The sequence below is a fragment of the Chionomys nivalis genome, chromosome 24, assembly GCF_950005125.1.
Source record: "Chionomys nivalis chromosome 24, mChiNiv1.1, whole genome shotgun sequence".
Classification (NCBI taxonomy): domain Eukaryota; kingdom Metazoa; phylum Chordata; class Mammalia; order Rodentia; family Cricetidae; genus Chionomys; species Chionomys nivalis.
The window spans coordinates 5,690,475-5,812,370 of NC_080109.1; the positions used below are offsets into that span (position 1 = coordinate 5,690,475).

The 121,896-nt window shown below is 43.1% G+C and overlaps 2 protein-coding genes and 1 non-coding gene across 5 annotated transcripts; 1 reads left to right on the forward strand and 2 right to left on the reverse strand.

Moving 5' to 3' along the window:
* Positions 1 to 21,208: 21,208 nt before the first annotated feature.
* Positions 21,209 to 59,917, reverse strand: Gask1b (golgi associated kinase 1B). Of its 2 annotated transcripts, none has more exons than XM_057757153.1 (5): positions 59,766 to 59,917; positions 57,370 to 58,508; positions 42,516 to 42,730; positions 28,076 to 28,302; positions 21,209 to 25,341 (listed from the first exon to the last, which is right to left on the reverse strand). In XM_057757153.1, exons 2-5 carry the CDS (start codon positions 58,274 to 58,276, stop codon positions 25,134 to 25,136), a joined length of 1,557 nt encoding a protein of 518 aa, XP_057613136.1. In that variant the 5' UTR covers positions 58,277 to 58,508; positions 59,766 to 59,917; the 3' UTR covers positions 21,209 to 25,133. The 2 variants fall into 2 exon arrangements, with proteins under 2 accessions (XP_057613136.1, XP_057613135.1); XM_057757152.1 differs by lacking the exon at positions 59,766 to 59,917 and adding an exon at positions 59,227 to 59,454.
* A 31,155-nt stretch (positions 59,918 to 91,072) lies between these two features.
* On the forward strand, positions 91,073 to 120,007 carry Tmem144 (transmembrane protein 144). Of its 2 annotated transcripts, none has more exons than XM_057756993.1 (12): positions 91,073 to 91,147; positions 93,647 to 93,820; positions 94,808 to 94,930; positions 97,364 to 97,463; positions 99,167 to 99,247; positions 102,658 to 102,739; positions 107,252 to 107,328; positions 109,298 to 109,416; positions 111,901 to 112,020; positions 113,153 to 113,250; positions 116,669 to 116,722; positions 118,486 to 120,007. In XM_057756993.1, the coding sequence occupies exons 2-12, from the start codon at positions 93,712 to 93,714 to the stop codon at positions 118,567 to 118,569; spliced, it is 1,047 nt and encodes a 348-aa protein (XP_057612976.1). In that variant the 5' UTR covers positions 91,073 to 91,147; positions 93,647 to 93,711; the 3' UTR covers positions 118,570 to 120,007. The 2 variants fall into 2 exon arrangements, with proteins under 2 accessions (XP_057612976.1, XP_057612977.1); XM_057756994.1 differs by lacking the exon at positions 91,073 to 91,147 and adding an exon at positions 91,558 to 91,588.
* LOC130866134 (U6 spliceosomal RNA) lies at positions 96,244 to 96,347 on the reverse strand. The gene has a single exon (XR_009056310.1). It is a non-coding gene; the product is annotated as a U6 spliceosomal RNA (small nuclear RNA).
* Positions 120,008 to 121,896: the final 1,889 nt, after the last annotated feature.

Here is a 121,896-nt window from a genome sequence, read left to right on the forward strand (position 1 = left end):
CATCTGTGCCAGTGGCACAGAAATTCCTCTAGATGCTTAGACGCAAGATTCCATCTTTCCCCAGACTGCGTGGCTGTCATGAAGAAATGAAACAACAAATGATGCCCTGTTGGTGGGGATGGGGACTGGTGTAAGCACTGTGGATATCACTGTGGAGTTCCTACAGATGAGCCACGTCGTGGCCTAACTACACACTCCAGGGCGGTACCCAAGGGCTCTACATGATACCCCAGAGACACTTGCACACCCATAGTCATCGCTGCTGATGGTGGGAAATGGAAAGTGCCTAGGTGCTCCTCAACCGAGGAGTGGATAACGGACGTGTATACAATAGGGCTTTATTTAATTGTAGATAAAAATGAAATTATGAAATTTACAAGCAAATAGATGGAGCTGAAAAAAATTAAACCGACCAGTGAGACAAACCCTGTGTCTTCTCCCTCATATGTGGCCCTTAGCTTCAGCTCTTTAGTCTACTGTGTTTAAACTGGAGAACGGTAAGTCAGGAACTAGAAAAAGGCCATTGTGTGGGGAAAATCTGGAGGGCGGGATGGTAAAACAGGCACTAGGAAAGCAGGAAAGGGTGTGGATGTTTGGTTTGCATGCTGTTTGGCTCTGTGCTCTTTGTTCAGCAGGAGAGTATTTTCAGTTCCTGCCAGTATCTTAGGAAAATTTTATTTTTCCCCTGATCTTTTGAAAAAATGCTAAAAAAAAAAAAAAAAAAAAAAAAAAAAGGAAAAAGTAGGGAGATTTCCAAGAAGGGATGAGACAGCTCCTCCCCTCTCCCCGCTCTGAGGATGTGCGATCTCTACTCCTCTTGCTGTTGGGACAAACTGGGAGGCTTAAAACAAAGGGATCTCATTTTTATAGTTAGATAGGTCAGAAGTCTGACCAGGGTCACCGAGGGATAAAATGAAGAGACAGCACAGAGGCATTCCTTTCTGGAAGTTTTAAAAACGTATCCGTTTCCTGGCTATTCCAAGCTTCTAAAAGACACCCACATTCCTTGGCCCCTGGTCCCTTTACTCCACCTTCCAAGCTTTTGCTCCCTAGGCTATTTCACAGAGGTTGTTTCTCACCACAGCGGGGAAGAATCCCCCGATTTACTCTCCTGTGTGATTAGATTCCACCATGAAGAATCTTACACACCTCCCAGGCCCCTTTGGTCATGTAAGGTGACATCTTCACAGGGTGTTGGATTCGAATGTAAGAGTCTTCAGGAGGGCAATATTCTGTTTACACAACTGACATCTTGTGGCTTAAGTATTACTGTTCTGTTCACTTTGAAACAAGAATCATTTGCACAGAAATCCTTTTAAAAGCATCCAGTCAAGGGCAGGTTTTCAAGGAAAGAAATTCGTCGGGGTGTTGTTGTTGGTGTTGTTGTTGTTGTTGTTGTTGTTGTTGTTGCAGCACAGTTGGAAAAGCGGCCGCTGAAGAGGCTGCTTTCTGTGCACGGTTCCCTCTAGAGCTCATCCCTCTTTATTTAATATGCAGAGGTGTTGTGTTTCAAAGTGGCGCCATGTGCTCTTCAGTGTTACTTCCAAGAGTCTTCTCTTGCTGTTATTATATTGGTTGGTATTGTTTCTCAAACAAATTTCAGAAGTAATTGTAGTAGGAACTAAAAGTCACTACTTAGGTTTACATTAAACCCTTCGTTTAATACTTAAACCTTTAATTTTCAGGCCAGCTTGTTACAATCACAGGAATTCCACATTGTATGTAAAATACCATTCCGGGTGTTTCTGTCAGGATTTGTGGAGTGGTGCTGACCTCGAATGAGGTAGATTCTTCTTTTATTCCCGAATTGAGACTAGATATTATTTTTCCATACAGTATATCCTGATCATAATTCCTGTATAGATTTCTTTTTTAAAAAAATATTTACTTATTTATTTGTTATGTATACAATATTCTGTCTGTGTGTATGTCTGCAGGCCAGAAGAGGGCACCAAACCTCATTACAGATGGTTGTGAGCCACCATGTGGTTGCCAGGAATTGAACTCTGGACCTTTGGAAGAGCAGGCAATGCTCTTAACCACTGAGCCATCTCTCCAGCCCCCTGCATAGATTTCTTAACTAATGCAGATTGCACTCATCAATGATGTTATAATCATAGTTATGCTGGTCTGCCCTGTGACCTGGGTACCCTGACCCTTTAAGGGACAAGCTCTGCCCACTCCCACTGAGGCAAGCTGGTCTCATCCTCTCTTCCTTCCTTCCTTCCTTCCTTCCTTCCTTCCTTCCTTCCTTCCTTCCTTCCTTCCTTCCTTTCTCCCTCCCTCCCTCCCTCCCTCCCTCCCTCCCTCTCTTTCTCTCTCTGTCCCTCTATCACTCTCTCTTTCTCTCCACACCCCCCCACTCTTCCACTAAATAAACTCTCCATACCCCATACCTGAGATCTCTCAGTATAGCCATGGCATATCTGTCTGTCTGCTCCCCGCCGTGGGACCTGCCAGGGTCACCTGCACCATAAATCATAACAAATGACACTGAATCTCTTTCGATAAAGACCTGAAATGAACAAAAGTGAGGCACAGTTCTATAGCAGACAGGCACGTCCTGGTTATATAGGAACCTGCCTACAGCAGAGGTTCTCAACCTTCCTAATGCTGTGACCCTTTAATACCATTCCTCATGGTGTAGTGACCCCCAACCATAAAATTACTTTTGTTGCTACTCCGTAACTGTAATTTTGCTGCTGTTATGAATCATAATGTAAATATCTGTGTTTTCTCATGGTCTTAGGTGACCCTGTGATGGGGTTGTTAGATCCCCAAGGGGTTGCAACCCACAGGGTGAGAACCCCTGGCCCACAGACGCCATCTGCCACACTGGCCTTTGAGTGGAGTTGTGGTGTGGCTGCAGCCATCTACAACACACCAGCTCATTCTACACTCACAGAAGGTCCGCTTCCGTAACTGTGAAGAGCCCATTCCTTCTAAAATACTAATTTTGTATGGACAAAAAACACATACAGAAAGAATATTTGCCAGGTGGTGGTAGCACATGTCTTTAATCCCAGCACTTAGGAGGCAGAGGTAGGCGGATCTCTGTGAGTTTGAGGCCTGCCTGGTCTACAGAGTGGGTTTCAGGGCACTTAGGGCTACACACAGAGAAAGCTTCTCTTGAAAAGCCAAAAGAAATTTATAAATGTAACATTATTTAAACTTAATTATAAAGGCATGAAGGCAGGAAGGGGGGATTATTTGGGGGAAGAAGGATAGAGGAAAACAAGGAAAGGAAATGAAAAATGAGTCCTAACAAAGTAACGATATCCATATAGGATAATTAAAGGGCATAATGACACCTACTGTTTCTCATGCTAGTTTAAAAAATCAGTGCTAAGTGAATATAACAATAATCTCTATTCCTGTCTTCATCTCTGTCTTTCTGTCTCTGTCTCTCTCTCTAGGTGTGGTGTGTGTGTGTGTGTGTGTGTGTGTGTGAGAGAGAGAGAGAGAGAGAGAGAGAGAGAGAGAGAGGGAGAGAGAGAGAAAGAGAGAGAGACCCCAACCTATGGACTCTGGTTTTCTAGTTTTCTGGAGAGGTCTTATTAATGTCAGCATAAATAGCTCCTTTTATATATGAGGCACCTATTAATGTTGTCCTTGCTTTTTAAAATCAGTATTTTTAACTGATAAATCAATTGCATACATTCACAGAGTAAATGTGATGATTTGATGTATTGTAGAAAGCAGAATGACTAAATCGTGATAATTAACACATCCATTATCTCACTCATCATTTCGTTTATGTGCTGAGACACCTAAACGTGACTCCCTTGGTGACGGGGATATGCTATTATTGACTCCAGTCACCTTGCTGAGCATTAGATCACAATGTTTCCTTCCTTCCAATGGTCCTCATTTTATAAATCTAAGACATAAAGCGAGTGACTAGATCGGTGTTTCACAGAGAGGATGAGTGAAAGGAAACAGAAGGCAGAGAGAGACACGAGACTCGAGTTTGACATTCTTGATTGTGACTTTTCCTGGGGAGGCATGCGTAAGTGTCTAGTCACACCAGGCAGAACACCAGTGACAGAGCAAAGAAACAACTCTGTCTAAGTATTAACTTAGTGAACCAATGAGATTATTCAAATGATTTGTGGGAGCGTGGGCAAGGGATTCCTTTCAGGAGCGTGGATGGCTCAAAGCAGCTGTGGTATCGAAACTATTTGCTTCAACTTAAGGAAATGGTTAGCTGACCTTCTGAGTTCCTGTCTATCAGGAGAAGTGTCTTGTTCCATTGTCTAAGTAAAAGAAAAGGACAGAAGATTCCTACCTGCCATAGTATCCTAGGTTACCATGGCAAAGTACCATAGACTGGGTGCCTTAAAAGCTGAATGAATTCTCTAGTGGCTCAGCAGGCTGCCTCCAATTCACTATGCAGCCAGAAGGGATCCGTGAAGTTCTGACTCCTCTAGCCTCTGTCCTCTGAGGGCTAAGATTATACACATTGACCACCATAACTGGTTTTTGTGGTACTGGGCATCAAAGCCAGGATACTGTTCAGACTTGGCCAGCATCCTACCAACTAAGCTCCATATGCAGCCCCTCCCAGAAGAGTGCTGTCACATGGGATTATGGTCTACCCTGAGGAATTTGTCTTTAGCCCATTGAAACCTACCCAGACCCTGTTTCCAAAGAGGGTCACTTTTATGCCCTAAAAGTTTGTATTTTAAACTATCTTTAAGAGGAAGCAAAATTATCTCTTTGGTGAAGCCAGAATCATATAACTCTAACCTCTAACCTGTCATAGAGTTTATGTTGACACTAAAGCCAGTGTCCTCTGCAACCTGAGTGGCCTGTACACCTTGGAGTTCTGTGGTCTGGTTTCACACTGGAAGTCATCCCCTTGAGAGCTAAAGCCCTGATACAAAGCAGAGGAAGTTTCTGGTCAAGCATTGCCCATGGGAATGACAAAAGGGGACCCCTTTCTCCTTTGTTTCCATTTTCACATCATGAACCACCATGTAAAGTTTGTAATCCCTTTTCCTCTTGATTTACCTGATGATGCCCTGGTTCCACACAGCTGATTGATCAGCTCCTTCCTTAGTCAGCAAATGAGGTCACCAAAATGTAATATATACGGTACTAAAAGAGATAAACCAATCCACCCTTCCTCATCCACCAGAGAAGGACACTAACGCCAACTGAGCTCAGTTTTTATCTTGTTAAACCCATTAGAGACAGGGCCAGATAACCCTAAGTATCAGTTGAACCTCATCTATTCATATTTCTCAATCTAATATGATATTTATATAACTCACAAAAATACACATAGGACATTTTATTTTGATTTGCATTTGCTGTTCCTAATTATAACCAGTACAGAGGAGAAAGCTCACAGTTTTATCCCCAACAAAGGAACCCTCCTTCTCTTATAACTCAGAGGAATCCGGTACCGATTATGACCTAGGAAACCTTTGCTCTTTGCCCTATCATGAGAGGAAGTCCGCGCATCTTCCTTGGTCTGGTTAACCAGCTGCTTAACCACCTCAATTCTGCTTCCTCGAGACAGCCCTCCTCCCTCTCGGCATTTCAATTGCCCACAAAACCACTGAAGGCTTTGCTTGGGCAGCTGTAAATGCCTAGCCCTGAATATTGAACAGACAGTTACACATAGAGCAATCATCGTCTTAATCAAATAACGTTTCATGTCCTTGAAACTTGGTAATAAAATTCAGATAGACTCTTTCAGAAGCTATGCCTTCTCCCTGCAATGCTCATGACCTATTTCTGACTTTCATTTTCTGTACCGTCTGAGACTTCAAGCACCAACACGGCTTGATAATTGCAGGAATGCATTTTTATGAGGAATGTGATTAATTTGTCTCCATCCTCTTTTTTAATAAAATCAATGGGGAGACATTTTAGAGCAGGGATCTCTGCGTCACTTACTGCATTAAATTGAGTATCCAGAGCCAGTGAAGAGGAAGGTGAATAAACCATCCAGGGGAAGGAAAGTATAGCTCCATTAATGAGAAAGCAATCCAATCAATCCTGTTCTAATTGAGTTATAAAGCCAAACAGTCCTTAAGGATGTTGAAAAGCATGAATTTTGATAAAAAGGATTAGATGATTAATACTGAACAATAGAATCAATCTTTATAAAGTAACTTGGCTCTCCCGACTCATATTTTTGGAGAAGCATTATTTTCCAGATATAGGTAAGTAGTAGCTTTATTTTCACTTTACTCAAACTTCCTGGAGACATAATATAATACAGCATTCAAATCTGGACTCTACAATTAGGCTTCCTGTAATCAAGGACAGGCATTGCGATTAAGTAGCCATTTGTCCTTGGGTGGCTGAACCTTTGTAAGGCTTCCTCAATTTTCTTGTCTATAAAAGAGAAACATGATGTAGCCCCTTCCTCCCATTGTGTTTGTGCAGATGCTTCAAGATGATGCCTGCGAAACCTCGGACAGTGCATGTACATCTTCCCTCAGTCGCTTCACCTCTATGAGGAGGGAAAGCCATATATGGTCAGTCACTCTTACATATGGAAGAGGAAGTCTTATGCATTGGCTACCCACGCTTCCTTTTTTTTTTTTTGTTTTTTTTTTTTTTTTTAGCAGCAGGCAGAGACAACCAGCTTATCGATCTTCCTGAAACAAACTGCATATCATGGCAGTTTGGTGACAAAGAATATATACTCATGAGGTTCACTACCATGAAACTGTGAGAAAAACAAAACGTTTTGTCCTGCAGTGATGTATGTCACTAAACTATATGGTGACTACTTTTGCTTTGGCCAGCATTCAGAAATTTTACAAGACCTAATACAGAAAAGGGAGAGATGAAATTTTGTGTTCCTCCAAGAACCAAATAAGTAATTTATAAACATGTTTCCTATCCACGAATATTGCATATGTTTTTCATGAGTTTTAACTGTAAAAAGTCTTCTAATTCCCATGATATCCTTTTGCAAGAGCCAATTATTTGCAGCATGATGAGAAACCTGTGCTCTGTTCTTGGCAGACGACCTTGGCACTGGCAACCGCGGAAGCAGATGCTGTCTGCACAGCTATCCAAAAGGAGTAAGGAGCACTCCAAGGTCAGAGCTAGCTGAAAAACACCCCAGAAGGAAAAGCACAGAAAGTGAGGGATAGACCGGAGTGGTGGGAACCAGAGCTTTCATGGTTGCCCTTCCCACAATGCAGTGGTGCCGTGCACTGGAGGAAAAAAGGAGCAGGCTTCCAGAATCTTCCACCATAAGATCTCCATTGAAAATTGCCAATCTTATCCAGTCACTTGGTAATTAAGGTCCTCACACTTCATTCCAGCCTATGAAATGTAACAGTTCTTCCTACTTTTCATTAAGAGCATATTTTTACATGATCCTTTATTCCGACTCTAACCTGAAAACCAAATGATTAACCCTGACACTAAAGAAGCAGTAAAAGTCCATCCAATGCCAAAGGGCAGGAGGTCAACGTGACCCCTGTGGTCCTAGCAAAGAGATCTCTGAAGGGGAGAATAGAGCTTATTCCATGTCCGCACAGAGCGTGAGGAAATGCCACACAAATGCTTCCGTAAGCCCCTCTTGCCCCCAGCCTTATGGTAGAGGTTAATCTTCAGAAAAGAAGAATGACATAAAGATTACCCAGCATCAAAACTAAAATTGATCAAATAATTGATTTGCTCTAATTAAGACCAATTCTGCAGCAAAATGAGAAACTGTGATGGTTTATAAAATTAATAAATAAATGCTTTTGACCCTATTGGGCGTGACTAGGCAGTAGCTTCAGCTCTTAGCAATTCTGCTTATGCCCATGTCCCATCAACTAGGAAACACTCAGACTAAGGGCTAGGGGTGTATCTCAGTGGCTGAGCGCTAGTCCTGAGCTCAGTCCCTAGCGTTAAACCGAAAGAAATACACCCCTCTCGACCACAACCAATTCCCGTGTTTTAAACCTGCCTTAGCTTCTACCACTGACCAAAACACCTGAGAGCTGCCATCTAAGAAAAGAAGATTTCTTTAATGTGCAGTTTCAGAGAGTTCAGCCTAGTGTTAGTTGGTCCTGTACACTTGAGTAGAACATCATGGCAGAAGGAGCTTATATATGGCAGAGAAGAGCTATTGATTTCAAGATCAAGCCGGAGTAAGACAGGAAGCTTCTAGGGGTAACATAGCCTCCATGGTCCTTCCCCCAGTGGCTTACTTCCTCCAGTTGATCTAAAGGTCCCAGCACCTCCGAAATAGTGACGCAAGCTAAGGACCAAGCGTTCCTGTAATGAGCCTATAGAAAGCATTTCATAATCAAATCATAGTAAAACATAGTCTCATCTCCGTGCTTGGCGGTGGAGAGAACACCCTACAGAGAGACTACGGGAATGCATCCAGTAAGCAGAGGAGGCATGGTTTTTAACCGCCTGCTAATAAAGTTCGGGCAGACAAGTTTCTTGAAACAGAGTCAAGGGGTTTCGGGAGGCAGCTGTTATCATTGGCCTCCAGTCGATAAGAGAGTCTAGTTTTCACAGCTGGACCAAATGTTCTGAAGTTTGGAGGCTGCTTCCCAGCACAAGGGCCAAGGGGAAATAGGAAGATGACGTTATTGCGTCCCTTCTTTCTGTAAATGAGAGGAATGGCTTTTCTCCCAGAATCAGACTGCAGTTTGGAAAAATTACAAGTTTTCTATTTTATATGAAATATAAGATATATTTCATATAAATATTTATTTTATTTTTCAATGTTTATATTTATGCATGGAACTATAAATATTTATAATAATAAAATCTATATCATAGTGATGGGTAGATATAGCTTCTCACCTCTCTCTCTTCCTCTCCCACTCTGTGTGTCTGTGTCTCTGTGTGCATGTGTGTCTGCATGTGTGTGTGTGTCTACATGTGAGTGTGTGTGTGTCTGTGTTTGTCTGTGTGTATGTGCATGTGTATGTCTGCGTGTATCTGTATGTGTGTCTGTGTGTGTCTGCGTGTGTGTATCTGCATGTATGTGTGTGTCTGCATGTGGATGTGTGTGTGCGTTTCCTGGACTCAGAGGTACTAAAATATCATCTGCTTACACCTATCTTGTACTTTTTTTCAACTCCTTGAATAATCTCAGACATAAAATATCCAAAACAAGCTTCCTTCCCTCACCCCCACCCTCGCCACCATGCCGTTACCCGTCTGGTTCTTGTTTCTCATCGAGTTTCCTATTTCCTTTACACCAGCATGCACCCGGTTAGTGCCATCTCCAAAACGTGCTCAGAGTCTGACCATTTCTCTTTTATGCCACCGTTCTTACTGTGGTCCCACCATGACTCAGCTGGGCCACTTAAAACAGCGTCTTCAATAGTTGTACGCTTACCCCCTTGGTTCTCAGATTGGATTCTCCCCCTCATAAAGGCCACTAATAAAGGGTCAGTTAGCTAGTTCTCAGCCACGGCCCCCTTCTAAAAGAGAAGTTGTCCACAGTTACACTTGCCACTTGCCGTGCTTTGGATGTGACTGTCCCCCGGAGCGTAGGTATGAAGATCTGGTCCCAAGCACGGTTTTGCTGAATGCTGGTCAACTCTCCAGGAAGGGAGCCTCATGAGAGGTCGTTGCATCCCTGGACGTGTGCCCTTGAAGGGGACTGTGGAATCTCTGTGTACTTCTCCAAGGTCATGTAAAAATGATCTCATTGCTTCCCTTGGAAAAGGCAGGGACTCCGCTTTTCCAATAGAAGCAATATTCTCTCCTTAGTGCTGCTTCCTCTCCCTGGATTACCTCAACCAAAGTTCAGTAATAAGTTCCCGAGCAACACCTGTGTTGTCATAACGACTGCTGTTTTTCTAAGGATCTCAGACGACCCTCTACTAAAGTCAAGGAAATTGCTCTCTGCCTAGAAATACCCTTGCTCACGCTCCGGCATTGCTGAAATTCCATCCAGGAGAGCATGCCACCACTGACTAGAATTCCTCTGAGACGCAAGGTCCAAATCAAAGTCAAGAATGAAAATATGTTTTCATCCAAATCAGAGGACAATTGCATACTTCCAAACATTTTAAAGTTCAGATTTTCTTGTTTGCATAGTAAAAACAATGTACCTTTTCAAGAAGATGCTAAAATTAATTGAAATATTGTTTGGAATATGTAGAGCATACAGGCAAGTATGTGCTAATGAAGAAAACAGTCTGTAGACTCTAGGAATTAAAAATTAGTTAATAAATGAAATACTCAAGTGCTTGCCGAAGCTATGTGCACGTTTGTCACCTGAACAAGTCAGAGCAGGACACCAGGCATTTCTGGACCTGAAGAGACTGGCTGGGGAATGTGATGGGCTCCTTGGAGGACTGGGGAATGTAAGAGGGGCCTGCCTGACCAGGGCAAACTCTGATGCAGTTGCTTCTCAAAGATAGCACCGAGGCCCATTCTCTAAGCCGAGCCTGTGCATCGACGATTTTAATGAATTATTCTCTTTAATCCTCACTGCATCCCTATCAGCTATATTTGCTGACTCATTCCCACCTTATACACGGAAAGCCTGGAGCTCAGAAGCTTGGTGATTTGTCCAAGGACACAAAGCTTAGAGTGACCTGGCTGGCCCTCAAACCCAGAGTCTGCAGACGGGGTCAGGTGCTTGTCCCTGCACTCTGCTGTTTCTTGGCCAGTACTGAAAACAATTAAATTAGCAACTAAAATGCTGCTTTCCGATCATTTCCTATGGGAACAGAAGAACTGCCTGCTTCCCTGTCACCCCTGGAAGACTAGAACACCAGCAATGAGTTAGTTGACTCTGGAGAACAGCTTCCTTTTCTGGGTGTCTTTTCTTTCCTTATAAAATGTGTCAATGCCAGCATACACAAATGTTATGAAAATGGAGTGGATATGCAAACAGGAAATAACCTAGCAGGAAAGCCCACTGGCCCTGGCCCCCAGCACTGACCTCATCTTTTCCTGCCATCTGAAGGGGGCTGACTGCCGGTTCTCTCAGTCTGGTCTCCTGCCTGTTTGTCAGGAATTGTGGAAATCCTCCTCTTTTAGCAGGCTGCTTGGAGCATTAAGACAGAAAATCCTTACACTAGAAAATGTTTTGTAAATCTGAGCCTTGACTTTTATTACAAAAGCCCATCTGGCAACCACAGACGCTGGCTGTTAGTGTTCTGAGTAAATAGAAGATAGCTGTCTGAAAAGACAGTAAAATAAAAATGCTACCTCAAATAAACAGGTCACACCAAAATTAAAATCACACCAAGCAAAGTGATCTTTATAACATATAAAATAAAATAGCATACGTGAAAGTAAACTCTCAGCAACTAAACTGTAAACCCAAATTTAGTGATTAGCTACCTAAGGAAACACACAGAAGTTAGATAACAAGGGAAGAGTTCAAATAAAATGAGCTATGTCAGTAAGTTTCAGAGTTCATTAGTAGAACGGTAAAAGCCAAGAACACAGAATGAATTTATGTGTGGTTAGAGGGGAAGGCAACTGCCAGCTGAATGGTATCAGTCTGTCATGAAAAATTAAAATTTAAGTCAAGAATTCTAAAAAATGTATGTATATATTTCTTAGCGTGTGTGTGTGTGTGTGTGTGCGTTGCATGGAAATGAGAGCAGAAATCTAATGTCATCATTGGGTGTCTTTCCTTCATTACTCTTCAACTTATTTTTTGAGCCAGGCTCTCTCTCTAAGTATGAAGCTCATTGACTTGTCTGGACTGGGTAGCCAATGCGTTTCAGGGATTGCTGTGGTCACACCCTCCCTCTGACCCTAAGTTTCAGATGACAGGCTTACACTGCCATGCCTACATGTTCTGGGTTCTGACTATGCAAACTCAGGTCCTTGTGCTTAGGACATAGGCTCTTTAGGACTCCGCAATCTCTCCAGCCTTGATTTGCAAGGTTGCTACAGATGGATCTGCCTAGGACTTCCTCAGATTCAGAGATCCGTCACTTACCAGTTCTTGCAGTGTTCAGCAAAGCTAGTACCAGGCAGAGAATTCTTCTTCTAACACAAACAATTTTGCAGGCCATATTTGATTTCATCAGAGGTCCATAAAAGCGGAAAAAAAATATTGTTCCACATATAATTGATTCTTGACTGCTTTAATAAAATAAATTGAAAAAAATTGGACAGCAACATCTCTTAATGCCAAGTGACAGCTTGGGGACTGAGGATCTTTGATGTGATTTATGTTATCAAAAGAGAGTCCCAAGATCAAAGCGCTTTATGAAAAAGCAGACCGGCTTCTGGCAAGGTGCGCCTGTTCCACAAGGCCGAGCTTTGTTTAGTGGGCTTCATGGCATGGGGTAGCCAAACAACCCTCCCAAGAACAACCCGAGAACAGTCGGGTCTCCCAAATACCTCCTGTGCTCACCAGCATACCTGACAGTTTCCAGCCTAAGGAGTGGGTCTCTGACCTCTTTTGGCTACCTCTATTGCCCTTGCCTAGGTGATTTCTCTGGAATATGTGTTCATTTTAATATCCCGTAGCGTGTCCACATTGTGTTTGTGCTGAACTTTTTATCTAAACTGAGGTCTGTGTGACGCTGTTTCTCTAGTTGGGACTATGTGACTTTTGTCGACTGTGGAAATGAAGACACATTGCTCCTCCCACCTCTCCCTCTTTCCAGTCTGTCTTTGTAGATCTCCTAGTAGATTCATACAGGTCTTCCCCAGACTTCCTTCCGATAAAGCTTATCTTCGGCACTCTTTGAGAACCGTTCCTCGTTCAGACGGCCAGCCGTTCTCTGAGCCCTGTGCTCTTAACTCCACTTATGTAACTGTTATTTTAAGAACTCAGTTTTGAAAGACAGTATTCCATTTTGTCTTTTTCTCCCATGGTCTCTTGTTCTAATCCATATCAACGTCCTTCGACAAGGAAAGTTCTCCGACTTTCTTCTGGTATTTGAAGGACTGCGTGCATTGTCTGTGTTGCCCCCTGTACCGCATATTGGATCAGTTGATTGGTTCTTTTGTCTATATTTTCTGGTGCATGCCAAATGAGCTCTTTCCGTTTGAATTTAACTTATTTTAGAGAGTCTTATTTTTCACTAGTGTCTTCACACAGATGGCTACTGAAGGTGACCCTCCTGAAATTTGGGGTATCATTTTTACACACCCAGGGGTACTTGAGAACCGGCTTTTATATTACTCTTCTTATCTGGTGATTCTACGCTTGCTGCATACAGAAAATTTGAACGCCCAACCAAAATGGCATATCGGTAGAGGGTTTTATTGATCTGAAATATTTTTCCCCTGGCAACAGATGGAGAACTGAGCTTCCTTGTCAAGCACTGGGTCAAAGGGCAGAGAGTTACTGCCCACCTGTCAGGGAGGCTTCACAGTTCTCTCATCTATGCTTTATTGGAAGTTTTTTTTTTTCTCCATAAAGAAACTTTGCTTTCTAAAGTTCATGTGCAAATATTGAAATATTCAAGCCTGGGGCTGTTTCCACTGCCTTCCACCTCTGCTCAGGGCTCTTCCGTGCTTACTGACCTAAACTCTAATCCATTTTTGAAAAAGTAAAATGTTATTGTGGTGTCCAGACCTTTCTTTGCTATGTTCTCAGTGTTAACTTTTAATGGCAGCTTATACTTTAGCAAGCAGCTCCGGCACAGTGGGAGGGTTTGGAACCTATTTGGCACATCACTTAATGGATCTGAAACTCTGTGGGTGATTTCTTCTTCTATTTATGTGGATTTAAAATTCCACGTGCATATTAACAGCTCCTCAATTATATATACTCCAAGATCAGTGTGGCTTTCAACGAGGTGGCTCCTTAGCCATCTAGAGGGCATTTGGTCATGCCCATGGGAATTTCTGGTTGCCATAACAGGAGAAGCCACTCCTGGCTCATTGTGAGTAGAAGCCAAAGAGCTGCTAAACAACCTATAAGACCCACAGCAGACATTTGTCACCCAACAAATGCCAACAGTAAGAGCCTGGTGGCCTTTGTGTACTTTATACCACTCCTCTATTTTCTAGATTTCCCCTCTTCCCGCTTGAATTCATATTTACATGTATTAAACTAAATATTGGTTAAAGTTTTATTCACCAGATTATTTTTCGTTCATCTATCCCATCCTGCCGAGAGGCAAGCACCATTGAAACTGCTCAGCTCAGAAATGTGTTAAGGCAAAGGTCTGGACTTATAAGAAAGAATATAATCTTCAGAAAATGTATTTTATCTAACAAAATAAAGCTGTACTGAGGTCATGAATTTTATTCTACTCTGCCTATCACAAAGTAAACTCAGCTGTGTTTGATGCTGTGTCCTGCTAATACCAGGATGCTGCATGGAGAACCCCAGATTCTTAAAATCTGTGCTTATCTCTGCAAGAGTTGTGTATATATTGATCTTTCAACTTCCTCCAATCCTCAGTAAAAAGGCTCTAAAACTTAAACCAATTGAATAGACTTTGAGTTGTTGAATATATATTGTGCTGTTATAGTTAAGGCTGCCATTGCTCTGATCGCAGATCACGAGGCTATCACTCCAAAAATATTTCAATCAAAATAATAATATCAAGTCTTGAAAAGTATCAGTCCTTAGTCTTGAAAATAAACTGACTTCTTGCACTCTAAGAAAAGACTTCCCAGTAGAGAGCAGGTTTTCTGAGTGTAAATCTGCCCTGGGTTTTTGCCTACCTCGTGCTTTAAAGCACACTAACTGACCGGTCAGTCAACCAGGGCTGCATTGGCCATTATGTCTACTTGCAAACTAGCAAATCCAGCTTTTAACCTAACAACACAAAGGAAAATGAAGTGGAAATGGTGTGATTTTAAGGGCGCTTTGGCCTCTTTTGTTCTGTGAACTTTGACAGCTTTCCCACCATAGCAGCCCCACAGTCCTTTGTCCGAAGTCACATCCAATGTAAAGAATGGCTTTACGTTGTGATTTCCATACCAGAGCAATTCAAAGGAATCAAGGAAAATGCTCATCAAGGCTTGGGACGGAAAGAAGCATTTGTTTTATGTGTGCCCTCATTTTGTGCAACTCAGCATCAGGACAGACGGATTGGGCTTGCACATCCAAGTCTGTGCTCTCTTTGTCTCTGTGAATCAAGAAGCCCAAACCCATGCTGAGCACTTATCCTGTTCAGTATCAGCAACTGGTAGGAGGGGACATCGAAGATCATCACCTCGAAAACCTGGCTGGTGTCAGACAGGAAAGAGATATCAGGAAAGTCACAGTGACTCCCGCAGGTGTCAATCAGTTTTATGTGTGGCTGTGGTAACTGCAAAATATCTCATTGCAGGCACCAATACAGATTCTCTCAGGGAAGCCATGGAGGCAAAGTTGAAAGAGCTCAGGGTGGAGCAAGGAAACTCTTGTGACCTAATTTTCACAAACGTAAGTGTGTCAGCTTTGCAACTAAATTTTCCGCTGTGTGCCTCTTTGCTCCTTGTATTCATTTTAATGACATCCAACATTTGTGTAAAAGACCATTAAAAATTTGGAAGCACAAACAGGCAAAAGCCAGACACAGTATACACATGTTAATTCCAACACTCAGGAGACTAAGGCAAAAGGGTCCTAGAGACTGATCAGAGCCAACACACCCTAAATACTGAGATTGTATCTCAGCAACACACACACACACGCCCGTGCTTGCACACAAGATATCTGTGAAAATAATGAAGCCAACACTGTGATTTCCCTCAGAGGTAGAAGCAAAGTTGCATATCCTCTTGAGAGCACTAACCTAGAAGAAACACGGCCCATGTGTTAAGGGAACTAGAAGCCTGAGAATGGCAGAATGTCAAAGGGCACACCTCTGTGGCCCAGCAGAGAAGAGAGCAGCTTTAGAAAAAAAAAAGAGAGAGAGAGAGGTAGAAGCTAGAATTTGTACAAAGATGAAGTGTCCAGACAGTGCAGAGAAATTACTTCAATAAGCAGAAATTGCACTGAGGAGGATTCTAGAGAAAAAATGATGAAATAAAGGTAGCAATTCTGTGTGTACTTAGGCACAAAATATAAGGGTTTCTGGCAGCAGGGAAAGTTCTGGGGCAGGGTTGAGCTCACGGAGGACAGCTCTTGAACTTGACTGTCCCTCATTTGTCATCTTCTTCACAAACACCATCCATTTCATTCAGAGGAGAGCATCTTGCCAAGTCTGCTCTTTAAATATTGATTTTTTTTTAGAACATTTCCTTGATTTGAAAGTTCCCTACCAAGCCTGGCAGCGATCCAAACGCCTTCTTTCTGTAGTTGTTGTGGTAATTTATAGGGAGCTCTCCCTCCCCAAGACCAAGTAGAAGAAGACCAGATGGTGGAAGATTGCAAAACTCACCACTGCCGACAGGAAGGTGCCCATCAAGGCTGGGGAGAGCAGCCACTAGCATTTGACCCAAGAGATCCTCATTGTGTACTCAAAGACGTCTGGACATTTACATTTCCTCTCCTTGCAGGGACCTTTGAAGACCGGGAAGGCACAGTTAAGGGAATGGTGCATGAAATTAGTCTTCATGATGTGTGCACAGCTTAGAATGAGCACTCCTAACTCCTGTTATTCCACAGATGCACAGGCATTCGGTTGAAGAAAATAAGCGGCCAATGAGGAAGATCCTAATTGTCTGTTTCCTGGTTTCTTGGGGTGGAGGGGCAAAGCAATCCTGACAGACAGCTGGCACTCAAAAAATCACTGGTTATATGAATGAATAGATAAAAAGCACTAGAGAAATCACATTAGCAAATGAAGTAAATTCTTGTGTCACAACCTGAGAAGCCGCTGTATCAAAAGAAGCCCTGAGAAATTTGAGGAATGAGTTGCATCTCATGGTTCCCGGCACCTCAACCTGAGTTCACAGCTCCAGTCAGAGCTTGTAAATAAAGCTGGTTTGTCATCAACCATGAGGAGAAATCAGTTATTCAAGAGGAAGATAAGAAAAATGATCTAGCTCACTTGGACTTCTGTGTGTGTTTGCGCTCGCACGTGTCTGCTTCTGTGTCTACGTGTGTCTGTATGCATGTGTCTGTGTATCTGTATGGATTTGCCTGAGCACACGTGTGTTTGAACAGATGCACGTCGTTCTGAATCTTTCTCTTTGATGTGTCCTCAGTGACCTTCTCTGGTTTACATAATTCTCTTTAAAGACTACTGGTGCGGCAGCTGAAGAAAATATATCTGAAGCCTGAAGCAGCCTCCTTTTATCTGTGCTTCTAAAATAGTTTTTGAACTTTTATCTCTTCAACAGCGTTTTTATCAGAAGTCACTACATTTCCTATGGATTTTTAAATGACCCACAATTACATATAAAAAAAAAAAACTCTTGAAAACTATACTATCCAGCCTCTTCCCTTAATTATCTCATGCCTAAAACTCCTCTAGAGCTTGCTAAATTACTTTCTCACATCCCCCTCTTCCTCCTCCTGCAATATGCCCCAGTCCACTGGAACACAGCCCATCACATGGTGACTTTTCTGAAAAACACATTGAAATCGCTCAATAAAACATGACATAAATAAATAAATAAATAAATAAATAAATAAATCATTTAGTGGGAACCTGGGTAGGGTGGAAAGACAGGTAAATTTATGGGGACATGGAAAGGGAAAGGAGCCCTCACTCCAGAGGTGGATTGAAGCCAATAGAGAAACAAAAATTCCAGTACAATGACCAATTGCTGACACAGAGTTACTATCTCTCTGTTAATGGATGTTTTGTTAAGGTTATAATGAACAGGCTTAAGACGGAATGTACATGACCTTGGGAAAGGCCTCAGTCCCTTCCCCAGACATTACTGAGGACAACAAGTAAAACTTATAATGAAGGGGGCTGGAGAGATGGCTCAGCTGTTAAGAGCACTGCCTGCTCTTCCAAAGGTCCTGAGTTCAATTCCCAGCAACCACATGGTGGCTCACAACCATCTGTAATGAGGTCTAGTGCTTCAGACATAATGCAGAAAGAATATTGTATACTAAATAAATAAATAAATAAACTTATAATGAAGTTATCCTGCCTTGCTGTGACACTAGATTTTTACTTTATCTATTAGAATTCTATCTGGTGCCTCAGAAACTACCCTGGGCGAGACCAGCCTGGTCTACAGAGCTAGTTCCAGGACAGGCTCCAAAACCACAGAGAAACCCTGTCTCGAAAAACCAAAAAAAAAAAAAAAAAAAAAAAAAAAAAAAAAAAAAACCAGAAACTACCCTGGGACCGTATGTAGATTCCTCAGAGCCCTTTAAGCTAGCAACCTTGAACTCTACCAGAATCCTGCCCATGGCTGTTGTAAAGAGCAATGAGGTGGTACAGCTCCTCCTTGAGAATCCCGTGCCCATGATCGCCAGTGTGTCTTACCTCCTTCAGAGCACCTGTGTCTCTTAGCCCTGGTACCTAAGACGATATCAACAGGTCCACTGAACCTCAGCTCTGCCTAGACCTGAGGTTCTTCTCAGCGTTGAAGCCACAACTCCCACTTTGGTTTCAGTCAAGTTTCCCTAAAAGTTTAAGGGCACACCCCAGGTTGCTGAAGATGACAGTTGGGAGCTATTTCTCTTGTGCACCCACAAATAAAGACAGAAACCACTAAAATTCGCTGAGGCCAGAAAAGCAAGAAAGGCGTTGCTCTCTAAGATGGCCGCCACCAAAACCAGAGACAGAGAGCTTCGGAGAGTCACAGTGAACTGAAGGAGGACAAAAAAAAAAAAAAAAAAAAAAATCACGTGATCGCATGCTTATTCTCCAGTCAACGTGAGGCGAAATAAAGGGTTTTGAGAGACCTAAAGCAAGACCTTCACTCACTCCTTCTGTGGAGAGTGGAGAGCAGGGTGAGGGCTAATCTTGGTTGTCATGGAAACTGCTTGGGACAGCTAATCCTGGTTTTCAACCTTATACACCTGGGAAGAGACAGTCTCATAGAATTGCCTCCATCGGATTGGCTTGTGGGCATGTCTGTGGGGGTCTTTTCTTTATTGCTAACTGATCTAGGAGGGCCCTAGCCCAGCAGGGGCAGTACCATCCTAGGCATGTGAACCTGGGCTGTGTAAGAAAGCTCGCTGAGGGTGAGCCTGGGAGCAAGCAAATAGGAGCATTTGCCTTCAGTTCCTGCTTCCAGGCTCCTGCCTGAGTTCCTTCCCTGGCTTCCTTCAGTGATGGACAGTTACCTCGAAGTGTAAGCCAAACTAAGCCTTTTCTCCCCAAGAGTCTTTTGGCACAGTGTTTGTACCACTAAACCACCCCCACTGTACCTAACTGGTGCCACAAAGGCCCTTGGTTTAAAAATATCTCCAGTGCAGATGAACTGCCCTACGGTTGAGGTTTGACTAGGAAGTTTTGTCTTTAGTTAGAGACTTGCTACTCGGAATCCTGCCATGCACTCCTGTTAAAACGCACCACCTCCCTCCCACAGAACACAATGCTTTTGACATCCTCATAAGAAAGGAAGTGGCACAAGAGACTAAGACGGGACTATCATAATACGAGCAAACAATTAATATTGTCACAAAAGCTGCCAGAATATTTGGGGCTGTCTTACATTTTAGCTGTCATGTTAACTGATTAAAAGAGATTAATATTGAGTCCTGCTTGGAGGCAGCTATAAATTATTCCTTTCCCCTTTTTAAAAATGTCTGAGACTCGCAAGCTTAATCATAACTTATTCTCACCAATTTAGAAAGAATATCTGAATCATGGTTTGTTGTTGTTATTAAAACGCTACAAAGATTTAAATAAAAACAATGCAGTGACCTCAAAGTCTAATATTCCTGAGATTAAGACCCAAGTGTCTTATTCTCTTACCTAGAAGTTGAGCCAGTAACAAAAGACAATTTATAAACCAAATCACACCTATTGTCTTGGGTCTAAAGAGACCGCTGGCAGCCCTGCAGACTCGCAGTGTTGAGTCTGGCTTATACAGCCATACCTGTCTCAGAGCCCCGTCTCACCTGCCGAACTAGAGCGGCAGCCTGCTATTCTGCAGCATGGCGTGAAAGCTTGGGGGGGGCGGTTTCGGTGTTTAGCTTTGTATCACAGTACATTTGAAAATCCTGGTAAGTACTGTTACGAAATACAGATTGCTTATTTTAGAAAGACCACGTATGAGGGTCCCTAAATGCACACAAAATTCTGCATCATTTTATCAAAGTAAGCGCCTTTTAGAAGAATAACGATAGGGGGGTACCCAAGCTTCCACAGTGCAGAGAACTGTTGCATTGATTGCACACAGAGCCCTGACCAGAAGGGTCCCTGTGGTTCATTCTCTCAGCGTGTGAGTCTTCAGGCTGTGCAGCAGACTGCCAGCAACTCTGAGTCAGGCCCTTCTTACAGCAGAGCCCCATCCTGGGGGACCAAGAGCTTAAAAAGTAGGGAAGAAGCCATATTGTGACACAAGACAGCTGTGTGTAAGCAGGGACGGGGCAGAGGTGATAAGGGCAGGAAGCCCAAGGCCTCCGAAAGTCAAGGTCACATGGCATTAAAGCTTTTCGCAATGTCAAAGAAATAACTCCATTGGCAAAAGTTCACTAATTTGCTTAGAAAATTGTTTTATTAATGTTGGAACATTGCTAGTGTTCAGTAAACTATTGGGTAATAATCACATAGCTTATTTTAATACTGCATATTAACGTAGCTTCTCTCCTACTCCAAAACAGGCCATGTTTTGTTTCATTTTGTTTTTAATAAGAGCAAATAAGTCAGGTAATAGAATTTTAATAAATTAAAGGATTAAATAAAACAAATAATACAATTGGTGTCAGTGGATTGGGAACTAATGGTGTGGACTAAAAACATTTAGGAATTACTAACAATAACTGGTTCTTCAGCTTTCATCCAAGAATAAAACAGTTTGTAAACTATTTCTTCCAAAAATCAAAGTTTTGGATTATGTATATAAGTAATTATTTGCTTTATTAAGTGACAATCTTTCTTACTGTAAGTAATATCATTTCTTATCCTCTTTATTTCGCTGGAAAACAAGCATTTTAACCCTCAGAGACTGCAGACCAAGAGCTAAGTGATCCGCCCATAACTGGGTATCTATGGGTGTGAGACCCCGCTGAAAGTGGGATCAAAACTTTTCGATGCTAGTGTTATAAGACAGAACCCAAGTGAGTGCAGTTTTTCCTAGCCAAGGGATGGCTTGGGCTCAAACCACCATGATGCCTTGGATTCCCCTAGCTTGATTTTTTACTATATTGCTTAATGTTTACAAAAAAATTATCAAATTCATTTTATCCATATATAATTTCAGTATATTTTTAGACTAGCACATTAAATGTGTCTTACCTAAGTCTGTGTTCAAACAGACACTAGAATTTCATAAAACAATGTGCATATAAATTTCCATCTAAATATTTTATTCATTACATGTAATATAATGCATATTTAAAGATATAGTATAATAAACACCTCATTATTCAAGTCCAGAGATAAAAAAAAATAAAAATAAGTCTAGGATATTTTACATTTTTATCAGTCCCTAAGTACTTAACAAATTTATTTAATATAAATGATAGGAAAGAGACTTTAAACATACTGTAAGGATCATGCCAGCCATGGAAAGTTAACCAAAAGTTAAATCTCTTCCTAAGATGTATGGTACCTGCTAACTAATTTCTTTTGTCAACCCTACAGTGCTTACAAACACCAAGAGAAAGCATAGTGATCATGACTTATGACATCAAATGTGTGCACACATGATCCAGGCAGACGTCTTAGCCCTTAAATTGTCTCTTTTTTCACATCCTTCCCACAAACAAGTATTGTTTGTTCTGTTTTCCAATTTAAGCAAATTATTTGCTCTTCCAAAGGACAATATAAAGCAGAGACAGATTGGAGTAAAACTCATTCACACACACGCACACACACACACACATGAGTATCTCACAACTTTAATTTGGAACATTTTATTACAGAGTCTAAGATGTGTGCATTTTCATATCCACTAAAAGGAAAATATCACAGAAGAATAAGCACTTGTATGTGAGCCAAGGCCAATTCTTCTATTTTAAGCCTGCTGTAACAGAGCAAATAAACCACAATATGGGCTAACGCAAACCAAATCACAGTCGAATTTGAGCACATCTGAAACGCACAAAACATTCTCATCATGTCAATAAAGGAAGACTTGTTACTTTTAGAACGCAAAGGTTGGCTTGGAGCTATTTTTCAAAACTAATGCACCGCTGATTGCTTACTGCTTACAAAATAAAATACAGTGTTAAAGGGTGACTGGAAGGACTGGTGAGAAGCTCAGCTGATGAGGGCACACACTGCTCCCTCAAAGGACCTCAGTTCAGTGCCCAGAACCCAAGTCAGGTAGCTCACAACTGCTCCAGAGGTTCCCATGCCCTCTTTCGGTTTCCGTGAGTACTGCATACACATGCATGTGTAAACACATGTAACATATGCATAAAATTAAAAATAAACCCTCAAAAGAAAAATTACAAAAATAATCAGTGTTTTTGAGCTTTCTGTTTAGTATCAAGCATGTTGAAATAATTAAGCAAAAACAGTCTGACCCACCTGTGGGAGGCCAGGCTGCCACCCAGAGGCAATGTAGCTTCAGACACATGAAAGCAAGCTTTTAAGATGCTCACAGTGCCTGAAATTAATATCACTATGCGGATGAAATGGTAAATTTTCTAAAAATAAAGAAGTATTAAAATGAACATAGGTCATCTTGATAAGGCATGGGACAACTTGGTAGAAATTCTTTTAATTCTAAGTCAAGTGGGGTGTACAAGTGCATGCAAGGATAACGAAGATGAAGATTAATGAGATAAAACTCATAGACAGAGGCCAACATAGGGACTGACCAGGGCCACAGTCAGACTCAGGTCACAGTCCGGGGGATTGAAGAGATATGACAAAGGTCAACACTCCAAGGGAAAGGAAACACATATGACATTAAATGCAGGGCTTGGAATAAGAGGGTCAGAGGCTGCCTCTCCCCTTGGTCTGTCTATCTTTGGTTATAGTTAAGATTCTGTTAGCATAGGTTGGGATGTTTGTATCAATTAGCACCTACACAAACGTTTTCCTTCTATGATGTAGCCTATACTGTTGTTGTTGTGTTTTTTTTAAGATCATGTTGTATTAAATTATTCTTCATCGGAATACAGAAAATGTTGTGCAGGTTAGGAACAACAACTGAAAACAAAAGAGAAGGCAAATATGAAAAAAATTGTAACGTTTTATTTTTAAATTTCCAAAGAAAGAAACAGTCAATAAGTCAGCCTTTGTGAAGGGAGGGATGCATTTCAGACAGGATGTCACTATGCAGACCAGACTGGCCTCAGGGTTGCAATCCTCCTTCTCAGCTACCTGGGTTCTAGGAATTCAGGTATGCATCACCACCTCAGGTTAATCAATCCGCTTTTAAATAAGGGGCAGAAGAGCTAAAAGTGAGAGAGAAATAATTGGTTCTGGATTCAGAGCCTCCCTATAAGTAGAAAATGTAACAACGTTGCACATTTCCCTAGGACAGAACAATTCAGAGCATAAACACTGTACCCTCTGTCATCCCAACCAAACTAAAAGCTGGCAGAGGGATTTAGGGGAGAATTGTTTGAGGCTTAATTTTGCCAATCTGTTGCCCCATGTTCTCTAGTCGTGTGCTCGTCTTGAAAAGATCCAGTCACGCAGGTTGGATTTCATTGAGATTTCTCATATTGAATTGATCGACATAATATATTTAATATGTGAACTTATCATCAATTCCTAGATAACAACAATTAAATCAGATGAAACCTAATTATACAAAAGAAGTCTATGATTAAAAAAACTGCAGAAATTACAGCATATCCTTTATAAAATGGCAATTTACTAAACAGTCATTAAAAGAGGTCTGGGAGCCAGGCGCTGGTGGCACATGCCATTAATCCCAGTACTCGGGAGGCAAAGGCAGGCGGATCTCTGTGAGTTTGAGGCCAGCCTGGTCTACGGAGGGAGTTCCAGGACAGCCAGGGCTACACACAGAGAAACTTTGTCTTGCAAAACTAAAATCAAACCAACAAAAGAGGGCTGGGGTCATGGGCTTAATCACACAGCACCTATCCAGCATGAACGAAACTCTGAGACTGAGAGCAGACACTGCTGAGCATGGTGGCACACATCTGTAATCCTAACACTTGGGGGATGGAGCACCAGAAGATCAAGAACATCCTCAGATGTATAAGGAGTTCAAAGTCAGCCTGGACTACACGAGACATTATAACGATTTTTGTAAAAAGCCAACCAACCAACCAACCTATAAGAACATTAAGAGATTCCACAAATAAGTTTTCTTTTTTTTTTTTTTTTTTTTTTTTTGGTTTTTCGAGACAGGGTTTCTCTGTGGGTTTTGGAGCCTGTCCTGGAACTAGCTCTTGTAGACCAGGCTGGTCTCGAACTCACAAAGATCCACCTGCCTCTGCCTCCCGAGTGCTGGGATTAAAGGTGTGCGCCACCACCGCCCAGCCACAAAATAAGTTTTCAAGTAGGTAACATCATGTCTCATAGCGGTTTAGTTTTCTAAACTCCAGACATAAATTGAATCAAGATTAAGAGAGTAAAGTGAACTAATATAGCCAGTGTTACATGCAGATATTTCTATGGTGATGGTTGATTTCTTAAAAGGAATGGGTATGAGATTTTGGTTGACCTGATTGTTTATGGACTCTAGGAAAACACACTGCTGGTTTGCGAATGAATCTATTACCATGTCTTCTTATAAGGTGTTTCACGACTCTGCTGCTTTCACAGCCCACGTGTCTCAGTTTCGGGATGTAGAATTGCTTCTGGATAGGGATAGGGAAATGGTTGTAACATCATCATCAAGATAATGTCAATAAACTCTCTGCTGGGAGCTGGTCAGATTAGTCAAATGGCATGAGAATGGTTTATGAGAAAAGTCAGTGCCTCTGGTTGATATTGCTCCATCAGATGGCATGACAGTGGTTTAAAGATTAATGTGAATAATATTTGGGGCTGTTGTGTAATGACAATGCTGAGACACATGTGCCAGAAAATCAGGCAAAAAATACCATCAGGCATTTTGCAAGCAGTATGCTATTCCCATACTCCTTGAATATGCATATCTTTAAACTCTGCAAACTTTTTTTACTTGGTTTATGATATATACTGCGTCAGTTTTGTATATTCAGATATGCGGCCTCCCTCCTAGAAATACTTATTGTTGATGTGCTGTATTTAAGAAAACCCAAAAGTCACACATGTGCAGCCCTCGAGGCAGAAGGCCCTTCGTCATTCGTTCATAGGCAATACTTTGACGCCATGTGCATTGATATAGGTGACAAGGATTCTGGCTCTCTGCTCGACCACATCAATGAGCTTCTCGATGCCTGGCCTTCCTCCTTGACTCTCCCAGTAAACCTTATCAAGGAAGAGAGACTGAAGGAGCTTCTGGCGCAAGTGCTGGCTCTTCAACACAGAAACGGCAGAGTCTGGAAACCTGAAACGATAACACAGTGTTTCGCTCTTCGCGATTGCTCAGAATCATTATTCCTCCCCCAGCTGCTCTGCATTCATTAATCTGGCACACATCACACTACCAAAGGGACCTTGAGAACCAGAAGGCTTTGTCACCATCAAGCAGACACTTCTCTTATAAATAAAATGCAAGAAAATTCTGTTTCAATTGAACCAAATTATCTAAACCATCCAGAACTTGACATCCTAATTTCTTACTTAAAGGTTGTTATAGACTGGCAAAGAGAGGCACAGAAGCGAGATCACTTTAGGTCTGAAGTATTTCCCTTCGTCTTAAGCTCCATATGTCCCACAGAAAGTCTTTTATCTGCTTTCTCAGTAGCAAGGGGGGTCCATTGAAAGAGAAGGTGAGAAGCAAAGCGTGGGTGATTCAGTGGGGCATTCTCCCTGAGCAAAACCTAGAGTTTAGAGTTCAATTAGTTCAAACTTGTAAGAGAACAAAAGGGAAATTATTATCTTTTTTAAGAAACCTCTGGTTCAGATTACACTTTTGAAACTTGAGTGTTTGCCAGTACTTGTCTTTGTCTCTTCTTTTTTAAGTCATTTCTTATTTTTGAGATTATAATATCATTTCCCCTTTCCCTTTCTTCCCTCCAAGTCCTCCCCATAAATCTCTCCTTGATCTCTTCCAAATTTATAGCCTCTTTTTCATTGTTATTACATAAACACATGTGTATGTGAATTCATATCTATTCTTAAATAAGATCTGCCCAGTCTCTTACTAGACCTGGAAGGAGGTGGGATGTCCTTGGACTTCCCACAGGGCAGGGAACCCTGACTTCTCTTCGGGCTGCTGAGGGAGGGGGAGTTGATTGAGGGAGGGGGAGGGAAATGGGAGGCGGTGGCAGGGAGGAGGCAGAAATCTTTAATAATTAAAAAAAAGATTCCCCATTAAATAAATAAATAAATAAATATTCATAATTAATCAATAATCAATTAATTATACTTAGTTAACTATATATATATATATTATTAAAAGTATTCACATTTGTGTGAATATTTAAGATGGATAGATGTATGCCCCTGGCACTCTCAGTTCTGCTGAGAAATTTAAGCCCCCGTAGTGTCAATTTACTAAGTGATGTCTTGAGAATGTCAATTTTCCTATGCAATAAATTCTCCTTGGCTTAGACATTTAAAAGGGAGGGAGGGTCTGTCACATATTCTGCCTTCAATTCACAGAACTGTGAAGAGCATCAACAGGGAAGGATGTGGGAAAAAAAAAAACCCTCAGGGGACTCTCAAAACCAACAGGAAGAGTGAGCTTTTTCAGTATTGAGAGTATATAAAATCCACATTGTCTAAGCGCAAAGTCAAGGAGAAGCAACTGCAATGGGCTGCAGACAAAGTATCATCGGGGAATCCTACCCGTATTTGTGCTCTTCTGGGTTTGCCTTCAAGCTCTAGGCATGGAACACACTGAGGAATAGCATCAGAGCACAAGTACAAGTATCCACAAGAAAAAAACAGGGGGAAAAGCCGAGATCTATCACTAACTTCAGACTTACTGGGGTGTTTTCCTGACATTGCTCAACTCTAGGGGAGCTGTCGCTATCCTATGGACTCTTAAACTTCCAATCTAATCTAATTAGGGAATCTTATTTCCGATTGAAATGGGTAATGATCGAGGGTGGCTCAATTGCTGTGAAATTTAGTCACGACTTATAACACTGGGATGGGACTGATCAGACTCTGTGGCCAGTTCCTGTGACTCAGGAATCTGAACCTCTCTATCCACAAATGCATGAGATCGGCTGTGTTCTTACTTCCACTGGGCACAACTATCTTCTTTAGCTTCACACTGCTGCCCCCCTTTACTCTGTATCCTTTCTAAGTCCTACCAAATGTCTCCCAAATTGTTTAGGTCACCTCTGAGTTTTTGGTCAATAGTGCGTATAACAGTACTTCATGGTCTAGCCTCCTGCAAGTCTTCCTTTGCTCAAGATCCAACCCCACAGTCTGTCTACTGTAAAGATTTCTGAGTCCTCCAAAGTCGTCCTGCCTAACTTGGAGGGTCTGCTGTCCTGTGGTGCCCTGCTCTTCAGAGAGTCTTTCTTCCCCTGTATTAATAGCAGTCGTGTGGGTTTATCATGAATCTGACATCCTTCCACACTTATCAGTACTATTGACATGCCAAATCATTTATTATTGATCTGGACATATCTATTGTTCCTCCCATGCCCAATCCTGTGTCCTCATCACAGAGTCTCTGCCACCTGATTCTCCCTATTCCTGACAGCCCCGAATCTGTCCAACCTCACCCACACAGGCTCTCACAACGAAGGCTGAGCAAGGCGGTAAAGGTAGAACGTGGTAGGAGCTATGTAGGCATTGTGGACTGTTGATAGGTGCACTGGCTGCTTTGGGAAGGTTACTTTACTCCCTTAGGTCTCTCTTCCCATACTCACAACTTCTTTGGAAATCTATCCAACATCAGGCCTGAGTTTTCGTGGAATGTGACTAGTCATTTACCACACGTGTGATCATCCAAGATGTCACGTCATTAGAAAGTGCACTCTTTGTTCTGGGTGTGGCAGCTTCTCCAAGCCCTCTGAAGGCTGAAGTAGGGGGCTGACTACAAGGTTACGGTCAGCTTGGAAGTCAGTGAGGTCCAGGAAAGCCTGAGCTATGCAGAGAGTTCCAGAACAGCCCAGGCTAAAGAAAGATGGGACTGGCACAACAGACTGAAAACTTACTCTCGGATGCCTTCTAGCAGTTTGAAGTTTAAGTTGTCTTCGCTTCTGTCAAAGAAGCCCTTGTTGTTTATGAAGACCAAATGCCTTGGGTCATTCTTTCGCTGGACAATGTGTGCTAAAGTCACAGAATTCTGGTCGTCACAGTTTGGCCTCAGTCCATTCTGCATACAGGCATCCTCCTTGCGAGGTCTGAATCCACAGCAATTTGTATCTAAGCGATTATAAATCTGAAAATGGAAATGAAAACAAAATCCAAGATGCTGAGTAAAAGCTTGGGAAAGTCAGAACATTTCCAAAGAATGGGAGTTTTCCGAACAGCTGACTTGCCAGAATCCCCAGAATCCCAGCAGGCCAGGCTGGCTTAATTGAAAGCAACTGTTAGAAAAGTACACAGTTCAAAGTTCTCTGACTCAGACAGACTCCTAAGCATTTCCAGCTTCTGCTAACAGCTCCAAAGTCAGGTCGTCCAACTCAAGCGTCTCCACCCTTGGTATCCGCAGTTCCCACGGAATCACATTCGAGCATGTGGCCAGCACAATCTCTGACTCTTCAGCAGAGGAGAGACAGCGCCATACTTCTACAGACCCAGGGGTCTAGTTCTTGTTTTCTCCCTGGGGCTGGGTTCTGTAGATTCTGATGACTTTGTTGACTATAAATTCTACTGTACAGACTTCAGTATTGTAGTAGCTAACCAGAAATAAGAGGAAATCTATAGGAGGTTTATGACCCAATAATGAAGCATCAGCTAGATCCTGAATACGTGCCAAAGCTACTGAGACTTCAGAGGTTTGTTATAATGCAGAGGTAGAAAGATTGGTTCCAACACTATCCAGTGTCACTTCTTTTGATCAGGACAAGACTGTTACATAGAGAAGCCTTGTCTCAAACAAAAACAAAATGAAATGATCAATAAATTTCTCCTAAAGAGTTAAATTCCAACTAAAATTCCAATTATATAGTCTAGTAGAGTCAAAACTATAAAACAATTCATTTCCCCTACAAATATTAATATAATTGAGCATGATGAATGTATGATGGTGATAATGAAAAACAGGCTCCAGGCAGTTTAACCCTGGCTAACAGTTTTGCAGAATTTAGTCCCTAGTCGGCTGTCCTCCTTGCTTTCGAACTTGTGGGAAGGCAGAGGAAGCTGAGAACGAAAGAGAGGAAGAGGAGTGATGAGGGTTCAAATCCCTTCCCTACGACCTAACCTGATTACTTAAAAACTCCTACTAAACACAGCCTCTTAAAAGTTCTATAACCTCCCAGCGGTACCTCCAACTGGGGACCAAGCCTTTAATACATGGGAATGTGGGGAGAGAATTATGATCCAAACTATAACAAAAACTATGAATATTTAATGTATTCATGTTTGATCATAAGCTCTCGTAAATTTAGGCCCTGTCGACATTTCTGAAAATATATTTTATGGTTTTTATTTTTAAACCCCATGAAAGCATGGGCAATTAGAGGTGGAAAAGAATGACATAGAACAACTTTTTATTGCTTTCCCCAAGTTCAGTTGTTCCCTGCAGTGTGTTTTAAAGTGTCCTATGTAATCTAATTTAGAGTCATGAGACATTCTGATGATTTCACCAATTCTCCGACAGCCTACTGTGCCAGGCAACTCTGACCAACATCACAGATGGTGACCAGCATCTTCTAGGAATGTTGCCACAGATGCTCTTCAGATTCAAACATGTGTTGAGTGTATGTGAATGTATACCTAGGGGTATAATATATAACATATAACAGTCAGACTTCAGGCCCCAAATGATTTCTTTTTCTCTGTTTTCCTTACTTTCTAACTAAAGTATGCCCTTCTATTTTTGTTCTTGTTTAGCAATGGTTTATGTAGCTATTAAATCATCCCGTCTAGCTCTTCAGAAGTTTGTCATAATTTTCCTTCTTAGTCCCCATTAAATATACCAAGGGTCATTTGACCGCCATAACCCAGACCCTTAAGGTCAGCACCATTTGCCTGGCAGCTGCTTTAGGTATATACCAAATATAGTTCTGCATGCTTTTAAGACAGCTCACCAATTTTTAAAGCCTAATAAAGCACATCCCACACAGCTATGAAGCCCAGATGTCTTTTTAATGAGCTTGTTTAGTGCACACATTAAAACGAACGCTCAAGGATTGTATAGAAAAGCACCCGCAATGCCCATCTATGTCTCTCTGTTCTTAAGCAGGTATCCTGCAAAGAAGCCTATCGAAGCGTAAATATTTTCAGGTAAGTAATAGTGATGCTAATCACATTAGTGTTTGAGTTCGTATTACTTTATTAATTTACTTATTCTGTATGGCTGCAGGGGTGGGGGTGTGTTTCCATGGCAACCTCCACATGTGGAGGTCAGAGGACAATCTTTGGATATGGGACCTATCCTTGCACCACGTGGGTACCAGAGACAGACCTCAGGTCATCAAGTTTGACAGAAGGCACCTTTACCAATTTAGCCATGTCACTGGCCCTGACTGAATTCACACTTTCTTCAACTGTAAGGCAAGGAAAATAATTTTTGCAAAACTGATCTACCACTGAAGAGGACTGCCAACTGTCATTTTTTTTTGTAAAAGTGCTCTTTACTTCTTTAGAAAAATAATATCTTTTCAGTGTTTACCTAACTAAAATTACACTCAGAAAAATCCAGGTGTTCCAGCCAATTTTTTAAAGAGATGGGGATGGATATTTTTAGGTATATTTCCTTCAAAACAGTCTACCCTTAATTCCATTTTCATTTGGTAGCGATAGTTTTGTCTGTAGGAAAAAGAAATACATCATCCGAGTGACTTAAAATGCCTGCTATGGCACGGAACCAAGGGAACCTCTGCCTAGCTGCATGGCTCCTCAAGAGCCACTAGACAGCTGCAGAAAACCGGCTCCTTCTACACAAAGGGACGAACCCCACCCAGCTAGGTGCTCAGGCCCCCAAGGACTCGGGTTAGCTTATTCATCTCTCCATTGTCTTCAGAGTAAAATGGTTAACCAAGTCATTGCAGACAATGTCTCAACAAAGCAAGAGATGCTAAATGAGGAGACTGAGCTAGGAAGTAGAGGTAGCTAACATCTCAGGGTCCCTCTTCTCACACAGGACAGAACTCAGTATCCCAGCTCAGAAGTCTAAGCTGCTCTCATCCATGCTCTTATCCACACTGATCGTGTCATTCCGGTACTGTCTCCCAGCGAGGACAAAAAAAAAAAAAATTGTTTACATTTGCATAAAATGTTAAATAATTCAGTATTCAGTAAATACTGATTACTATAAGAGGTTCAGAAGAAGCCCAAGAACCTCTGCCCAGAACTGCAAGGGAACACACATAAAGGAGTGCTCCTAAGACTTGAGTTTAACGAATCAGGCAGCATTAGCTGGAGAAGAAATATTTCATTACACTCAGAAGACAAAGTGCTCTCCTGAAATGCTATGGAGATATCTAAAAGTGCTCACAGGTGCTATTTGCATGGCTTTCACAGCCTGGTCCTTGAGACACACTGCACAGCACAGTTAGAGTGCCCTGTTGGGAAGGATGGAGACATGAAAGCAGGTAGCGCCAATGGAAGTGAGTGCTGTGCCCACACGGAAAACCTGAAGATAGCTGGATCTGCAAAGTTTCCCATTTTCTCCCATTGTCCTGGAAAAAAAAGAAGAGCAGTGAGCAGAGATCATGGGAAATCCTAAAAAGAATGAGAACTGAAGCAGAGCATGCTGGGAAGCCGAAGGGACAGTACAAAGAGGATGTTCTCACCAATACAGACTGTGAACTGCCATCATCCAAATGTTATGACCTGAACCAGGTAACGAGATAAACCCGTGTATTGACATCCAGCTATTTTTCTCCTCATTCTAAACTTGTCCATATGAGTGGATGAGTACAGGTGTCCACGTATGTATTTCTTGTTTAATAGTCAGTATCTAAATACTCTTTGTGGAGCTGGTATGCATACTTGTTAATTGGCATGTGCACATACGTGTGTGGTGACACAAGTTCCTACATGCAGGTGCATGTAAAAGCTAGGGGCTGACTTCAAGTGTCTTACCATGTCACTCCCGCTGTGAGTGTTTTACAAAAAGTCTCTCACTGAACCTGGAGTCCATTAGTTGCTCTAGCTGGCTGACTGATGGCCCTTCTGTCTCTGTCCTGCACCCACCATGCTGGGGGTCCCTAGCACCCACTGTCACGCCTAGGGTTACAGATGCACAACCACCTCCGTGTCTGGCTGGGTACTAAAGATCCAAATCCAGGCCTCGTGATAGATTGAACAGCAAACACTAGACCAGCTAAGCTATCTTCCCAGCTCTTATCTTAAAACTCTGAGAGTCTTTATTTGAACTATTTGGTTTTGACTTTTTGAGAGAGTCCCTACTTAACCCTGAATGTCCTGGATCTCGATAAGTAGACAAGCTCCATCCACCTCTGACTTCCAAAAGCTAGGAATAAAGGTGTGTGCCACCACTCCAGACTCAACCATCTGGTTTTTAACATTTAGCAACTGCCATCTTCTGAAAGAAAACAGTGAATTTAAGAGGGGGAAAAAAGCTTAAATATTCAAGAAAATAGGTAGACAAGCAGCAATTTGGCTCAATAATTTACCCAAGGGCTAACAGGTTGTGGGCGCCCAATGAATGGCTCTTAGTGAGTCAGCTCTTCTAAATGTTGTAACTCCCTTGGGATTTGACTACGCACAGACCTCCACCAAAGCACTGCCTTGTTTTGAGAAAAAGCAAGCACAGCAACAGTGCCATGTCAAGATGAGAATTTACAAAACTGCTGTCAGGAGGATGTCACCAAGCTGCCTCCATACCTGGTGCCTCCTGGTGGTTAGTGTCTTTCAGTGGGCTTCACTGCACTAACCGTAGATCATGAATTCTATATACGGTAGAAAGCCTGCCATAATTCTTTGCATGTCATAAGCACAAAGTCAGGTAAATTGGAAATTGTAAAAGAAAATTCTTCTTTTCTCTGACTGGCAGTTTTCCTCTGGTTTTCAGTTATTTGATTGCACGTCTCATTTGCTTGTAAAAGATACTGGCAGGAAATGGGTTTTACTTTCAACAATTATCTTAAGTATTTCAAAAGACAAAGAGACATACAATCAAATGGACTACCACCACTCCAGGCATGGGAAGACACAAAACAATTTAATTGTCAGAGCAACTCACATGGGAAAATGTATGGCAGGGACTCATCCCATATATGTGTGTGTTTGTAATGCTACAAATGGAGCCACAGCAGGGTCTCTACAGCCTAGCGAGTGTGTAAGGAAACCCCATACCATGAGAAAAGCAATCATAGACAAATATAGCAGTACTCATGGAGTTTATTAATATATACACACATATACAGGCACACAGAGAGAGACAGACACACACACACACACACAGAGAGAGAGAGAGAGAGAGAGAGAGAGAGAGAAAGAGAGAGAGAATGTGTTCTCCCCACCTGCATCTATACCATTTGAGACCTGTGTCACCTTATGAAGCAATAGATTTCACTTGTGTTACACACCACCTTGACAGCAAGTATCTTTTAGATTAGCAAGAGTGTACTGATGACTACCCAGGCAGATGAGGAATAGTGAGAAATATAAAACGATCTTCCATGTCTAAGATCTAGCAAAGAGCACAAGCTCTTAGTGCCCCCACCTATGCGAGGAGCAACCACTCTAATCTGCCTCCACCCCAGAGTTCCTCATTTACATTCACAGATCACAACGAAAGGCATAGTAGCTCATTTCTGTTCCAAGTGCAGTGCGAGGATGTATTGAGATCATCAGATGTAATGTTATAAGTTCTACTGCACCACAGAAAGGCTCTGGAGAGAGAGGCACCAGGCAACCAACAGCCTATTTTAGGGAAAGAAATTCACTTCCTATAATTTGAATAGGCAGAGCTGAGTAAAAATAACCTCTGCCAGACACACCCACCTCCCTGCAATGACTTTTAAAAGGCACGCCAAATAACAGAAAAAGACAAGTATTTTTGTATCTTGTAAACTTTTGGTTTTTAGCCTGAATTTATATTAAGCAGAGAAATCTAACACAGAAAGGAGGAGGCTAGAGAGATAGCTCAGGGATTAAAAAGTATTGCTGTTCTCCTAGAAGACTCAGGTTCAATTCCCAGCACCCACACAGTGGCTCTCAACCGTATGCAACTCCAGTCTCGGGGGATCCGATACCCTCTTCCGTCCTCCCTGGGTACCAGGCACATAGGTGATACACATACATGTAAACAAGATGCTCATACACTTAAACTACATTCTTAACATTAAAAAATAAACAAAATGAGAATGAAACAACCTAAAATTTTTTTTCTTAGAAATTTATACTAAGCAAAAAATTTTAAATTAGAAATATAGCTAATCTAAGAAAATCCTCTTAAAATGCCTTCCTCTAACGAGGAATGAGACGGCACTTTAGCTTACATGAGCTAGGATAATCAAAGAGCTAAAATTTCCACCTGTTCATGTATGAAGGAAAACATCACCAGAAACTGGTCTCTTGTACAGTGACGTTTGTCCATAGTTAGCATTTACATAGAATTCCTGTCAATTTTATTTTTTTCAATAATATGAATTTATTAAAAGAAAATTAACAAGAACAAAGATCAACTGTGTCACCATGCTCAGATGCCATTCTGATCACAGCTGGAATTGGTGTGACGAACCCAACAGCTGGCTAGACTCATATTCTTAATGGAACTCAAAACACTAACCAATTCTGACAAATGGACTGTTCGCTAGTCTTTCAAAATATTTTGTTTTTGTCTTCTAAATTGACCCTGCTTTCAAAATTACTTTTACATCCACTATATGTAGAATCTCCCATTCTAACATGGATTCATTTCCATGCTTCTTATAAATTAAAGCCTTATATATAACTGACTAAAAAATCTTTCAAAACATTGTAAGGCTTATCACATTATAGATGTTTTAATCATTAAGACAATCCAAACTGGTAAGTGGATACATATCAATGTTACATACAAATGAAGAGAACCACTCCAAGAGTAACTCAGCCGCCTAGGAAGAGAAGCAAGAGCCGGTTTTCTCAGCAGCTTGCCATGGCGTCTCATGCTTACAGACCAGAGAATTAAGAAATCCCTCAATAGAAATACATTGACTTTCATCGTAACCCATCAATGGTTCTCTAAATGTCCATAATTCCCAATTTGGTTCATACAGTAAAATAAGAAGTGCTGAAATGCACTGTTTACGTGCATACTCACTTCGGACCTGAGGATAGGTGCTGGGGCCTCACGTGTGTCAAGCATGTCCTCCATCACTCAGCTATACCCCTGGCTTCCACAATAATTTTTAAAGCACTAATGCATTTAAACTTAATTATCCAATCAAACAGAAGTCCTTACAGATATAGTTTAATTTTCTGAGCGGTAGATTCAGCGACGCTTCTCACGGTAAAGTGCAGCTAAGAAAGACTACCCAGGAGGTCAGTTGGGAGCTCTGGGTGGCGTCTGGCTCATAAGGGAGTCTGTTAAAGGTGGTGTGGGCAGGAAGAGACAGGCTTTGGGGGCCGTTCTGAGGAAGTGTCAAACTTTGCTGTTGCTTGACTGTGAGACTCTAAGCAGAGGCAGGCTAAAAGGTGACGCAGGATGCACAGGCCTGGCAGATTTAACTCAGTGAGGAGGAGATGCAGGTAGGTCAAGAGAGGAAGCCTTTAGGGATGAGCTGATAAAAATACCCTCAGGCAGTCTGAGAACCTAAGGGACCAGCTGCTCCTGAACACAAATTCGTGAGCTAGGCATGCATAAAAATAATAACTAATCGAATGTGTGGTTTACTTTTAAATAAACTGTCTTGAATTAAATGTAGGGTAATGAGATAATTGAGTAAAGTCAGTCAGCTGGCTGTAATGAGCCAGACTTTGAGCCCCACACTCAGGAGACTGAGGCAGGGGAACTGGAGGTTTAAGGCCCATGTGGGTACAAAGCAAGACCCTGTCTCAGACAGGAAAAGAATAAGATCAATTCTTCTTAGAATTAATATAAAATAGCTGCAAACCTTCCTTAATAGCAATAATTTTTACATAGTTTCTCCATTTAAGGCCAAAACCCTCTGTTGCTTATTCTTTTAATCTCACAAGTAATCCTTTCTATACTACATCCAACGTCTCTCTTCCACTAAATAGTAAAAAGCAAGAAACACTGTGGGTGCACAATAAACACCAAGGTTTCTGGGCAGTCCACCCTGTTATTAGAAATAGTATTGGATATTAGAATTAAATTGCACTGTTGCAAGATAATATTAAAAGGAAGGGAGACCTTGGGAAGACTTTTTAAGTAAGATAACATCATTATCATCCTAAGCACAGTCATTAAGTGTGTTAAGAAGCCTCCGCAATGCTGAAATAGTGTCTTCTGAATTTCACAGACAAAATGAGACAGTTTAATGAAACTAGAGTTCTGTAATAACCATAAGATATGCATGTCCATCCCGGCGAAGTTTGACCTTGGTAAGTTTTCTAAAATGTCCCTTTTTTTTTCCTAGAGAATTTCATACATGTATATAAATCAAAATCATATACACCCCATTCCCTGACTCTAATTCCCCCCAGATGCCCTCCAACCTGTCCCCCTTACAACTTCACATCCTCTCATCTGTACATTTGTCAATGACTCAGTAAGTCCACTGAGGGGTGCTAATATGAGTGTTTGATCATCCACTGGAGACCTACCAGTTACCACACCGTCAAAATGTGATTCTCCTTTACCAAAGACCTCCAGCCTGCTAACAGCTCCTCAGTAAGGAAGTTCTGGGGTCCTGGAGAATATATCTATGAACCTTGGTCATTTTTATTGTTTAGAGAAGCATCCTTTACCTGAGCAAGTGATGGATAGCCAAGGAAATCACCCAGGTGATCTCATACTCCCCATAAGAATTGGGCTGCTTTCTCAACAAACAATAAGAAGGAGGAACACACTTCTATAGCCTCATTGTTCCTCTCCCTCTTCACCCACTAGGTCTAAGCCAATTCATCAAGATAATTAACCACTCTCCCTGAAGCTAATCCCAGACTTTCTCTGCTACTTGATCCCAAGACATTATTTGAAGCCGCCATCCCTCCCTGATTGCTGTAGAGTAAATGAGAAACGGCACCGTTTGTTGGAACTTCCAGTAATAATACATGGACAGAGGTCATTTACATCGATAATGCCGCAATACTGAAAACCAATAAGGTTGAGCCAAACTGTGCTTGGGAGTCTTTTTTCGTCTATCAAGGGGCCATAAACAGAATCTTTCTTTGCCTAGCAGAGAAGGTTCAAAATGAATAAAAACACTGTTTTGTGGAAGAGAGTAAGGTTCTCCTTTGCATAGAAGATGGTTGAACGCTCACGGGGTAAAGTGTGTGTACATGCATGAGCACCTGAGTTCAGGTCCCAGCACCCAATTTAAAAGCCAGGAGGCTCACACTTGTAATTCCAGTACCAGCAAGCAAAGACAGGAAATTCCCAGTGCCTCCCTGGCCAACCAATGAACATCTGATCTCCACACACAAGGGCATGCACACCCACATACAGATGTGTTCACATGCGTGCACTTGCATGTACACACACACACATACACACACAAAACGGTTGGCATTTTTAGTTTTATCACACCACTAAGTGGGAAAATAAACAACCCACAAAGATCAAAGCAAAGGGGATGCCATGGAATCCATCACAGAGCGAATTCCTTAGGCCCCAGATGAGAAGGGGAGAAAGGTAACTGGAGGAGACAGCCGTCATGACAAGACAAACTGTGGCTGATTGCTGAATTGATGACCTGGGCTTCATTACTCAGAGCCAGCTAAGAGAAAAAAAAAAGAAAACAGGAAGCGCTTCAGGTGCCCTTTTCCCGCTCGGCAAACTTTTTCACACATTGAGCTCACTGCTAAGATTCTTCTCCATTAAAATTTCTTCCTACGGAGTCTTGCTTTTCTGGTTTAAATGTCAAACTCCCTAACTTCATTCTCAAGCCAACCATTTGAAAATAATCCACAGCTTCCGGTTTCTTTCCTTAAGATTTATTATGGTAGCGGGCATATTCTATGATGGCTATCTTTCTCTCGTATGAAATCGTGTGACCCTCAAGGCAGAAGATGGTCTCTTTCAACCTTTTTACGCGCAGAATTAAACTTCCCTGTGTCTAGGACAACAAATGAGAACTTGGGAAAAATCTATGACCGTGCAAAGAAATAGGCTATAACTTTTGGTGATTGTGAAATCAACTATCCCTGAAAATACAACTGTTGCTCCCTTAAGGAAAATATCCGTTCCTTTCTCATCCTACAAACAGTCTCAGAAAGTGTAAGTCCGTCAGACAATACAAAGTGCTGACCATTTCCTATTCATTCCATTCTTCCCTTTGCGTATTTCCCCCAGTCCCCTTCCTTTAACAATGTTACTTACTGACTGTGTCACAAGCTGCTTTTCTTCTACTCATAACAATCCTAATTCGACACGTCAGATCTAATATTTTAATATAATTGCATAGTTTCCCCTGAACAAAAACAGTGCCCAGATACTGTGACATTTCCAAACATTTGGCTGCTAACAGGATGGTTACAAGTCCAGTCAGACAGGAACTTGCCCTTGAGGAAATCAGACTTTATAAGAAAAGACAGAGTTGTCCTAAAGAATTAAACCTCAATAACAGACGACCTAGAAGAAAAATATATCGGTCCATAAACGTTCAAAGAAATTAAGTTATTTGTCAAATTACATTCAATGAATAACATGAAGGGAAGATTGGCTTACTTAATTTCTACTTATATCTATGAATGTCTAGGTGCTTAATTTGCAGAGTTAATAAATATTTACTGTGTATCAAGTATCATTCTAAATATACAAAGTTATGTATAAAAGCAATTTGTTCTTTCAATAGCCCTCTAAACAGTGCCCTATTTTACAGATGGAAAAGCCAAAAAGAGGGAAGCTTAAGGGATTTCTCAAGGCTAAGAAACGACTAGCAGCAAGGTTGACAATCATTCTCCACAAACTAATCTATCTCAGTTTCTTACCATGATAGTAAAGTCTCCCAAGTCAGGAAACAGGGCTTCCACGTGCTGAAACTGCTTCTGTTATTTTATCTAATCTTTTGAGAGAAATTGGGCCAAGCCTTAGAAACAAAATAGTCTCTAGAATGCTTAGTTTTCTCGTCCCTGTGGTGATAAATTTTGGCCTGTGCAGTTCATACCCCCACACTTCAAGAAGAAAAGATTGCCTGTGGCTCTTCTGCACTTTCCAGAGGCAGAAATATGGTCCGGCCTATCCGACTATAGATTTGTTAATTGTGTGAAACTAATGGACAGTGTATGCAGAGAATAACAACTGCCCTGTGTCCCCTGGCCCTTGCTCTGGCAACCACAGAGCAAATGACTGTAATTCGCTCCAGGCATGACATATATAAAATCGTTCACAGAAGCCACTCGCTACATTCCCAAGCAAAACTTTGATAACGCATATTTCTGTTTAAAAAACAAGCTCCATGTGAATGAATAGAAAAATTTTATACCAAAAAATATTAACTATTACGGCACTCATGAAACTGGCCAGTTTATGTAGATTTTGTTTCATAAACTCCTTCAAGTGCATTAGCCCTGCTGTGAGATAAAGCACATACACACAACTGATTCAGATGGTTAGTATAGTGCAACCTTTCCTGTCCCAGTTATACAGAATCCAAGGACCTAAGGTGTGAGACACTCGGGGACAGAGCTCCAAGTTTGTTTTCTCACGTTACTGAAGCTGGGAACTTTACCCGGTAAGCAACAGCCACGTAGCATATACAGATTAATAGAAATGGGTTAAATAAATAAGTAAGAGTGAGCCAATAAGAAGCTAGAGCTAATAGGCCAAGCAGTGATTTAATTAATACAGTTTTTGTGTGGTTATTTTGAGCATAAGCTGCCGGGAACTAAGTAGCGGCTCTCTCCTCCTGTACCTGCTCACCAAGCCTTATGGGATGGGTTGGCTGAGGACTAAGGAAGAAATTCATCCCCAGAAGGTGTTTGTTACTTTACTGAGCCACAGGTGGGGCATGATCTTGATGAGGGAGAAGAGGTCATGGCAGATCGGAATGACCTAAACGTTTAAGCTGGGAATTACACAAAGGATGTACCCAGGACACCCAATATCCAATGTAACAAGGTTTGTGTAAACACAGAGGTCCTAGGGTAAGTTTGAACAGCGAATGTTGGGAGGCTTTAATGCCCAAGCACCAGCTCATCAAAGACACAAAAGAAAGAATGTAAGACAGAATGGTACAGTTAAAAAGGATGGCTTGTCCTAGAAGTTGGCAATTATTTCCCCAAAATATTCTGTGTATATTTCTCCCCTACAAGAAAATATACTGGGGGTAGAGATTATATACCCAGCCCAGGATTCTTCAGTAGTCAAATATGACTGAAAGAGAGATTATGACCATGGCAATGGACCACAGTCTGTGCTTGAGCAGCTGGTGAGAGCACACCATGACCCAGGCTTAGCCAAGCAGCGCGAGGTAGCCCAGTGGAAACCGTCTAGGGTGGAGAAACACATAGGGGTCACACAGTAGCATCCCGGGAAGAGTGAGCAAGGACAGCTAATGGAGAATAAGTGGATTGCAGAAGGCTAAATATGGCCCTGCCTCCCATCCATTCTACTCTATTCAACGGTGTTCTCTTTCTAAAACAGCTGATAGAAATCGTAAGATCTTTTAATGCTTTTTTAAAGGACCTTTCTACATTTTGAAAAGTATAACCCTAGCTGCTAAATCCAAAGACCAATTGGCACTTGCTTAAGGTGGACAGTGGTAAGCCTTAAGACATCCTGCCCTCCATAAAAAGGCTTCATTACATAATGCCTTCAAGTGTCTTGAGTAGGCCACAAATTTGGAAACACATCTAAAGGGAAAGTGAAAGCGGATGTTGAAGATTCTGAGTGAAGACACTCTGAGAGGGAAAGGGCACTCTCAGAATCCATGTTATTAAAGAGAAACCTTGGGGCCAGGAACAGATTCCCCCATATTCTAACTACCTCTGTGGCTAGGATAAAACACTCTAGTCAAAAACAGCTCGGTAGAGGAGAGGGTGTGCTTCTTCTTACATTGCCAGGTCACATCCATCACTGGGAGAAGTCAAAGAAAGGACTCAATGCGGGACTCAATGTTGCTCCAGCTCACTCTCAGGCCACTCTCAGGCTCATACTTAGTGAGCTTGCTTTACTCAGGACCACCTTACAGCCAGTAACAATCGAGACAATCCTTCACTGACAGACCCACAGCCCACCTGACAGAGAAAATTACCCAGCTGAGACTCTTTGCAGCTGAACCTAAGCTCTGTGAAGTTGAAAGCTACATCTAAGTAAGACATAGACCTATAAACCTATAAACTGTTAGCTAGGGAGGCCCCTGAGTTCTAACAAACCTCAGAGTCTATTATTCCTGCTGTTTGTTAATGTTGGAACTATAGAGTAAGTCCCTATTGCCGAAGACATTGAATATTTTAGTTTTAGGATATTGAAAATTCAAGCTGGAACTAAAACGGAAGCTCCTTCCATATTGCCCAGGTTTTACAATCCTGGAAAGTCCTATGCGGTCACTTGGGAAGAATTATCACCAAAAGCCCTGCTGTTATGGACTCTATATAGTATACCACCAACAAACCAAGCAAAATGTGCATAACTGTTATAGGTTCAATCAACTGTTTTCCAACTGGACCTAGGACTGTCTCCAGAGTATTATTCTTAAATGTTCAATTTTTATGAAAGTGTTGTTGAAAAATAACACTGGAGCCAGGCACGGTAGGAAGTGTGTACCATTAATGGTAGCACTTGGGAGGCAGAGGCAAACAGAGTTCTCTGAGTTCAAAGCCATTTTGGTCTACACAGTGAGTTCTAGATCAGCCAGGGCTATATAGGGAGGCCCTGCTGAGAGAGGGGAAGTGGGTACTAGAAAGAAAATACAGAAAATGGTGGTTGTAGCAGCGTGAGCTCACTAGTTCTGGAGCACTACTAGGGAATACGATAAGAAGATAAACCTAGGGAATACAATAAGAAGATAAACCTAGGGAATACGATAAGAAGATAAACCTTCAACAGCGCCAAGCCCCAGCTGAGTCTGAGCTCTCATTCTTAGCAGTTGTCAGAACCTGAATGAGTTACCCATCCTCACCAAGCTTTAGCTGACCCAGGGAATATGTAAAACACACCCCATGACTCAATACCCTGTAGCTATGATGAGCGATAATATTGCAGGCTAGCCAGTAGCTTGCTTCTTCAGAAAGTAATTTTATAAAGAATATCCACGACCACTTCCCATAATACGGGTGCTGCACTTGGCCAGACATAGCACTCCAGGACTTAAATACAACTTCATAGAAATTCCAGGTACTGATGATCCCTTTGAGGCCTTACAACACCGTCAATCTCAGAGAACCACTTAGGCGACTGGATAAACTTACCTGTAACAAAAAATCGAAGAGAGCCATTTTGGACCACTCGTGGTGATGGACTTCAGAGCAGCCCCACTCAGGTCTGGGAACCCGGCCATTCAGCCAGCACTTCTGTTTTAGCAACTGCTGATAAGTTCCCCAGGTGATCTTAACAGAAGAATGGCTATCATTGCTCGCTGATGCTAGAGATGAGTCCCAGAGAATGAAAGGGCGAGGGCGGCCATCTGCGGAAGGAGAGAAGCAAACATTTCACTCAGCATGCTGCCCCATTGAGTGGGCAAGTGTCCTTGGGAAGGTCACTCACTCTTCCACACCCTCTCTCTCACCTGTCCTACGTGAAACACTGGTTAAACAAATTCCATTGTCCCTGCATCTCCACAAGTTTTGATATTCTTGTATCAATGATACTCCTGGTTAGTTATAAGTCTTATGAAGTGGGAAATTATTATAGACAATGAAGAGAAAATTTAACAAGATTTATAGATGTGGCAGGAACAGGATACTAACCACTCACTCAAGCCTCCTCTGGTTTGCATGGTTTTATTCCACATCTAAAAGCAGCCACCACAAGGAAGGAAGGAATCCAGACATTTATAATCGTCTACTCAGGGTCTAAGCAGAGCGGTCTCTGTTTGTAATAACAGCTGTCTGATTTTTGAAGGCTACACCAGGATGCCGGGGGTGGGGAGAATTTTTAGAAGTCACAAATTTCAAAGAGGAATTGAATGCTTCACATCAATTACTGGAATCTCCAAAGAAGGAAAGCAGGAGAAAGACGTGTGCTTGTTTCTGTTTTTCTTTTCTGATGGGAGCACAACAGTGCCCTTGGAAAGGAACAGACACACAGAACCTCATACGGTGTCTTTCAGCAAATGCCACTTTCTTCAACTGTGTGGGCACAGATGTATTTTTAAGATGTCACTCAAGTTGTTTGGATCTCAGTCGCTGGATAGAAATGCCATTTGTATCATTGCTAAACTAAATAAAGTATGCTAAACCCCAGTGGAGTCATCATCAACAGGAAGGATCATGATTGAGTCCATTGAACATTTAAGGGTTAAAGCCAGAACTGTCGCTGTCAGGACCCCTCCCCGCCAAATAAAGTCACAGAGATGGTGATGACCGGCTTTGCTTTTAACTTGGAAGCCCGTGTGGGGCTCTTGAAGAAAACAGCTCAATCACAAGCATCTAAAAAGCCCCCTTCACTCATTCTGAACAAGCCTGAACAATAGAGCTCTGAGGAATTCCTGCTGGAACGTCCAGGCATGCCCAGGGAGTTTCTGAAAGCCCTTTGAACAACGGCCTTGGGTGTTGGGAATCTACAACTTTCTTCACCCAGCTAGCAGCTCAGAGCGTTCTTATCTGCAGGAAACAGTCAACTGCTTGACCCTTCTGAAGCTGGTGGCACACCAGTCGTTTCAAACGCATGCGCTTAATCAGTCCCATTGCTCCCATCTCAAGCTGTTCCAAAGAAAACTCATTCTCCATTTCGTGGACAGTGTGGGGTAGCCATTGCATCCCTTCTTTCTGTTTTCTTTTACTAAGTGACAGGGGTTCCTAAGACCTAATTACATTCTAAGAAGATCAAGACAGTTCTGTATACCCCATATACTGTGCTGATTTAAAAAAAAAAAAAATGAGAGAGAATAAAATCTTTGCAAGATCTGTCTATCATGTGGGGAAGACACATCATGCCTGTGTCACCAAATATGAGTAGAAAATGCAGATTCCAGAGACAAACACATGGGACATCTGGACTGTGAGAGGCTATGAGCCTTTAACCTTCACGTGGTGACTCACAAACAGCACTTTTCATCTCCAAGCAAGGAAGTGTTCAAAGGTGTAAAGCCTAACACCACATGTCACTGCACAGCCACTACACCAGACAGGCAGGCAGCCATTTCCTGTACAACCCCAGCCCTAGGAGGAACAAGAAGTAAGTGAGCTATAGAAATCAGAGAAACCTTTGTGGCTAACTCCTCCTCTTTACGAGTACTCACACCTTACTGTAAAACTAAATAAAAACAAGTTTCCTCAACCCAGGAAATGAGGAAAATTCTGCATGAGAAAGAATAGCTAAGAAAAACACTCACCTGCTGCAGCCCACAAGCCACCTGTAATAGTCTATCCTGTTCCTTTCTGTCTCTCTCTCAAAGAGGTAGCTGCTGCTGTGGCTCCTCTCCTCCCCTCCGTCTCTCTGCCTCTCTCTGCTCTTCTTCCTTCTTTCCTACCCTCCTTCCCTTTTCCTTCCATAACCAACTAAATAAATACCCAACCTCACTCTGCATGGCATGCCTATTCTGTCTCTCACCCGCTGAGGCTGCAGCTCCTTGTTATCATTATACCACCCCATTTACTTTGTTTTCCTGCCCCTTTCATGCTCCCCTGAATAAATAAAAAGCTGTAGACATTGAGGAAGAGAACATGATTGACTCGTGGCTGAAGCTTAGACTATGGAACCCAAGAGACCTTGGCTCTCTGATCTATGACCCCCTTGCTCTGTAACATTGGACAGGGAACAAAGCCCCTCCAAGCCTGCCTCCTCCTCTGTAACACAGGTGTGATCATGTATCTTTGTCAACGAACTTTGCTATTATTAAATAAGGCTGTGCTTTAAAAAAGAAAAATCTTTCCTCAAATTTTTATCACTTCTACCTGGTGCAAACATTACAAATCCCTTTTTCAAGATTTTTGGACATGTTAATTATATAATTGTTGTCTATATCTGCCTACCTGCCCACTGTGTAAGACCAGTACAATAGATAGGTCTACCCTGATTTGAACATTGTATGTTGGCATATATAAATTAAATGAAAAAAATAAGGCGAATAAATAAAATCATCATACTAGTGCTTAGCATAAATGCATAACCAGGAAATGTTTTTATCAGCTTTTCTATACATGCCCCCCCTCCAGGCTCATAGCTCATCAGCCCCCAGCCAGCCCTCGCTGCTCACTGGGCACTACTAGACGCCATGCAGTGTTCTAGAAACAGAAACTAAATTACAAACAAATGGGTGTCAACTTTTGTTTTTTGCTCTCATGACGCTTGAATTTTTTTCCCCAGGATAAAGAAGCAAAAATTATAGAAAGGAAAAAATAGGACTATTTCATATAGACAGATCCTCATAATTGTTTTACTAAATATAGCACACCTGTTGGTCTTACAATTAAGTCTTTAGGTAGCAGAGCTGTAACTGTGTTAGGGTAATGTAGCCCGGTGGTCTGCACACCATGCAAAGAGTAATGAGTAAATACCTGGGGCTTTGTTAGCCACGTGGTCTCCATCACAGCCATTCAATGCCATGCTGGCTCGGTGTCACCAGGGCACAGAAGAGTGACAGCAAAGCGACAATTGGTCACGACTGAGCTAATACCGTTTGACTATAAACACTAAAGTGTGACTTCCATATGATTTCTAAGTATCGCCGTAACATTATCAATCTTTTTATTATTTTCCAGGCATATGAAATGCAGATGTCATCATGTAGAATTGCAGACATCAGTTCATGAAATCAAAATAGGTAGTGGACCATCTTTGGCCACAAGCTGTAATCCTTACTAGCTCATGGGTTTGCCATTTCTCTTCTGTAAATCACCAGATTCTTTGGTGACTTTGGTTGTTTTGTCTTTGTTTGTTTTGAAACACGGTCAGACTATGTAGCCCTGGCTGGCCTAGAACCCACTATGCAGACCAGGCTGGACTCAGCTCTATAGAGATCTCCTGTATCTGTTTCCCAAGCACTGGGATTAAAAGCGTACATCACCACGACTCGTGGCTTCCTCCCTTCACCCAGCTGCAGGTTTTCAGCCACAGCTGGACGACAGTCTTCATTCCTCTCGTTTCACAGGCGCTGAGACCACAGGCACACACCATGCTTGGCCATTTGACATACTTCCTATTTGGATTATCAAGAAGTAGTTCTCTAACTGGTGCTTCTGCAGATAAGAACAGTTGGGATGTCCCCATAGCCATGCATGCTTCTTCAGCAAAATAGCACTCTTCTCTGGCTGTCAGGGAAAGGGATTCCCAGAGAACAAAGAGAGCTGGTGATCTGAGGCTCTGTGGTTGGTGAGTGGAGCCAGGGCCTCTTTCCCATTCTTGTGTCTCAGTCTTCCCATTATACCTGGGTGTGTGTGACCCCCACAGATAAGAATATCTGTCAGTGTAGCGGCAGATCCCAGAGCAGGAGGTATCACTGAGGGGAGCATCCCACTTTCTATAAAATAGAGCTGTTAAGGGGAGTAGAGGCACATTGATAGGTCTGAAGTGATGATGGGAAAATGGTCTCTGGAAACAGGAGCCTGGTTAAAGCCAGGCACCCTGAAGTGTTTTCGAGCTGAGCCGTGTTCATCTCCTCCATTCAGATTTGTCAAGATGATGCAGTGCCCTGCTCTCTGGAGAAATCTTAATGGTGAAGAGATAAAATTCTCGCTGTCAGAGTGGTGGGAAAGCAGCCTTTGACAGATGTATGGATGTCCCTGTGAATTAAAGGTTACACGGTTGTCGTAAAAATGAGACTTGCCAGTAAAGTTCCTTTCTTCCAATATCTGAATATCTCCTCAGAATTTTGATGTTCTTTTAACTCACGTTTTTTTTTTTTTTTACTCCCCAGCACAAAGAAGACATTCTTCGGAGAAGATGGACGCGAAAATTAACCAAGAATGTATGCTTTGCACAATCTCCTTTGTCTACGTGTATTAAATTCCTTTCATTTTAAACACTGTCTGACTGGTTCTGCTGCACTATAAGGGCAGGCCAAGCATGCTGCTGGAGTGTAAATGTCTCCCTGTATTTATCACCAGGCAAAAGTAAGCAAAAGTGTTCTGAGCTGTGGATCAAAAGGCTTTTCTATCACACGGGCCAAGTTCCCAGACTCCTTGTGAATGAGACTGAAAGGCAGTAGCAGTCCAGCTCAGGGCCTTTCACTGAGCACAGCTCTACAGAGCCATGAAAGAGAAGGTAGCCCAGACAAAGCCAGAGGAGCATCTTCATTGTGGGAGGCGAGTTCCAACTCCGTGGACTCAGGCACCAGCGAGTCATCAGTAGAAAGCTTTATAGTACAGTATCCCTTGCAGAAGAGCAGTAAGGGGTCCGTGCATGCTGCTCCAGCAGTCATGTCAAAAACGTCAAGGTATAAAAATTCACTAAGTCCTATCAACTCCAGCAATCTCCAGTGCAGGCAAAGCAGGATTTGGACAATTACATACATATGTGTATATTTGGGCCTGGAAAGATGGCTCAGTTGTGTAGCTCTTGCTGATCCTTTGGAGGACTGGAGCCCAGTTCCCATCACCTGTGTCTAGCAGCTCACAAGCTCTTACAACGCCAGCTCTCAGAGGTCTTATCTCTTCCTGCCTCCAAGGGCACCAGCACACATGTGTCATACATACTTGGACATTAGAGTACACACAAATAAAGATTAAAAATTAATCTTTTCAAAACTGGCAGGCTAGTGCTAGGTGTGGTGCTGCCGCCTCACCCCAACATACAGAAATTGAGGCTACGGCCTGGTTTATATTACTGTCTTAAAGACAGCCTGAGCTACATGAGACAAACACTATCCCAAAATACCAAGGGATTGGGGCTTGAACTCACTAGTAGATATTTTGTCTAGCATTGCCAAGAATTTTAAAATCACTCCTCTCTCTTTCTCTCTCTCTCTCTCTCTCTCTCTCTCTCTCTCTCTCTCTCTGTCACACACACACACACACACATTCTCAGGTTATATACAAACATAAAGGTAATCACATACACAGATACACAAATTTTTCCACATATCTCTTTTTTATTATAAAATGTAATTCCATTTCTCCCTGCCCTTTCCTCCCTGCAAACCCTCCTACATGCCCCTTCCCACTCTCCTTCAAATTCATGGACTCTTTTTCTCATTAATTGTTACTTCACAAATTTATGTGTATGTAGATACATATATATTCCTAAATACCATCTCCTCAATCTATATAATGTTACTTGCATGTACACAACTTGACAGAAATGAACAGGCAGGTGAATCCTCTCAGCTTGAAGCTAGTGGGTGTGACGAGCTAGCACACATAAGAGAGGCCCAAATAGGAATGCAGACTCTGAGAGCCTTGAGAAAGGAGTCAGTAGGAAGAATCAGAGGAAATTTTACACATATTCAGGATTTTAGGGGTTGTTAATTCCTTTACCCATTGAAAGTACTTTAAAAATGTCATTTACTGGACTTACTTCTCTGGTCCTAAGTTTGGGTAGAAGAAAATATAAATGTATATTTTTAAAAAGACAACTTATTGGGAATTTCCCTGAGGTTCCAGGCAAAAGCTGAGCCTTACAGATCTTAGAACATAATAGTGTCAACCAAGTATACACACACGGCATGTTAAACAGCCACGTGAAGAAGTGAGTGGACAGGAACAGTGAAGAACTGAAGCCTGAGCTGACACACCTGATTGGAAGTCACAGGTCACTAGGACAAGAAATTTGCTAAGAAGCATCTCAGGGCTTGCTATGGTGGGGCAAACAAAGAAAGGCACATATTGTTGATGTTATCCTGACGCCACCACATGCTCTTCAGGACCAGAGGCAAGACCCAGCCCTCTGAGGAAGATACTAACATACCCAAGACGCATAGAGAGAAGTTCCTCAGGCCGTCTCATAAGACTGTGTGAGTCTAGCAAAGCAAACTCCAGCACGCTGAGTCTTAAAAGGAAACAGATCTCCTTACAGTTTTAGGTTTGTTCATTTTAAAGGAGAAAGGGTATAGAGACAAGATCATGGAGCTTCTGTATGTATAGATACTACAAAAACCAAGTAGTGGGCTTCAAAACTAGTCATGGAAATAGATTTCTCTGTCAATTGAAACATAGAAGACATCATCACACATCTATTGGAATGGCTATTATTAAGATGTAAAATAAGTGTTGGCAGAGTTCTGGAGAAAAGAGAAACTTCAGACACTGTTGGTGAAAATGCAAATGAATACAGTCCCTGTGGGAAACTCTGCACGGTCCTCGGAGGAAGGAAAAGAGAATACATGACCCTATAACCCCATTTGTAGATGTTGTCCAGTGACGGAAACCAGAACCTCTTCGAAGAGCCTGCACTCCTGTATTCCCTGAGCATCATTCACCGCAGCCAAGGATGGAGGCAACCTGCCTGACCATCATTATACGCTACCACACACATGACAGAATACTATCCTGCCTATACGAGGGGAAATGCTGCCACATAAGATAACATGAAGGAAATAGGAGACCTTGTGCTGCCTAGATAAACAGAAAGGAAAAGACAGACATTGTGTGATCTCATCTTTAGACTCTAAATTAGTTGGATTCTTAGAAAAGGATAAAATGCTTGTTACTGGAGTCTAGGGAGAAGAGAAAGTCTACTTGATGGGCCACATTGATGAAGAAGGAGGAGGAGGAGGAGGCAGGGGTGATGGCTCAGTGGATAAGGTACTTACTGTGCAGGCATGAAGACCTGAGTTCTGGGTGTGACTGTCTGTGCTTGTGAGTGGGGTCAGGGTGGAGGCAGAGAGAGGGAGATCCAGCTAGTCTAGCCAAAACAACAAGAGCCAGTGAGAAGCATTGTCTCAAAAGACCACCGTGAAAATCATAAAGGAAGACCCAAGCCATGTGCATGTGAGAACACTCCCATCTGCATACATAGGAGAGACAGAGAACAGTTTTTAAAATTAATGATCTGTTGCACAGAATGGTGACTAAAATAAGAATACATTGTGTATTTCAAAACTGCTTTTAAATGGGGAGGAGCAAAGCTAAAATGTTTTTATTATGAAGAAATACCAAGTATCTGACATGACAGATTTAATTAGCCTGTTTTAACCATGCCCCTTCAAAGCAGCAAATTATAACCCACAAGTATATACAATTATCAACTAAAATTAAAGAAGCATTAGATTTCTGGGTAATTTAGACCACTTCTGCCAGCAAAATAATACATGTCTGTGTATTCCGGTAACTAGCGCTCACTCATAGCTCATCTTCTCTGGGCTGAGCAGAGCTCAGTTCGTCGTCGGTATTAACTGCTCAGGGAAGTGTGCAGCCTGGGAACCAGGAGGAATGCTTTATGGCTTACCCACCTTGACCTGCCTAAGCAGTCTGAGCCATCAATTCTACTTTTAAAACTAGCCTTGGTTCTGAAGCTTCTCTGTCATGCTACCCTGAACACCCACCCTCTCTCTAAGAGTCTTTACTTCGCCAACAGAAACCCCTAGACTCTTCCTGCTTCCAGGTTTGTGTTAAAACGTCAAGAATAAGGCTGGGCATGGTGGCACATGCCTTTATCCCAGCACTTGGGAGGCAGAGGAAGACGGATCTCTGTGAGTTTGAGGCTATCCTGATCTACATAGTAAGTTTCAGGACAACCGGGGCTATGTAGAGAGACTTTGTCTCAAAAAAAAAAAAAATGTAGGATCAAATTAACTTCTGAGGGTGGTAGTAATGTGGTAGGGGTGCCAGACTCAACAGTGACAGTTGGGAGATGACACCCTCCTTATTTTTGGATGACCTAGTCTGGAGTCTTGGGTTTATGCTGTTAAAGGAGCCATGAATGAAAAGAGTAACCTTAGAATACAAGCCCAACCACATCACTCTCTTCTCTAAAACTGTTACTCCTCATTGCCCACATATTGGAGACAAAGCTCAGGGTCCCGATGGGATAAAGATCATACTGCACATCTAAGAAGACTTGTCTCACTCCATGCTCCAAGCCCCAATCTCCAGTTTAAAAGTACTTGCATTTTCCTGAGTCTACACTGCCTTCACGTGTCTGTCAGGCTTTCTGCCTTCCTACACCTATCCCAGCTCCTACTCTACCTATAAAGATTTGTACGAGACAAGCCTGGGCCAGTCAGATAGCTCGTTGGTTAAAGCACCTCCAGGGCACACTGGATGACCTGGGTTTGAGCCTTGGATCACACTGTGAAAGAAGAGAAGCAACTCCTGAACATTGTTCTCCTTATACACACATACACACACACACACACACACAATAAATGTAAAAGCAACTCTGATACATGAATGATTTGTTTCATAGTCTCCCACTGTTCTTGGAGGACTCGTATATTCTATGACATAGCTGTTGGGCTCAGAATAAACATGTAGCTGCTGCAAGACCCCAGTAACCTCCCATTCCAAAGACCTCTCTGAAAATGAATGCGGGTTAGAGAGAAACTTGAGAAATGGATCTAGTGTTGTATGAAGATTTCCATGCCCTCATTCTCCCCACCTGGTACTTGATTCTCACACATTCATGATGCTAGAGAACTCAGGGACAAGAAAAATGGGGTGGAGACACAAAAAGACACAGACATACACATGCACATATGCACACACACGCGCACACACACACACACACACACACACTCCTTCTGACCCCGGTCTACTGATATGAGACAAACTATAAAGACATCAGGACTACACTCAGGACAGACAAGAAAATAAGGCTGTTGAAATAAGGAGGTTGCAGCCTGCATGGCTGAGGAATGGGGGTAGAATCCCTGCAGGGCCTCCTGGGACATGATTGATCACAGAAGCCACAAGGCAGGATGATGAAGGATGAGCTACTGAGTCCTCCCAACTCACACCTGTAGTTCAGCTCCAGGAGGCATCACCTGGGACCTATGTCATCTGTTAGGCTTCAGTTTCTCCACAGGATACCTCTACCGTGAGACTCTTGCAGGACTTAATGAGCTACGGAGTGGAAAGCATTCTCTTCCCAAAACCTAGAGACAATAGTATCATCCACTCCCAGCTACAGGGTTTGCTTTGAATTAATTGTAGGTGCCCATTTACTGATCTCAAGTAAAAATATAGAGAACTAGAAAGCACACCACAAGATGCTAAATCAGATTAAAAACTAAATGAAAACAAAATGTCACATTTATAAGTAGAAAGTAGGTACTATAATAAATATTTGAGTCCATAGATATTGACTCAATTATATTTATATCAATTTTATATATGTTATGTGTGTTGATCAATTATACATATTGATTGTATGTGTGTGTGTGTGTGTTGGATCCATTTTAATAACAAGGCCAGGTTAAGTATTATTACAAATATCATTATTCTAATCTTCATCATCATTATTATGCTAATAAAAAAGGCTCAGTAAATGAATGGATCAAGAATCAGACTCAGGCAGTATATACTGCCAGTATACACCCTTAGCCTCACACCTACTTGAATTAAAAGCCCTACTTCCTTCCCCTGTTCTGGGACAGTGCTCCACAAACAAAGTTAAATGCCAGTAGATTAAGATGATTAAAGCCAAATTGTGCTGGAGTCATAAGCATTGCCCCTTAGCTAAGGTGGGGAAGGTTGTCTGGTCCTGCTGAAGCTGCACAGCCCCTCCAGCAACCCAGAGCTGCAGAGTTAGAGACAGAGGTCATGACCTTGAGCTCACGGGGGGGGGGGGGGGGGGGGGGGGGGGAGGGATGCTGCACGAAGCCTACAGTCAATGGCAGTAAGAGTCACTCTCACAAGATTCGGTGATGCTGGGTACACAGGGATAATCACCCTGAACTATGGTGTGTAATCTTCCAGTCCAAAAGGCCGGAAGGGAGACTGCTATAAAGTGGGAGCTCCATAAACAGTTGTTAAAGCAATGGACGGAGCTAGAAAACATCATTTTGAGTGAGGTAACCCAGACCCAGAAAGATAACTATCACCTGTACTCACTCATAGGTGGTTTTTAAACATAAAGCAAAGAAAACCAGCCTACAAACCACAATCCCAAGAACCTAGACAACAATGAGGACACTAAGAGAGACACACATAGATCTAATCTACATGGGAAGTAGAAAAAGACAAGATCTCCTGAGTAAATTGGGAGCATGGGGACCTTGGGAGAGGGTTGAAGGGGAGGGGAGAGGCAGAGAGGGGAGCAGAGAAAAATGTAGAGCTCAATAAAAATCAATAAAATTTTTAAAAAATGAAAAAAATACATGAATACCCCACATATACACTATCCCCAATATACCATACAAACAAAAAAAAATAAAGCCACCAGTATTCAATATATATATATATATATTCCTAGAGGAGAAGATTTGTGAGGAGTAAAGACACATGTTCACAGTGTGAACACCATGACAAACACTCATTATCACTTCCGTTCCAATCCAATGTGAGATAAAGGAAAATTTTCTGGATGCACAGCAGAAGGTTGCCAGGTCTCCAGTGTGTCTGGGAAGGTATGTCATAGGCAAATAAGAGGACACTGCAGCCAGTGGGTGATGCTTGGACGGGATGCTCAGGAAACTTTTGTCCCCAAGTGAATGCAAGTATTAAGCCGGCCAGCTCAATTCGATTGCTAAAGAAAGAGCCTTGGGACTTTTCTGATAAAGAGCACAATGCGCTTTTGAGAAAAAAAAATTAAGAATATACACTCCCTAAATAAATATTTTAAGAAAGTTTGCAGGCATGCTGGAAGTTTGCAGAATTCTCAGAACTGCAAGAAATGGATTCCATCTCCACCTGACCCCTGAAACAACATGAAAAGAAGAGCTGCCATCCTTCCAGCCCAGCGGAGACACCATCAGCTAGGACTCCCCAGGTTGTTCCAGTAAACTTGAGAAGGCAGGGGGGAAGAAAAACAATCCATTTCTTCTGCTCTATAATAGGAAGAGGCAATGCAAGTTGGGAAACCGTGAGCAACTTGGGATACACGAATTTAAATGGAAGTTTGTGGGGGGCCTGTAGTTTGTCATCTCAGCAGCTTTCTGCACAGAATTTCTGGAACTAGCCTACCCTAACTCAGTATGACAGCTCCATGGCAATAAAACGGCATCCTAAAAATAAAGCATACATAATGCATCTTCTATGCTGGGTATGAAAAACAGCAAGACGCTTAAACGCTACCCAAATGGTGTTCCCGAGATCCATTCACAGTAACGTGCAGACTCGAGGGAAGCTCTGGCAAAGCTACTAAATTCAGAGGTCGCAGAGGGCACTGGGTTTCCACTCATTGATTCATTCATTCATTCATTCACTTTTGCGGGGGAAAGGCACACATGTTAGGGATTTTGTTGAAGTTAAAAGACAACTTGCAGAGTCTGCTTCTCTTCTTCCACTGTGGGAGTTACAGAGATCAAACTCGGGCCACCAGGCCTGACAGCAAATGCCTTGACCTGATGAGCCACCTTGCCCAGCCCTGGGTTTTCTTTTTAAATGTGTTGACTTTCACACGGTCACAGTCTGCTTTGTCTTAGCCTAGATGAATATTTTTAAATAGTCTATTTTCAAAAGTCATCTGAAAATATCAGCACAACACCACAAAACATCTGATGACCTTTGCAATAATTTGAAAGTCTTGTGTAAGAAAAGAGAGGCAGAAAAAAAAAAAACAAATTGACGTGTTCGAGTATATTTTTATATGCATGCGTTCACACTGTTAAACATTAGAATTTTAGCTTGCATGTAAAAGTAAGTGCCACCATGCCCAGAGTGGAGCATCAATACTTCTTCCCCTGAGCAAAGACATTATCACAGTTATATTATTGAGCTGAAAAAGAAGATAAACATGTTGACATAGCAGCACGATCAGAAAATGTCATGCTAAATGTGTACAGTTTGATTGTTATCCCATAACTGTGCCAGATAGTATTTAAAATATGGTGTTGGTTTACAGAAGAAACCCGGGGAAGAATTAGACAGTGAAGAAACAGGAACAAGTTCCATCTCTACTAGTCACTAGTCATGTGGCTTGGTGAAAAATTCATAACCTTTTATAGCTTCTGAATATCCTTGATTACAACAGAAGTAATAGGAGCTGGGGGTGTGGCTTTTCTGTCCTTGTATGGGATTTCCCATGAGCACCATGATGCCAGGTGCAGGGTAGTGAATGGTCTAATGCACATGGCGAACAACTCAATTGTGTTAGCCCTAGTGTCAACACTAGGGTCTTTATAGATGACAAGTTAAATGTTACTGAAAAAAATCATTTTATGTTTCATTTATTTTTATAAAACTAAGTTGTGTTTTATTAAGGAAATGACAGCAGGATGTGCCCAAGGGTGGGTGTTGGTTTCTCAAGATATGGGAAGATCCTGGGATTTTAGATAACAGATTTTGTAGACAACTTCAACAAAGGAAAGAGTTCTCATGAAGGAATTCCAGGAACAGGAAGGAATTTTCTGCCAACAGGGTTTTCTACCACTTTCTGTCCCCACATCTGTCAAGGTCAAATACACTAAGATACATTCACTTAGGCATTACAAAGTGCCTATAGCACATTTAGCACCTTGTCTATCATAATTTACTACCAATTCCACATATCATATATTACTGATATTTTATTTATTTGGTGATTTGGATTGAATAAGGGCCTTGTGCGTATTAGGCAAGGAACACAGCTGCCGATATCTTAACAATGCAGTAAAGGACACGGAGGGGTCCCCCAGTTGGCCGTATTGGTCCTTACAAGTTTTACTGAATCTTAGCTTTGGAATAACATCGAAACCCAAGGCAGAGTATGAAATATCTAAGAGAGCTCTTGGCACGAATCAGGGAGAGTCAAGAGAAAGAGTTTGCTAGGTTATTTTTTTTTCCTCACAAGAGAAAATGACCTTTGAGGGCTGAAGGCTCAAAGTAACTCAGAGAACTTGGGACTTTGAGTACTTGGTGTACTAGCAGCCACAGCCAACACTTACTGAAGGTTTAGCTTGTGCCAGGGACTGTTTTCCACATGGGAGCAGCTGCATGAAGTGGACAGCCTTGCCGTTCCATAGCTGGGGAAGCTTGAGAGATACGCTAACATTTCAGCCTGGATTTATTTTGTGACGTATGGATTACTCTACGTTCCGACACAGGTCACTGACTGAGGGTACTTCAGATTCTAACCCTGCGGTGGCATCCTTATTCAAAGAGTGTCGTCTCTGTGGCATCATCATCCCCACGGACCAGCACTGTGACCCCGAACTTCAGTTAGCAGCCACGCGCCTAGACACTACCTTTGTGTTCCAGGAAGACACGATTTTGAAAATCGTGCTCCATAAAACATGGAATTTAAAGAAATCACATGGCTAGTTAGTATACATCCTACGTACATCAATGACTTTGTCTTATTTTCTTTATATATTAGAAAAAGAAGTTGACTCCATTGGTGAGAGGGAAAGTCATTGTGTTGACTCTTACGTGATCAGTTCTGTCTGAAACTCTGGCAAAGACTATTAACTGAGGAAAGATAACTGTTTCCTCTTACTCTTTTTTTTATTATTGAATCGTTATTTTATGTATAGAAGTTTTTGTTTTCACGTGTGCCAAGTGTACCACGTGCATTCGTGGTGCCTGCAGAGGTCAGAAGACAATATTGGATACCCTTGTACGGGAATAACAGGCGGTTGAGAGCCGCCATGTATGTGTGGAGAACAAGACTCCACCTCCAGTCCTTTGCAAGAGCATTGGGCGCTCTTAACCACTGAGTCATCTCTCCGGTCCCGCTACACCCCCTTACTCTTTAAACCATCCTTGGAAGGAAGTTCCCATAGGACACTAACAATATGCAGGGCCGTCAGCAAATCCTGTGCCTCCACCCTGGCTTCTTGTCATCGTGCAAATTGTCATTGGCTTGAATTAGATTTAATATGCCACGAAAACGTGCAGTGAGGGACATGGAGAGCAAAGACTGCTCAGTGTAGGCTTAGTCCCACATGCCCCGCACAGCCATTGGCTGGAACTCCAACATCACCAGACTGCGTGAAAGAATGCCACGCATATGGTAAAACAGCGCTGCTGCTGCTGTCCAAATGGGAAGTGTGGGTGGGGAAAAATCATTTAGAGAGGGTGAGGGAAAAAGAGAAAATGATTCCCAAATCCCCAACAGCTGCAAATAAGAAGCTAGTAAATCTGTTACCTTGGATGAACTCCGGTTTCCTACTCACAGATGGCAGGGTCCTATTGAGACCCAGAATCCTGTCCAGGTGGAAGGCAAACACTTCACTCATGTCCAGGGGCTGCTTGAGCAGCCCACAGGCGCTAGGCCCGCAGCCAGGCACAGAGCCTGAGGTGCTCCCTTCCAACACCAGCAAGGGGGCACCACTCTTTGAAACTGCTGGGAGGATGCTCGTCACCTCACCATCAGCCAGCAGGCGCATTCTGCGGATGTCTTCTTTGCTCAGCCATGTGGGGGCGCTCTCACTGTAAATCCTAATGTTGCTCTCTCGCGCCCTAGGCTGCCGCAAGTTTGAACCCCCAGTTCTGATCCCAGGACCACGCAGCATCCTCCAGGGTCGTTCTTCAACCTTCGTCAGGGAGCCCTGATCATAGCCAGGTACTTCAGCGTCTGCTGCCGGTGCAACTTCCTGCAGGATAAAGGATGGTTTAACCAGCGCCTCCTGACCAGGGGCTAGAGATGCCAAGGCATACTTCTTCCTGCGCTTGGGTTTCACCGTGCCACGGATATTGGCAGGCTTGCTGCGCTTGGAGCGTAGGGTAATGTACACCACGTTGGGCTGCAGTGTGCTCCCATTGCCCTGTGAATCTGGAGGGGCCAGGGTACCATCCAGGGGGATCTCAGGGAAGGATACCTTGGAGATGTCGCGGCTGTGGGGTGGGCTTCTGTCAGTGGCCTGCCCATGCTGGAAGGAGGCCCTGCCAACCTGACTCACCAGGAAACCCAGGTAGATGGCACAGGCAGTGCCCAGCAAGAGGTTCCGTCTGGTCCTGGGACGCCGGCTGCTCCAGAGTTTACACACTGGAGGGATGCAGAGGGAGCAGACAAACCAGTTTATGAGCTGCCCCGGCTTGTCTGGACAGGTCATTTCTCTGCCGCTTCCACATGCTGAACGGAGTTTAAAGTCTGCAGCTCGTTTCTGATGACATGATTCATGGCTTCCTGAATCCAGTCGTCCAGTCCGCTTCAATATCTAAGTGGTCTCCAATAGGCTAAAGGTGAAAGAGAAGGGTCGCTCCTGGCGCTGGGACCGCTTGGGGCACCGGGCACCGGCCTTTTAAACTCCTGTCTGCCTTCCCCAGGAGAAAGGAAGGCTGCCTCTGCGGATGAATGGAAACAAAGTTGACTGAGTCACGATTTCAACCCATTTCAGTTCCTCTGTGAGAGGAAAGAGGAGAGTAACCCTTTCCTTCCATAAATACTACCGAGTTTGCTGTAAAAGTTTCAAACATGGAAACGAGATCGCTGTGAGCCTGATTTCACTTTAATGAAAACAAGCTGCTGCGAAGGGTAGGTGCTGGCTCAGGGCTAAAACCACTACACCTGACTGGGAAGCGAAGCAGTGAAACAACATCGACCTGGGCTCCTCTTCACACCCCCTTTGTGTGATTCAGAAATAATAAGACAAATAATAAACACATCTAAAAAATTGTATAAGCACCCTTATTTTTTTTTTATAAGATATATATTAACTGCTTGGGCAAAAACACCAAGTAGTGAGTTCACATTTAAACATATTCTCTTTAAGTGAAATGCCCCAGTTTGTCCCTATAATATGTTCTAATATCTTACATTGGTATTTAATAGTCTTTAGCGTCTGTAAAACTTGGAAAGAGGAACATTTATATTTTCTCTCTATGTGTGTCACACAAGCACACACACACACACACACACACACAAATCCAAGTATTTTTATTTTTTCTTTCCACTAAAGAGAGAATGAAAGAAAAGAATCCCCATGATTTTTTTTCTTCTCTCTCTCCTCATGTTTAAAAAGAGGAAGAAACTGGTTTAAAAAGAAAAGACCTCTTTACTTACACCGCTGGCCCCATGCTCAGCTCCAGGAACAATGGAACCTCTGACCCTAAGGCACAGAACTTTGCAAGGCTGCGGCAGGGAAGGAGACCATAGCTCATGGTCAACGGGGCTCCACCTTTCAAACATCTCAGCTCAGCCCTAAAAGCTGCCGCCTCCGGACAGCGAAGCAAAACGATTTGTAAACCAGCTGCTGCAGTTTTCAGGCACGTGGGGTTCTTTTTAAAGATGACTAAAAAAAAAATAAAAATAAAATTTAAATTTTGAATTTCTCAAAACACAGTCCCGGAGTGGAGTCAGTTTTCATTCAAACAACTTTCTGCCTCTTCCGACTCCTGGGAGCCCCCTAGTGTCCCACTTGCTAAGCAACACAGGAATGTCAGCCTTGGGGAAGCTGAAGGGATCTGAAGTGTTTGCTGAGGTTGGTGGAGAGCCCACTCCCTGCCAAATAAATGCCTTGTAAAAGGAGGAGAGCCGCCGACCCTTGCCTGACCCTATGGAGGTGGGGACCAGACGCCGGAGGACCAGGCCCTGCGACTTACCTTCCCTCTGGACTGTTTGCCGGCTAACACTTGTCTCCCACCAATTCTGGGAACTGGCGGCCAGGAAGCAGAGACCAGGCTAAGAAGGGGGCCCCTGGAAGTGAGGAGGAAAAAGGAAGCCTGAGATAAGAGGGTAGGAGATTGGAAGGCACTGGGGGTGAGCAGCTACAACCAGCAACAGCACAGGAAGACGCCTGGACTCCTTCTGATTGGAGGTCTTTTAAAAACAGGTTAGTGATTGGCCTGGGTCATTTGCATGTCCTGGCACAAAGGCAGGAGCCCACGACCTTGGGGTCTCACTGGGCTTTGCTTCCTTGCTTTTGCAGTACAGAGTCAAACAAGAAGCCACCTATGATGGGACAGGGGTGGTTTTCCCTTTAGGGAAAAGGTCGTGATGACAGGAAGTGAGCAGATCAGAATATGGTACTGTCTAATCCTAAAACACTGTGTTAATAATGCAAAAACAAAAAACAAACAAACAAAAAAAAGCTGAGAAGTTCTCTTTCTCAAACTTTTCTCCTCTTTAGAAGTTCTGGTACCCTGATAAAAAGAGATAAAACGATTCCGAAATGGACAGTAGCCTTGACTTTCTGACAGGCTTTGGCTAAACACTGGAATCATTTCCTTTATGCTCCCCAAATTCTTAAAGCACATACTCCATGGTCTAGAGACTACATCAGAACTTTCTGAGAGGGGTCAGCGGCTGAGCTGCTTCCTATAGCTATTTTGTGCTTTCTACGTGTTCAAAAAATTACTTGGCCGAAGTCTCTGCCAATGAAAGCCGTGGGCTGCCATGTAGCTTAATGATGGCACTCTTGCCATCATGTGGGTGATCTTAAGACCTGTTTTTAACAACATAAACTATTAAATTAAAAAGTGTCAAGCAAACACTCGGCAGAAGCCTCTTCCAGACATCTTACAGGCAACTGTACCGGTGCCTGGGAAGCAGATAAAAGTTGTGTGTGCTTGCTAAGTTGGCCTGACTCCTCCCTGACCTCAAAATAATGGTCATTACTAGGGAAGAACAATTCATCCTCCTCCTCTTTGAGTCCCAAGGAGGGCTATCAGAGGCTAAGGAATGTGGTTAGCACAGGATGGGCTAGGAAGGAAGCAAACATGGTGCTCCCGTCTCGCTGTGGCGCATACTCACACCTGTCTAATTCTGTTTCTCATTCCACATCCAACAGCTGTACAACAGTGTTCATCCCGAGAACTTCCTGTGTTGTTAAAGGAGACGGAGTGATGAAAGGGACCACAGGGAAGAGCTGGTGATATTTGTCTTCATCTCCTCCTGTCCACACCTTACTGAATTTCTCAAAGAATCTTCCACTGAGGCCCGTGGCACCAAATCCTGTTGTGCCAAGATACGAGTATAGAATTTGGAACAGGCATGAGAAATTGTTTACGTGGTAAAATAAAACTAATACAACCAATGAGGTTCATTCGATATGATCAGAAATCATTCCTTCCACTGCCCGTGACACCTGACCTGGGGCCTTGTCAACTTCTTCCAACTCCTCTAGCGACACCGGGGGCGTAGGAGGAAGGAGGTTAAAGTTTGCCAGCCATTGTCAATCCTAGATGAATCTATATATTTTTTAAAATATGCAAATCTATAACACAGTCAAAATCTTTTGATTTTATTTTAGAGTTGAATCACGTATAACGAGTGCATCCTAGATCCATCTATCTTCCCACTGCATGCTAAGCTGGCCCTTGCTATCCCAGTGTCCAAGAGCAGCAGATGAAGGAAGAAGAGCAGAAAAGCTCCCCTCTGACACTGTAGACTCTACTGAGCAGTTCCCTGGGCATGGGGTGTATGTAACCCTGCCCTCGAATGGGCATCTTGCAGTCTCTTCAGAAGTGACAATATTAATGCCTCTCTAGATGGCTGTTGATGTCTCTTCACACTCTGAAATCCATCAGCCCACTGCTATACAAAAGTTATTTTATATGTGTGTGTGTGTGTAGTGTGTAAATATATATTACAAAAACAAGTACATATATAAATAAGTGTGTGTGCAGATAATAATATAGAGAACCTCCAGATTGTTCACTAAGGCAGCATGTCACACGCCCAACAAACTGGCTTCCTTACCCACGTCTCATAAGGGACACAACTGAATAGTGACCAGCTGCACGCACCCTTCGTTTACCCAACTGTCCCCATGTGGGAATCCACACCTCATCTCAGAACATGGAAGCCCCTGCCACCCATGACTCAAGATCTCTGCTGAAACCAAGAAGAGGGATGTCATCGGGTAGTGTGGGACTTGCGGCAAGCTGAAATCAGAGCAGTGAAAAACCTGTTGCAATATAACTAAGGCATGTGTGGTGCTCAAAGTTATGATTATTATCAGAGATACTAATAAACTCTGTGCCTGAAATATTTTCTCTTCCTAAAAGTAATATACAAGGGAGCCAAGCTTAAAAAAGAAGTAGATTCGATGCTCGAGAGATGACTTAGTGATTAAGTGCATGAGCTGTTCTAGAAGTCCTGAGTTCAAGTCTCAGCAACCACATGCTGGCTCACAGCCATCTAGAGTGGGATCTGATGCCTTCTGTTGGTGTGCAGGTGTACATGCAGATGGAGCACTCAGACATAAAATAAATAAATCTTTAAAAAAAAAAGAGTAGGTTCTAAGAATTCCAACTGTATCATCCAAATATGGTGAAGGTTGCTTTGCCTTCACCTTGGAACAATTCTAGATTCAAATTAGATCCTGCATAGGCTTCAATCTCCCACCAGCGCATTCTCCTTCTCTCTCCTGTTAGGTGTGCATCACTGGGTGCCCCTGGGAGCTCAAGCTCCCCCCGCCACCCCACCTCCTGAAAGATATCTGCAAAAACGGGGGAGAAGGCAGAGGGGTTCTCCCTGGAAACACCCTCACTAAGCCTTCCCTTTCCTTCATTGACCCTTGCTTGTTCCATTGAAGACCCTAAGAATGGATGTTCACGGTTCCTCCCGCTGGGTCCCTAATGCTGGCTCACCATCCTCTTAGCATCTAGGATGCCCCACTATTCTGCAACCGCAGTCCTGCTGCAGCCTCACGCCTGCTTCCCACGTGGAGATGTCTCACACTTGCTGGGTGTCTCACAACAGGCCTGGATAGAGCCTGGATAGTGCCAGGCCGCAATGTCAGGAAACTGAAGACCTCTCATCTTCATTGTTCTTCAAAGGTTGTAGTGCAGATGTTGAGCTGGCACTAAGGAAGGTGGCTTTCATGGGGTTTTTTTATGGTTTTGTTATTGTTATTTGGTTGATAATAGTCTTTGTTTTTATTGAACCTTCTTTTAAGACAGGATCTTACTACATGGGGTTTTTTATGCTTTTGTTAGTTATGCCATTATTTGGTTGGTAGTGGTCTCATTATTATTTTGAGACAGAATCTCACTATTGCCCAGGATAGCCTGGAATGCACAGTAATCTTCCTATTACAAGTGTGAGCCACCAGACCAGCTTGTAATTGTCTTAATAGCGCTTTTCACTCTTTATCTTTCTCTTAAATTGTGTGCAAAATGAATTCCATCTTTTACATTGTCTTGTGGACATCTGTGCATCTCTGGACAGCACAGGAAGGCACTCGTAGATGCCATTCCTACTGAGCTACCTGTCTAGGTTGACTTGCAGTTGAATAAACACTTGAGCAGAACCTGTCTCCTCAGAGCTGTCCTCATAAACCTGTGCACTGACAGTGGCTGTCACAGCTTACAGCCTCATACATACACAAGAGACAGTGTAACCGTATTTCCTGGGGATGAAATGCCTGATGTCTCCTTTTCTTGGATCTGCTTTCCTTTATATGTGGCTAAACCTGATTAAGAGCAAAAAGAGGCTCCTTGCCTTTCCACAGTAAAGACATGTCTTGCCCTTGCCATAATCCATTTAGCCTCGTTTCCCTAGGAATGTGTTACCACCTCTTCAAAATGGTGTGTTAGAATGGCCCTGCGGGATTAACAGACATGTTTGCTTGTACAGACCACAGCACATAAAGTTTATAGCAGCAGCCAAGGGTTGTGGCACATGCTTTGATTCCCAGCCATTGGGAGGCAGAGGCATCTCTATGAGTTCAAGGCCAGCCTTGTCTACACAGCAAGTTCCAGGACAATCAGAGCTATACAGGGAGACCCTATCTTAACCTTCCCCAAATGTGTAATAGCCAACTTAACTAAGGTTTGAAACAATAAAAACTTATAAGGTTGTTATTTTTACCCCCTCAATATTATATTTATATGATTTGTGAATATTAGAATGATTAGCATTTTCTTCACTTCAGAGTTATCATAAAGGTTTTTATTTATTTTTAGATGTTTACTTTATGAGTGTTTTGACTGCTGTGCATACGCACCATGTATATATCCGCTGTCCACGGAGGTCAGGAGAAAGCATCAGATCCTCCGAAACTGAAGTGACAGATGGATGGGAGTGACCACGTAGGTGTTGGAAATCGAACCTGGCTTCCATGCGAGAGCAACCAGTACTCCCGTCCACTGAGCCACCCCTCCAGCCCATCAGGAAAAAAAACAGTACTCCCGTCCACTGAGCCACCCCTCCAGCCCATCAGGAAAAAAACCAGTACTCTCATCCACTGAGCCACCCCTCCAGCCCATCAGGAAAAAAAAAACCAGTACTCCCGTCCACTGAGCCACCCCTCCAGCCCATCAGGAAAAAAAAAAACCAGTACTCCCGTCCACTGAGCCACCCCTCCAGCCCATCAGGAAAAAAAAAACCAGTACTCCCGTCCACTGAGCCACCCCTCCAGCCCATCAGGAAAAAAAAACCAGTACTCCCATCCACTGAGCCACCCCTCCAGCCCATCAGGGGAAAAAAAACAGTACTCCCATCCACTGAGCCACCCCTCCGGCCCATCAGGGAAAAAAAGAATCTGGTAAATTAATTGAAGGCTACCTTACCTATTACCAAAACACTCAGGGAATCTAACCAACTGTTTCTGTTTCATCAGTGAGCACTGAGTCTTCGATGCGCTGCCCCCAGCCCTGCCGGCAGACCACACATGAGAAAGAACCAGCATCTACACGCTGGCCCCAGGACAACCTCATCTTGAACAGAAACACGCAAAAGTCAATCTGCACTTCAAAAGTAGGTAAAGATTGGCCAAAGTTGGCTCAACACGAGTCCCTAGCAAGAAATTAGACCGGAATTTCAAATTGTCTCACCTTGCCTCGGGCACAGTTTATACTATGGAAAAAAAAAAAACACCATGGGATTGTATTTGAAGGAAGGAAGGTCTCTTAACTATGCTACATTAAATTTGGCATACTAGAAATGCTTCATTTTATAAAACCATATAAGTGCAGGGAGACAAAAGTACGAAACTTCTATGATTCCAATGTGCGCAGCATATCCCATGTGTGCATGTGTAACTGTACACACATGTTTTGTGCACCCATCGAAACACTAGGTTAGGAAAGGCAGCACGGGAGAGATCACAAGCCTTGCTCACCCACCCATTCTTCCTTCTGCAGCCCTAATAGCGTCATGGGAGGTATAGCCATAGAAAGACTCTGATGGGGGTGTTCTGAGACGTGATGAGACACAGCAACACGTGGGTTTTTGCTGAGGAGATGTGACATGGGATCTGAGAGCTCTCTGCAGAGCTGCTCAGGAACTTCTGTATGCTGTCTGCTTTGGGAGAGCATAGCAAGACAGCATCTATGGGTGGACCACATCATACTGTAGGGAACAGCAGCGGCAGAGACAGCCGTGCAGCAGAGGCAGTGGCGACAGCCATGCAGCAGCGGCACCAGGAACAGCCGTGCAGCAGAGACAACGGCGACAGCCATGTAGCAGCGGCACCAGGGACAGCCGTGCAGCAGAGGCAGCGGTGACTTCCCCTTAAGCAGCTGCACAGACAGAACACATGCATGGAGAAGGCTTATGTGTAGTAACCAGAACAGACAGGGCTACAAACCTATGCGTGACAAGATTTGACACTCCTGAGACACAATTAGGAGCTTTATTGAGAGGTGCCACTGAACTCATCTCATGCAGGGGAGTGACAGTCTGCAATTCAAGTCATTCCTGCTCAGGGATGATTAGTAACTTGTACTGACACCAAAAGCTTTTTAGGAGAAGCCTGGCACGTGTCCTAAAATAAAACAGGAACGTGTAGGGAAGGTACAGAAGAAGAGTGTCTTCAGAAGAAGGAGCAGGCTTTTCCCAGCTGCAGCCCACCCTCGTTGTCCGTCCACAGGGGATAACACGTCAGATTCCAGTCCTTTGAAGGACGGAGCCATCCTTGGCCGCAGTGATCACCAGCTTAGAGGCAATTCCTCCTTTCACATTCACGCCAATTGCTCACAATACAGAGGTAGGCAATATCGTTTATGATTGCCAATTTGCATCTCATTAGGTTAGGTTGAAGAATCTGTAAACAAAGATGCTTGCTTCGGCTTGGTGCTTTGGGAAAATTCTACTCAGTTTCCTCAGCTGAAAAACTAGGCTGGTTTTTTTTCTAGCTCACGGGGGCGGTTCTAAAACTAAATAACACTTTACATGGAAATCACAGTGTTTGGCAGGCTGCTGGAGCTTATTCGTTTATTCCCCTTTTCTCGCAATGGCTAAACTCCAGACAGACTGTAAGAAGAAGTCATAGGCAAGGCCCGTGATCAGCACACAATTTCAGGTTCATGACATGGGCGTCAGAAGTTGCTAATGTGACATATTAGAATTTGCTTTGCTGTTCTGTCTTCTAATCAGGAGTATATTCTCCATGCTACTTTGGATTCAAATCATGGGTAATTTTTGCCTTTTAGAATTAGAAGTAGTCGGTGGTAATCTGCATGAAGCTATAGTTAACACCTTGGAAACGTAACTGAAATCAGGAATCTTTGTCACAAAAAGACACTAAATGGGAAAGCAGAAATTGAAGCATTTCTTCCAAATAATTCGGGGCTTTTGAGCTAAATGGGACACACTTCTACTAAGTCAGAACAGGAACTGGGGAGATGGCTTCATTAGTAAGGGGCTTGCTGGGTGGGCATGAAAACCCAAACTCAGATCCCCAAAAAGCCAGGTGCTGTGGCACATGCCTGGAATCCCAGCACTGTAGGGGCAGAGGCAGGAGGATGCCTGGAATCCCAGCACTGTAGGGACAGAGACAGGAGGATGCCTGGAATCCCACCCAGCACTGTAAGGGCAGAGACAGGAGGATCCCTGAAAGTCTTTTCCTGCTCCTTGTAGCCAATCAGTGTGTTTCAAGTGCAGGGAGAGGCCACCTCTCAAAACATAAAGTAGAAAACTGACTTTGGAAAGTACCTGATGTTAATCTCTGGCCTCCACATGTATATGAACACTCATAAATGTGTATCTCACACACACGTACACACACACATGCACAGTTACCAATACAATGATGATTGATGACAATAAAAGTAAAATATTATCAATACCAATTTTACTATTATTAATTAAAGCTCCTGTCAGTGTGAGGAGTAAGTGAATCAGCACATGAAGCACCTTGCTGCAACAACAAACAAACTAAATCTACTAAAAATAACCTTAAAATTATAAACCTCTGCAGGCAATGACGATCAAATATCTAGTAACACTGAGCACCTGAAGTCCTGTCCAAGGGACTTACATGGAGAAGTCGTAACCTCAGAATTATCATAAGGGCATCTTCCAAATTATGGTGAAAAGAATCCAGGAAGAAAACAACCATCTCATCCATCTCAGGAGAGAGTCAAGCAAGGGAGCTGTGCTGATCAGCCATCTGCCAACTTGACCCATCTTGGAAGTGGGGATCTCAGTTGAGAAATGCTTCCATCACTGGCCTGCTGGGAAGTCTATGGAGCATTTTTTTGATTGAACATGGATGTGGAAGGGCCCAACCCATAGTACATGGTGACCCCTCTGGGAAGGTGCTTCTGATTGCATTAAGAAGGCTGGGCAAGCCATGGAGATCCAGCCTGCCAGTCTGTAAACATCGTTCCTTGTGGTCTGTGCTTCATTCGGGTCCCTGTGTTGAATGCCTGCCTTTGTTTCTCTTCGTGGTGGACTGGAGGCTGTCAGATAAAACAAACCCTTCTCTCCCTGGCTTGTTTTTGATCATGGAGCTTTGCCACAGCAGCAAAGAAGCAGACTACAACAGCTGTTTATGAAGCTTTGGTCTGAGGGGCTACTTGAGAGAATGGGACCTAAGATGAACCTAAGAGTTTACTTGCATATCAGCCTCCACCAACCCTTTACACTCAAATCTTCCCATGTGCCAGACAAGCTTCACAGGACCTCAGACCACAGCAGACAGAAGAATCCAATGCAGGGATTTCAACAGATGAGCAATACCATGAAACTGAGGCTGGAATTCCAAGTGGAAGGGACTTGATACAGCCAGACACCGGTTAAAGAGAAACACCTTAAAGTTAATGCGCACTCCCTAGAGATGTCAACGTTAAAATAAGTGCGGCAAAACAAAGGTTAAGACGATGCCTTGGTTGGGTGAAGTCATTCAGTGAAATGCTTCAAGAAACAAGACATTTTAATGGGCAAATCCCACGTAGCCTTTGTGTCTTACTGCTCCTAATCTGAAGACTGGTTGAAATGTTAAAACCTACTGAAAACAAATGTCTATCCAAAATGAACTGAAGGAAAGATCCAGATACTAGATTGGCCCCACAAGTGGCTCTTCTTGGTGGCCAGGCAAGCATAAGATAGTGCCAGTGGCTCACTCTCTCCATAGCCTCCACCCAGACACACCACTAGGCCCTAGACAGACTGACCTCTAAGCCAAGAGGGCTACCTGTGCAACAAACTCAAAAGTGCAACTGAGGAGCATTTGAATCCAAGCCTCTATAAATGGGGAGTGTGTATGCGTGCATGCATGCATTGTATGCAAGTGTGTATGCGTGTGTGTGTGTGTGTGAGAGAGAGAGAGAGAGAGGAGAGAGAGAGAGAGAGGAGAGAGAGAGAGAGAGAGAGAGAGAGAGAGAGAGAGAGAGAGAGAGAGAGAGAGAGAGAGAGAGAGGCTGGCTATCTGTATGTCCATCTATTCATCTTTCCACAAAACACCTGGCCCATTTTGCTAGGACTAGCAATTCCGGAGAATTGGGCAATCAGGAGCTGAGCCAACAGCAAAGCTGAACCTGAATTCTCTGTTCATATGGAGGAAGTTATTCGATGGCAGGAAGTTACTTGTCGGTGGGATGATTTGTTTGTTTGTTTGTTTAGTTTCAAGCAACAGAAAACAGGAAATCTCTACCCAAGCTGCTACAGAAATAATTTTGCTGGTGGTAGCAAAAGGTTACCCAGAAGTTTCCAAGCAGCTCATCTCATCTCATGTTTCTTGTTAATTTGTTTATTTATTTATTTAGATTTTTTATTTTATGTGTATAAGTATTTTGTCAGCATTGTGTGTATGTATACCATGATCATGCCTGGTGCCAACAGATTCTAGAAGAGGGTGTCAAACGCCCTGGAACTGGAGCTACAGACAGTTGTAAGGCACCATGTGGGTGCTGGGAGTTGATCCCAAGTCCTGGGGAATAGCAGCCAGTGCTCACAACTCCTGAGCCATCTTTCCAGCCCATCTCTGTAATTCCCTTGGCATTTTCCTTGCCTGAGAGCTGTTTTCCTTCTCAGACTTCCTTTCCCCTTAGTCACAAAGTAGCTGCCAGGAGTGACAGATATTAAATGTATCCTTTTGATGTTCAGGAAAAATGAAGATTATGAAAACATTCTCCAAGCACCAAACAAGATCTCAGAGCTTCAAGCAGAAGTCAATCTCATAGATAAGAGTACCTGGCAGCCTTCCACCTTAGCTCAGCGGCCTTAACTAAACTAATAAAATGCTATAAATTGTTTTGAGTTGTCCCTGGAGCTGGGCATGGTCAGACCCAGTGGAAACGTTTAGAATGGCTACTGGATAGCGGGCAAGACATCTGTAATAATTATGGTAACTTTCCTCGTCTATTGACCCCATAAAACTATAAGAGCCCAGGATCAAGCCACTGCTGACTCAAGGCTCAGATCTACTTAGCAGTTTCCTGAATAAGTGATCCAATAAAAGAATGATCGATTCTCCTTCAAGCACACCCATCACCACTGTCTCTGTTCACCTTGGAGCATATGAGAGTGGTTATGAGATCTGCCCAGCATCTCATTGTTCAGCCCCACATTGCAGGGATTTAATTTTATCTATTATTTCCTACGTCTTTCGTTTCATTTCAACACATTACTGATTATTTTTAGGGCTGCCATTAACACAGACTTCAATTGCTGTCCTGTTTTCCCCCTAGGCAGTGAAGCAGTTGCCATGGAAACAGAATCCGGTGCCTCTGTCTGGAGCCTCACATCAATGCAACTTGATGAGAGGAAGGAAGGCGCTCCATCCTACCTGTATTTTATGTCTCAAGGTCTATTAACCAGAAAAGATGCAAGTCATAAGGGGGAGGGGGTATATCTGATGATACATAGGGTGACACCTTGTCCAAGAAGATGCATCAACGCTCTCTTCTGGAATTAATGCTTCGGTTTGAGATTCAGAACGATTTTTAATGCTTGAATTAACTAAAGATGCAAAGTCACGAGGTAGAGGCCATGGAATAATTGGGGGAAGGTGACTTTTAACTGGTGTTTCTTAACACCAGAGTAGAAGCCATCCTAAGAGAGCTAGGCCTTTTGTTCCAAGTTAATCTTTCCCCCACAGCTCCACCCTGCAAAACACCGGGATCTGAAAGCTCCTCCAGATAGACAAACCAGAGAGGAGGGAGCCCTTAGCCACTGTGGAGGAGGCAGCTCCCACCAGTTCAAGGATTCTCTAGAATGGTAACGACGCTCTGGTTGGAGCTGCACACCCTTAGCACCTGTTGAGAGGGCACTGCTGTGTGGTGAGCTGAGGGGACAATGGCAGCAGCTATGTGTTCCAAGAAATGACCCAGCACCAAATGCTGATTGGTCTTATTTGCAACAATGCAGAACTGATTCATAGAAGGTTTCACTACAGACCGGGCCCCAATTCTAAGATAAAATCTGTTATCCTGTGACCTCGTTAGCATAGAAGACATATCTGTATGACAGCCATAACGAGAAAAGCTCCTCAAGTCACCAGAAAAGGGGTATTGAATCCCGAAACAGGGCAAGGGGCAGAGAGCTAAAGATTGAGGCAAAGCCAGGCCCATGTAGGGCTGGAACAGGGCCAGTAAACAGTACAGCAGGGAGGGGCAATGAGCTGCAGTAGATCGTCAGGCTCCCACTGACTGGTTTTTCTGTCAGTATGTTTCTCTTAGTGCAACGTTTTAAACCAAGCAAACCAAGTAACTTTTATATTGCTTCTTTAAATTATTATCTGTTTATTTGGTTTGCAATCCTGGCCTTATCAAAGGGGAAAGAGAAAGAATTCCAGTCATTGTTGTTCACATCCATAATCCCAGCACTTTGGAGGCTGGGAATTGTTGTGATTTTAAAGTCAGCTGTGCTGAGATTTTGTTTGTGCTTAAACAAATCAAGCTCGCCTGAAGATCAGAGCGTGGAGCTAAACCACTAGTTAGCCAAAGAGGCCAGACAGTGGTAGCACACACCTTTAATTCCAGTACTCGGGAGATAGAGGCAAGTGGATCTCTGTGAGTTCAAGGCCAACCAGGCTACCTGAGATTCAAATCTGTCTAAAAGAGAAACAGAGCCAAGTGGTGGTGGCTCACACCTTTAATCCCAGCACTAGGGAGATAGAGACAGGAAATGGCTTGGCAGAGAGAATATTAGGCGGTTGGAGACAGGATCTCAGGATTCAGCGTGAGGATTTATAGAGACAGGTTCTTGTCCACTTTGGTTTGAGCCTTCAGAGAGGTAAGAACTCTCTAACTGGCTGCTCTGCTTCTCTGATCTTCCAGCTTTCACCCCTAATATCTGACTCTAGGTTTTCATTTCATAAGACTAATTAGGATTGTGTTATAGTCAGCCTAGACTACATAGTGAGTTCTAGGCCAACTAAACTGTCTCAAATGCTTCCCATCACCACCCTACTCCACCCCACCAACCTCTCTGTGTCCTAGCCACATCCGTCAATGCTCAAGCCATCCTTTACTAGGAGAAAATCAGGTCACTGTTACTAGACGAAGTCATCTCTGCATCTCACCAAGTTTGGAAATAGTGTTTCTGTCCAAACGTGCCCAGGCTTCCTAACATAGATTACTGCTACAAAGCCAGACCACAGAGCAAATTTCTTGGACTCAGGGACACTCAAGGCTGTCAGGTTTGCCTACAGAGCCCTTGTTGGAGGTCAAGTCCACAGATGATGGATTCAATGCACAGGTCGTGTTAATGACTTGGGCAAAGTCTCTCTCTCTCTCTCTCTCTCTCTCTCTCTCTCTCTCTCTCTCTCTGTTTACACAGAAGTGGACGAGTTTAGGAGCAGTGTTAGGAGTCTAATTTTAGACTTTTTAAAGTCTGGAGACTAGGAGCCGGGCGGTGGTGGCGCATGCCTTTAATCCCAGCACTTGGGAGGCAGAGGCACGCGGATCTCTGTGAGTTTGAGACCAGCCTGGTCTACAAGAGCTAATTCCAGGACAGGCTCCAAAACCACAGAGAAACCCTGTCTCGAAAAAGAAAAAAAAAAAAAAAAAAAAAGTCTGGAGACTAGGAATTACCCACCATGGCAGTTCACCCCTGCTCTTAGCCAGTATTCGTCCATAGAGATACCATGCAGGCATGATACCAGGCTGGCATTTAGGACCCCGTAACTTAGTTCTCCACCAGAACTAGGATTACATGGGGAAAAAAAAAATGTGCCACTTGCCAAGTCTTTTCCGACTTCTGTGGTGTAAATACCTATACCATTTCCAAATTCAAAGCACCAATGTGCATTTTTTCAGTGTGGGGATTGCTGACGCCCCCTGCCCATGCTGCACTGTACTGCTGACTCGGGCATTTAGAATAACTGCAGAGTGCCAGCAATACCCAGCAATGGAAACTCAAGGCTGCCAAGTGGGAAGGAGAATTTATGGTTGTCGATGTGGCCAAAGTAGTTATGAAAATAATTTAGGCTTGGGTTGGAGATTGCATTACATTTGATAAACAGATTAAATCAAAGGATGTGAGCTAACAGGAGCTGTCTAGCTGCTGATTCTAGGCGCTGACAGAGGTGGAGCTGGAAACAACTGTGTCATACACCTCAAGAACTCAAAGACAGGCCAGCCCATCCGAAGAAGCCCCAGAAATACGTGGAAGAAGATGTCCAGCCCACAATGAGAAGAAGCTTCAGAGGTCTCCAGCATGAGGCAGCAGGATCCTCACACACTGCCTTTGTCAGATGAGTTCTCTGAAAGCCACCAGTCTCCGGGGGGCGATTAAAATAACTGCCTCAAACAAAAGCTGCCCAGTGCCAAGTGTGAGAGCCTCCCCTTCCTGGTGTTGGCCGGGAGGGTTCCAGGCTTACTAAAAATATCACAAACTCTTGCCATTGTTCTTGGTTGGCTCCCAGAACTTGATGTACAATCCTATTACTGAAGACACCATCTACATTCATCACAGGGTATGGAGATGGTACTAACCTACATGCTTCCTCCCTGTTGACTGGTTTTCCCAGTACAGACAGATGCTATGGGGCCTTCTGGGGGAGAAAAATCATCAATAGTCTTCACTGCTGTGAACCCTGAGAGGTACAATAATGACTAACCTTGCAGGATATGCCTACTGGAGTAATAGTGTCATGGATGTTACTGGGGTAACCAGATACTTTCTGATTGTGTTGGACTCTGAAGTCCAATCACTGAGGAGGAGCAGCCCCAAGAGACCACTCTCACACCACAGTTGATGTAAAAGCAAGAGGATTTTAATTCTGTCACGACAGGGTCACTCAGCATTCGAGAAGCCAAGGACTCCAAGTGGCTGTTACAGGCTATTTTTAAAGAAAAGAACCACAGAATCAAAGGGGGAGTGCAGAATCAAAGGGGGGTTGTCAGTTATTGTGACTAGCTCGTTTAATGGTCAGCTAACTATGATGGGTTGTTGCTATGGCGACTGCTGGGTTGGTTGAACAAGGAGAAACACCTGCAGATCATCTGCAGGTTGTTTTGCCCCAGTTCCAGGACCTGGGTCTACTGAAGAAAAACTAGAAAGGGGATGGAGAGTTCCTGGGAAAGTACCCAAAGCTCCAGTGGAGGCGTGGGTGATTATCAGGTTCCTGGTTCCCAGGGGAGGGGGAGGCACTAAGACTGAGAGGCCTCAGGAATGGCCTCAGATTTATTCTAGAGTTCTATAATTGGATCAAGGCCTACGCCATAGGAGGGAATGAAAATTTCTCCTGCAAAGCTTGCCAAGAACCCATTGCTGGGGAGGTTATAAAGATTATATAGGTTATGGAGGTTATATGCAAAGAGAGAACCTACTATGATTATTTTCTAAAAGGACATGGTATCAGGCTACCTTTAAATACTTAGTCTTATACCCTAGGGTGGGGGCCCACAGAAGGTCACCTTGACTGAAGGTCAGAGAGCTATGCCTACCTACTCTTGCTCTTTCAAAGTTATTGACAAGATTCCTGACTTAAGGTGTGGCTACAAACAAGATACCCTGACCTAAGTTGTAGTTACTTGGTGTTCTGGACTTCAAGATGGCTCATAGAGATAGATCCACTTCCACCTTGACCTATTCCTGCTCCTTCAAGGATATGAGAGAGGTGTGAGCCAGGGAGTGGCTACCTACAGGATGTTTAGTCTAAGGTGTGGTCATTACTTGCCCTGCCAAAAAACAGAATACTTAACTAAAGGATATTTCAAATATTGAATTGAATAATTGAACTGAATAAAACTTGATATTTCAAATATTGAAGCAAGTAATTATTCTGTTTGTACCTTTTGTCCTGTTAAAGCAGTCTTTGCCTTCTCTCTCCCTCTTCTTGAACTGGGGTATATAAGCATATGGAAACTAAACAAGCGTGTTCAGTATTCACTGGCTCGCCCTCCTGGTTCTATCCTATGTCTCTGTATTTCTTTCATGTCTTCGTTCCTCCAAACTAAGTTTTCTAATCCACTCTGGAATGTGCAAACCCCAGAGGGTTGACCTTGACAGATGTCACCCCAGAATGTGACTACTCTTGACACCCAAGGATTGGTGTAGCTCTCAGCCTCAACAGAGAGTTTGTTGTTTGTTTGCAGTAGACATCAGTTAACACAGAGACTCATAACTGGTCAAAGTACAATGAATAAGTGATTATAGAGTGTCCAAACTCAAAGGAAACATCTGTATCATATCCTGCCCCTGACCCAAGGCTTAGGAGCATTGTAAAAGGGGGCAGAGATGTTTTAAGAGCCAGATGTGGAAGAGGCTTGCCATAACATAATGTCTTCTGGACATGACAGAAGAGTTGCACTCATGAACTTGCAGGAGCTATGGCCACCTGCACTAATCTATACATGATCAAGCTGTTAGTGTTCCCTCATAGATGAGAGGGATATTTAGAAGGACCCACCCCTAACTACAGATATATTGGCAGTCTTAGGTTACCCATGTTCAAGAAGAGGAGGAGGAGGAAGAGGACATGAAGTTGGAAGGGGATATGGAGAGGTGTTCCAGGAGGAGTTAGAGATGGGAAGTAAATGACGGACTTGATCAAAATACATTGTATATGTATGTGAAATTCTCAGGGATAATTTTTTAAACCTGTACCTAGTATATATGTATGGGTATCTATAGGAAACAGATTCTCCTTGAATCTCCATCCGTAGTGTATGCATCATGCCTAAAAGTCAAAGGAAGACAAGGTATTGGGGTGTCTTAAGAATAAACAGAGGGTGCGTAAGTATGAGATAGAGTTGAATGTCGAGATAGCAACAGAAGACATGGCATTAGATAAAGGGTGCACAGGTGGGAACTGATCCTGAGACCTGAGCACCCGGAGGCAAGTTGGGTGTCCAACAAACATTCAGAAAAGGGAAATGGATTGAAAGGCTAGTTCTGAAGAAGGGTTGAGCACAGACAAGGCTGAAGAAGGCAGCCCTTTCTGCTCTTGTACCTACTTTGATTTTCTTCAGCGTCACATGGGAAAGTAAGCTCACTTCCCTCATAGATCAGTCATCTATGGGTCCCTAAAACACAAGGCACAAAATTCTGAACTAATGCTTGCTGAATGGCAGCCCAAGAGCAAACTAGACCCAGAGACTGGGCTGTCACTGGCTGGTCTGCTGCTCCATTTATAGCTCCGGGCTCCAGCTCCACTCTCCCAGGGGCTCACCCTTGCACCTTTGGAAATGCAGCTGCTGCTCGCTCCTTGCTTTCACTCCCCATCTTTTATCAAAAAGGAACTATCCGTATCTGACTCAGTTAAACAAAGGACTGGAATCGACCCACTTTGTACAACATAATAAATCAATCACTTTAAGTACATTTTTAAAAAATAATTGGCTCGGCTTGGGGTAAGTTGATATCCTCAAACCAATCAAAAGGGGTCCTGTGATACAGGCTCCTATAAGAAGTGACACTACTGGGGAAAGATCTTCATCAGCCCCACATCAGACCTCTGTCTGATCTTCAAAATATACAAGAACTCAAGAAACTGGACACCAAAAGAACACATAATCCAATTTTTTAAAAAAGGTGGGGGGAGTACAGACCTAAACAGAGAACTCTCAACAGAGGAATCTAAAACGTCTGAAAGACACTTAAGGAAATGTTCAACATCCTTAGTCATCAGAAAAAATGCAAATCAAAACAACTCTGAGATTCCATCTTATACCTGTAAGAATGGCCAAGATCAAAAACACTGATGACAACTTATGCTGGAGAGGTTGTAGGGAAAAGGGAACACTTCTGCATTGCTGGTGGGAATGCAAGTTGGTACAGCCCCTTTGGATGTCAGTGTGGTGATTTATCAGAAAATTGGGAAATAACCTTCCTCAAGACCCAGTAATAGCACTTTTGGATATATATCGAAAGGATGCTCAATCGTGCCACAAGGACATGTGCTCAACTATGTTCATAGCAGTTTTGTTTGTCATAACCAGAACCCGGAAACAACCTGAATGCCCCTCGACCAAAGAATGGATAAGGAAAATGTACATTTACACAATGGAGTACTACACAACAGAAAAAAAAATAATGACATCTTGAATTTCTCAGGAAAATGGATGGAGCTAGAAAACATTATTTTGAATGAGGTAACCCAGACACAGAAACACAATTATCACATGTACTCACTCATAGGTGGTTTTTAAACATAAAGCAAAGAAAACCAGCCTACAAACCATAATCCAGAGAACTTAGACAACAATGCGGACACTAAGGGAGACTTACATCAATCTAATCTACATGGGAAGTAGAAAGTAGAAAAAGACGAGATCTCCTGAATAAATTGGGAGCATGGGGACCTGGGGGAGGTTGAAGGGGGAGGGGAGAAGCAGGGAAGGGAGCACAGAAAATTGTAGAGCTCAATATAAAATCAATAAAATAATTTTTAAAAAAAGAAGTGACACTACTCAGTCACAGCTTAAGAATAGAAAGCAGAGTAGTGTACTGAGAATTATCCATGCCCTGCTTCTAGAAGATGGGTGATCTCAACAAGATGTGTCACTGAAAAAAGGATTGTGCTGAATTTGAGACCCTGTGGAGGGTCAAAAGAAATTAAGGACATGTGGTTCATCGAAATCATTGCTCCAATTCAGAAAAGACAATTATGCACTTGATTTTGATGAAACTGGTTGTCTTGACAACTGTCTTAGTTACAGTTACTATTGCTGTGATAAAATAACATAATCAAATGCAACTTGGGGAGGAATGGAGTGGGGGAGGGGTTACTTAGTTTACCCAGCCACATCACTGTTCATCATCAAAAGAAGTCAGAACAGGAACTGAAACAGGGCAGGAACCTGGTGGCAGGAACTGATGCAGAGACCATGGAGGAGTGGTCTTTACTGGCTTCCTCCTTGTAGCTTGCTAAACCCACCTTCCCACAAATCTCAGGCCCTCTCCCATTCCATACTAATTAAGAAAATGCCATACAGGCTTGCCTAGAGCCCAATCCTAAAAAGGCGTTTTAATTGATGTTCCCTCAGAGATGACTTTAGCTTATGTCAAGTTGACATAAAACTCTCCAGCACAATGATAAACTTTCAATTCCCTCTATAATTGCACTCCAAAATTACCTAGCTCTATAATTTGCTGAATGACTGCAAACCTTTACATTGTTGCATGCTATGGCAGAATAGACAGTGTGAATTAAGAAAAATAGTTGGGTTTGGAAATGAAAATTCAGTTTCCTCCAAGGGAGTCTCACTGGCAAACAAGCTAGCCAAGGGTAGCTACGTGCCCAGTCATAGATGGTCAACAGAAAATGGAGGCTCCTTGACCCATAATGTCATGGCAAGGATCTTGCTTTTAAAAATGTATCTAACTTTTAGTTTTTATTTTATTTGTATATTTCCTTCTCCTTTTACACTAAAAGTCCTGTGTGTGTGTGTGTGTGTGTGTGTGTGTGTGTGTGCAATAGCTTCCAGTTTAGTTATCTTATGGAATTCCTGAGTGTGAAAATGAGTGTATCTGATTTGTAGCTTCTCTTGAGTTCTTTTCCTTCTGTTTATTTGTCCAATTCGGATGTGTTCGTTTTTGCTTTATCTTTCATTCATTTTATTTTACTTTATTATCTCTTAGTGGCCTGTTTGAGAGACAGAAATGGGATGGATCTAGATGGCTGGGGAGTTAGGGAGGAACTGAGGGGAATAGAGGGAGGGGAAACCATAATCCGGATGTTCTATGAGAAAAGAGTCTATTCTCAATAAAAGAAAAACAGTCGAGAACATGTGTGATGGCAATGCCTTTAATGTCCAGCACTTGGGAGGCAGAAGTCAGTAGATTTCTATGAGTTTGAGGCCAGCCTTGTCTACATACCGAGTTCTAGGCCAGCCAGGACTACACAGTGAGACCCTGTCTCGAAAAGGAAATCTAGGAAGGGAGGTAAAGAAGAGGAAGCAGGAAGGGAGGAAGGGAAGAATGGAGGGGGAGAGGAAATGACTGAGAATCATGGAGACAAGCTCTTATAAGCAAGCATTCCTGATCGATGTTCTCTGTACAGCACAAGAGACACAGCCATGAACAGTTTGGAAATTATAGCAGATTGTATGTAGGATGGGTTACAGGTAAATATGAGAAACCTGTTAGAACTATAGGAAGGATTTCAGAAAAGCAATCTGGACACCCTATGATTAAGAGGTCAGGAATAACAGGCAAAAGCATCCAAGAAGATCGTGAGAGGAGCTTTCAGAGCCTTGGAGGAAAATGCAAAGACAGCGGTGCTCTTTGGGCCTGTGAATGAAAAGCTGTGCAGAGGGAGAGAAATCAATGTTGGTGCGCACTGCTCGAGGGCCACAGGGAATTTATTACTGGCTCTGGAAACACAGCTGCCACGGGTGGTTTGACAGGGGCTGTGTTTTGACGGTGCAATAGGCAAGTCCTAGGACTTGGTTATTGAGCCTTGAATGCCAAGAGGTCAGAAAAAGCTTTCAATCCAAGTGGACAATTTTCCCTGTGGCCAGCAGGTGTAGAGAAAGGACTCTAGACAAAGAAACTGCGTTTTATTTTCTCAGTGGATTTCCCTCTGGGTAAATTTTTGGTTTTCACCAATGAGCACAGCCACTGTATATCTCAAGCATATCTGCTCCTCTCTCTGTCTCTCTCTCTGTCTCTCTCTCTCTGTCTCTCTCTCTCTCTCTCTCTCTGTCTCTCTGTCTCTCTGTCTCTCTCTCTGTCTCTCTCTCTCTCTGTCTCTCTCTCTGTCTCTCTCTCTCTCTCTGTCTCTCTCTCTCTCTGTCTCTCTCTGTCTCTCTCTCTGTCTCTCTCTCTCTGTCTCTCTCTCTCTGTCTCTCTCTGTCTCTCTGTCTCTCTCTCTGTCTCTCTCTCTCTCTGTCTCTCTCTCTGTCTCTCTCTCTCTCTCTGTCTCTCTCTCTCTGTGTCTCTCTCTGTCTCTCTCTCTGTCTCTCTCTCTCTGTCTCTCTCTCTCTGTCTCTCTCTCTCTGTCTCTCTCTCTGTCTCTCTCTCTCTCTCCTCTCTCTCTCTCTCTCTCTCTGTCTCTCTGTCTCTCTGTCTCTCTCTCTCTCTCTGTCTCTCTCTCTCTCTGTCTCTCTCTCTCTGTCTCTCTGTCTCTCTGTCTCTCTCTCTCTCTCTCTGTCTCTCTCTCTCTCTCTGTCTCTCTCTCTCTGTCTCTCTCTCTGTCTCTCTCTCTCTCTCTGTCTCTCTCTCTCTGTCTCTCTCTGTCTCTCTGTCTCTCTCTCTCTCTGTCTCTCTCTCGCTGTCTCTCTCTCTCTGTCTCTCTCTCTGTCTCTCTCTGTCTCTCTCTGTCTCTCTCTCTGTCTCTGTCTCTCTCTCTCTCTCTCTCTCTCTCCAGATATATGGCAGCTCTAAAACCATTTCTTCCTGGTGTCACCAATTTGTGAAATAGAACTCCTAGGTGTGAGCCTAGAGAAAGAAATCAATATGTTCAGCATGAAACGGGACATTTACTGGAGAAACAAAAGGATTGTGGAGACAGAGTCAACATGAGAAGACTTAGAATTCGGAAATTAAAATCCACCAGGCACAGCTGACCAGCAGGGGTGAGCAGGAGAACTTCTGAATGTTCACTTAAAGACGCGGGCACTACTCCAAATCCGTGCTCCACTGTGCGCTTGGTGTCCAGTTAAGGGACCAAATGAGGCACACAGTCTCACGAAACCCTTTGGGAAATGCATTAAGAATCACAACACAGCCGGGCGGTGGTGGCGCACGCCTTTAATGCCAGTACTCGGGAGGCAGAGGCAGGCGGATCTCTGGGAGTTCGAGGCCAGCCTGGTCTACAAGAGCTCGTTCCAGGACAGGCTCCAAAGCTACAGAGAAACCCTGTCTCGGAAAAAAAAAAAAATCACAACACAATCACCAGAATCAGAAAGACTTTGGCTTAAGAACTAACATTATACAGACTGAATATTTTATACTTAGAAATATAATATAAATATATATACACACATATACACATGCATGCAATAACTCTGGAAAATGTCATGAATTTGGAGGAGAGTGGGCAGGGGTAGGATTTGGAGAAAAGAAAAGGAAGAAGGAAATGTAATTATACTATAATCTCAAAAACTTTATAAAGATTAAACCAAGAACTGATAATATTAAGAAAACAAGACGTTAATCATAAAGGTATTTTTAGCTTCAATATAATTAAGGCCTAATAAATGTTCATTATTATGGAACTCGAGGTTAAGTGATATCGTTACATATGTTTATATTTTTTCAAAAAGGAACTAGCAGTATAATTAGAGTAAGTTATTCCTACAGTCGGATCCATAAGATCAGTAACAGTACGGAACAACAAAGAGGTTCTAGGACCTGGACAAGATAACAAAGAGAAACATCTTTGGGCTTTACCCACACAAGGAAGATACTCTGTCATTACTGATCCCTGGTTAGTACAGGCAGTGACGGCTTGTTCCTAGACTTTTCCGTTGAACCCTTTCCTCTTCCTCTCTGTGTCAACTCCCTCAGATCCCCTGTTGTATCATATCAAGGATACCACCCGCTCACAGTCAGACCACCCGCTCACAGTCAGACTAAGCCCCTTCCTTTTCCCATCAGAGACATACAACTCCTCCCTGTGTCTAGGGGACACAGCTGGTGTTGCACAAGGGCAGGCCAACTCGTGAGGTCCCTGGGGGGATTCTAAAGTTGTTTCTGCAATGTTATGCTCCAAGAGTTCTAGATTTTTGAACACTCGCAGTTGACCGTTTCAGGTCTCGAGGTCAGTGCTTAACTACACAGATTGTTCTCACCTTAGAAAAACATTGAGTTTTATTCCGACCAAAGAGCTGTGGGCTGAAGTTAGGTCTCATTTGATCTTCATATGAAGCAGAAACCAGCTAGACCTCTGAGAATTTTTACCTCTTCTGTTTTCTCACTATTTTTTTCCCCAACTCGGTTGTTTTTGTTGTTGTTGTTGTTGTTGTTGATGCCTTATTTTTTTCCTAGCGTAACACTTGGTTTTGTCTGTAAGTTTTGAGTAGTGTTTGCCAGAGAGAAGACACAGAAGATGGGGGACAATATTTCTCCGAGTGTGGACAAACAGCCTCAGGGAAACACTGACCTGGTTCTAACAGAATCCCCAAGGCCGGTTCCTGTCTGGAGTTGCAGCCATGAACACGTGGGAATAGCACCCTCTCGTGGTAGATCCTCGGTATAGCAGCAGTAGATCTCCAGACAATTAAGTCAGAACTAGGAAGTGCAGTCTTTAATCCCAGCACTTGCTGCTGAGGAACCCCCTTAGGGACCAGCAAACCTGACTGCAAGCCTTGGGTGTGAGAATGTCTCAACATGCTTCAAGAGACATTCTAATTGGGATGCTAATATCAAAATGCTCTAATTTGGTATACAAAGGACTTGTTCCCACCTCTGGACAGCATACAGCAAAAAAAATAGGACACAGTGTTTCTCTCAGACTAGGGTGACCCAGGAGAGGACAGTGATTTGTGCTTGATGTGTTGAACTCCATTCTTGGACCAAGCAATTAATGCTGCAGACAAGCTGCTCAAGCTCTTGGAATAATAGTTTCCTACTGAGCAGTTCTGTTCTCTAAAATCATGGACCATCAGGTACAGTGCTGATGAAAACGTCCCAGTAATAATAAAATGTCTGAGTCTTGTACAAAAGAGTAAAATCCCCATGCGATGAAGCAGTGTTGATGTGTGTTCCAGCTGGGAGCTTCAGACGAGGATATGGTGTGTGAGCACATTTGACTTTGTAGTTTCCAAGGAAACCCGTCTGCTTCATTGTCCAGGAGTGATGCTGGCTTCTTCCACCCACTAAAACACTACATTTGATTGCTCCTAAAACCTGCCCTTTCAGAATGGTATCACCTTTTCTCTTTTCCAGAGAGACACCCTACAGTTCTTCTGACAGAGCTCTCCTCCCTTCCCTCACACTGCAGTGAGTCAGTAACTCAATGGTCGGGTCCTTGGGAGTCTTGGATTGATTGGGCAAGGACAAGACTTGGTTTGGTGTGTGTGTGTTTGCATGTCTGAGGGTGGGTGTGCATGTACTTGCGTACACGTGCTTGGGGGGTGCAAAGTTGATGCCAGAGTCATTCCAGATCATTCTCCACTTTGTTTTCTGGGAGCTGAAGCCAGTTTTGGCTGGCTTGCCCAGAGATGCCATCTTCCCAGGTGCCGGCAGCCACCACAGCAGACTGCTCCATGAATCCTAAGGATCTGAACTCTGGTCCCCTCACTTCTCCCTCCTGCACAGCGAGCGTTTATTCTACAAAGCCATAGCCACAGCCTGATGTTTGGAGCCTGCGTAATTATCTTCATATTGTTCGTTTCCATGTGCAGAAATAATAAAATCATCTAACTGCAAACCAAAGAATGATCTAGTGGTTTCCTTGCCATCATATAAGAAGCCCCTGAAGCCAGAAAATAATTGCTTAAAATATATATCATATATATGTGTGTGTATACTATGATAAAGTATATGTGTGTGTGTGTATACTATGATAAAGTATTATTATATATGTAATACTTTGTCATAGTATATACACACACACACACATATATATATATACTTTATCATAGTATACACACACACTTTTCTTTGACTTAACAAAAACTCAGGATGTGCCTCTGAGAACAGTGGTCCAAAGGATGACAGCTGAATTTCTCTCCTTTAAGATGAAGCTAAGCAAAATTAGTGACAATAAGCCCTGAATCACCCGTAAGACACTGCGACGCGTAAAACACTTGTCAAGCGCCATCACCTCCTTAGTCCTCCTTAGTGGTCCTGAAACAGATCGACACCCACGTTTCCCATTGCACTGAGCGGCAGGAAAGGCCTTCCACCGCGTCTTCCCGCTCACTACACTGTGCGTAGTTACCAGCGCATCTGGGGTCCCAGACCACGCTATTTCCTAGACCTCTGCAATGGGTTACTTCCGCGTGTATCCGTGAGGTCTCTTTCTTTTCCCCTGGGTGTCACCCTCCAAACTGCCCTCAGTGATGCTGTCCTCTAGGTGTCCAGGCCATCCTCTGGTCTCTCCTCCCCCGATCGGAATCATCAGAGACTGACGACCAAGGAAGCGCTGAAGACTGACAGCGTATGACGTCAGAGGCTATGTCACAAAGCACAATGGGCACGCTCAAATTCGTGCAAAGCCAGCACCACGTCAGAATGCTCCAGCAGCCCGCGTGAAGAGAACTGAGGTCTCTCCCTCCAGCCAGCGACTAGAGCATGCCCGAGTAATGCGAGTGAGCCACCATCGCCAAACCCAACCACACCTCAGGTACTGAGAGCCCAGCCTTCTGCCCGAAGCCCAGGGTCTAGACCGCCAAAGACTGTGGGAGATAACAAAGCTTTTATATATTTTTTTAATGTTATACACCTGGGTGTCTGTGAAAGATGACTCTCGTATATCCTGTGTTTGGAATACTCTTGGCACTCCGTTTGTCTCAGAATAGCCTGTCTTTCCAGTGGTCCAGCGGGCTTCTCGCCCTGCCCAGAACCTCGACCTTTCTGGCCTTATTCTCTTCCGTCTTCCTGGCTACCCCAGCTTCAGCTGTAGCCACTCCCTATCATTCCTCAGGTGGCCTCTGGCCCTCTTTACAGACCACTCCTCCCCTATCTCTCTTTCCCCTAGTGTTGTTTAACATACCACAGATACCATTCCTTATCTGGTGCCTCTTATTTGGTTGTAAACTAAATTGGTACAGAGATTTTTTTTTTTAATCTATTCCCAGTGTCCTGAACCATGCCTGGCTTATAACAGGTACTTCATAGAAATTTCATTAAATTCAAATAAATTCATGAATATTTAGAACAAAGGAGCCCCCAGCTACATGTAAAGCACAGTCTCTGATCTTACTACTTAGAAAGCTGAGGCAGGAGGACCATGAGTCTGGAACCAGCCTTAGCAGCAGAAAAACAAGCAAACAAATAAATAAATTAAGGGTTTGGAATAGGAAGGAGATCATCCTCAGAATGTTTGCCTAGCATGCCCAAGGCTCTGGATTCTATCCCTAAAGCAATACAGACTTATCAATCACACGGCTGCCTGTGACCCCACCTCCACAGGCTCCACTCCGCAGGCCTCAGTAGACACCTGTGCTGACACACAAACAATCCCAGCACCACCCCATGCACAGATAATTTAAATTCTAAAGAAAATAAAAAGTTTGGAAACACGTCTAAGTAAATAGTGTTAATGCTTCCTTTAAAATTTTTGTGTGTGTGTGTGTTTGTGTGAAGGTATAAAATCCCCTGTATGTAGCTGTGAGATGTCTGTTCTGTGAGTGCTGAGAATTGAACCCAGGTCCTCTGGAAGAGCAGCCAGTGTTCTTAACCACTGATCCATCTCTCCAGCCCCCCGAGTTAATGCTTTCTTAAACTCAAAGTATGTGATTAAAAGTATACTTGGCTTATTTCTAGAACTGTTAACATTATAGGGGATATAGCTTTGATTCCTGGTGAACCCTGTCTTGAAACTTTAGTAAAGATAATAATTTAATTCCTTATTGAGGTAACCTTTATTGTAAAACACTTTGTGTGGAAAACATGCCCCAGGAAGAACAGAAATATTTATTACAACCCAGCACCATCAATTTTCAATAACATTCCTCCTGATTTCACATTGTTCTTGAAAACGTTTCGATTTTATGATAAACTCTTGAAAAGAGTATCTTGAAGATGATAGAGTTAGTTGATTTTTGATTAGTGGCTTTAAATGATCGATTCCCAACATCAATAAGGTGACAAGGCCGTATTAGCAAATGATCAATTCAGTGAGGAATGAAAGACCTCAGCGGTGGTGACAGGGAGCATCTCATTCCCCAACCTAGAAGGTAGGTCTCGAGAAAGCCAGGCCCTGGATAGGTGGGTGATGGAGGAAGGTCATTGGTTAAAAAATAAAGAAACTGCTTGGCCCTCATAGGTTAGAACATAAGTGGGTGGAGTAAACAAAACAGAATGCTGGGAGGAAGAGGAAGTGAGCTCAGACTTGATAGCTCTCCTCTCTGGGGCAGACATGCTGAATCTTTCCTGGTAAGCACACCTAGCGGTGCTACACAGATTATTAGAAATTAATATGTGAGAATTAGCCTAGAAGAGGCTAGATATAATGGGCCAGGCAGTGTTTAAATGAATACAGTTTGTGTGTTGTTATTTCGGGGCATAAGCTAGCCAGGCAACCAGGAGCTGGGGCGGCAGGAACACAGCCCACAGCTCCTACTACAGGTGGGTGGTGGCAGAGCCACATGCAGAGTCCTGGTGCATCTCCCTGTTGAGTTTTCCTCTTCAAATTACTGACATGGAACAATTCAGCATGCCCAGTGCTCTGACCATCCAGGAAGGCACGTGTGTCTCTGCCCACTCCCTTCACCTGGGTACGATTGGACACCTGGCCTAAGGCAGGTTTCTCAGTCCTTCCTCATGTCCAGGTGTCCCCCGTCCCGTGGCCCCCAGACCAACAAGGATCTTAATGCAGCTCAAAGACAGCATGGGGAAACACTGTATATTCTTCAAGAAAAATGCTGTCCTTGAGGGCATGATCCAACTCACGTGTGCCTTCAGCAGTCATGCCACAGAGGAAGGGTGATATTCGGAGCCCTGTGTAGAGAAAAGGAAAAGGAGAAGCCTTACAGAGCTCTACCGACGCTCCAGACAGCCAGGAAAAGCAAGTAGTAGCTGTTGTGGGGCGATTTATGCTTGCTGCTCTGAAGAACTGCACATTACTTTGGAACCCAGACAGCAACACCAGCCTAGAAATCATTCACTCAGGCGGGCAGTGGTGGCTCATGCCTTTAATCCCAGTGCTCGAGAGTGAGTTCCAGGACAGCCAGAGCTACGCAGAGAGACTCTGTCTCAAACACACACACACAAAAAAAAAAAAAAAAAAAGGAAGAGGAAGGAAGTGGGCCTGAGTGGTAGGGTGAGATGAACGTGGATCATGGTCTCAGTTACTTTAGCAGCCAGTGGCTTTCTCTATCTTTAAAGTCTTCTAGGAAAAAATTGACAGGATACTGTTGAAGCAGCTAGGGGAGAGGGAAGGAAAGAAGAGGGGGGGAGAAAGAAAACAAGCTAATTGTTTCACTTCTTCTAAAGCAGGAAAAAGTGGGATTGCATAATGCAATGAGCTCAGCAGATTTGGTTCTGCCTCACTATTCTTAATTTCTCATTATATATGGAAATCATCCAAGCGGAAAGAAAGTGGAATCGCTCGGTTTGAAATCATTTAGAAAAGAGAGGACATAAGTAAACAGTTGACTTAAAAAAAGAAAAAGAACCCCCCCACACACACACACACACACTCCCACACTGCAAGAGGTCCTGACGGCGTACACACCTTTGGAGATTCAACATGGAAAACTGAGCAGATAACACAAAGTTCCCGTTCAGCCCTCTCCTCTCCTCTTAGCTGCCTTAGCATTGTGCCTTTGTGGGTTAAATTTGTTGAAGTTATGCAGCATTGATACATTATTCTGAAAAAATAAATAGAAGCATAAACCTTAGAGTTAATCTTTGGCGTGTGTTGTCCTCTCAAGACTACCACTACCGTGTCAACTATTGTCTTTGCTGTCATCTCGAGAATGTTACAGCATCTTCACCAGGTGCTGAATCCATCTCAAGACACCACTATCATCACAAGTAAATCCTTATCCATTCAAGTTTTGTCATGAGATTTATATAATATTCTGGTGGCATCTTCAGGCCGTATCTCTATTGTAATTCTCTTACCTCTTTGGTTCTATGTGTTTCCCTCTTCCACTAAAGTCTCAAGACCGTAACTGTTCTCCCTCAAAGGCTAAAATCAATTTCTTTCAAATTTCTTGTTGATATTTTGACATTTTCACACACATTGCAATTGGCCTTACTATCAACTGGAATGTTAAAGCCTTTCTAAATAGTTTCCAACTTGCACTGCATAAGAAAAAATACACCTATGGCAACTCTAGAACTGTGAGATCTTTTCCTTAAATAATGAGACCTGAAACTCAAATTATTCCTTGACCTTTGGGCTACAGTGTGGATGTTGTGTTACAGGCATCTTGTTCATTTCCAAGAGAGTGCCTGGGGGTTTAAGTGTAAAGTTTTTTTTTCCCTATTACTACTAAGAGTTTAAAATATTCCGTAAATTACGCAGCAAGCTGATTGTCAACATCCAGACTTTGTTGTTCCATTCTTAGGGAGCAGGCCAGGTAGGTTTAGTTCCCTTCCTAACAGGCTTCACTAAAATCACTTGCAGTCATTAGCCCTAAGGAGACAGCCAGCCTCTTCCTTAAACTTTTGAAACCAGGTGTGGAATGTTCTAGATGGTATCATCTTCCAAGAGAAGATGGCTTGCTCTCCACTGAAAACCTGTTGTGTGGGATAGTGACCCTCATTTTTCTCCGCAAGGCCTTCTGGGTAACTTACTGCAGTTTTGGCATCAGCACCTGCTGCTTTGTGTTGTATGTTGTTATGGAGATCATATCTTAATATTATGCATCAACCTGGCTACCATAAAATGTCTCCTTTCCTTATCTTCTCAAGATCTTCCTTCAGATGAAGAGAGCTAGAGCTTCTCTCTGAAGTGGACTTCTCCGTAGAGGAATGCTGTGGCCACCTAGATTGTATGTCTAAATAGCTAACGTTTCTCCATGTTAGCAGTAAGACTCCTTCATCGCATCCTTGGTTCATCGACTGGAGAAGTGTTTCCTATATTTATATTTTGCTAACGTGTATTGATCATACCTGCTAATGAGGTTCCACCTACCTCTATACATGCACGTGATGAGCACAGATCAAACCCACCCTCCCCGTACCCTTCCAGGCCCTAAAAATCACTGTTGCACTAGAGAGACACCACTTCGCGGTCTCCATGGAAGTGAGAACGTCCAGTGCCTGTCTAGCCTATTCCAGTTAATGGAATATCCTCCAGCTCTGTACACTGCGCTGCAAACAGCAGGGCTTCGTTCTTCTTTATGAATGAATCTGGGGTAGACGCCTATTTTCATTCCCGGTGTGAAGGGCCGCAATGAACACGAACACGCAGGCCTGTCTTCACTGTGCTCATTTCACTTTCTCCGGATCTGCACCCGGAAGAAGTAGGGTTGCTGGGTCCGATTCGGTTTATTACAGTTATTTCCTTGTTCCTTGGTGCTCATGATGTTTCCTGGGCACTTGAACATGCTAGGTAAGTGCTCAAGCTATGAGTAAGGCCATAGTCCTGGTTTTTTTATATTTTTGCTTTGTTTTTTTGCTGAACCCCCTTACTGCTGTACACAGAGAGCTAGTTTCCATCCCCAACAGCTTAGAAGCATTTATTTTGCCACATCAACTTGCCAATAACTATTTATAAGTCATATGTACATGCACACATATAGATGATTGCTAGATAAATAGATATGAAAACTAAAAACAGACCGAAAACCTAAGTGTAAAACCCCATACTCCAAAATCACTAGAAAAAAACATTATGGGGACAGCATTTCCAAACACTGGCTGCAGGCAATGATTTTCTGAATAGAAACCCCCAAACTCGGGAAAGAATAACAAGAACTGACAGATAAGATTTTATCAAATTGATAAATTCTGCACAGCAGAGAACAGCGGGGTACAGACATCCTACAGAATGGGGCATGGCATTTACCAGCTTTTTATCTGAGAGCTCATATTCAGAATATATAAAGATGTCAAAGGACTGGAGACATAGCTCAGGAATAAACAATTGTTTAGTGTGTATAAAGGTCCTGGATTCCATCTCTAACACTAGGAGGAGAAAGCTTTGTCTTCCTTGGTGCGAGGTCATGGTACCCAAAATCAATTTTGAAAGTGGCATAAAAGATTGTTGGTCAACATAGCAGGTATGATAATTATAATGAAGACCACCGAACTAGTAACTGAGCTACTAGAACTAGTTACCAAAATGTGACATACATGTAGTGAGCATATACTCTTGGCAATCAATGACACTTATAGGCTTGCTCAATGTAAGTTTGCACAAACCCCTTAATTTAATGTGAAAACTTAAAGAATTAATTAATAGTAAAGTGCATAAAATGGAGCACAATAAGCAAATCTCTGCCTGAAGTGCGCATGCACATAAACAGGGAGTCATTTCTCAACTGCTAAATTAATCATTTCACTTAAGATGATGCTTAGCTTCTTTCATTTTTTAAGTGATGTCCTGCTTACCGGCATTGATAAATGCCGCATTGGAAATAAGGCTTCCTTTCCGGAAACCTTCTTTAACGTCTCAACATTTCTTCTCTTTCCTGTGAACCTCACATGACTAGTTAACAGATGATATCAGCTCAATGCTACCCTAAGAGGGCAGGCTTAAACTCAGACTAGGGCGGAACCTAGCACTTCCTCATCTTCAAGTCCACGTCTGTCCTCTGCCTGCTGCATCAGTACCTGGTCTGGAGGGACAGCATTGCAGTCTAGGAGAGCTCTTTTGCTCTCTCTTGCTCTCTCTCTCTCTCTCTCTCTCTCTCTCTCTCTCTCTCTCTCTCTCTCTCTCTCTCTCTCTCTCTCACACACACACACACACACACACACCTCAACTGCTGGAGAGGGTCCAATGCAGGCAAATCTACACTGCCCACTAGTGGCTGCTTTTTTTTCTCAGACTCCCTATCAAGTGTCAGGAACCTGCACGCTAACTCGTTGCCCTGGTGATTCTTTTAACTAATGTGGAAGAACCAGTATGGACCTAGAATTTGACTCACAGCCTGCTTTTGCGCCCAAGTTTCCTGGAGGACATTTTCAAAGAAACTAACTCCTGGACCAAACTTTATTTTAGCAACTCCAGTGTGGTTTTGTATAAGGAAGGCCACTTTCCTTGATCATTGCAATGTGCCAACGAGCCACAAAGGTGACAATCATACAGGGCACTTAGTACACATGAGGGAGAGAGAGAGAGAGAGAGAGAGAGAGAGGAGAGAGAGGAGATGCCTTTGTCCAGACCCAGCTAAGAGAGAGGTTGAGTCAGGAGGATCCCAAGTTCAAAGCCCGCTTGGCTATGGAGTTGATTGTAAGCCAATCTAGGCAACCTCGTGAGAAGCAGTCTCAAAATTTAAAAAGGAAAGAAGAAGGAGAAGAGTATAAGTTAGTAGAGCATTTGCCTAGCAAGGAAGAACAAATTGGGGTGACCTGCTCGTTTTATAAAAAAATGCCTCTGTTTTTGTCTTATGCACAAACAGCACAAATAAAGGCTACTCCCAGAGGAATCTTTTGTTTAAGGGCAAAGAATCTGTCTGGTTAACTCGCTGACTGACAGAGGGCCTGGCAACTCCTTAGTCACCTGACTGAGCACCAGCCCTCCCCTGGGAGGGTGTGAGGAGCCTCTGCCTGGGAGGGGACTCTGATCCTCCCTCCCAGACACCGGCAGGAAGTCGGCACTCATCCTAGGACAAGCCTGGGCTCCGCAGCCAGCGCAGTGAGTACCCGGGTCTGAGGACTGCCCTGTAGCTCGCTATTTAGGAAAACTCTCTGAGCAAGTGCGTGCCAGCCCTGGTGACGTCAGTCCTGGACAGCCGAAACTGCCCTCAGATTGGAGGAAATGAAAGGAAACCAGAAATGAAATCTTTGAACTAGAGCAGGCAGTATTGATCTGAGCACGCCAGTTTATCTTAAAGGGAGCGGAAGGGCTGCTCACAACTTTAAATCAGTAAGAAAAACAGGCGTACCAGTAATGAATGAAAGACTTAACGTGGCTTAATAAAATATCGGAGGTCACTTAACAAGTAAACCGTAAGATACTTGGACTTGAGACTCTTTTATCGAAGCGTGGTGAAAGCTTTTACCCCACCCCCACCTCCCCCAACCCCGGAGAAACGGGAAACTACTGCCTGGTTGCCACCCTGACTAAGGTAAACAGGTAAAGGCAGTTCACAAACTACCTGCCCCGTGTGATGTTGACAGTTCTATTGTCCAGCTAAATACTGGAACATTTTTAAATGAATGTGGGGGATAAATCACAAGTGGAAGGTCTCGCTGGGTTGTGGAGGAAGTTTAAAGTCCGCCGAGAAAAGCCTGTGTAATTAATTGTCTCAAATCAAGAAAGTAAAGATGGGGGGGGGGGGTACAGCTGAGCAGAGAGCTTGCCTAGCACGCAGCGTCATTAACTCAAGACTTACATAGTGACAATGAAGATCAGGGTCTCACTAGTGTTGTCCTGGAACTAGCTATGTAAACCAGGCCAGCACTGATCTCAGAGATCCGCCTGCTTCTGCCTCCTGAGGGCTTTGCTCCTCATCTGAACCGAAAAGGTTTTTAAAGGAGCGGTTTGAGATATGCTTATGCCAAAAGGGAATCGGGGATAAAGCTTGGTAAAGTACTGACGCTTCTCTTTCCCACAGAAACGTCACTGATTTAGCACGAGGTGGATGGGATTGTCAGCACACACAGAATTAGATCGCATGCTTTTTGAAATGCGCGGTAGCTGTGTGCAGTGACCGAACATCGTTTATATAAACTAATAACTGAAATTGATTCAGCAGTCTAATGGGGTCATGCGCTCTGATACGGGACCAATTATTCTTTCAGCCCAGGCTTGCTACCTGGGGCTACCCATCAACACTCCTTAGTGGAGCTTCCCAGCATGAGCCTTCTCAGCACCTACAGGCAGTAAAGTCTTCACAGTGAAGAGCAGGGTGTTACTGTGCTGCTTTTTAAATAGGTCTCAGTGTCTTCTCGTCCCTAGCTGCATCTCAATACAGAAAACATATTTTTGCCCACCACATTTTTACACGTGTATTTCAAATAGGCATTTTCCGTGTTAAAGCTTATTGTGTATTGAAGTAGTTTCTGTTCTCTGTTAAATCTCCCATAACAATATCAAGACATTTTATACTCTCTACAAGACCATATAAAGAGCAATGTATGAACTTGAATATTTTTTCCTTAAAGTTGCAAAGGAGTGCCTTCACGGGTGCCTTCTTCAACATATACCCATGGGGTATCATCACTTTATTGAATTTGGAGAGAAAAAAAACCTGTATTATACTGAACTACATTTCAGAGAGGTCAATATATAAAATATAAATCTGAGTAGCATCGTGCACACAGCGATGAAGGGCCTGGTGCGGTTTCTCAAGCAGCATGTGCGTGTACACGCTATGCTAAGGACTGAGCCCAGGGCCCAGTGTATATTAACGCAAGCTCTATCCCTGACTGTACCTCAGACAAGACTCCTCCAGCTACGACCTTAGCACCCAGTATAAGTATACTAACGAAAAGATCCTGAACCTGTACGGCCGTATACCCTGAACATCCATACACGCCTCCTTCAGCTCATACCTGAAACACAGCAAACTTATAAATACTTATAAAGTGCTTGATTGTTCTGAAAGTCTTCTCAGGTGCTTTTGAGTTTGATTGACACAATAGCTAGTTAAAATATGAGTCCAAGCCCACAAATTTGTTCATCATATCAGTCTACTTTACAGGGAAATAATCTTTGTAATGTAGAGAAAACTGGATCCAGGTCTTGTAAAAAGTTAGGTTTTCAAACTCTGAAGGAAAATAACTTGGTTTGTCTTAGCATACGTTAGTGATAGAACATTATTGGTTGGACAAATGAAAAACATGAATTGCAAGCGTTATGTATAAATGATAGATTTTAAAATTTTATTTATTTATTTATTATGTATACAATATTCTGTCTGTATGTCTGCAGGCCAGAAGAGGGCACCAGACATCATTACTGATGGTTGTGAGCCACCAGGTGGTTTCCGGGAATTGAACTCAGACCTTTGGAAGAGCAGGAAATGCTCTTAACCACTGAGCCATCTCTCCAGCCCCTAGACTTTTGCATAATGACCTGAATATCTGCAAAAAGGAGCCTTAGCCTGCTGATCAATAGACTTCATGTCCTGATTACAGCTGCTCCACAGTCTCATAGCTTCTCACCTTCGTTCTTCTTCTTTTGTTCCAGGAACTCTTGAAAAACTCTTGAAAACTCGTGAATGAGACAGTTCGCTGTCTGCCACCCCTACCAGCATGAGCGGCAACAGGACAGACTTTACCACTGGCTACCTCTCCTCTGCTGTAGCAATTCTCTTGTATGGTTCCAACTTCGTACCACTTAAAAAATACGACACGGGTGATGGTAATTTTTTTTAATCTCAATTTGCTTTTACGTGTCTTGGCCACTTGTTTTGTTTTGCCTTTTAAAAATAACAGCTAAAAAAAATTAAGTTTTATTGATCACAGCATCTAAGGAATAGAACTCTGATAAGTCACCTCACAGGGCCCATTGTGGTACTCTGAGAGTGAGTCAGGACAGGGAGACCAGGCTGCTTCATGAAGAAACAGGGTGGGTACCTCTGGAATGGCTCCTTGGCCGCATCTGCTGTGTTTATAGAATGGGTAAGTTACGGCCCGTTTCACTCACAGCATTCATTCGAAAATCAACTTTCAACACAGCTGATGCATGAGAGACCAGGCTGAACACAACACACACCTGTTCACTAGCGAGCAAGTCTCCTCTTGCATCCCACCTCCCATGTCTGATGTCAGACCCCCCCCCCGCTTCAGTAGCCTTGCTGGGATCCACAGGCTTCCTTCTTCGCTCCCTCCCCAGAAACCTCCGATCGATTTCAATTTAAAGAGCTGTGTTCAGTGTATTGTTACTGTACTTAACCGTTTGATTTATTAAAACTGATAGCTGTGTTTATTAGTTACTGGTTTTTTGGGGGTTTTGGTTTTTTGTTTGGTTTGGTTTTTTGGTTTTTCGAGACAAGGTTTCATTGTAGCTTTGGAGCCTGTCCTGGAACTCGCTCTGTAAACCAGCCTCGAACTCATAGAGCTCCGCCTGCCTCTGGCTTCTGAGCACTGGAATTAAAGTCACCACTGCCCGGCTATTAGTTAATGGCTTGTTGTTGTTGTTGTTGTTGTTGTTGTTGTTGTTTTAATACATTGCTGGTGCAGGTTTTCAGTGTCATTCCCCAAACCGGATTTGTTTCTGTTTTGAGGTTTTTGATGCCTGGTTTTGCACAGAGCTGTAATTTTTAGAAAGACCCATGTCACAGTGTAGCAACATAGTACGTATCCTCAAATCTTCCTACCCAATAATGCCAGGTTGTCTTGTTTCTAGGGATGTTTCTTCAGTGGGTGCTCTGTGCTGCCATTTGGTTGGTCGCCTTGGTGGTCAACTTGATACTCCGCTGTCCCAAATTCTGGCCTTTTGCAATGCTCGGTGGCTGCATTTGGGCAACAGGTAAAGCGTGTATTCCCTTACCCAGTGGTCGCACGGTCACATTCACAACAAGGAGAAAAAGCGTAGTGGTCTTCTTGTCCTTAGATGCAGATCACAGATGGGCTGTGCATTGTCTTCCTTTCAGATACTCCTGGAAGTTTCCTGATTTTTTTCCCCCTTTAAATATTGTAAGTTCCTGGTAGAAAACTCTCCTAGTAAAGATATTTGATCCTTTAAAGTATAACTCAGATGCCATTTCATACATTTTACCATTCTCCAACTTGTTTATCAGAACATGTGTTATTAAAGAGTAATCCTTTGTTAATCCATTTGCTTTGAGTAATCAATTTTCAGAGCTTAGCCTTAAAATCTGTCAAATAGAGGCATACAATCATTTTGAGTAACATTTAACAAAGAAAACAGACAATCAAAAATCTCCTTGTTGCTTTATCAAATCCTTAAAGTCTAGAGTGGAATTTATATTTCCAGTTAACCAATCAGAAACAGTGTATGATTCATATATGATTCTTCAATACATGAACTCACCCTGGAACATTCACCAAGAAAAGTACTGGAAATCTTGTTAGGAGCAAATTGACTTTAAAATGTTAAAATCCAACTGGTTGCAACTTTGAGCCTTTGAGGGACTTAGTTAGGGTTTTTATTGCTGTGAAGAGACACCGTGACCACTGCAGCTCTTAGAAAGAAAACATTTAATTAGGATGGTTCACGTACAGTTTCAGAAGTTCAGTCCATTTTCATCATGGTGTGAAGCATGACAGCATGCAGGCAGACACAGTACTGGAGAGGTAGCTGAGAGTCCTACATCTTGTAGGCCACAGAAAGTCAACTAAGACACTGGAGGTGTCCTGAATATAGGAAACCTAAGCCCGCCCCCTCAGTGACACACTTCCTCCAGCAAGGCCATACCCACTCCAACACAGCCACACCTCCTAATAGTGCCCCTCCCTGTGAGATTATGGGGGCCCAATTACATTCAAATTGCCACAGGGACTAAATGATTTAATACGATTTATTAATCTGAGATCAAAATAAGCATAACTTTACATTTCCACTAGAGTTTACATTACCATACCTCCCATGTGCCCTGTGATTGTGGACCGTGTGGAACAGGATTTTGGAGGCAGAGCTACCCTATGCAGCCTAGGCTGGCCTGGAACCCTGAGTCCTCCTTTCTCTGTTCCCGATAGAATTGCAGATGGGACATGTCTCTTTGTCAGCCTGCAGGGTTTGTTGTTGTTTAGTTTTGTGGGTGTTTTTATTTATTTATCTATTTATTTATTTTTTGCTTTTGCTTTTGGTCAAAACTGGTGCAAAATATGGAATGCTTTATGAATTTTTTATGTCTTCCTCATACAGGGTGCATGCTAATCTTATCTGTATCACTCCAATTTTAATAAGTCCACTATCAATGTGAGCATTTTTCTTAATTTTGAAATTCTATTTTAATTAAATAATTTTCTAAAAATGTACTTATTTATATTTTTGAGATGGGGTATCTATGTAGCCTTGGCTGCCTGGAGCTGTTTGTCTACATCGGGCTGGCCTCTAGCTCACAGAGGTCCCGGGATTAAAGGCATGTGCCACGGCACCAGGCCCATTGTGCAGATCGTTACAGACTCCAGAACATTTGTCTCTCAAGCAGGTTTCACTGTGCTCAAGGCAGAGAAGTAGGCAGCCAAACTTGAGAAACGTCACCATATTACAGGTTATACAGCCAGCCGGTCTGGGGCACGGAGGAAAGGGAAGGCGGAGGTATAAGGACTTCATTGCAAGTGAGTGGAAAGGAGACACCAACACCTTGAGGCCAGGAGAACTTCCCAGAAGGGAAATAAGTGGAGCAGGATACCATCTGAGTCTAAAACCTCTCGCATTCCCACACTGGAGGACACCTCCCTGCGGGATTTCTTCAGCGGTTCATAATATAACTCTGAAACTCAAGTTGCTCTAAACCGGAGCTGTGTTATACAGCACACGGGCTCCTGATCAACAGCTGAAATCAGGAGACAAAGTCAACTCATAAATCTGAAGAAGAGAGCTGAGGGAGGAACTGCAGAGAAGGCAGCCTGTTTCATAAAGAGCAGCAATGAACTGGGTGTGCAGGAGCACCCACCGACCCAGCTCCTGGGGAGGAGTCAAGAGGATCTCTTGAGTCAAGAGTGGGGAACTAGCCTGTACAGCATGACAAGACCTTGTTTCCTTAACAACCATGCTAATGACAACTTCAACACCATAACGGATTTGGCCCTGGGTGACCCTCAAGAGCAGAAAGCAGTGGTTGTGGGGCTCTGGAAAAACAGCCCGTGGGTGCAGAGCACAGTCAGAAGTAGAGTTGGGGCAGAAGTTGAAGTTACAAAAAAACACTAATTTAACGTAGAAATGCATCTGTTATACTGGAAGTAAGCCATTTTTTCCTGTGTTTTGTATCCACAGGGAACATTGCTGTCGTCCCAATTATCAAAACCATCGGTTTAGGTCTTGGGATCCTCATTTGGGGATCATTTAATACCTTAACTGGCTGGGCAAGTTCAAGGTAACCCAATTCAAATGATCTCAACTAAGATTCCTGCACCCTGCATTCAATGTAAACTGGGGTTTCACCATACTGGGAGAAATAACATGGTTCCTTAGTCTCCAGTTGTGGCTGATACACAGTCGTATCTAACGATTATGTCTGAAGCTCTTTGTAAGTGACCTAGATATTCGATGAAGATTTAGCAAAGGAAATCAAAACAAAAAGTAAAGAGCTGTATCTGGGACACAAGCCGAGAGAGACACTCAGCTGATGTCTCCCTTCCCATTGTCCTGCACGATGGTTTGATGGACATGTGAGCATGTATCGTTCTCACCTCATTTTCACAGTTCTGTGAGGTCAGCACTGTCAGGGAGCTGACACCCAAAGAGACTGAAATGCTCAAGGTCAGGTTCTAGCCAGGTACCAGTTCTAAAGCAGATGTTCTTCCTTAGAATAGAGCAGCGATCTGTGGCTCCATCTCCCCAGCATTTTGTAAAGATTTGAGAGGTAGCCATATCCAAACATTTAAGTATCATTGTCTGTGACTGCTTTTACAGTGCAATGGTTGAGAGAAGAGAGACAGTCACACCTAAACCACGCTGGATCCATAAGGAGAATTTTTTTCCACCCTAGCTAGAAGGTTGTGCTGTCTAAAAGGCTAGTCACAAGCCTCTGGCAGCCTTTGTATAGAAACTTAAGCTAATTAAAATGACAGATTTGAACCTTCTGTGCCCCAGTCCCATTTCACACAGGACATGGATGGGAACATGATACTATCATGGAGGTTCTATGACACTGTGTGCTACCCATGGTTAGTATCACATGTGCTTCTCACATGTGGGGAATTGAAAACAAAAAGCATTATTCCTGCCTCACTTTAAGGCTCTCCCTGTACTCAAAACCATTCTAACTGCCCCAAAACAACAAGGTAAATCAAGCTAGTAATTTACAATATATTCATCCTTTCCCAGTTTTTTGCTCCCACCACCCTAGAGTTGCATTTATTTTAATGTAATGCTTTTTCTGCTTGCCTCACTCTCTTACCCTTGGATGGCTGTTCATGATGAATACTAATGATGGCAATAAAGTCAAACCATGACGAAAAGAAAAAAATGTAAATTAATGCCAAAGAATAGGAATTTTTAAACCAACAAGTCATTTTAAATACCTCAAATGTTATAGAGGGCCTTGAGATGTAGCTTAGTGTGAGAGCATTGTCTGTCTAGCATGAGCAGGGACTTGGGTTTGACCCCGAGTGTTAAGATACATGAGTGTACACATACACACATGCACACATGCAATCACACGCATTTTTCCATGGTAGTTTTTGGTTTAGCTAGATTTGATTTGATTTGGTTTGATTTTGTTTGGTTTGGTTTTTTTGAATAGGGTCTCACTATGTAGCCCTGGCTGATCTGGAAATTAATATATAGACCAGGCTGGCCTCAATTCATAGAGATCCACCCTGCTTCTGCCTCCTGAGTGCTGTAGCACAAATTTACCTCTGGGGATTTTGGGAATGTACCACCATGCCTCAACCACTATTTTTTCCACTGTAATTGGAAATTGGAGGCGCGGTGTAAAAAAGTAACTTACCCAAAGCTAACCCATATGACAGCACCAAGACCTCAACTCAAGAGTCCAGCCTCTCCGCCGATTCTTTTAACAGTTACTCTAAACGTTTTGGCAGAATCTAACCTGATATTCTTCTGGCTTTCCAGGTTCGGTTGGTTTGGGATGGATGTGGAAGAAGTCTCGAACCCCATGCTGAATTACCTTGGAGCTGGGCTGTCCGTAGTAAGGTCTGCAGCCATTACTAGTCACTAGTTCTTTTGGGCATTCAGAGTACTTTCTAAAGACTTGTTTTATAATTTTTTTATTTAGGTGTATGAATGTTTTATCTGCATGTATGTGTATTGTGTGTGTGCCTGGTGACTAAAGAAATCAGGAAAAAAAATGTCAGAATCCCTGAAGCTACAGTCACAGATGGTCGTGGGCTGATAAATGCATGTTGGGAGTAGAACCCACATCCCCTGGAAGAGCAGCCAGTGCTCTTAACCCTTTAGCCATTCATCTGGAGAGTCCTGCTGCCTAAAACTTTAGATGTCCTTGCATTTCTTAAACATACATTTCATAAAAATTTGTGGGTTTCCTGATTCTTAATTCTCAACAACAGGCCTTGTTTCTAGAACAAGGAATATCAAATGAGGGGCTTCAGGAACTCTAGTTTTAGTTCTCAAGAGCTCCAAGAAGGTAGGAAATGTCAACTAACTGCCATGAAGTTCAATTTCAATGTCTATGCTAGACAGAGAGCCATAATGTGTTGCTCATGAGGGAGAACCAGGATGTAGGAATTTCTTTTGCTTACCAAAACATGCTATCCCAGTCAGTGTTCTGCTGTTTCCCTGTATGCCCCTGGAGGTCACTGATGCTATTTAGCACAGTACTCTTTATCCTAGGGGGGATGCTGGCCCTCAGAGGATGCCTGAAACACAGTGAGCACCAAACATTAAGACTTAATGCATTTTCTGCTTTAACTAAGCACCGAGGCTACACTTTCATAGTTTCAGCATAGCAAGAAAGCTAGCAGAAATACCTTTTCCTTGCAACTTTGGGAGTCAGCTTTGTTATTATCAGTCTTACCACCTTGAGCGCAGTTATTTTTCTTTTCTTTTTTCCTTTTAACACCGAGAGTGTTCACCTTTTCACTAAAAGGCCACACCTGATGGGTCTCTTTGGAGTATGGGATCTGCTAGGTTGCTTCATCACTCTTGTGATTTGTGTTCGGGTTAGCTGAATCCAGTACTGTAGTCACTAGTGGATCTGACCAAGTGTTGGGCAGAGCTTTGGGTGGCTAACTTGGTAAAGGGATGCTAGTCATGACCCTGGCCTCACACAAGGAGACAGCATCATGCTTCGCAGGGCAGTGCACACGTTAAAATGTAGGAATGTGTATACACTGAGTTTAACATGCCAGATCATGGCTGACGCCTGGTAAGCAGAGCTTGGCAGGGCGCCAATTCCAGCTTTCGTTGCCCTCCTCGCCTGCTCATTCTCTTTAACCCAGTTTCTATTCTCTCGCCTCTCACATCTCTTCTGAATTCTAGTTTTCCACGTTTGTCCCTCTCCTTGTATGTACTGTATCAATGGGGATGAAAATGACTTTGAGTCGCTACACGGCAGCCTGTTGCCAATAAAACTCAAGCGAGAATTAGGTCACCTTAAATTCTGTCACCTATTCTCTCTGGATTCCATTTATATCCACTGTCAGCACTGCACATAACAAATAGCATTGCCTACAAAGACTTTTACTACCTTCTTAGTCTTCAGGGAAAGTGGAGTATATTTCCCTTCCTCCAGTAATGGTGTTTTTCCCCAGCCATGTTCTGGAACAATCTCTTTGTCATTGAAATGTTGCCTAGAGAGTAGTCCCTAGGCAATTGGGGAGGAATAGCAAAGCTTATTCTAAAACTGTAAATTCTTGACACATTTCGTTAGAGGCAGTTTTATGTGCCTTACACAGGTCACTTGGAATTCTGGCTTTCATGAGTGTGCTAAGACGATTTCTTCATGTTGTAAAATTCTAATTTAGCATGTCTAGAGTTAACCTAATGGTAATAATTTAAAGTTGGTCTATCCAGTACATTAGGTACTCTCCAAATTTTTTCTTTAGAAAAATAAAATTTTCTCTAAAATCACAAATTAGTTAGTTATTCATATTCTGCCATTTCTACCCATATGACCTTGGACAGATCTTTTCTCCAAGTCCTTGGCTTCTTCATCTGGAAAGAGGGGATAACTCTAGTAGCAATCTTGCAAGACAAACTGGAAAATAAATGCTTTAAGAGCTTTGTGCATCTCGATATGTGGATTAGGCTCCACGTGTAAGGTAGTTGTCAATCACTGTTCTGTTTTAAACACTCGAGATCATCAGCTTAAGTGAAAAGTCTATGCAGTGCCGAGTCTTGGGTCTATGAAATCTAGGGTGATTCAGTGAGAAGCAGTCTGAGAGTTGTTTGCCTTCAGCTCTTCTCTCATCTGACCAGGAAGAGCAGAACATGAGTTCTGTGTGCAGCTAGAAGCAGTTTGAAAGGAAGAGCCAGGATGTGAAGCATGAGAAAGGAAGATAACAGCTTCCATCAGAGTTTCCAGGGAGCACACCAATTGGTTATCCAGTCCCAAATGATCACCCCTGTAAACGTACATACAAGGAACAGTATACACACACGCACACACACATTTTGATGCCTAAATCAGCATACATTGCTCACTGTTCTGAACCTGGATACCCTGTGCAGGCCTAAAATACACTCTGAGAACTTCCTATTTTAATTTTTGAACAGGAAAAATGCATTAAAAAGTATTTTTAAATGAACATCAAAAGTATTTTAAAGTTCTCCATTTTCTTACTATCTTTTTTTAAAGGTTTATTTATTTATTATGTATAGTGTTCTGCCTGCACATATCCCTGCAGGCCAGAAGAGGGCACCACATTCCATTACAGATGGTTGTGAGCACCACGTGGGTGCTGGGAATTGAACTCTGGACCTCTAGAAGAACAGCCAGTGCTTTTACTCCCTGAGCCCTCTCTCCAGCCTCAGAGTGAGATATTTGCTAGAGATGCTGGTCATGGGTACACAGTGCCTTAGGAGTGGGAAGACATCACCAGACTTAGGTGTATGAGTGTCTATTTCCTGACATTACACCCAGAGTTCTTTTCATGTCAGAACTTTGACACCATCCTGACTACATAGTATTCCATCATTTTGGTGAGGGGGAAAGAAGATACTTATGGTTTAGATGACATCACCCTTCCAATTTCTCCTCCAGAAAGAGCCCACTTCACCACCAATGCCATTGTCACGTAGAAGTGGCCATCCCTTACAGCAGTCCAACTAAGGACCTTGTTCACATTTTTAAAGTTTATCATTCTAATAGATTATGAATACACCAGGGTTATGTTCATTTTTATTTCTAGGTAGTGTGATATCAAAGTTAAGCCAGCATCATAAAAAAAGATGAGACCATTGGCTAAAGCAGAAATCAGGACAAAGATCAAAATTAGGAGAAGTGTCATGTGTTTGCTCTTTATCCCACCAAATAAAGGACATCAAAGAAAATGGGGCTCCGAAGAGACAGTTTTGTGTGTCTGTCTGTGTGTTTGTGTGTGTGTGCATCCTGGCAAATCTCACTGGAATGTATTTTCCTTCAGTGCCCTCACGTTTTTGTTCATCAGAAGTGAAGTTGAGACTAGTCCAAGCAGTGTGGACAACACGCCACTGATAACAGAACCTGTGAGTATTGTGTGGGATAATTGGATTTGAAACATAAGATGGGGATGTATCTTGGATAGGGTTGCTATGAAGTCACAGTGTGACCATGTCAACTCTCATAAGGGAAAACATTTAGCTGGGGACGGCTTTCAGTTCAGAGGCTTAGTCTGTTATCATCATGGTGAGAAGCATGACATCACACAGGCAATCATAGTGCTAGAAAGATAGCCAGAAATTCTACATTGAGATCAGCATACAGGAGAGAGAGAGAGAGAGAGAGAGAGAGAGAGAGAGAGAGAGAGAGAGAGAGAGAGAGAGAGAGAGAGAGCCCAAGCCTGCACAAGCTTTACATCTACATTTCTAGTACAAGAAACTATGCCTTAGGTGGGCTGGTATCTTAAAGGCTACTAGCTGAAGGTGTTCCCACAGCACCTCTCCCTTTTGTCTAAATAAGAGAGTTCTAAGCCTAACACGAAACTATATATAATAAGAACAAATGTCAAGTATAAAAATTGGAATTACAACTAGCATAAACAATATCAAGCAAGAAACATACACTAAATGTTTTGATAATTATCGTATCCTAAGAAGTCTAAGTCTTAGATTAGAAATGGCTTGGCTAGGTCATGGGAGGAAAGTAACTATGACTATCTAGTCTTTAACCCATCGAAGACCTGAGAAGGGAAATAATATTACTTGAGTAAACAGGAAGTGCAATTAAGCAATTTTCAAAATATGCAACAAATGACAGAGACAATTGGATACCTGGGCAATCACTCAAAGTCTAGAACAGACCATTTTCAGAGGCAGAAAAAATTTCAAAACCGTCTTACCCTGTCTTGGCAAAATTTGACAGTCTTTTTTCTTGTATCTTGCTTGTCCTGTCCAGATACCATGCATTTTTGCCAGTGGTTGAGGCATGGGCAGTTCTTTGCCCAAAGGCCAGTTTTGCCAAGAAGAAAACAAACTCCAAGTCTTTGTTGCCCAACATTCTCTTGGGAATAGATTAGTGCTGCAAAGAATAATCATGTCTCAGATCAACAGAACCCTAAATTATTTAAATGTCATATTCTACAGTTCTTTGAAGTGGTTGAAGATTACCTATCTATGTGGAATACAATCTCTATGTATCTAAAGAACCTGATTATTCTAACTATAAGTATGACAAACATAGATGACTATTGACCTATAATTTTCAATACCTATATAGCTTAAAGAGTAAGACCTCATATTAGAATATTAAACAATCTTTAAACAACTGTGCAGCAAATGACAATGACCTAAAAATGTAAACAATGTCTGAGTATCTTGATCAGAAGTAGAAATGTATAGTGCAATATGACAAATATATCCCAAAATTGTATAAATATACAAAAGGTCATAAGCAGAGATAGAAGCATGCATGCATGCAATATGACAAAATAGCTTTGCATAGGTGTACACATATTGTAAACAGAACTAGGAGCATATTCAAAATAACAAATTTAATTTGAATCAATATACAAGAATCTATACCATGCCGGGCGGTGGTGGCGCACGCCTTTAATCCCAGCACTCGGGAGGCAGAGGCAGGCGGATCTCTGTGAGTTCGAGATCAGCCTGGTCTACAAGAGCTAGTTCCAGGACAGGCTCCAAAACCACAGAGAAACCCTGTCTCGAAACCCCCCCCCAAAAAAAAAGAGAGAGAGAGAGAATCTATACCAATGTAAATTGTCTATAAATAATAGCTCACAATTATTCACCTATTTCTTACTATTATATTAGTGTAAGCTCACACTAATCTACCTATTATCCCTTTTCTCCAAAGAGATCTCTGAGCCTACATAATTTCCACCCCAACCCCCAGCCCTGCATCAGTTATAATCAAGCCCTAATTGATGTCCCTAACCCTGAGGACAAACTTTGTTGGGAGAGAGGACGTCATCTTGTTGAATTACTTCCAGCTATCATGGGGGTAGGGGTGATGTTCTTTCTATGGGATCCTATAAAACCAAAACGATGGTTAGATTTGAAGATTACTGTCTGGTATAATTGCAAATAGTCTCTGAGTAGCCGATAGAGATTTTTGAAGTTTTTATTTGAGGTTCTAGCCAGAATGTTGTAAGAAGGTGCACCATTTTAGCCAACCGAGTTGGAATCATTTTGAGCAGCTTGGACCCAAAACCAATCTTAAAGTAGTGCTCTCAGCATCATGACATCATATCAACCAGGTGGAATCGTTGTTGGACCCAGTGACACTTCCCACAACAAGGTCACACATCCCACACATAGTGCCACTTCCCGTGAGCCTGTGGGGGCCATTTTTATTCAAACCACCGTGGGATGTAAGGACAAAACATCTTTCTAAGCATAAGGCTGACTTTTTTGACTATAGATCCCTACAAGGTGTATGGATGCAGCTTTTCACTGAAGTTACATCCTGGGTTTGTATGGCCCTGTAGAGAGATGAGAAAGTAACTCGGCCAAAGGAGGCAGGAGGCTGAGGAGTCGACAGGAGGAAGGAATGAACAGAGACCTAATGGTGGTCAATGAGATCACATGCCAGTAGGAAATGAACTTGATTTTCTTTTCACTTCTGGTTTTATTATTGTCATTGCTTAATGGCAATGGCAGAAAATACACAAGGAGGCACGGTTTTGACCATAAAGAATATAAGTTGGTCTGGAACAGCCAATCAGTGTTAAACAGGGTCAACCTTAAAGAGACATGACATGGCCCAGATGTCCAGGGTCCCATTGTAAAGTTTGTGTGAGGGGTAGTCCGTGTTGCCAGGAACCTAGTGCCAGTCCTTCCGTTTCAATCATCCTTGTCATCTGCTAGGGGCTCTGGCTGCTTGCCACCCTCTGAGTCCACACCCAGAGCCTACAGGCCTTGCCTCCCTGGCTGTTTCACCTCTTTATCATTATACTCTCCGGTTCCCCTTGTCTTCTTCCCCTACCCAAACCTCTATCAACCAAGATGGTTGAACCTTCTTTAAATTGACCTAAAAAGAAAGAGAGACAAGTGATGTTAATTCCTGGGCATCTTTAAGCACTGTGTGGTTCAAGAAAAGATGAGTTGGTCCAGGGAGTGCTCTTGTGTTCCTCCCCTGATTTGGGGATCTAGATCTCTCCCAGAGAACCACCTTTTGAACAATGGAACAAAGAAAGAGTAAGGAAGGAAGGAAGGAAAAAAGGAAGGAAAAAAGGAAGGAAAGGAAAGGAAGGGAGGGAGGGAGGGGGAAGGAAGAAAGGAAGGAAAGAAGGAAGGGAGAGAGAAAAAGAACAAGAAAGAAAGAAAAAAAAGAAAGAAAAGAAAGAAAAAAGAAAGGAAGAGTAAGGAAGGAAAGGAGATAGAGAAAGAGGAGAGGGAGGGAGGGAGGGAGGGAGGGAGGGAGGGAGGGAGGAAGGAAGGAAGGAAGGAAGGAAGGAAGGAAGGAAGGAAGGAAGGAAGGAAGGAAGGAAAATGAAGCAAGCACAGCTTGGAAAGCGACACATGGTGGGCCTGCTGGATCTACGCAGGGTCAAGGGGTACAAATAGTCAAGGTTAAAGACAGGCCAGCATCAGGATGGACGAGGATGTGGACACAAAGCTGAGCTCCACAGAACCAACTGAGGAAAACCTGACTCAGCAGGGACAGTGAATTCAAACCTAGCTCCTATCTACACACAGACACGTCAGCTGGAGGACACAGAGTATGACAGTCGGTGATAGAAACAATAAATTTTCTTCAGATTTGCTCACAGATTTTCCTCAACTTAAGTATCAGCATATGTTGAAGGAGAGAGGAGAGGGCCTGCTTTCGTCCCGGCTGCCTGGATAGCTTACACCTGAAATAATCACACAGAAACTATTAATTAAAAACCGCCTGGCCCATTATCTCTAGCCTCTTATTGGCTAACTCTCACATCTTGATTTAACCCATTTCTAATAATCTGTATGTCAACACGAAGTCATAGCTTACCGGGAAATATTCAGTGTGTCTGATCTGGCAACTCCGTGGTGGCTCTTTCTCTGTGACTTTCCTTCTTCCTCCCAGAATTCAGTCCTCTCCACCTACCTAATTTCTGCCCTATCAGTCCAAGCAGTTTCTTTATTAATTAACCAATGAAAGAAACACACAAACAGAAGGACCTCCTACACCAAGCAAAAACTTGAAACATGCCTACAATTGTTTTAATTCAGTAAAACAAAAAATATTAAAATAGTGTTATTGAGCAAAAAAAGAGATATAAAAATTATTATTGATCCTATTCATTCTACTGTAGAAAGTCTGAGTTCTTCTTGGTTCCAATTTCTTTACAGTCTATAAAAATACCCTGATGTACCATGAGAGCTAAGTTTATCAAAGAGCTACACAATCTGTGAAAAATTTAGGTGAAAAACTGGAGGGGCGTAGTCTTAAGAGCAACTCTCAACTCCCAGGGCTCATAGGTGACTTGAGCACGTGTTAAGGTGTGTTTGAGAGGAGAGACAAGCCCGGACGCCCTTGTGTGGCCCTGAAGTTGTCTGCTGACAATCCTTGTATTCAGGTCTTCTTTGTGACTCCCACAGGTGATCAACACAGCCGAAGACCCCTGTGCCGATTCCTCCTGGGTGGATAGACTTTCTGCCAAGTACCACCGCATTGTGTAAGGCAAGACAGCTTCACTTTCTATTACTGTGTTTCATGTTTGGCTAAAGCAGAGGGTCCAGAGAGAGATGGTGAAGCTCATCTGATCCCAGGAAGAAAATGATGATTAAAAACACCTTTCCACCTCCTGGGAGGCAGGGGTTGCTCTACACTCCACCGAGATCTAGGCATTGAGCTCAGATGCCTCGAGGAATACCAGACCACTGCAGTGCATCTGACCTGTTAGCTGGTGGCCAAAACAACCTCATTTTGTAGGACCTGGGCATAATAACCGCGTTGTATTACAAGCTAATCAAGCAGTGCACGCCAACTCCTCTGATCAGCCCAGGGCTGTCACCCTCCTTCCATGTGTGAGTTTTATGATCCCAGATGTTCAGTACCAAATCTAAGAATATTCTGTGCCTATGTAAGGGCTATCCCAATGTCTCCATCAGAAGAAGCACTTCACGGCAGCCTGTCTCACCTTAGGGGGTGGGGTTTTAGTGGCTTGGGTTTTCATTTGATTTTTGCTGGGAAGGCCGAATTTTCTAAACTTCCTTACATCCTGCAGTTGTCCTTTTACAGATCAGGGCTGTTTGGACTTTGTGGACCCAGGACCGTGCCGTGGATACTTGCTTTGTTTTGTGCAGGCCAGGCAAACACTCTATCACTAAGCTCTATCACCCCAACCTAAAGTCAGCAGACATATCATCTTCACAGTGGGAAAGGCTAAATGAAAAGAAGGAAAGAATGAAAAGAAACTAACCTAGCTATGAAAGAAAAACATACCGCTATTTTTGCATTCAGAATGAAATTGTTTCCTACAAATATTTTTATAGATTTTTCTCCCAAAGGGTGTCCTCTATTAGGGGAGTGTTTGTGAAGGGAAAGATTCTTAGGGCAGACGATATAGCTCAAAGGATGCAACATAAAGCATTCGCCTAGAATGTAAGAGACCCAGGGACCCATCCCAAGCGCCACCTAGAAAGAGATTCTAATTATCTCTTACCTGGTTAAGTGTCTGGGCCACTCTGGAACCATGGAGTCTCGTCCTCACTCAAGTCAGGGATCTTAGGGTACGTGGAATGTATTGCCAACGTGTACAGAGAGATCTGGACCCTCGTGTCCTTTAAATGTCTTTAAATGAAATTACTAAAATTGGCAAGGAATTTGTGCTTAGGCTTGGAGGGAAGTATTTATTTATTTACTTATTTTATTTTTGAAACATCTTGTTACATGGTCCATACTTGCTCCAAACTTGCAATCTTTCTTTCTCTCTCAACCAAGGAGGGTCTTGCCTAAACCTGCTTCCCTCTTTTAAGCCATTATTTGATGAAGATAGAGGGACCGTCCTAAAATAGCTCTCCTCTCCCTTACTTCCAAATCCCTGGAAATACCAGTGCCCATTCCACGTGTGCAGCGCTCAAGGCCAAGGAGTTAGCCTTGTTTGAAACGAAACAGGTTTTCTTCCCATAGCAGATTTTTTTTAACCTAAAATATTCAGATTCTTAGGCTCAATTAGCACTCTTGACAAAACCATCATCAAGTCTTTCTCTGTGATCAATCTAAACAAAAATGCATTTGTCCTTGGTCTGAATGCCATGGTTTCTTGCTGGATCCTGGCACGCGTTTCTGAGAGGACCTTGAGAAGCATCGTGTCCATCCACAAATATTTCATGCATTCATTTATTTGAATGGCATATGCCCCACTGGAAGCAATACTTTCATCTCGGGTAGAACGACCGTTTGTAGTGATGGTTTCTTACTCCCTTCACCTGTCGTGACCTCCACCACGACACGGTAGACAGCTGAGGCCACACTTCTGTCTCCGTGAGTCTGCCAGTCACAGGACTCAGGGTAGAGAGCCAGTGCCTACTAAACCGCCTAACATCTGCATATCGAAGAAAACCTGACTTTTGGGTTCCATTTGTGTGTTGAACACACTTTCTCTGGCCAAGATTCACAGTGGTTTCTTTTTGCGTCTTCAGGGGCTGCAGCCTTGCAGTCATATCCGGGATACTCTACGGATCAACATTTGTGCCGATCATTTACATCAAGGACCACAGCAAAAGAAATGAGAGTGTATATGCGGGCGCTAGCCAGTTTGGTGAGTGGAGAGGGCTCCTGCCTCAGAAGCACATTCTCTGATACTCCGTTAGTAACAGAAAAAGAGCTATGATCGGTAATGGCTTTTCAGTTTTTATCTTAATAAACAAAGCTTGCCTGAAGATCAGAGAGTAAAGCAATCCCACTGGTCAGCCCTACAGACCAGGCAGTGATAACACACTAGTTTGCCACAGAAACCATGCATGCCTTTAACCTCAGTGGGGCATGCCTTTAATCCCAGAACTAGAGAGCATTATAAAATGGGAGGAGACAGCTCTCAGTCTGTGTCTCATTCTGAAATTCCTGGGGGCAAGATGGCCATTTTCCAACTGAGGTCAAGGTAAGAGCCATTGACTCCCTGCTTTGCTTCTCAGATCTTCAGACTGTACCCCAATTTCCCTTTCTGAGTTTTTATTAATCATACTTCAATGATCACATCAGTACAGCTGTGTGCACTTGTCTTTTCTTTTTGAAGTGGAGAATTAGGCACCAGGAATAAAGGCGGCAATGGACATTGGAGTGTTCTCATGGGACCTGTAATGTACAGAGGAAATGTACTACAGACGGGATTCATCTCCACTGCTGGGATCTCAGCATGGGATTCCCAGCTTCCCACTAAGATTTCGAGATTACGAAGCGTTTATGTCCAACATCCTGACCTCTGGGAAGACGTTACTCTCTGCTCTTTCAAAGCTGAAGTGTAGTACACAATATTCTTAACCAAGTAAATGTCAAAGTATAAGCCTATTTCGTCGAAGGGTATTAGTTTTCAAGCACAAAGTGGTCCACTGGAAGGGTCACCATAATGCCTCCAGTTCTAAAAATATCTCAGGAACCGTGTTCTCTGCAATGGTCCTGGGAACGCAGGAAGGGAAGTAAACAAGGATCTACTGTAGGGCTCCTGTAACTCCATGGATGCACAGCAGACATAAGGAAGCTGGGTGAATAAAACAGAGTTCAGCATCTTGTGATGTGGACAGTCCTTGTGATTTGTAACCAGAACGGGAGAAATTTGAAACGCAAAAGCAGACAGGCAAGAAAATCGTAAGCTCAAGGCCAGTGCAGTCCCCACAGGGAGAGCTTGAGTTGTTGCTGAGGGTTGAACTTGACTGGTAATCCTGAGCTTGTCACAGCCTGTTTCCCTCTTTTTGTACTTAGCTCCATGTGCAGTTCCCTCTACTGACCTTCCTTATTTCAGAGTTTTACATAAATTCTTTTTTTTAGATTCCTGGGGTGTTTTTTTTTTCTTTTTAAAGGGTAATATCTAAAGTAAAACTTAATCACATAAAGGTGAAAAAAACAAGAAAGAAGAAATAGACAGAGTCAAAATGAGTTTGACATCCTTGTCAGACACTTGTATGCTTTCTTGTAATAGGCATGGATTTGGCTCTTAGAATTCTCTTAGCCACAGGGGAAATCAGCTCCGCCCCAGAAGTTAGTGAACACAAAAACAATTGACTGTTGAGGAATAAAGGCTCTCCTGGTCCTGGGACATAATGAACAATGTCCTCAACTGTCTCTTTATACAAGTAGACAATGACAATTTAGGTATTCTTACAACTCTGGTTGTACAGACGCAATCTCACGGAAGCATACTTTATCGCAGCTTGTTAAAACATCCTCAGTGGACGTTACTGTACTGTGCTTCACAACATATATGTATCGTGGGCTCTGATGTAAGGACTTTTGCAGATGCTAGCTGGCTAGCCCTCACCTCTTTTTGTGCATAGATGGGTGGATTTCATTGCTATGATCTCCAGTATGATTTCGGGTTTAGAGAAGAGGAACTTGTAGTTCAGGTTTTCAGCCAAAAACACAGCACTCATCCTTGTCCAAACTCTGAGTGATAGAAGCGTCGACCACAGTGGAGACTTCCTAGCCAAGCTCCCGCAGAGCACCCATCTGCTCAGGCTGTCAGTGATATCAGGGTTTCCCAAGATGCGCCACCATCGTGTGTCATTACCCATGGCCACCTTGGAGCTAGTTTGTTGCAAATGGTTAGACAGAGCTGCTGCCTTTGTAATAACTTCTGAAGTCTTATGACCTCCTGTACAGTTGCCATCTGCAATAGACAATGCAGTTTGGCCACATGCGAGATTCCGTCTTTATTCACATTCTCCCTCCAGTCTGCAGCAAGATTTGCTGCAGTCGCTACAGCCCCTAGCAGAGCTAGGGCTGACTGCCTATTCCTTCTTAAAAGGCAACTTCTCCCTACAGTCAGACAATATTCACCATTTCATACTGAGATTTCCAGGGCCACTAAGAAAACGAGCCTGGCAGACTTCACTGTAGTAACTTTTTAGTATTTCTAGATTTGAATTCTGCTTATTCAGATTCTGTACAGACAACACACGGGGAATGATTAAATGTAATTAATGGTCCTGTACGCTTAAGGTGAGCTTCTGCGAGGATGTTTTATGTTAGAGAAATTAAGGTCTCTTGAGGTGGCTGGAATGATGTTGCGTCTCGTTGTCTGTGTTTTCAGACTTGGACTACATTTTTGCACACTCCAGTGGCATCTTTCTTACAAGTACCGTCTACTTTGTGGTCTACTGTGTAGCCATGAGAAACAGGCCAAATCTGTATCCTGAGGCCATCTTACCAGGTAAGGAAGGATATTAGCTACACAAAGCCTGCCTTCTCTGTGAAAGGGCCAGCCTCCACTGATGAACTTGAATAATCGTTAGAGGGGAAGGGGAAGAGAGGGAGAGAGAGAAAGAGAGAGAGAGAGAGAGAGAGAGAGAGAGAGAGAGAGAGAGAGAGAGAGAGAGAGAGAGAAAGGGGGGATCTTTCGAAGGGATGGCTTTGATCCAGTCCACCCTAAAATATGAAGTGTTGAAAACACAGAGAAACTGTTCACAAAATGTCGATCACCAACACAGAGTCTAAAACTGTCGAGCGATGAGTTTTGATGTTTTCTGTGTTAAAAGCTCTTCTATTTGGGTCATCTGTCTTTACGATTTTTCTCTACCATTTCAAGATTTACATAACAACTCAGAGCCCTCTTGTCTCTATTTACAAGAATAAAAGAAGCATCAACAGATAAGAGTTCACAGTCACTTAGAAAACATAGTTTATCCAAAAAGTTAAAGTACGGGGCGGGGCGCACTTTGTATTTGCCTGGAGGACTCGGGGAAGATGCCTGGAGAGCTCACAGAATGTGTCTGGGGAATCACCATCCTTGAGTCACTGACTGGTAAAATAATAGTCGCTTCTCACTGAAGAGTTAACATAATTCACCTTGGGTCATACGTCCACAAGTAAATGTTTTTACATAAAATAAAACGTAAGTGACTTGTTTGAACTAATTGTTGCCCGATTGATAGGGCAACAGTATAGAGTACTGATTAGACCTCTGGTTAAGCACTGTGAACTACAGAGCTGGGGTTTTCATTTAGAGGCCGGGATTAGGTCTTCCCCCAGTCCTAGCATCATTCTCAACGTTGCTTTGCAGATATGGTCAGACCGAGTACTTGCTAGGCCCCTGTCCCATCCCCTGTCCCTATTCCGTTCCTCTGTTCAATAAAGAGAATGAGTGGTCGTCATCCTCATAACAGCACGCGCAGAGGAATCGCTGGGTTTCCAAGGTGACCACAAAGCATAGCTCAAATCCCATAGGGGCCGACATCCGTTTGGAAGGAACACTTTTATCTGCGCGCTTTCACATTCCACGGTGTGGGAGGTAAGATGCTCGGCATAGGACCGCACCCTCCCACGGACGCTCCCTTGTGTTCCAGGCTTCCTGTCGGGGGTGCTGTGGGCCATCGCCACCTGCTGCTGGTTCGTAGCCAACCACTCGCTGAGCGCCGTGATCAGCTTCCCAATCATCACTGCTGTAAGTGGCCAATCCCCTGGGTTGTTCTAAGAGTCAACAGACGCGCTGCCGTTCTCCGCGCTCTGCGTTCTTGATTGCTATGGAGCGGTGAATGTTCATAGCCTCTTTTTTAGCAGGTTTGCAAATGCCTCGCCTTTGTATGTCCCTGCAGTTTGTCCTTTGATCATCTTACCTAATGTCATCTGGTTCTATTCATGACTCTTTCCATCTCACTTGTATAACAGCATGTAAATATAGTGTGAAATCAAAAGTACTTCAGACTCCTTGACCCGGCGTGTCCCTGGGTTAAGGAAGTTTCCAGAAATGACGCTGCACCTAATCATGGGAACTGTTGTCCGCTCCAGTGGATTTTTAGGGCTCAATTATCTGAAACCTAGGTAAAAGCAAAAACCAAAATGCTGATTTTGACATAGTGTAAGTAATGCTGCAGCCACCCCCATTTTGAAGCTGACGAAACTGAAGCACCGGTAAGAATTCTGGCCGAATCACAAACTGATAAAAACCAGAAACTTCAGAGAATGGTCCCCCACTCCTGTGGCGTTGCCAGCTCACCATCATCTTGAGCAGTCTCCTGTCCGTTGGGGTAGATAAACACAGGTGTTTTCCTTAAAGATTTTTATCGCGGTTATTTTTAATTATGGATATTCGTGTGTGCTGTGTGTGGGCGTGTGTCCCTGAGTGCAGAGCCCTTGGAGCTAGAGTCACAGACAGCTGGAGAGCCATGCGACATGAGTGCTGGGAGCAGAATCGGGTCCTCAGCAAGAGCAATGGAGCTCTTAATGGTTGAGCCACCCTACTTCTATGCTCTCCTGACCAGAGCATAATCAGAATTGTTGTTCATAATCAGGATCAGTTGTTCTCCTGGTTCCTGAATAATCATCACAAACACTTTTTTAATAAATCATTTTAGGAGTGTGTATGTGCAAAGTTAAAAACCTTAAAAATTGGATAGTTTACAGATCTCATAAAGGCTTGCTGTGAGCTGTGGATTTGTATTTTGGTGTTTGTTTGGAAGACAGTGTCTTTGTAGCCCAGGCTGGCCTCAAGTGTGAAATCCTCCTGCATCAGCCTGCAAATGCTAGCGATCACAACCACGTGTCACAAAGCCTGGCTCACACAGTGTGCTTTGGATGGGTCTGTGCCCATCAGACAGCCTTCAAACACAACTCAATTCAAGTAATCTGAGTAATTTTTCTCATTTAGATCAAAACAAAAGGAAGTACCTAACTGTGCAGGACTCAATTTTTTTTTATTAGATCCAAAGTCTTTGTAAAAGGAAAACGGAAAGGGATCAGGAAGACCCCATTTCCCTGCTTAGGACCCCTCACTCTCTGGTCTCTTTCTCCCCTGGCAAACCAAGTTAATTCATTCAGAAGTCTTGGTCTCTTTGCCATTATTATATTATCTGTATTTTATTGGGTGCCCATGTGCCAAGCATCATGCTCATCACTTTAGGTTTGTCTTCTCAACACAGGAGCAAACCCATCTTCTCTTTCATAGGCTGACTTAGATGCCACATGATTTATTTCACAAAAGGAAAACCCACAGTTCAAATGTGCTAAGTGGTTACACCTGCCACAAAATACTCTTTTTCTTTGGCCCAACTTTGCCTGGGGTGTACATTACATTACCAAAATCATGTACATCCTCACAGAAAGGCTCAGAACATCGCTAAAGGAAAATCATCAGGTGGTAAGCTAGAGAGGCCAGTGGCACCTAGTGGTCCTGTCTTCTCGCCACTAGTGTAATGTTGTTATTGGTATGTCATTCCCTTTTCTGTCTCCTCCGGCCCCTTCAAGGTGCATGTCCTCATTTGATTTGGATTCTGAGGATCAGCACTTTACATCACTGGCCTACTTCTCTGACCCCTTTGATGCTGACTTCGCAGAGGCCGACGAATGCAGAGTAAAGCATTTTTATTGCTTCCCGCACACGCAAACTGGAAGCAAACTTGGTTGGGTCAGCCCTGTAGACAGTGGGTTTGGTCCTGGGAGAGAGAACACTGTGCAATTGTTTCTTGAAACTCTTCCAGAGTCCCTGCAGGGCTCGGGGAGGAGTTATTAAAATTCTGGTCTCGTATGTCTTCTTCCCCGAGATCACTGCTAAGCCAACACCACGGTTTTCCTTGCTGGTGGAAAACATTCACATCAGATCTCCACAGCTTCCCATTTTCACATTTAGATTAGTGCCCTTTCTTTTGTTTCTTCTCATTTCCTGTTTTCTTTATTTTTTTCATTCTTGGCCTTGCCTCTAGTAACTCCCATTGCTTGCTGACGTGGTTTTATTTTTCTGTATAGCTACCTTTAGTGTTCGTGTGTGCTTAGTGTTAAACAAAGTCGTTTGGTCTGCACGGGGACCTAGTGCTGCCACTGTCTATCAGGCAAAGATGCCCTGGCTTCAGTCGGGAGTGCAGATCTTGAACTTAATGCTGAGAGAGTTGAAGGTGTATTCATATACTTTATCTTAGCAGTCCCTTTATATGTGGCTTATAAGTAAGCCAGGAGAAAAACAAGCTGTTTGCTTATTTCTAAAGGAGGAAGGTTGTTTCTTTTCTGTGTCTTTTGTTGGTTGGTTGGTTGCTTTTTGGTATTAGGTTTAAACCCAGAATTTCCCAGTGAGGGAAGTGCCACGTACCGCACCCCGGTGTCTGCGTTCTGTGCGCTGGCACACAGTTCGCGAGCTTCGGGCAGGGGGCTGGAGGTTAAAATACACAGAGAGAGAGACAGCGACACAGGTCATCCTTGAATTCCCCAAGAATGCCTTCTTTATTGTGTTCAGGGGCAGATTATATAGAGATAGCCACGCCCCAGCCAAACCCACCAGAAACCACTCTCCTGCCATTAGGAACTCCTGAAGGTCTCGTGCTCAGAGCAGCTGTAGGCACTCAGATCAGGGGATTACAAGAAATTCAGGATCTGGGGTCTCACTGCTCCCAACAGGAAGCACTCACTGTACGGGTGCAGCCCCTTCCCCGTTTCAAATTTTACTTTATTTCTTAAGACAATTGTGCTAAGTTATCCAGGCTGGCTTTGAACTCAGTCTTTAGCCCTGGCAAGCCTTCAATTTTCAATCCTCCTGCCGCAGTTTCTCGAGTATCTGGTCTACAGATTCACACCACTAGGCCTGGCTGAAATAGTTTATCATAAATATATCACACAAAATAAAGGTATCTAGTGCCATAAAATATTATAGTATCATCAAAACAATAGCAGTCATGACCAGAAAGAGAAAAACAACAAAAAATGAATCTGTCTTATTTAATGATGTTACCTTGATTTTTGGATCAGTGTGGAGCTAAGGTTTAGAATATAGTTCTTTTCCCCTGAACATATTTTACCATTGCCTGTAGCTCACTGCATTTTTCCAGGGTATAGTTATATCAAAATATCTAATAAAATTAAAGTTCTTTTATTTTAAGGGTCCTGGACTTATCGCTGCGCTATGGGGTATCTTCATTTTCAAGGAAATACAGGTAAGGATAAGGAAATGATCACTGTCCCCAGATGTCGGTCTCCTCTAGGAAACTGAGAACTTTGGATAGACTCTTAAATTCAAAGGGAAAATGGACCCCCTGAGAACATCATTCTTCTGCTGAGAGATAGCATGGGGCTTAGCAAAGTGCAGAGATAGTTGGGCATGCAGCAAAATAAAACAAAATTAGAGAGAAGAAAGGGAAAAGAAAAAGTGGGGGACTCAAAATCTCATTGTGAGAGCTGCAATGTGTCACAGTGAGTCCCGCAGCAAACCCTTTGGTCCGTGTATCTCTACTTTGCAACTGTTCATTGCAAAGGCTCATTGGTCTGGTTTCGAGGCTTCTGGTTTCTACGACACTGTCCATACTGGGTCCAAAATCTTCCTCACTTCTAAGGGCCCATTGTAGCATCCTATGATTTCCCTACTAGATGATCTAAAATTTGGGAAGGGAGTTCTGTGAGTAACGTGCTTACCTTGAAGCATGAAGACCCGAGTTCAATCCCAGAATCTAGACAGAATAAACGTCCTGGTGTGGTGGTGTACACTTCTCATCCCAGCACTGGAGAGACAACGAGAGAAGCTGCTGGGACTCTGGGTACCCAGCCCAGTCTAGGCGACGAGGGCCACTAAGGTGTCCTGTGCATCTAAAGTTCATGAGGTCTTATTCTTGTTTTCCTTTAGAGTGTTCAGATCTTGCCTTACCATGCACCGAGTCTATCTGTACAGAGAGGTGGCCATCATTCAGAAGGAAGAGCCAAGACAAAGAGGGTGCTGGGAACCCTTCTATGTGAAAAATGGCTGAAGGGGGCTAAGATATTGACCAGGAGAAGATGCTGGCGGATAAAAGATGGTTGTTTCTCGGTGTTTGAGGGTTTAATCTCAGGAGCAATTTGTTGAAATCGATCTCTGTGCACCCCTAAAGACAGATCTTATGGAAATGAAATATTTCTGCCTACCACAGGAAGATATTTCTTCGTGGCTCAACAGATGACTGAGCTGCGCTGGGACGAGCCTGTCGTCCATGCTTCCCATCTTGAACACTAGTGCCCCATCCGCAGGAGGACAAATCCATCTTCTTCATCCTCACAGCCCTCTTCCTGCGTCTTTGGATTCATCCCCCTCCCATCCTGTCTGTGTTCATCCTCTTTCTCCTTGGTCTGCTTACATTCACCTTGGCCCCTCCTATCTGTTTCCCGTCCTCCAAACGACTGTAGGCTTTCCAGCATGCAAACCTAAAATGTTCAATACCTATAGCTTCCTGTTCCCTTAATACCTTTTCGTTACTAGGGAAAAGTAGGGCCCCAAAGCGTAGTCAGGCCCATAGGCTCCCGAACTCTCCGCAGGCCAATTACCCGCATCCTAACCTTCATGTTCTCATCTGTCCCTGCCCTGCTGCATGCGCCCTGAAAGGGCCCTGGAAACAGCTGCGGCTGCGCTTCCTAATACCGACAGCCTAATAACGCCAAACCAGCTCGTGTCCAGGAACACACGCACAGACAACATGGTGGTTACTTGTTAAAAGCCCTGACCTGTGATGTTCCTCGCCTTTCTCTCAGGGCAGGCACTGTGGGTGAATCAGTAGCGGAGGAGGGGGAGGGAGGTAAAGGGGGGGGAGGGGGAGCGTGTGCCAGGACGGCAAACCGGGAACCAGAGCAAACGATTCGGTAAAAGTCCATGGCAGTCTCTTTAAAATATACACGTTGTAAATATAAACTTGATTTACGTTGCATTCAATGCATCCATTCTTTTCTTATTTCTCAGGGTCTCCGAAACTACTTACTATTGTTGCTGGCCTTCTGTATCATCTTGTCTGGGGCCTTGTGCACGGCTTTTTCCAAAATCTAACCTATTCACAACATGACCAGCAGGTGGCAGCAGTAGCTAGAAGAGCCCCTCTCCCGCACAAGGGAATACTGCTAAACCGGCTGTATAGCAATGGATCTCTGCCACTCTGGGAATAAATGGATAAATGACTGTTTATTCCACAAACATGAGAATGAAGAGAGACCGTGAAAAGTCCTCCCGATGAACTGTTAACGAAGGCAGGACTTCTCTGGGGAGCTCAAACACAAGCTGCGTTCTTGGTTCGCCCTGTCTGAGGGTGCTGATTCCATCAGTGTCCACTTCGCGTTATAATCCAGAAAACAGGATGGATTTTGTACAAAGGAAATTGCCACCCACATTTATAACATTAATGAAGAGGAGCAGAAACAAATACTTCGTCGGCTGAGGGAAGAAACAGACTCACCTTATGGAATTCAGGTTCGAAGATACCAGGGCCCTTTGCTAGAGAAAGTAAATGTCACAGTTGCTAACTGAATGTTTAAAAGGCTAGCTCATTATTTTTAGCTAAAAACTGCTTTGACTTTAACATTGTTCAGCTCTTAACATTGCCTGCCCCTCTTAGCTCAAAATATTTTGATAGTTATTCCAGATAAAAATCCATCCCCAGAGAGCAAGTCACCAACGCTCACCATATGTGTGATGTAATTCACGAGCACACCTATGGTGCGCATGGTTGCAGATTTGAAGAACATTCTAGAGTTGACAGAAATAAAGGTTTTACTTCATCAGGTTCAATTTAAAGGGAACATGCTCGTTGGACTCCTATATTTTTGTTTCTAAAATGCCATTACTTAAAATCAATTTCATCAGAAGTGTTTTGTTTTGACCCTATCTTAAATGATTTCCAGGAGACAAAAGGGCACAGCAAATGTATTGATGTGATTCTTTAAGAAAACAACCAGCCCTGCAAGCACACTGCTCATCACCGTGGCGTCTGCACCCTAAACATAGCAACCACGTTTGGCTGTGTCTCTTGCCCATTCCCTCCTGATACTGTAGTCCCCTGGCTGTGCTAGAGAAACAGAATAATAGCATCCTTCACCTGACGATGCTCCCTCTGAGTTATGCGGCTCTGGACCTTAGCATATCATGCCTCCTGTGATGGGCGATTAATGATATCATGTGTCTTAAATTCTGTTGTCCAGGGTAGTTCAATCCATAAGTATGTCCACCAATGTCTTGTTGTCTGACAAACATTCTAAACATGTTTGCTATTGTTATTACGTGTTAATCAAGGGGAATCAAAGCTTATAGATAGGGAAAAAAATCTTGGAACTTATCAAAACTATTGATCTTATTACTCATCCCTATTTGCCTCTCCAAATCAGAAATGTCACTGAATCACTAACCCAGACAATATTTGATAATAATGTCTTTTACCCATTTTAGTTTTTACTTGAAATGTCATTAAATTATGCTGATATGACTTCTGAATAAATGCCTATGACAGAAAAGCTATTTTTCTCCTTTAGATATATTTTGGAATTGTATTGTGGACAGCTTTTAATTATTCTTTGTGAGATTACCAATGCATATGCAGGATTTTAAACAGGAAATTAAGGAAATTGCAAATAAAAATAACTGGTAAAAGACAAAAAGAGGGTGGGCTCCTATCCCCTCACCAAGCAACACCTGCGGTGTTAATAAAAGCATTGTGAGGGAAAGAAGCTTTTCAGAAACGGTTACCAAACAATTTACTGTTCGTGGTTGTGTTATGGGGCAGGTCTGAGTCCTAGAGCATTCGCTGGCGTTTGCCAAGTTCTGTGTCTTTCTAAACAGGAACATGTGGTTACTCGGAAGGGAAGCACTCCCTTAGGGGTGGGCTGGTGAGCCGAGGGGAAAACTCAAAAGCGCTGGTCAGTGCCACGGGACGCTTTCTAATTGTGAACATAGCTCTGGTTTCTTGCAGGGTTCACTAAGTGTCCGCAGCCTAGTGGAGAAGGGCTTCCAATCCTCCTGGCCAGGCTTCTGTACGTTCATCCTGGTGTAGGTTTGGTGGTGTTGGTTGTTTTTGTCTCCACTCCCTGTCAGTTCCCCTACAATAGCAATCGTGTCATCTCCGCTTTGTTCACTCGCCCTCGAGGCGAGGTTTTGATTTCCCTGTCATGTACAGCAGGATTCGGCAGCTTGGAGCTTTCCTAGTTTTGCTTTCTGTGGCACCTTAACGAAAATGACAACCACATTTGTACCAAGAGCTCCTGCCACCTTGTGTCTAGAGAGGGAACTACATAAAATAAAAGCCATCCAAAAAGACTCATCTCCAGATTTGGGGACCTGCAGAACAGAGAAAAGGAATCCTGGCATAGCAATGCAGCATTTCCTTTGATGCTCCGATATTTATTTCTCTTTAACCTCACTTAGTATGAATTTATGATCTTGTCACGTCGTTTAGTGCAAAGTCATTGAACTGAAGAAAGGAAGTTGTACAACTGTGTCTAGTATAACACCCTCAAAGAACAATTGCTACTGACCAAAGTGACCCATGTGTATATTTATATAAAACATTAAAAACTAACATGCCAGTCTCAAAGAGATTGTTTAGGGCAGAGGAGGAGATCACATGTTGTACTGGGGATTGAAAAGCTGTCTGTATTATGCAATCATATGAACATACTTAGTATTTGGTGTCATTTATGACCACTGTTATTTTAGAACACATTTTGTATGATTTTTGTCTCATAAATTTTACCTTGATATGTAAATGATTTAAAAGAACTGGAGCTAGGGGACACAGGGCTTCTCTTGGGTCTAGACAACGGAGTTGAGTCTTTGGGTTGGAAATAAGCAAATGTGGACAAAGGAACAAAAGCAGTCCTGAGTGTCTGGGTGGCGTGAGTCAGCTGTGTGCACAGTTACTTTGTACACTCACCTAAGATGACGGAAGCAAGTGTGAGCAGTGAGCCCATTCACACTCTCACTGCGTGCTCCAGACACCTGAGATGACGGAAGCAAGTGTGAGCAGTGAGCCCGCTCACACTCTCACTGCGTGCTCCAGACACCTGAGATGACGGAAGCAAGTGTGAGCAGTGAGCCCGCTCACACTCTCACTGCGTGCTCCAGACACCTGAGATGAAGGAAGGCAAGTGTGAGCAGTGAGCCCGCTCACACTCTCACTGTGTGCTCCAGCACATCTCTTTGTACGCTAATGCATGGGCACATCTCTGTCAGAAGCACTAGAAACATCTCCTTTTTAACAATGGGGCACACTCAGAATGCACATTTCCCCCATGTCTGTGTCTGTGTTCCTACTGGCCTTCCTGCTCCACCGGAGCTCACACTCCATCCAGACTCCACCTACCTTGCTTTAGAGTATCAGAAATGCCTGAA

Coding starts and splice junctions, on each gene's coding strand:
- Gask1b (XM_057757153.1), bottom strand. CDS start 58,276: ATGACCTGTCCAGACAAGCCGGGGCAGCTCATAAACTGGTTTGTCTGC. Junction 28,303..42,515: donor TCTTCGATTTTTTGTTACAG/GTAAGTTTATCC, acceptor TTCCATTTTCAG/ATTTATAATCGCTTAGATAC. Junction 25,342..28,075: donor CTGCTAGAAGGCATCCGAGA/GTAAGTTTTCAG, acceptor TTATCGTTTCAG/GTTTCCAGACTCTGCCGTTT.
- Tmem144 (XM_057756993.1), top strand. CDS start 93,712: ATGAGCGGCAACAGGACAGACTTTACCACTGGCTACCTCTCCTCTGCT. Junction 94,931..97,363: donor TGGCTGCATTTGGGCAACAG/GTAAAGCGTGTA, acceptor TTGTATCCACAG/GGAACATTGCTGTCGTCCCA. Junction 109,417..111,900: donor TGCGGGCGCTAGCCAGTTTG/GTGAGTGGAGAG, acceptor CTGTGTTTTCAG/ACTTGGACTACATTTTTGCA.